The sequence below is a fragment of the Tasmannia lanceolata genome, unplaced genomic scaffold (assembly GCF_043159265.1).
Source record: "Tasmannia lanceolata isolate RefF3 unplaced genomic scaffold, GAP_Taslan_0.1 ptg000015l, whole genome shotgun sequence".
Lineage (NCBI taxonomy): Eukaryota > Viridiplantae > Streptophyta > Magnoliopsida > Canellales > Winteraceae > Tasmannia > Tasmannia lanceolata.
This window is the reverse complement of record NW_027518692.1, coordinates 31,240,299-31,362,194: the sequence shown is the minus strand read 5'-3', so window position 1 is coordinate 31,362,194 and position 121,896 is coordinate 31,240,299. Positions and strand designations below refer to the sequence as shown.

The 121,896-nt window shown below is 38.0% G+C and overlaps 3 protein-coding genes across 3 annotated transcripts; 2 read left to right on the top strand and 1 right to left on the bottom strand.

Annotated features, from left to right (window-relative positions):
• Positions 1–1,665: 1,665 nt before the first annotated feature.
• Positions 1,666–42,261, top strand: IYO (RPAP1-like, carboxy-terminal protein). Its single transcript, XM_077354901.1, has 10 exons — positions 1,666–1,996; positions 4,044–5,049; positions 9,547–9,653; positions 13,189–13,376; positions 19,252–19,357; positions 19,520–19,780; positions 32,978–33,166; positions 37,078–39,411; positions 41,084–41,290; positions 41,729–42,261. Exons 1-10 carry the CDS (start codon positions 1,772–1,774, stop codon positions 41,954–41,956), a joined length of 4,851 nt encoding a protein of 1,616 aa, XP_077211016.1. The 5' UTR covers positions 1,666–1,771; the 3' UTR covers positions 41,957–42,261.
• A 977-nt stretch (positions 42,262–43,238) lies between these two features.
• On the bottom strand, positions 43,239–48,938 carry LOC143846458 (ABC transporter F family member 1-like). The gene is made up of 7 exons (XM_077354893.1): positions 48,778–48,938; positions 48,175–48,413; positions 46,498–46,571; positions 46,200–46,410; positions 45,556–45,790; positions 44,234–44,906; positions 43,239–43,924 (listed from the first exon to the last, which is right to left on the bottom strand). Exons 2-7 carry the CDS (start codon positions 48,391–48,393, stop codon positions 43,540–43,542), a joined length of 1,797 nt encoding a protein of 598 aa, XP_077211008.1. The 5' UTR covers positions 48,394–48,413; positions 48,778–48,938; the 3' UTR covers positions 43,239–43,539.
• A 3,996-nt stretch (positions 48,939–52,934) lies between these two features.
• On the top strand, positions 52,935–73,921 carry LOC143846456 (ubiquitin-associated (UBA)/TS-N domain-containing protein). Its single transcript, XM_077354891.1, has 12 exons — positions 52,935–53,206; positions 53,318–53,462; positions 54,229–54,324; positions 55,738–55,814; positions 56,913–56,992; positions 59,042–59,102; positions 66,348–66,415; positions 66,560–66,641; positions 71,976–72,059; positions 72,164–72,241; positions 72,983–73,102; positions 73,475–73,921. Exons 1-12 carry the CDS (start codon positions 53,039–53,041, stop codon positions 73,649–73,651), a joined length of 1,236 nt encoding a protein of 411 aa, XP_077211006.1. The 5' UTR covers positions 52,935–53,038; the 3' UTR covers positions 73,652–73,921.
• Positions 73,922–121,896: the final 47,975 nt, after the last annotated feature.

The following is a 121,896-nucleotide window of genomic DNA, read 5'->3' as shown; positions in this document are numbered from 1 at the left end:
CCAAGCTGTATTGGGGTGGAGTAACAATAATTGGGGGTGTGAGAGCATACCTGGCTCTGAGTGTGGGGGTCTTATTTATAGAGGTGGAGTCCTAGGTAGTTTCGGACACTTGCCTATGTGGGAGTCTTTCCTTGTCGGTCCACTTCCCCATGGAATTGGCTTATGTGCCTATCTCAATGAGCATTGAGTTTCCTCAAGGGAGCTGATTTCTATCTTGGGCCCCCGAACTTCCAGGAGAGTTGTCGTGCTAGGTTCGGTCTTTCCGCTGGGGCATTTTCTTGTTTATTCAGGGTTACTATCTGCGGAGATGGGAGAGACTTTCTTGCCCTAGTCACCTAAAAGGCAAGTTTGATTGCTTAATTAGAGTAGGTCCACGTGTCCAACGCTCAATGGATGGATGAATTTTACCCCTAACCGGTATAAACCTGTATTTTTCAAAAAGTGCAGTACGACCCAATCATAGGATGATCCAAAGTGTCCATTTGTTAGGCCACATCATAAATAGGTTAATAGGTTGTTCCCATAAACCATTTTTACAAGATGATCCTAATCCTCCGATCTATAGAGGGACTGCACATTATGAAAACTTCTATAGATGGGAGGGTTAAGGTCATCCTCTAGAAATAATTTTTGGGGCACAACCTATTTACACTGTGGCCCAATAAATGAACTGTTTTAGATCATCCTATGATGTGGGCCGTACTACTTTTTCAGCTCCGTTTGGTTGCCGGAATTTTTTTGGTTCTTGAGATTTCTATGGAACAACAAACTCCCTGGGAGATTGGTGGGAAAAAAAAAAAAAAAAAACTCCCTGGAAGTATCCCGGTAAAATTAATCCCATGTTTGGTTGACCGGACTATGGTGGGAAAAAAAATGCTTTGTTTGGTTGCTTGAACTGTTGGGAAGAAAAAAGCTATTCTGCAAGCTTATTTTTGGTTCTTGGGAGTATTTTTTTTTCCAGGGTAGGGTTTCGTGCGGGGTTATTTTGGTTCGTTGGATTATTTTGGGCCCAGCAACCAAACGTGGGTTTCCTACGGAAATTTCACAAAAGTCCCAAGAACCAAAAAATTTCGGCAACCAAACGGAGCGGGTGTAAGCTAGTGTAGCCCAATATTTTTCAAAAAAGTACTGTACGGCTTACACCGTAGGATGATCCAAACCATCCATTTGATGGGCCACAACATAAATAGGTTGTGCCCCAAAAGTCATCTCCATAGGAAGATCCCAACCCTCCAATCTATAGATGTTTTCATAATAAGCAGTTCCTCCATAGATCTAAGGGTTAAGGATCTTCCTATGGAAATGATTTTTAGTTCACAACCCATTTCCGTTGTGGCCCATCAATTGGTCTGTTTGGATCGTCCTATGGTGTAAGCCGTACCGCACTTTTCGAAAAAAACAGAGCACTATATAAGCTTACACTATAAAATCTCAGAAATATCATTCCCCCGAAAACCATGGTTCTAACCACGAACACCCCTTGTTTACTGTTAGGCTCCCTCGTGCAACAGGCGCTCCGCGAAATGCCTTATGCGATGGACGCTAGCAAATCCCTTCATAAAAATAATGTTAAACTTTAAAGAAGCGGTAGAGTGGGCGAATTTATCCTAGTAGGAGGTGAATTTATCAACGCCCATACATAAAGAAAACCAAACCCCCTAAGTTTTATTCTTCGTCTTTCCCCGTATACTCCTAAAAATTTTGAACAGACATAAATCCTCTTCTCTACTTCAGCACAGCAGTTTTAGATTGTTGGGTCTTCGATTACACAATGATGAAGACGGAAAACTCTGAGATTAACAAGACATCTTCTCGAAATCCTCCTTTGGCCAAGAACATGGATGCTTCAAACCTCATAGGCAGCATCGTGGAAAAAGGTTTCTCCTCCACCAAATACCAGAAAGAGCAAAACCAAAACCAAAATTCAGCCCCCTCATCTCGTCCCAAATTCACAACTCTTCCTTTTCCCGTTGCTCGCCATCGCTCTCATGGACCGGTTAGACCCCCACTCCTCGTTTACTATCTAACCCTAATTTTTAATTTTCTTTCTTTTTGTTCTCTTTTGATCGCTTATTCCCTGTTTGGATTGTAGGAATTTTCAGGAAAAGCTTGGAAAAGATTTTTTTTTTTCTAGAATTTCATGCTTTTTCATTTTTTTAGTACACTTGAAAAAAGTAAGTTGAGGGAGTAGTGTTTACTTGAGGGAGTGTTTTAGAAGTTACTGAATTTAGTATTAGGGGTGCTTTTGTAATTCTGACCAAACCCTATATAAATGGCTTAGACTTTTGATATGATTAATGAATTGAATTTTGTCTCCCATATGAAATCTCTCCTTATCTTCATTGTTTCTTAAAATTATTATTAGATTTTACAATGGGATTATATCCATTTTTGGACAGCATTTCGGTATGGGCCTTAGAACTACATTATATTTTCATTTGCTTAATTTCTGTGGCATTTGGAAGTAGACCCAAATGGCAGTTCAGATGCTATTTCGCCCTTTTCAGATTGATAGAGGTCCAAATTGGTCCCACATTGCAATCTAGGTGGAAATCCAAACACATCATTGGATCTTGTGGAGGACTACAGTACTCTGAATCTCGAAGGCACTGGTAAGAAAATGACACAATTAGGGTGGAAAGGTAGTGTACGCCATGAAATTTTGTGAGGATAATAGAGCGTAGATGGATATCGGAGAGGCTTTTTTAGACAAATGCAAGCTATAACTAGAATCTTCAAACAACCATCCAAAGTAAATTTCATTTCTTTGTATTATCTTTGCTTTGAAATGTCTAATAATTCTTGATTTTAGTTGCAATTGTCGCTTGATATTGGGTGTTAGTGACTGCAAATGCATTACATGGAGCTTCCTTAGCTAGTTAGGTCCACGATTATCAAAATGCAGCCTGTTTATGGGCCTTCTACATTCTTAGTTGTCATTTGACTCAATTCTAGATGCTAGTTAAGTGAATGTGATTATGGTGTGATATTTAATGAGATGGGTGGTTCTCTTCTAAGGCTTAGTATCATATAAAGCACAGTACCAATCAACGACATAGTCCATGATTGCATGGGATTTTTCTTCATACCAGTTTATCGAAGCTCTTATTGTGCCGATAGTTTTAAAACTCACCTGGGTCATTGTGGAGTGGACTCCCTCGAGTTGACTCCTCTTTCCCTTGGCCGCGTTTTGCGTTTTGCCCTACAGAATCAATAAAAACTCCTTTGACTCTCTCGAGTTATGACCGCGTCAACCGAGTACTCAACCGTGTTCTTGGCCACATCCGCCGTGTTCTTGGCCACATCCGCACTGAGTCGACAAGGATTTTTCTTGGCCGCATTTTGACCTGCATCTGCATTTTAAACGCTGATTGTGCCTATAAAAGTTCTTATTATTTGGATCTTTTAAACTTAGAATGTGCTCTTTCACTTTGAAATCTTGTTTATGATTCCAAAACTTCTCTTGTTCCTACGGCTGATCACCACCATATGATTCTGTCAAGACCACTATCAACTTAATCAATTTCCCATTATTTGGATCTTTCAAACTTAATAGATGCTAATATTACTTTGCTAATACATTTGAAATATCCTTTCTTTCAATCTTTGCCCACTTATTATCTGCCACTCAACAAGTTATTCAATAACTGTGTGCAATTTAGAGTTACGCGCTGATATCTGCTTATAGGCATTTTATAGGGAATGTCGGATGGGAATTGCTAGCTTTCATTTATCTTCTCTTGCTTATAAATAAGTTTGCTTGGTGGTTTATTTTCTCTCGATATGATCATAGTATAACCAATCAGCTTGTTTTTAGAAAATTGAAATATTTACCATGATGGCTTTAGCTTCTGTTTTGTTGTTTTCATTTTAAGGTCATCCAGTGGAACACCATAGTTATGGATTTTGTTGTGTGGTTGAGATGATTTATAAACATTACCATGTTCATTATACAATATGTTTTGTGTATGTATCAATCACTACAAAGAAAAATGGCAGTCTTGGTGTAGTTTTCATACTAATTATTCTGTGATCGTTTACAGCACTGGACCCCGTTAGGCAGTGAAATGAATGGTGGTGATGATGACGATGATAAAGATAAAGACAATATTGACTTTGACTCTGTAGCATCCTTTGCACATCCAATACAGAGAAAGAAGAAAAAAGATTTGGATTTTAGCAAGTGGAGAGAATTAGTTTCAAGAGACTGTTCTGATGTAACCCACGAAAAGAAAGAGGAAAACCTGGTCCTGGTTGAATGTGGGGAAGGAAAGGAAGAAAGGGGAGCAACTGAAAATGTAGGAGAGAGAACTAAGCTAGCTTTACCTAATACGGATGCATTCATCCATAAAAATCTCAATGGAGAACCGCACACGAACTCTACTCTGGATCTGAGTAAAGGAGTAGAGACTGTGCCGAGTGATTTGGAATCTTACAAATTTGAAAATAGTGAACAAGGATCTCTGTCCTTTATGAGTAACATTGATGCTGAAAACTGTGCCCTCTTGCAGACTTCCCATAAAGATGATGGGAATGCATGTCAGGATGCTGGATATAACAATTTTGAAGATAGTGAAAAAGCACCATTTCCATTTATGAGTGACATTGATGTTGAAAATCATGCCCTCATACAGAAAATGACACCTGAGGAAATTGCAGAAGCGCAGGCTGAGATAATGGAGAAAATGCAGCCTGGAATGTTAGAGATGCTAAAGAAGCGTGGACAAGACAAAATTAGGAAACAAAAAACTGTGGCAACAGAGAGGGATACAAGATGCCAGCGTGGCCCTACACACGACATAAATGACTTGCAACAAGACTCAAAAAGAGCTGCAGTGTTAGATGGAGCTGAAACTTCCCATATGGTAGAGACAACACATACAAAGCATGCTTGCAGTGGGCCCGATAATGGTGGTTGGCCATCATCAGGTGTCCGTAGTAGCAGCTCGTGGAGTGCTTGGACTGATAGAGTCGAGAAAGTCAGGGCATTAAGATTTTCTTTGGAGGGGTCTGTTTTGGAAAATGATTCTGTCCAAGTGCCTACAATTGGTAAGCAATAGTTACTTTACTATGTTGGGTCTTACTAGCTAATTAGTTGAACTTCATTTATTTAATTCATTTGCGTGCACATGTATCTCCAATCTCCTTTTTCGATATGTTTTATTCTTTCACTTATATGACTCATTTGTTTTGCATCTTATCTCCTTTATTCTGTTTGTTATGATGGTTTTAATGTTTCTTATAGTGGATATATTTTTTTGAATGGGAAAGTAATCAATTATATATATGAGAAAAAGAATGGAATATACAAGGACAACAGAGAAGGACCGACCCACAAGAGAAATAATAAGAGAAGGCAAACCAAAAAAAATAAAAAACCAAACTCTCAAGGAGGGAGCAAATCGAAAAGCTCTAGCGCCTGCCTTTCAATTCCATCCCTGGTCAGTCTATTCGCTTCAGTGTTAGCAGATCTTTTAACATGCTGAAAAGATACCTCCAACATGCCGATGTGATCCATAATCTCATCAAACCAGCGAGCAAATCTCCAGGGGAAGGATTTATTACCCTTCAGCCACCAATAACATTAAGCGAGTCACCCTCCACTATTATCTTAGATAAATCATGAGACTCAAGTGACCTAATACCCTAGAGAGCCGCTCTAACTTCTGCCTCATTAGAATAGGGAAATCCAAATGGACCATAGAATGCCCAAACCATAGCCCCGTCCTCATCCCTAAGAAGACCACCAATCCCTGATAGTTTAGTTTGAAGAAGCCATGAGGGGGTGGGCACCATTGAGGACCACCTTGCTCTATGCGGTCAGTACCAAAACAGACCTCCCTCCAACCGTGCCAAAGATCATACGCCGAGATGAATCTAAACTTGGGAAGGGACCTTGCCCAAGAAATAGTCAAAGCAATAGCAGAGATGGAAATATGATGGAGGGCACCATTTAGTTTCTTATGGTGGATATTGGTCTTTAGTTGTCTGAAGAGAGAATTTAATCATTGGATGTTGAGTCCTGTCATAATGCCTCATCTTTAATTGAAAATTATTTTCTCTTGGTGTGGAATATTCTTCACTCAACTCAACTCAACGAAGCCTTTTTCCCAAACTAGTTGGGGAGTGAAGAATATTCTATGAAAAAGTGAATATTCTTCACTGGATACGAATACGTGGCACTATATGTGCATCCATGATGTATTCGCCTCTTAGCATAGACACTCAAAATCTTCTACTGTATCTCTTAGGATCCGTTTGGATACGCAGATTTTATAATCTTGGATTTCCTCAAAATCCTAGATGGGAGACAAGAGAAAAAGGAGACTGTTCGTCGTTTCTAATTTCTCGCCCTTCTTTTCGTCAAGCGAGAGAGTAGGAGATCGTCCCCTGTTTCCAGGTTTTAGAAATCTCAGGATGGGGGGAGAGATTTCTAAAACCTGGATTTCTTACTTAAACCCTTCATATGCAGCCTACTTCCTCCACATATGCAGCCTACTTCCATTGTAAAATCCAGAATTTTGCACAGCTTTCAAACTAAAAACCGGATTCTAAAATCCACTTATCCAAACAGCCCCTTAAGGTTGGCAGTTGGAACATATTTCCAAAGTGCCCAAATATACCCAAATGGAAAACTGTAGGAATATCCTTATACATCACTATTTACCAAATGTATGTCTAGATCATAGGTCAAATATCCTAAACTTTACTTTCATTTGCTGAAATTAAAGAATTGTTAGTGATGTTCCAAAATGTTTACGAAAGTTTCTGTAGAGTATTGCAATATACTTATTTGGTTACCCTGAGCCAAGAGAGCACAAAAATCATCCTAGAGCATTCTATTTTCCTTTTTCTTTTTTAAAATTCTCAAATGTGCCTCTTCAGGATGTGAATTTATCCCAAGGACATAGACTGTCTAATCCTACTATCGCAAATTTTGATAGTCTAGTTTGGAAATTTTGAAGCCCTTTGGGAATCAGTATTGACATCAAAACAGTAGGAGCATCTTGCTTTTGTGCTGTAAAGTGTGCTTTTCCAATTTTTTCTCTTTTTCTCCTGTTTCGACCATTTCGCTTGAAACAAATAAAATGTCTTGTTGAAATCATTGTTTTAAAACTCCCCCTCATTATTGTGGACTCCCCCGAGTCAGCACCCTTTTACCTTGGCCGCGTTCTGCATTTTGCCACCGCATTTTGCTCCACAGAATCAATAAAAACTCATTTGAGTCTCCCGAATTATGACCAAGTCAACGGAGTACTCAGCCACATCAACCAAATACTTGACCGCGCCGTGCCGAGTTGACTAGGATTTTTTTCGGCCATGTTCTGCACCGCATCTGCATTTTGAAACAGTGGTTGAAATCATGCATGCTTCTCATATTTCGACCGAACATTAACAAAATCCCAAAATTTCGAGTGAAATCTGGTATTAAAACGATTCATAGTGGATCTCATTTCGGTAGAACCCTAAATCGAAAAATTTCGGCCGAAATTTAAAACCATGGCTGAACTTTAGTTACAACGAAATGTTTCGGCCGAAATTTAAAACCATGGCTGAACTTTAGTTACAACTAAACTATAAACCAGACCTATGTTGGTCCAACTAATGGCCTATCTTTGACCAACTTGAATAGGCTCGGATTGTTACGATATAAAGAAGTCCATCTCTTGTGATAGACGAACACACCTCCAAGTGACTCAGAAAGTGATACAGGGATACATGAAAACTGTATCTAGAGTTGCATTGAGTTTAGTGGAGCATTTGGCTTTTGTAGGTACAGCTAATCTCTCTCCAAATAGGTGCGAAACATTAAAGGAGAGTGGTCACCCAAGCAAAATCAACCCTAGGAGTTTTCAGTACCTTTGGGGTTTCCAAATAAAGAAGGTAAAGAGTCTATTTTTGTACAACTAATGTCTTTAGAGTTGGACAATTGAGCTATGTCAGAGCAAACTCTTTAATAGTGGGTATGGACCTGCTTAAAACAATGGTGCAGAAGTCGCCAAGTGACTCCAATAATTTAGTGGTTGAGGCACCGTTGGAGACTTTGAAGCTATGTCCATTGTGAACTCAGAGTAATTTAGTTGTTACATCCAGGGAGGGAGAATGCAACTCTCTAGATAGAGGTGTGTTCGTCCAACATAAGAGATGAACTTCTATGTACCGTAACAATCCAAGCCCATTCAGGTGGGTCAAAGCCGACCAACATATGTCTGGCTTATAGTTTAGCTCCCACAAGAGTTAAGTGTGTCTGTCCATCTAAAGAGGGTTTAAGTTCTCGTATATGATAGTGGATTTGGGCCCAAATTGGAGGTCGTCCTCAGAACAGAAAGTAAATATTTTGCCAACTCGCTTGAATTGAGGGGAGGACCTTTCAAGATTATGAGATTGGCGACCAAAACCTGCCCATGGAGGTGCAAGTAAGAGAGCTTCTGAAAGAAGTCTTGGACCCCACTTAGACTATTACAAAGAGGGATGTAGTTAAATCTCTTGTGACTTTGGTACTTCTTGAATGCTGATAGAACTTCCTAAAGAGATCCAAGTCCTGACTTCTCAGGTGTAACCCTTAACATCTATCCATTTGGAAGCTATCTAGTGCTTTTCACAGTGAAAGAAAAGTGGGTCAACCCAATTGTCATTTTGGAATTTCTTTACGAAAGGACAAACACTTTAGCTCTCTACAGTATGGATCACATTGATGCTCAACAGAAATCACATTCCCGAAATGGGGGCTTTGATAGATGAACGCAGGTGCTCTTGGAAGGGCGTATAATACATTAGTTCATAGAAATTGGTTACCAATGGAATGGATTCCGTCCACATGGGTGAAACTATGTAATATTCACTGATTCAATTAAATTAAACTTCCATGCGTACAATTCTCTAGCCCACATCATTATAAAAAAAACCTCTAACCCAATGTGCATTTTTTGTTGTTGATTATTCTCTAGCCTAATGTGCATTCTTTGTTGTTGATTACTGTTAGATAGTTGATTTCTACTTCCTCTTTGGAGAGAAATAGCTGCTGCTAGCTTTGCTTGACAAGATTTGGAGAGGAAAATAGGGTAAAGTTGTTGTTTTTGGTGCCCTATGTTTCGTCATCCTGTGGAATGTCCTGGATTTATTTGGTATACAAAATTGTATGCTTTTCGTTTACTTACATTTTCCATTTCATCTTTTGTTGCGCTTTTCATGGAAGAAAGTGAGGAACACTTTGTTTTTTTTTCCCTTCTAATTTTGAATGGCAGTGAGGAACACTTTCTCATCATGTATTTTCCATACTAACCTTCTTGACGGTTGTGTCTCCACTTTGTTGCACCTATAACTATATCCATTTTATTGTCATGCTTCTTTTTTCACTCTTGCTAGTAGTAATACATTTTCAAGATTGTATTGGTGTTTGGTTGAGATGGAGTAATTCTGAATTTCTTACTTCCCATCATAATGATTGTTTGTTCTATATATTTTATTTGGTTTGAAGTCTGTTAGTCAAAATTGTTTGGTTACTTCAATATAATGAGTCTTAATTCTTACATTTTTCATTTGTAGGCGATCATGCGGAGAACGTAACTGAACGGGACTTCTTGCGAACTGAGGGGGATCCTGGGGGTGCAGGATACACATTCAAAGAGGCAATAACACTTATTAGAAGCATGGTCGGTTCCCGTGCCTATTTTTTTGCTTATTGTGGTAGTTTTGTGGGCTGTTGTGGCTGAAAATCTAGTTGGACATGCACCTTGCCGCCTACATTGTCTTGCCATGTGTGTGTGTGCGTTTGTTGGACATGCTCCTTACCGCCTACATTGTCATGCCATGTAACATAATGTGTGTGTGTACTGTGTGTGGATCTAAACATGCAAATGGTTATAGTCTTTGATAGGATAAGTTGGTTCTTTTTTTGTCTCATGATTTTCGAATGAACATTAAATAACATAATGAATTTAGGCTCTCAAATGATATTTTGAGTGCTAAAAAACTCTTGTATGTGTTATGTGCCCTTCAATAAGGGTATTTTTGTCCTTTTGTCCTTTGTTGAACTTTTAATAGTCCATCCACAAGAACTTTGTATGAAAGCAAAGGGAGGAAGAATATAGAAGAGGGAAAAGATATAGAGAGGAGAGAACTCATTGGAGATGTGGAGATTCTAACTCCAACCTTCCACTATTATGTCTACGGCTGCATCCTCTGTCTTACCGTGGTTGCTAGCACAGTTAGCCGGTGCTTATTCCCCAGATGCCCTCATTGTTTCTTCTCTAGGAAAAGAAGTTCACGACTTGTGCGCCTTCTACCTCCACGCGGCATTGCTCCGTCAGGGGAAAATTCCCCACTGCCGCTTCCCAGAGGAGTTATGGGATGTGTGTCAATCCTAGTGTGGTTGATCATCCTCTCGGATCACCTTGGTAATCTATTGCCTCACCAACTAGCTAATCAGACGCGAGCCCCTTGGGCGGATTCCTCCTTTTGCTCCTCTACCTACGGGGTATTAACAGTCATTTCCAGTTGTTGTTTCCCTCCGAAGGGCAGGTTCTGAAGTTCATTAATTACATAAAACACTATTAAGTAGCTAGTAAATGACAAGTCTCATCCTACTATCTTAAAGAACTTTAAATTTAATTGGATCTTTACAAAACACCACCTACTAACTCAAACGGCATGGGTATTTGACTAAGAAAAGGAGAAAATTACCCTTAGTTTCTTGATAAGGCTATCGATGTAAAACCTATCGGCAGAAAAATATGAATTTTATACTCACGTTATGAAGACCAAAACATAAACTATTCTGCTTCGTTTTGTTTCTCTCTTATTTCTCCCTCCCCTTTGCAACTAAATCGACACGAAGTCGAAGACGAAAGAGTAGAAGGAGAGGAAGAAGAAAAAGAAGAAGAAGAAAAATAGAGAAACTACAATTTATACCTATTTTAGTTGGAATTTTTAACTTTTTTTCCTTAATTTTTTTTGTTTCCCCTTGTCTAATTTTTTTTTATTTCCCCCTTCTTGTCCAAAATGTAGGGTTTTTTTTGTTTTTTTTTTTTTAACCTTTTTACTAGTTTTCTTCTTAGATTATTTTCTATTTTAGGATTTATAAAAAATATAGATTGTTTTCTATTTCCCCCATTTTTTTTTCTATTTGTTCTCCTTCCTCTTGTTCTTGCATGAATTTTAGGATTTTTTCTTTTATTTTTATTTTTCCCTTTTTCTTCCTCTTCTACTTCTTGAACGAATTTTAGTGCCTTTCTCCGGTGTTTCAAAACGCGGATGCAGCGCGGAACGTGGCCAAAGAAAATCCTAGTTGACTCGGCATGGCGCGGTCGAGCATTTGGTTGACGTGGCCGAGTACTCGGTTGACGCAGTCATAATTTGGGAGAGCCAAAGGAGTTTTTGTTGATTTTGTGGGGCAAAACGTGGAACACGACCAAGGTAAAAGGGATTCGACTTGAGGGAGTCCACGATAACACGAGGGAGTTTTAAAACTATGCCTTTTCTACTCTCTATATTCTATTTTTCCCATTTTCATAAAAATTTAGGGTTTGAACCTATGGACCTAAAAACTGAGTTTTTAATCCCTATCCTGTAAATCCCTATCAGAGTAGAAATCTAACGGCATAAAAACCTGAGTTTTTAACCTATCGGCGTAATTTTTTTTAATTTTTATCATATCACAGCGTAAATAACTTAATTTTTAATCCCTATCGGCGTAAATCCCTTTCAGTAAAAATCTAACAACATAAGAATATTAGTTTTTAAACTATCCGCATACAAATCCAAGTTTTTAGTCCTATTGGAGTAAAAAATTAGTGGCATAAATTCCCATCGACATAAATATTTAAGTTTTTAACCTATTGATGTAAAAATCTTAGTTTTTAATTCCTACTAGAGTAAAAGTCTGTTGAAATAAATCCTCATTAAGGGTGGCCCAGTGCACGAGGCTCCAGCCATTGCGGGGTCTGGGGAGGGCTAGATGTACGCAGCCTTACCCCTGCTTTGCAGAGAGGCTGTTTCCGTAACTCATTGGCATAAAATTTGAGCTTTTAACTATGTGTGTAAAAAATCAGATTTTAAAGGCAATATATTAAAAGTTCAAATTTTTACACCTATAGGGATTTACGATGCTAGATTTTTTACTCTAGATTTAAAACTCGGTTTTATGCAATTGGTTAAAAACTTTGGTTGGGCTGCGCTTCTTGGAGGTAGGGTTTTTTATTGTGCAATGAAGATGATTGGAGGTAGGATGTTCAAAAGATAGTCATGAAGAAAAAGATTGTAAAGCGGAGAAAGCTAGGATTGTTTCAAAAAAGGAAAGGAAAGCGGATGAGGAAAGTAGATCTAGTGTTTTGAGAGAGTTGAAAAATAATGGATTCAAGGGATGCCTTTTTATAGATCAATGCTTGGATCTTGTCGGCTTTGATGCCATTCAAAAACTGGTTCAATCCTGTAGCAGCAGTGGTCTACTTGTAAAAGAGAAGGTAAAGGAAATGAAAGGAGAAGACAGGTCGTGCACGTGTTTGTGTGGGGGTGGGAAGGGAAGTGAGATAGCATATATACATATGATAGAACTGAAATACCCTTAAGTGAAGAGCACACTGCATGTACAACTCTACAATTTTTGCATCATTGATAACAATGCTCCATCTTGAGGGGTGTTGAGAATGTACAAAATTGTTTGTATTTTCACGATGTTTGGCATTTATCTCTGTAGACAATAGATGTGGACTTTCTTTCTTGTTTTTCCACCATTCAATATGAAGTGATTGGCTTATTTTTTTCATACTTGTGCTGTGGATCTCATTCCACTTTTCATAATCAGCATCAGCTATCATAATCAACCCCATTTATCTAACATGGCGTTTTTTTACTCTCAATCCTCTTTAATCCCATGACACCTTTCTTCTTAAATTGCCTTTCTTATACACACCGACACCACAATTTGCCTGATCATTTCCACTCAACAGGAAAACCTTAATTTTTTTCTAGCTTCTTAACAATTGAAGTCAGAATCCTGTATGGTATATTGTAAGACTAGACATACTGAACTCAACTACGGTAATCCTTCTGGTAAACAACAATTATATACCTTGAGGCAGATACTTGTATCACTTCTGTAGTATTCTTTTTCATTGTCTTTTGTTTTTATCAACTTTTTTTTTTTTCTGATATTTTATTTTCTAACCTGTTTCTATATTTATATTTCAGATTCCAGGACAACGAGCCCTAGCACTACAGCTCCTTGCCTCTGTGCTTCATAAATCTTTGTGCAACTTGCAACAAAGTAAATTTGCGGGTAATATGGGGAATGTCAATCACGGTGACAAGTTTGTAGACTGGCAGGCTGTTTGGGCTTTTGCCCTAGGTCCAGAAGCCGAGCTTGTTTTGTCGCTAAGGTGGATTTCAAGCAACTGTTTGTTTTGTTTACTATAGCTTGCTGGACTGGTATAGTTTTTGGAATATTTGTTTTCTTTTCAACTTTGAACTGGGTTTTACATTTTTCCATTAAGCTATGGAATTTGTTTAATACATTTGTTGACTCATATTTTTGAGAGATTCATTCATTCTTATCTTTGCCATGCACAATATTCTTCTTTTCCTTAATTTTTTCTAATTCTAATTGACATTGTTGGAACGGCGGGTTGAGGAACCCTTGATTTGCATAACCTAAGCCTTAACTAGTTTTGTTATGTCTATGTTCTATGATTGCTAGTTTTGGTGGTGGCAAAACTGTAAGATGGTTGGTTAATGTGGAATACAAGTAAGTACACCTCTTAACAGTACCCTTCACATGGAAGACTCTTAACTGTTACCAATTTAAGTAACCTGGTATTGTGAATCAAAACACCTAATGCTAAGTGGCCAGATACGAGATAAGTAGGATATCCTATTCTGTTTGCTAACCACTGCCGTTGGCTTTAAAAATCTAGTATATTAACCTTTATGGAGTTTAACTCACAACCTGGTGTTAGAGCAAGAAGTTCCATAGGGCTGCTTGATGGAGATCGACGTCCCTTGTGAGTTTATTCTCGGTAGGGCCGCCCTAGGGGAGCCACGTAGAGATCTTTTTATTGTTATTTTATTGTCTTAGGTATATTTTGGGGTATATTTGATGTTATTAGGGCTATTTTAGTCTTTATAGATTTTAGGGTAGTTTAGTCTTTTAGGGACTCTTAATTTAGTAACTTTGTTTAATTTAGGACTCTTGATTGCCTATTTATTTATAGGCTAAGTTACAGCTTATTAGGAACATTTTGATGTTTAATTGAATTGAATTAAGCTTTGAGTGCTTGTTCTCCTCCCCCTAAGTTCTTCTCTTCTTCTTCTAATTCTTCTTTTCTTATTCTTCTTTCTTCTTCAATTTCTCTTCTCAGCCTACATCACTGCTGCTCCTTTTTATTCGAGTTTTGAACATCTAGGTTGCATCATAGGGCCTTACAAATAACGTAAACAGTTGTACAACTACACCTTTGGGCCGATGAACCCTAGACTACATCACACATATTATGTTATTTATGTGTAATTTTTTGTGATTGTCTGAAGTTGATTTGCTGATTTTTTGTTGAGGTTTCTCCAAAAAACCAAGAAAAAATGTTGTTTTTTTGGTGCAGGGCTTCCCAAGTTTCTCCAGGGAGATTTTTGGGGAAGCTTGTTTTGAATGATAGCCAATTTCATTAAAATAAAGACCGAGATGGTCAAAATACATAATAAGTACAATGGAAGAGCAAGAGATAGTGGAAACAATAAGAGACAGGTAGAGATTTTTGGGGAAGCTATTTACAGTTTTTTTTTAATCGCGCATGTGTGTGATGAATCTTTCTCCAAAACTGGTCCTTGATTCCAAGATTTCTTGTCCCTAAAATTTATGCCTCCATTTTTTATGTAAAAAAAATTCTGTATTTGATTTTGCCACAAATTGAGGTGATTGGCCAGGAAGAATATTTTAAAATGTTATAGGTGGACTGTTTGAAGGTATTCTAAGGTCTAAGAACATGTCGAGTGTTGGTGTTCTGAAGCCACTTCCCAGGTGTCTGGATCTCCAGGTAATTCTCCTATGGCTAGAAGCTATGGTAATCATATGCATGTTTAGGTTAACACGGTAAATTTTGATGGTTCAAATTTACATTGAATGTTCCCAATCTACCAATATGTGAATTGATTGTAGAGGGAAGCTCGAACACATGACTGACTAGGTGAAGCAACTACATGAAGATGACTCACTATATGACAAGTGGGAATGCGGGAACTTATTGGTGATGTCGTTGGTGACCAGTTCTATGCAGACACATCTTAATAGAGCATATTTGTTCTTAAATAACGCACAAAAGATTTGGTACAAGTTAGCACAACCTTTTTTTCCATTTGAGATAGATCATATATGAGACAAGATATCACACTTCTGTGGCTGTGATAAAAGTCTATCCACATATTAATCCTTATTTCAGTCTTTCGTATAGATCATTGTCCGATTTTGGAATTAGGTACTTGAAAACATGGGGGCTGGTATCAAAAAACAGGTAGAAGAGGTAATATATTCAATTTTTTGGCAGGCCTAAATGCAGAATATGAGATTGGAAGGATGCAGATTTTGGCGAGACATACTCTTCTCTTCTCTTGATGGTGTCTTGGCCGTTGGCCCTGAGCAAGGAATGTCAGAAGAAAGCTATGCACCCAACTCTCGCTCATGACCATTCGATGAAAAGATACACTACAGTGATCATAGTGGGATGACTCGACATACTAGGGAGACTTATTGGGAGTTGCATGGAAGGCCTCTGAGGTTCAATAGTGTTAAAGTATAAAAGATTGAATAATGCGTTCTCCAACAGCTTAAGCTTTTGGAGAAATTGGTTGTTTCACAAATAGTAATAATTAAAGAGGAAAATTAGTCCAGCCAAAGGTCATTACAACAACCTCATGGTCGACAGTGTACCACCTTCAGGATATCCCGTCACTGCTCCCAACTCATCTGCCGTATTGCCTTCATCAGACAATTTCACTACATCATAGTTGGAGAAACTTCATTGCTTGCTGAATTAGTTGGAAGGATCTATAATCACTTCTGCTTTTGCTCAGTCAGATTTTCCTTCTACTAACAATGTGTCTCTTGGACCACGTGACCGATACCTCGAATCGTTTCTCTTTACATAAATTTATTTTCAGCTCTTGACCAAGGTTTTAAATGTCTGTTTAGGTGTCGGTTTCGGCCGTCACCAAAACCGAATTCGGTTTCAGTCGAAATCATGTAAAACTTTGACAAAAATTTCGGTTTTGCTAAAAATTCCACCGAAATTTTATACATTTCGGTGGAAATTCTGGCAATTTCAGTAGAAATTTTGTAAACAAGGGTGAAAACGGGCAAATCTTGTAAAAATCCGATTCAATGTACTTTCGGTTTCAGTCCAAACCGAAACCGAAATATTTTGGCCGAAGTTTAAAACTCATGACAAGGTGCATATTGCTATGGTTCCTTATCCACTGTCTTAGGAAAAGGAGACATTAGGATTAGTGATCACTTGTCTCTTTCCTCGGTTCTTAATGTTCCCGATTTAACTAATAATTTGTTGGCCGCTAGTTGTTTAAGAAAAAAATGAATTGTAGTATAACCTGTTTCATACGAATTGGAAACAAAGGAGAAGATTAGCAGTGGTTGTGGTCTCTATCTCTTGGATGCAGGTTCTTCATTAACACTTCATTCAAGTAGCATTGGTACTTTGGTAGTAATTCTTGTTCCGAACATATTAGGTTGTAGCACATCCAGTTAGGTTATCTTTCATTCGCATCTTTGAAATCATTATTTCCTCAATTGTTTGAGCCAACTGATTTGGATAGTCTTCAATGTGAAAATTGTCGACTGTCAAAGCGTTGTAGAACCTCTTTTTCTTTGAGTATTACTAAAAGTTTTCCTTTTGTTATTGTTCATTCTGATGTGTGGCTCTCCACCCTGATTACATTTATGGAATCGGTATCATTGCTTTATTAGGTTTGTGGATAATTTTTCAAGCAGTACTTGGTTGCATCTAATGAAGACGAACGATTAAGTATTGAGAATTGTTAAACTATTCAATGAGATGTTTCATTGAAAAGAAGAATTTTTTTTTAGATCTGATATCGAAAAGTAGTCCCCTGAAGGGGCGAAATTACCTTAAAGAGAATGAGATAGTCCATCAAAGTAAGTAGTGTTTATGGAGTGACAGAAAGAAAAATAGACATTTACTAGAGTTGACATGGGGGCTGCTAATGACCATGAGAGTTCCCAAACAGTTTTGGAAAGATGCAATACTAAAAAAAACATTCTTGATAAATTGTTTGCCGTCTAGAGTTCTTCATTTGGAATTGCTTTTCCAAATTTAGTGTACAAATGAGTTTGTTTTTTCATTCATCATGTTTTTTAAGCCTTTGCTTTATCCATATTCTGCGTCTAAATCATACAAAATTGGATCCTAAGACTTTTCGGGTTATCTTCCTGGGATATTCCCCTACACAGAAAGGTTATGAGTGTTTGACTGTATCTCAGGGAGACATTTTGTCTCCATGGATGTTACTTTCTTTGAGGTTATTGTTTATTTTTCCTCCTTAGGTGCCTCAAGTTAGCGGAACACGAATGTAAGTGAAGAGAGATACCTTTTTCTTGTTCATCCTCCTGTTCTTGTTCCTAATTCCCCTACTATTGCTTTACTGAAAGAGGTCTGTGGCAAGGAGTTAAGTATATTCTGAGAGACGGAAGGCCATTGAGGATCTCCTTGATAAATTGAATACTCTCGAAGTTTTTTTTGGTAATGTTTTTGAGCCCACTACTTTTTCTATTCATATTGCTTCTTCTATTTCCGCTATTTCTCATGTTTCTTCTAGTGATTCTGACCTTCGCATTGCTTCACGCAAGGGGAAGCATATGCATACTCGTCCTTCTATTTCTATCTTTGTCGTTTCTAATGCACTTTCTCCTTCATTTCTTGCTTTTGTTTCTTTTTTCTTCTGTGTATTCGTTCCATATTTGAAGAGGCTAGTTTCGATCCAAAGTGGCGAGAGGCAATGTCAGAAGAAATGAAGGCTTTGGTGAAAAATGATACTTGGGAGCCGTTAGATTTACCAAAAGGAAAGAAACTTATTGGCTGTATGTGGGTCTTTAGGGTCCTTACTATAAAGCAGTGGGTGGATAGCCCAATCGAAAGGTACACTACCAACTTTGTGGCAAAGGGTTACACAGACGTATGGAAAAGATTGCTAGGAAACCTTTGCTCTTGTAGCAAAGATTAATTCTATACGGGTCAATTTTTCATTAGTTGCACATTTCTCGTGGCCGTTGTACCAGCTAGGCATCAAGAATGTATTCTAGAATGGATAACTTCAAGAAGAAGTCTCTATGATGCTCCTCTATGATTCAATGTTCCTAATAGTGAAGGAAAGGTATGCAGGTTAAAAAATCGATGATTATCCTTTTCAAGTTGGGCATGATCAATATCCATGCTTAAGCTTGAAGGTAAGTGTTGATATATTTCCCATTATATATTAGGACCGTCACGTGTGACGTGTCATTAACTCATGAACAATGACGTAAATAGTCGTGTGAATAGTGAAAATGTAAACCCATATTTGTATTGTTTGTCACTTTGTCCTTATATATAATAAACACAAGGGGTAGTAGTTTTACTTTCAAAGCCATAAACTCTCTTCCGCTCCTCTCCTCCTTGCTTCAGTTCTCTTTCCTTCTCTCTTGATTTATTTACGGGGTTAAATCGCAACATTTCAAAATGTTATAATCTTGGATTTAGAGATCTCATTGCGGCTATTAATTTCAGAATTTTGTGCCAAAGACTACAGAAAATTTTCTAGAAATGTATTAATGCTCATTTCTACTTTAAAAAAACTCGAGTATAATCATGTGATAAAGCCTATATGATATATCCACCTAAGATTAAATGCACAAGTTTTTAATTTTCTGTCCCAGTTGACCCCTGATTTAATCCTTTCTAATGTGGAGATTTGATTCAAGCTCCCCTCTTCCTAAGTGCTATGATTGGAACTTGACACTATGATATCACTCAAGATTACATACAATGAGAGTATCAAAGCCAAATCACTTTCTTTGTAGTGCAAAAGCCCATAAGAAATTAAGATAGAAAAAGTCCGTAACCCTTGACATTCTCTTTTTCCAATCTTTTGTATGTGTGTGTGTGGCTCTCTGTAGTTTTATTTAGTCATTTAAGCTGTACTGTGTGTGTGTGTGTGGCTCTCTGTAGTTTTATTTAGTCATTTAAGCTGTACTGACAGGATATCTTTGGACGATAACCACATCTCTGTGGTTTTGGCTGGTCTGAAAGTTATTCAGTGCTTACTGAGCTGTGACATGAACGAGGATTTCTTCAACTTGTCGGAGGTAGCATTGAAATTCTTGTGATTATTTTGATTCCAATATATCAGTTTTATTGGTCTTAATGAGTTCTTTGGTTATTTATTTATTGAAAAAGTTGGAAACTATTAGGAGTTGAAGGTTTTCATTTTATTCTTTGTCTACTCATTGCACAACTTTTGTTTCCAGAAATTAATAACTTTTGAAAAGGATATCTACACCGCTCCTGTATTTCGAAGTAGACCGGAGATTGGTGTTGGGTTCCTTGGTGGTGGATTTTGGAAGTACAGTACAAAACCTTTAAACATTATCCCTTTTGGTGATGAGAAAGCGAAAAGAGAGGATGAAGGAAAACATACTATTCAGGATGATGTTTTTGTGGCTGGTCAAGATGTTGCCGCGGGTCTAGTTAGGATGGGAATACTTCCAAGAATATGCTACCTTTTGGAGGTGACCACACTATGCCTATATCTCTCTCTTTTTATTTGTTGTTGAAATAATGCCATTTTTTTGCTTTTATCATTTATTTCCATTCTGAATATTATTGTATATTATTGGGAATACTTTGTCCAGTTGTTTGTTGTTTGCGGCTATTAGAAACTTACCGACTTCTCCAAAAGCTTAAGCTGTTGGAGAAGGGCAGTATTTAATCTTTTATACTTTAACACTCCCCCTCACGTGTGGCCCACCTGGCAAACACATGGCACATGTGGTTCCACCTTGTGCCGACCATTGCTTGTGGATTTTTTTTTGACCTCGGGGAGGTTTGAACTCGAGACCTTGGGCTCTAATACCATATTACCGACTTCTCCAAAAGCTTAAGCTGTTGGAGAAGGGCAGTATTTAATCTTTTATACTTTAACAGCGGCACTACTATTTTTTCAAAGATTACAGTTTATTTAACTTTGCATGTTTCTTGTGTATATTTATCAGTATTCTGTGATTATTTAATGTTCTTTTTTTTAGTCCAAGAGGCTATTACATAATTTTGTTCAGTTACACAAGCCTGACAGCAATAGGACTGTAGACTGAGCCTTCCCTCTTAGGGAAGCAAGTTTTAAAATTTTGGTTTCGGATATGTCCAAAACCGAAATTTTGTAAAAACAAAAAAGCAAATTTCATTACTGTGCCAAAATTTCGGAATTTTTTTAAAAAAATTAAATTTTCCTGAAATTTGGGATTCTGGCTGAAATTTCAGATTTAGGTGTCGATCCCAACCGAAATCCAAAATTTCAACCAAAATTTAAAATCATGTAGGGAAGGGTGCCCCTGATCATATATTGTTCTTTGGCTGTAGATTATATAAGAATGGAAGAATATGGTACACAATTATTGGTACCAAGATTGAACCAGAACCGACTAAATTGCTTGCCTCCCCAAGAGGTAGATGTTGATCTCATGCTTCAGCAATGACAACAATTTTCTTTATGCAATTTCATGTTGCACACTTACTCTACAGAACTCCGACTACTCTAGCTGGCCTAGGATTCCCCATGCTAGATTGGTCATAGTTAAGCTTCGGCTAACCAGGACTAGGCGGTTCACTCCCCAGGGAATTAGAGATCACCTTCTCAGAACTGACACTAATCTCCCTCCAAAGGCTACATGAGACTGCTCTCTAGTATCCTAATGCTATTTTTTAATTGTTAGAGTGCTACATGCGTATATCTGTATGTATTGACCATATCTTTCTATGTGCCCATTTTTTATATGGGAGTTTTTCCATTAAGTCCATAATTTATAAAATATCTTCCAATTAGTCATTAAAAATCACCTATCATTCAAAAAGTTCATCCTTTAAAGTTAAATTGTCAAAACAACTCCAAACTAACTGATCTCAGTTGTTTGTTAGATTATGATTTTACCCTTTAAATTCTTATACCCATTTTACTCAAGGTCTTGAATTTAACCTAAAATCATTACCTTCTTTATTCTCTGCCCCCTTGTCTATCTGCTTAATTAAGGAAACCCTAGCTTTGCCTTGGCAGCTGCTGGTTTTTTTCCCCCGAATGGCCTGCACACTGCTGTTATTCCTTATTTTCATGGTTGACCATTGTGTCCGACGACCGTTCAGTCTCGCACTTTCCCTTCTCTGCCAATGCATCTGCGCTATCTAGCCCTCTACATCTTCCCATCGCTCATCGTCGACCATTAAGTGAACTCTCTAATCCTCGAGGTTAGCAACAATGAAATTGGTTTCATTGGTGCCTAGCATGACACCACTGTAGAATTTGGTCTCGGTCAAATATCCTAGCATAGTGGATAACCATAAGTCCAAACTTCTGGCATAACTGGGGTTTTGAGAGAGATTTTATATTCTCGAGAACTTAAGGTCCATTCGTCTTGTTTTAAGATATGAGGCAAGAGATGGAGTTTGGGGGATCTAAGTAGTGGGTTCATTGAGACTTGAATTGGGGTGGGACTCATTTCTTGGTCTTTGATCTATATTTTTGTAATGTCATTGGTTTCTTCTTTTTCTTTTGAATTTTCAGCTGAGAATGTTTTTTTTCCATGTAATTACTGTTGGGGGAATTGATGGATGCTTTATCTTGCTTGGTCTCCATTTCGATTTTTTGCATTTAAACATTCATGGATGATTTAATGCACAGTGAGTTCGACCACCTTAACAATAATAATGGGTAGTGGGCTTGACTGAGGGTTTTGTTGAGAACTAGTGGGTAAGATCATCGAAGAGGACGCAAACAAAGAGAGTGTTGGAGGGGAGAAGAGCAGAATTGAAGGTTCCTACAAAGCTTGATCATGCCTCATTTTAATCCTTTATGATTGTGAAAATCCGATATAGGGGGTCCCAAGTTGAATTAGAAATGGCAACTATGAGGAGGGAGAATACGGTTGTTTAAGAAAACTAGAATTTACCAATTTGAGAAACTTAAACCGATTAAGAGATCAAAAACAATATTTTAAGCATACAAGTTAAATCTAATGGTGCAATGCAAATGAAAGAGCAAAGAGATAGAAAGAGTGCACCCGAGATTTAAAGTGGTTCGGTCCTCAAACCCGAGGCCTACTCCACTCCACCAACCAAACCCGTTGATGGCTTCACTATTTGATCTTCTTAACCTTGGCGAAGATCGGTGCCAATTACAATTGCTTTAACCTTGGTGGCAATCCTCACCACGGAGAAAAAAGGGCTCCGCTTCTCCGAATACTCGCCCGAATACAAATCTTGAAAGATGAAAGAGAGAACTAAAAAATCCCTTCACAAGGGTTACAAAAGATGTACAATTGAGAGCCTATGATCCAAATCCTAGAGTTGGTGATGAGAGGCACAATTGAAGCTTGATTCACTCTTGGGTATTCAAATGAAGTTTAAGAGTTTTAGGATTGATGATTTGTATGTTTAGAACACCCATATTTATAGGAAAAACAAAATATGACCGTTCAGTGGCATTACGGTAATTCCAGCAAAATTCCAAACGGCTCTTTTTCAGACCGTTGGAGTGTTCTCGGAGTTCCGAGAATAATTCTCGGAGTTTCGAGAATTCTCGGAGTTCCGAGAAAAAATCTCGGAGTTCCGAGAAGCCTCACAGAAATTGGAAAAAGTCTACTGGACCATTTCTCGGAGTTCCGAGAATAATTCTCGGAGTTCCGAGAAAAACTCTCGGAGTTCCGAGAAGCCTATGCAGAGCAGATTTTCAATTCTGTTTTTGGGCTTCCAGTTCTCAACCAAGATGGGATTGCTATGAGGGTTCCAAGGTGTTGGAACTCCACAAGTACAATCACTTGTTTATTTAGGGTGTGTGAGATTACTTTAATTATGCCTCTAAAAACCTAATCTAGGTTTGGATCAATTACATTTAAGAAATGGTCTTCAATATTAATTTCTTCATGTCTTCAAGTCTTCATGACTTCTTGCTTGATGACTTTGGCCTTCCAATTAGTGGTCCAATGTGGGCTTCTTGGCCTTCAATCCAAGCATCCTTGATCTTACTTTATCAAGATCTACAACTTAGACAATCAAACACATTAGTGATAAATGATCACTTGTGTATTGGAATCATCAAAACAAGATGGGAATGCCAAGGTAAAAACCATTGGGCTTACAATCTCCCCCTTTTTGATGATGACAAGCACAAGAGATTTACAAATCAAAGCATATACTCTTTTCACATTTTTCTTACACTAGAGACTTTACTCTAGATTCTTCTCCCCCTTTGTCATCAACAAAAAGAAGGGGTAAGAAAAATAAGGGTTTAAAATTTACAATTTTAAAGCTCCCCCTTTTTCAAAGAAAAATTCAATTTTAACTCCCCCTAGTTAAAATAATTTTACAATACAAGAGGGGTTATCAAACAAAACATACAAATGAAATATATTCAATTTTAAGTTCAAAAACCCCTAATCTACACAATATGAATATCATCATATGGGGGTTTTGGGAACCCAAGATTTCTTGGTCCCACATCTAGCCCTACTCTTGGATGCACATTGGAATTGGTAATGACCATTCATTCCACAAAAATGGCATCTAACAAGAGGGTTAGATACACTAGTCCTATCATGATAAGCATGTTGAGGTCTAAGACTAGTTTTACTTAGGATTATGTCAATAATTTTATTTCCATTTAGAAATCCATGTAAACATAATCTAAGTCTTTCATTTTCATTATGAAGATGAGATGTTTGAACTAAAAGCTCATTTCTTTCATCTTCATAAGAATTGGAGGAGCTTGCCATATTTTGAAATTTTAAAAGTTGGCAAGTTTTCTCATCCAAGCTACCCTTAAGGGTATTAATCTCAAGTTTATGATTTTCAAGTGTAACTTGTTCTTGAGATATGGAAGAAGATAAATCACTTTTCAAAAATTCAAGTTCTTTTTCTAACTTTAAAATGGATTTTTTAAGAACTTTGTTTTTGGAAATTTGGGTATGCAAGGTTTCACATAATTCATCATAAGGTATGCTATCACTTTTACTACTAGATGAAGAATATGAGGGGTTAGAGTTTACCTCAACTTCATGGGTGATTGTCATGAAGCAAAGATCATCCTTTTTATTTTCTTCCCCTTCACTTGAGCTTTTGCCCGATGTGCTTAACGCATCCCAACCGGCGGCAAGAGCCTTATGCTTCTTCCAATCCTTCTTACCCTTGTACTTAGAGGAAGTTGATTTTAGAAGTGGACAATCCGGTCTTTTGTGTCCAATCTTCCTGCAATTGAAGCATCTTAAGGCTCCATCAACATCACTTTCATCTTTCTTTTTCTTATCTTTCTTATGCTTCTTTCTCCACAAGCTCTTGAATCTTCGTAAAGCTTCTTCTTCGTCACTATCCGCTTCACTTGATGAGTCTTCCTTGGAAGCCTTGAGTGCTAGGGATCTAAATTCCCTCTCCTTCTCCTTTGGCTTCTTTTCCTCTTGTCGGCTAGTAAGGAGCATCTCATGGGTGATGAGAGATCCTACAAGCTCCTCTATGGTTAGCGTCTTGAGATTTTTTGACTCTTGAATCGCGGTCACCTTTGGATCCCAATGGGGAGGAAGAGACCTAAGTAACTTACTTACAAGCTCATCGTTAGGATAAGATTTACCAAGATTAGCTAGTTCGTTAGAAATAATAGAAAAACGAGTATACATTTCCGAAATACTCTCGTTTGGACTCATTCTAAACATTTCATACTTGCTCTTTAACATGTTTATTTTGGAATCCTTGACTTGTGATGTTCCCTCATGGGTAGTTGCAAGGGTATCCCAAATAGTCTTGGCGGAATAAAAAAGAGCAACTCTATTAAACTCCTCGGTAGCTAAGGCACAAAACAAGGAATTTATTGCTTTGTAGTTCAAATTAGCTTGCCTTTTCTCTACCACATTCCATTCTTCAAAAGGATTGGAAGGTACATTGTATCCATTTTCAACAATGTACCAAAGTTCCACATCTATCGAAAGAAGATAGATGCGCATCCTTGTTTTCCAATGTCCATAGTTTGACCCATTGAAGAAAGGAGGTCTAGTTGTGGAATGGCCTTCCGGAAGTCCGGTTCCTATTTGGTGTGCCATTTCACAATTAGAAGTTGCCAAATAAAATCTTTCCCTAGTTAGATTTTGAAAAAACTTTCAAAAAATTTTAAAATCTTTTAAGAGCCAATGCTCTGATACCAAGTGAAAATCCGATATAGGGGGTCCCAAGTTGAATTAGAAATGGCAACTATGAGGAGGGAGAATACGGTTGTTTAAGAAAACTAGAATTTACCAATTTGAGAAACTTAAACCGATTAAGAGATCAAAAACAATATTTTAAGCATACAAGTTAAATCTAATGGTGCAATGCAAATGAAAGAGCAAAGAGATAGAAAGAGTGCACCCGAGATTTAAAGTGGTTCGGTCCTCAAACCCGAGGCCTACTCCACTCCACCAACCAAACCCGTTGATGGCTTCACTATTTGATCTTCTTAACCTTGGCGAAGATCGGTGCCAATTACAATTGCTTTAACCTTGGTGGCAATCCTCACCACGGAGAAAAAAGGGCTCCGCTTCTCCGAATACTCGCCCGAATACAAATCTTGAAAGATGAAAGAGAGAACTAAAAAATCCCTTCACAAGGGTTACAAAAGATGTACAATTGAGAGCCTATGATCCAAATCCTAGAGTTGGTGATGAGAGGCACAATTGAAGCTTGATTCACTCTTGGGTATTCAAATGAAGTTTAAGAGTTTTAGGATTGATGATTTGTATGTTTAGAACACCCATATTTATAGGAAAAACAAAATATGACCGTTCAGTGGCATTACGGTAATTCCAGCAAAATTCCAAACGGCTCTTTTTCAGACCGTTGGAGTGTTCTCGGAGTTCCGAGAATAATTCTCGGAGTTTCGAGAATTCTCGGAGTTCCGAGAAAAAATCTCGGAGTTCCGAGAAGCCTCACAGAAATTGGAAAAAGTCTACTGGACCATTTCTCGGAGTTCCGAGAATAATTCTCGGAGTTCCGAGAAAAACTCTCGGAGTTCCGAGAAGCCTATGCAGAGCAGATTTTCAATTCTGTTTTTGGGCTTCCAGTTCTCAACCAAGATGGGATTGCTATGAGGGTTCCAAGGTGTTGGAACTCCACAAGTACAATCACTTGTTTATTTAGGGTGTGTGAGATTACTTTAATTATGCCTCTAAAAACCTAATCTAGGTTTGGATCAATTACATTTAAGAAATGGTCTTCAATATTAATTTCTTCATGTCTTCAAGTCTTCATGACTTCTTGCTTGATGACTTTGGCCTTCCAATTAGTGGTCCAATGTGGGCTTCTTGGCCTTCAATCCAAGCATCCTTGATCTTACTTTATCAAGATCTACAACTTAGACAATCAAACACATTAGTGATAAATGATCACTTGTGTATTGGAATCATCAAAACAAGATGGGAATGCCAAGGTAAAAACCATTGGGCTTACAATCTCCCCCTTTTTGATGATGACAAGCACAAGAGATTTACAAATCAAAGCATATACTCTTTTCACATTTTTCTTACACTAGAGACTTTACTCTAGATTCTTCTCCCCCTTTGTCATCAACAAAAAGAAGGGGTAAGAAAAATAAGGGTTTAAAATTTACAATTTTAAAGCTCCCCCTTTTTCAAAGAAAAATTCAATTTTAACTCCCCCTAGTTAAAATAATTTTACAATACAAGAGGGGTTATCAAACAAAACATACAAATGAAATATATTCAATTTTAAGTTCAAAAACCCCTAATCTACACAATATGAATATCATCATATGGGGGTTTTGGGAACCCAAGATTTCTTGGTCCCACATCTAGCCCTACTCTTGGATGCACATTGGAATTGGTAATGACCATTCATTCCACAAAAATGGCATCTAACAAGAGGGTTAGATACACTAGTCCTATCATGATAAGCATGTTGAGGTCTAAGACTAGTTTTACTTAGGATTATGTCAATAATTTTATTTCCATTTAGAAATCCATGTAAACATAATCTAAGTCTTTCATTTTCATTATGAAGATGAGATGTTTGAACTAAAAGCTCATTTCTTTCATCTTCATAAGAATTGGAGGAGCTTGCCATATTTTGAAATTTTAAAAGTTGGCAAGTTTTCTCATCCAAGCTACCCTTAAGGGTATTAATCTCAAGTTTATGATTTTCAAGTGTAACTTGTTCTTGAGATATGGAAGAAGATAAATCACTTTTCAAAAATTCAAGTTCTTTTTCTAACTTTAAAATGGATTTTTTAAGAACTTTGTTTTTGGAAATTTGGGTATGCAAGGTTTCACATAATTCATCATAAGGTATGCTATCACTTTTACTACTAGATGAAGAATATGAGGGGTTAGAGTTTACCTCAACTTCATGGGTGATTGTCATGAAGCAAAGATCATCCTTTTTATTTTCTTCCCCTTCACTTGAGCTTTTGCCCGATGTGCTTAACGCATCCCAACCGGCGGCAAGAGCCTTATGCTTCTTCCAATCCTTCTTACCCTTGTACTTAGAGGAAGTTGATTTTAGAAGTGGACAATCCGGTCTTTTGTGTCCAATCTTCCTGCAATTGAAGCATCTTAAGGCTCCATCAACATCACTTTCATCTTTCTTTTTCTTATCTTTCTTATGCTTCTTTCTCCACAAGCTCTTGAATCTTCGTAAAGCTTCTTCTTCGTCACTATCCGCTTCACTTGATGAGTCTTCCTTGGAAGCCTTGAGTGCTAGGGATCTAAATTCCCTCTCCTTCTCCTTTGGCTTCTTTTCCTCTTGTCGGCTAGTAAGGAGCATCTCATGGGTGATGAGAGATCCTACAAGCTCCTCTATGGTTAGCGTCTTGAGATTTTTTGACTCTTGAATCGCGGTCACCTTTGGATCCCAATGGGGAGGAAGAGACCTAAGTAACTTACTTACAAGCTCATCGTTAGGATAAGATTTACCAAGATTAGCTAGTTCGTTAGAAATAATAGAAAAACGAGTATACATTTCCGAAATACTCTCGTTTGGACTCATTCTAAACATTTCATACTTGCTCTTTAACATGTTTATTTTGGAATCCTTGACTTGTGATGTTCCCTCATGGGTAGTTGCAAGGGTATCCCAAATAGTCTTGGCGGAATAAAAAAGAGCAACTCTATTAAACTCCTCGGCAGCTAAGGCACAAAACAAGGAATTTATTGCTTTGTAGTTCAAATTAGCTTGCCTTTTCTCTACCACATTCCATTCTTCAAAAGGATTGGAAGGTACATTGTATCCATTTTCAACAATGTACCAAAGTTCCACATCTATCGAAAGAAGATAGATGCGCATCCTTGTTTTCCAATGTCCATAGTTTGACCCATTGAAGAAAGGAGGTCTAGTTGTGGAATGGCCTTCCGGAAGTCCGGTTCCTATTTGGTGTGCCATTTCACAATTAGAAGTTGCCAAATAAAATCTTTCCCTAGTTAGATTTTGAAAAAACTTTCAAAAAATTTTAAAATCTTTTAAGAGCCAATGCTCTGATACCAAGTGAAAATCCGATATAGGGGGTCCCAAGTTGAATTAGAAATGGCAACTATGAGGAGGGAGAATACGGTTGTTTAAGAAAACTAGAATTTACCAATTTGAGAAACTTAAACCGATTAAGAGATCAAAAACAATATTTTAAGCATACAAGTTAAATCTAATGGTGCAATGCAAATGAAAGAGCAAAGAGATAGAAAGAGTGCACCCGAGATTTAAAGTGGTTCGGTCCTCAAACCCGAGGCCTACTCCACTCCACCAACCAAACCCGTTGATGGCTTCACTATTTGATCTTCTTAACCTTGGCGAAGATCGGTGCCAATTACAATTGCTTTAACCTTGGTGGCAATCCTCACCACGGAGAAAAAAGGGCTCCGCTTCTCCGAATACTCGCCCGAATACAAATCTTGAAAGATGAAAGAGAGAACTAAAAAATCCCTTCACAAGGGTTACAAAAGATGTACAATTGAGAGCCTATGATCCAAATCCTAGAGTTGGTGATGAGAGGCACAATTGAAGCTTGATTCACTCTTGGGTATTCAAATGAAGTTTAAGAGTTTTAGGATTGATGATTTGTATGTTTAGAACACCCATATTTATAGGAAAAACAAAATATGACCGTTCAGTGGCATTACGGTAATTCCAGCAAAATTCCAAACGGCTCTTTTTCAGACCGTTGGAGTGTTCTCGGAGTTCCGAGAATAATTCTCGGAGTTTCGAGAATTCTCGGAGTTCCGAGAAAAAATCTCGGAGTTCCGAGAAGCCTCACAGAAATTGGAAAAAGTCTACTGGACCATTTCTCGGAGTTCCGAGAATAATTCTCGGAGTTCCGAGAAAAACTCTCGGAGTTCCGAGAAGCCTATGCAGAGCAGATTTTCAATTCTGTTTTTGGGCTTCCAGTTCTCAACCAAGATGGGATTGCTATGAGGGTTCCAAGGTGTTGGAACTCCACAAGTACAATCACTTGTTTATTTAGGGTGTGTGAGATTACTTTAATTATGCCTCTAAAAACCTAATCTAGGTTTGGATCAATTACATTTAAGAAATGGTCTTCAATATTAATTTCTTCATGTCTTCAAGTCTTCATGACTTCTTGCTTGATGACTTTGGCCTTCCAATTAGTGGTCCAATGTGGGCTTCTTGGCCTTCAATCCAAGCATCCTTGATCTTACTTTATCAAGATCTACAACTTAGACAATCAAACACATTAGTGATAAATGATCACTTGTGTATTGGAATCATCAAAACAAGATGGGAATGCCAAGGTAAAAACCATTGGGCTTACAGATTGTCACCTCCCAACTTTGCTGGAAGAGAGATGAGCATAGCGTAATGTCTCTCCTCTTGGCGAGTTTTAAGACTAAGGAAAACAGGAACAGAGGCAAAGAATGGCTAGGACGGCAACTGGTGTTACGCGAAAAGATACCAATATAATGAGCATCTATGTTGCATCAGAAGTTGCAGTTATTTTTGAAACAGTGGTGTGGGAAGTTTTGTTATACTTCATATCTGTTTTACTTGTTCTTTACATATTAGCCAGGGTAGATAATTAACACAGTGAAGTTTCATCTTCCAAAATCACCACTTCTGGGGTTGGTGTTTGTTTCATTCAAATGGTATCATATTTTATGGTGCAAACCTAGGGTTCACAAAATCAGATCTGAGAACTTTTGCAGCAATAAACGAGTTACTAATTCAATAGGGCAGAAAACATACATTCCCAAACAATTCAAACATAACATGGTATTCACTCACAACTAGAGTATTCATAGAAAATTCATAGCTATTGAGTTCGTCCATCAGTAAGTAATATAATCTATCCAAACAGTGTTAAATATCAGATCCATGATAAATCAAACTAGTTAGGAATGAAATCTGATTGCCGCTTCTCTGGGGGACTCCTGGTCCCCTCCTTTGTATGCTTCTGGGTTTATATTTGAATAAAATTGTCGTTATCTTCTCAAAAAAAAAAAAAAAAAAATCTGATCGTAAGTGTATGCAGTATAAAAAGCAGATCTATATTAAGTCTAAAGTTGTCTCATATTTATATATAAATTGTAGCAAACAAGGATAGTAATTAAAGGTGGCTGGTTCAAAAAATGATGGTGATGATGGCAATGGACTAGGGGAATGATTGGAAAAAGAGGATACAATCATCCAATGAATGAATGAAATTCTTGGCTAGACTTTTGATCTGGTTGAGTTGTTCGTTCATGTGGAAATGAGTTTGAAATGGCAAGTGGAAACCATGATCAGGACATTTTCAGGTCTTATGACTCTTCTTGAAACTCAAGGTTCTGGTTTGAAAATTTAAATCCTAAGTTTTGGCATTCAAAACTGACAAGAACTAGCTAAGAACAGTCGTAGAGAATTCAGTCAACTTGCCATAGCATCAAGTTCAGCCAAGTGAACCTTGCTGTTTTAAGCGGATGATTCTTGCATCAAGGAACTCAAATCTTTTTCAAAATCTTAGATTTAATATTATCTCAGGCTTCCCACAGCAGAATTAAGCTGAATCACAAGCAGAAAACAAAGTTGATCCTTTATTTTATCTTTTGAGTTTTTTTCTTTTTTTATCTACTAAACATGTTCCTCCGAAACCTATAAGAAATATCTACAAAAAGACTACTAAACATGTTCCTCCGAAACCTATGAGAAATATCTACAAAAAGACTCATGATTCTAAGAAATACTTTAGTTTCATCCAAGACTAGAGTTTTCATCTAGAGTAGGTCTGATAAAAATAAACATATTTTTGTTGTTACAAATGATTTTTGTGTGAGGTTTCTTCCATTAGAAACTACACATCTGTGAAATCAAAATGAGCACCGAGTTCACTCAATTTGGAGTTGAAACGATTAAGTTAAAGTGGGGGATTTTGTCTAAAATGGAATTGCAAGAATTCAAGGATAATTCCTATCAAATTAAAGGGAAAACAAGCCAAGATTACCTATAGAGCTATGCTTCCTCGAGATCCCAACAAAAAATCTTCAAGAATTGCCCTTTCACTTGGATAGGAAACCCCTTTAATTTTTCCCTAGAAATCTCACTTATGCAAAAAGAGGAAAAATGAGAGAATGAGGGACTCTTTTCTCATTTATAATGAAAACACCTCACATGCTCTTAATCCACGATAATCCATTTGGCTATCATTCAAAAAGAAGAAAAATGTAATCCATTTGGCAAGTGCACCTGACATGCTCCCAATCATGACCATCTACATGGCAAGGGCACCTCACATGGTCTCAATCCTTGATAATCCACTTGGCAAGAGCACCTCTTGTGCTCGCAATCATTAATGGAGATTTGCCAAAAAGAATGCATGCAAACCATGCAGCTAGTGGTGTCACATCACTTTCCATTAGCTGATTTGAATCAACCAAGTTAACTCAGGTTGACTTGGTCAACAGATTTTTGGTTGCTAATAACTTCTTTGATTCCCAATTTTTTTTAAAAGAAAAATAACTTTTTTGATTCTCGCCTGATTTTTGCAATCTAGTAGTCGATGTTGGGTTACTTTTCGAGCTCTACGGAATGGTTTAATCAGATTTTCCATATCTATTTTCTATAAAGCTAATTTTTCCTGCAGCTTTCAGCTCTTGCAATGGGTTTTCGGCACACAATACAAGATTACAAGGCATCAAATGATTTTAATTCTTTGTAGTTTTCTAAATTCAATTCATTTTCATTTATAATTCATCATATACATCAATTTCGGGATGGGTTGTTGCAGGTTTGGACCGTACCCTCTTTCTAGTTCCATTAGAAATCTAGTTTTTAAAACTTTTATCCGGAGACTCTTTTCTATGTGTAAATTATGCTCACCCTTGAACAATTTGAAACAATAATATCTGTGTTACATTTCTTTCTTTATTAGAACATGATAAGACATTGTAAAATTTTACATGTGCCTGGCTGAGTGTCAAGTAAGGAAGCTAATAAAAGTTATATTGTGTATTATAGATATTAAAATTGTTATTAGTTTAGTCAAATATGTTTGCGATGGTCATGGATCCAAGAGTATAAAAATATGTTAGGAAGATATTGTATCATCGTGTATCTGCTAGTTATACATATTTTCTGAGGTCAGTTCAGGATGTGTGAGAATTTTACAGTTTAAAATTGGCGAACTTTTCTATTTTGGTTGAGTTAGTTTCACTATTTTTTCCCAAATTGAATTAATATTTTCTTGTTAATTGTTGCCACTTCAGATGTACACTGTTGCTGCTCTGGATGAATCTCTTGTTTCTGTACTTATTGGACTGGCCAGGCATTCACAAGCATGTGCAAACGCTATCATTCAATGTCCAAGGCTTATTCAAACTGTTGTTAACCGGTTTATCAAGAATGCCACTATGAAAATCCATCCTTCTACAATAAAATCTGTGGCCCTTTTGAAGGTAAGCATCCAAGAATCATGGCTAAAATAGTAGTCATACGCATGGATTCAAATTTCGGTTTTTTCTGCCGAAATCTGGTACAAAAAAAGAATTGAGAAAAATACTATTTAAAAAAAAATAAAAAAAATCAATTTCTCGAAATTTGGGAAATCCAAAATTTCGGATTTTGGGAATTTTCGGTTTCGGTCCCAACCGAATTCCAAAATTTCGGAATTTCAGCCGAAATTTAAAACCATGTTCACATGCGTCATTCAAACAGCATAAAGCTTTTAACGCCTATGTTTTGGCTCTGACATTTATCTTTTGAGGTGACTGGGATATGTTGGAACAACCTTGCATCCTACAATGGTCAAAGCTTGACTCTTTTGTGCGCATGCTTTTGGATGTGATGTGTATCTATTGTGGTGAATATGCTACATGGGAATATGTCTTAGACCATCGTATTGGTTGCATCCGTTAGTTATATAACCTAGCGTACTGCTTATGATATTTGCATGTGAAGGGTTGACCCAAGTTGTCCACTTAGTGAGATTCATTTTATTTAATGTATATCAAAGTCACATCTTATGGTATCTCTCATTTTAGGATGTTTATCCACATTTGTTCAAACTTGAATGTAATTGACCTTGTCTCACATAAGATTGTTAATGAAATATCCCTGATGTTGGAGCTGTGATGCTACTTGCAATGTCCAGGATTAATAAATAGATTGCCAAAAGCCATAAAAAATGTCCGACAATAATAAACACTGTCCGAAATTCATAAGCAATGTTTGTCAACCATCGACCAATTATAATATCTGCAATTTCATTTTATTTTTTCACAGCAACAATATAATAAATCTGCAAATGACAAAACTCAAGATTGAATTAAGAAGATCTATCTCTACAATATTCCATAAATCTCACATTTTCCACATACAACTAGTAGAAAAAAAAAAACGGTAGATGCTGTTGCAAATACTCTATTATTCGAGGAAAAATAACATAACATAAATATCTTAAACCGTGAGAAATAACTTTATAAAACTTAGATCTGAAAATATTATCAGCTAGAATCACAAGATAATCTATGAGCAACCCAAAATTGAAAAATAAGAGATGTTTCTAGTTTTCACACACAAAGATGATGATGATAGGATCTTACCAACACATGGATGCCAACCAATAAATACACCAAGTGCCTGGTATTTCACCTATGCGAGGTTGTCAACAATAAAAAGATAGATCCTCCTCTATACACTGCCACGGAGATGAAGGGATCTTATGCTCACTATACCAAAATCCAAGCTAATGAGAAGCACACTGCTGCTTAATGGAAGATCAACTGCACTATTTGGTCCAAAACTCCACGATGAAAAACACTATTCCAAAGCTAATCTTGATTTTTGATAATTCCCTTATTTATAACACATAGTAAATCAACCATGACAACCTATCTATGACCTTTAAAACACCCCATCTTCCTAACTTTACTTCTAACCTATAAGAAAAGAACTAACTAACGGTAAACAAACCTGCTAATGTCAAACTAATCAACAAAATGAAAGAAATAAAACTACTAGTTTGCCAAGGTGGCCCACTAATCACCATGATCAAAATAGGGACACCACAATCTACCCTACTCGAATTTCTTGTCCCCAAGCAATGTGAAGATGGATGCAAACAATGAATCACTTTTCTCTCCTGCAAGTAGCATCGCTTGGAGGTTAGTTCCAATCATGAAATAAGTTATCCCCGCTAGTGCAATGGTGTGTGTTTATCTATCTCGCCTCTAATGCGACTGCAGCCCTTGTGGGCAGATGGAATTGTGCTCCTTGTGTCATTACCTGCTTGCATTGGTGGGATGATCTGTGTGGCGATCCCAATAGAATACCAGGGGAATAGGAGGATCTGGTGTCGAATCACTCTCAAACACCATGTGGACCATGTATCTCTGCATTCTCTGCTCACGGTGTCCTGGCCTGATATATGCGGTGCTCTTGATAGTGTCATGATGGAAAAGGTGGATCTGATGTTGCACCCTCCTATGACACTGTCTAATCATGAAGCTTTGGGGTCTCATTTGCCTCACCGTGTGTCCTCTCCAACATCATTTACTCGTCTCCCTCAGGCTGTACCTCTGTGAAGCTAAAATCTGAGCGCTCTTGTACCCTGACTCTCACAGGCCTCAACATATGAAGCAGATTTTGAAAGGATATTTTTTTTTTGAAACTAAAATATCTAAAATTAAAATTAAAGTAGCAATCTCCATTTCCAGATTTTGAAAGGATATTAGGCATCAGGAACGCGTCAGAAGGGTTTATTTAAAAATTCCAATCCTTTTTATTCTTTCCGTAGACCCTAGTTATTAGATTACATGTGGTAGTGAATGCAAATTTTGGAGTTTCAAGAACCATATTCCTGAAAGATCGAAGTTGCGATCGAATCTGTAGATAGAAGGATGAACCTATGCTTGATGTTAGGAGGTACAATGATCAAGTCAAAGCGCTTTGTTTTTCTACTCCCATCTCATAAACTTCTACCAATACTTCTTTCATTCTTTTTCTCTATTTTTAAACATTTCAGATTACATTACTTTAGATGTTGAGGTCATATGCTTGTTTATCAAGGTAGACGTTTCTACCATTGCACCATAAAACCTTCTAAAACTTACTGTTTGAAGTCTAGTCGACACAACATCTAATAACTACGGAGAAAAAATCATTCTGTTCCTATTCCTTTCTTGTCAGGAGACTCTTGACTATTTCCTTCTTTTGACGTTGTAATAATGGCCATGCTGGATACATGTACTTTATTGGAGACTAGTGTCCCTTGCCCACATTTAGTTGTACTGATATTATTTAGCATTTTATCAGCAGACCCTGGAAGTGATCCGACATTCTTAGATCAAAGCATGTCTTTCTACAGTATCAGAAACTTTCCAATATAATTAGCTGAACTTTTACATAGGCCCGCCTATACACATCATCTCCAAGCTTACACCAATTTATAGTTTTTAAGGTATTGAATATATTAGCAACATGTCATAGGACTATGAGATTAGAACACTTACCCTCCTCCCTTCCGACTTCTATAACTGACTCTTGTTTTCCATTTTGTTGGATTTCCACTTAATCTTGCGATGAGTCTTTTCTATAATCGTAGATTCTGATGGAAATTTTCTTTGTAAAGTTAAACCCATCTGTTGTTGAATGTTTGCTAATGCCTGATGTCTGACTAATTGTGGTTGGGTGCTACTTCATACTTTTATAAACATTTACAGGCGTATTTCTATATTAATATAATTTCATATTAGACCCATCCTTCGTTATTTCTACAATACATGAGCTCATGAGATAATATAAGTGCTCTATTTAGTTATGTTTCTGATGTTTACGCTAATAATTTTCCTTTTCATTTGACATACTTGCTTCAGTTTCTGAATTTATGGTTAAAGAATTCATATGCATCTTTGTAAATATTTTTGGTGCACACAGTAGCATTTTGGGCTCTATCCATTTTGCCAGTCAACTCAAAAGAACCTGCATTTGTTCCATGGTACACTGCAAATTAATGGCATGTTTAGCTGCCAGAAACTTTTTTAATGATAAATCAGGGTCTCCAAGGTGGAGATGAGGGTGAAGTCCCTGAAAATCTGGAAACGGAATCCACCTTGGAGACCCCGATTTATCATGAAAAAAGTTTCCTGGCAGCCGAACGTGCCCTAAAGAAATTCTCCTCATATTTTTGGAGAATGCATCCTTCATTCATCATTAGATATTTAGATTTATATATGCTCTCTGTCGGTTGACCTGAAATGATGTATGTTTCTCGTGATATACTCTGTTCAACATACTATAAAGACAACGGAGTGTTATTTCTGCATTAAAAGACAGACTAACTAGTTTATGGTTTTATGTTGTCTTACAGGTTTTGGCTAAATCTGACCAGAAAAATTGCAAATATTTTATTACGCATGGAATTTTCCAGGATACAATGCGGCATATGTACAAATATACATTTTCCCTTGACCATTGGATAAAATCCGGAAATGAATATTGTAAACTCACTTCTGCGTTGATGGTTGAGCAACTACGCTTATGGAAGGTTTGCATTTCTTATGGATATTGCATATCCTATTTTGCAGAGTTTTTTCCTACAATGTGCTTTTGGATGAGTCCGCCTACATTTGACAAACTCATTGAGAACAATGTCCTTAGTGAATATACTTCTGTTACAATAGAAGCTTACCTCACCTTGGAGGCCCTGGCTAGACGTCTACCATATCTTCATTCAGAAGAGCAACTAAAAAGTAAATCTATGGAGTTCTCTGATGGTGACATGGAGAGTTGGTCGTGGAGTCATGTAGTTCCAATGATTGAGCTGGCTATTCAGTGGATAGCCTTGAAGAATAATCCATATTTATCTTTGATATTTAGTCAGCATGGGACCACCTACTTTGATGTCCAAGGTTATTCCATAAGCTGTTTGCTTTGGGTGATTTCAGCTGTCCTTCACATGCTTTCAACTATATTCGAAAGAATAACCCCTAGCCTGCATGAAAGTAGTAACCATGTCCCATGGTTGCCGGAATTTATTCCCAAAATTGGCCTTGAAATTGTGAAAAACGGGTTTTTGAACTTATTGGGTACGAATTATGAGGACCGTGAAAGTTTTCCTACCATTGGAGTCTCTGTTGTTGAAGATCTATGTCATCTGAGACATCATAACGACTATGAAACAGCATTATCTTCTGTGTTCTGTCTTTATGGATTAGTCCGGCTTATTTTTTCAGTGGACAAATCCATCAAAATAGCTAGATGTGAAAATAGAACATCCCAACAAGGGTATAGTTTTGTGAGAGAGGGTAAAATACTTGAGGATGGAATAGCTATGTCGTCACGGGATGAATTGAAAAGTGTATTAATTATGTTCATGAATTTAGTTGCCTTAGAGTGGAATGATTTGCAGTCCATCGAGATGTTTAGCAGGGGTGGACCCGCTCCTGGAATTGGACTCGGCTGGGGTGCCTCTGGTGGAGGCTTTTGGTCTACAAATATATTGCTGGCACAAATGGACGCACATTTGATTGTGGATTTGGTTCATGTCTTCCTAACAATCCTTGAGAAAGATCTGCCTGCAGTTGACAACATGAACTTTACTTTGCAAATGATTAATTCTGCCCTTGGAGCATGTTTGGTTGCAGGACCCAGAAATGCAGTTATAGTGGAGAAGGCATTAGGCATCTTCCTCCGAGCTCCTGTTCTTATGTACCTTGATTTTTGCATTCGGAGTTTTCTTTCCCTCAAGGGGATCAAATCATTGAGGTGGGAATATAAAAATGAGGACTACATATATTTTGGTAAAATCTTAAATTCTCATTTTAGAAACCGGTGGTTGAGTGTGAAAAAAAAGTCAACCGATAAGAGAAATTCTAAATCAGCAGATGATAAAAGAAATCCTAGTCAGAAAGATTTTGAAATGGGCGATGCTCTTGATACAATTCACGAGGAATTAGATGAATCGGAAATGACTAATCATGATCTGGAGCTTACATCTTTAATTGTGGAGTGGGCCCACCAGAGATTGCCACTCCCTGTTCATTGGTTCCTCAGCCCTATCTCAACTACTGGGGATGATAAAGGTGCTCCCAATTTGCCAAATGCTGCTAACCCAGATGACCGCATGTGCTCCTCTAAAGATGTTCTTGATGTTCCCCAGAGCGGGCTCTTTCTTCTTTTAGGTTTAGAAGCAATGTCCTCTTTCTCATGCTCTGATGTTCAGTGCTCACCAATTCAGAGCGTACCTTTAGTTTGGAAACTGCATGCTTTATCTATGGTTTTACTTGTCCAAATGGATTTGCTAGAAGAAGAACAAAGCAGGGATATGTATGGAACTTTACAGGTGCTTTATGGGCAACTCCTTGACCAATCTAGGTGTGGAAGTATCAAATTTGCTCTAGGTGAGAATAAGAATTCATTGCCGGAAAATGGAATGGAATATGGTGTAGAATTTCTCAAGTTCAAAACAGACATTCATGAAAGTTACAACACATTTGTAGAGACTCTTGTTGAGCAATTCAGTTCCATATCATATGGTGATGTGATTTTTGGCCGTCAAGTGGCACTTTATCTGCACCGTTCTGTTGAAGTGCCAGTCCGACTCGCTGCATGGAAGGCTCTAACTAATGCCCATGTCCTTGAACTATTGCCCCCTATTGGGAAATGCTTTGCCAAAGCTGAAGGGTACTTGGAACCAGTTGAGGTACAATTTAGAGTGTATGTTTGCTCTTGTCCTGTTTCTATAACTAGTATTCACTCAGTATTATGGTTTAAAATTTTGGTTCCGGTCTTGTACATAGCCTTGTACATAGCCGAGACCGAAATTTTGGCCAAAATTCAGTAAAAAACAAAACAAATTTCATTATTGTGCTGAAATTTCGGTCGAAATTACTGAAATTTGGAAAAACAAAAGGTAAATTTCAGAGAAAAAATTTAAAAATTATATTTTCCCGAAATTTCAGCCAAAATCCACATTTATGTGATTTCGATGTCAGTCCCAACCGAAATTTCAGTATTTCAGCCGAAATTTAAATCCATGGTCAGTATTGCATACTTGTTTTTAGGTTTTGGGTGTGTAGTTCGTTAAAATATGCAAGCCCCGACTGGTGCTGCAAACAAAACATTGTGGGAAAACCAAGAACTAGGTGCTTTAGAATTTCATATATAAAATGGCATTGTCAAACTGCTATTCTACTTGCTATTTTCAATCATGAGACTGACATGAACTAGAACGTCAATCAACTAACAGGAAACCAAATAATTGAAGGAAAAGTCGTGACTGAAAGTTGAGACTTAGAATACAGATTCTTGTAACTCCTAACTAATTTTCCCATCTCTCAATGTGTAGATTATACATTCAGTAATGTCTCAAAAGTCAAAAGAGTCAGATATATGTTAATTTTTTTTTGCAAACGAGTAAAATACCCGCTCTTCTAAACATTTCTGCAATGGAATTTTTGCAGCGCAAGATAACTGAGTACTAGTATGCAAGAGACCCAGTGCTACTATCTAGTCAATTCAAGATTTGAATCCATTATTATCTGAGATTGTTCTCCTGAGATTCTTAAAGGAGGTTTTATATGGCGGGCAGCCATGTAGCACACTTGAAGCCCAAAAAGTACAGCGGCGCCTACATGATCTCCAAAAAAGGGGGCCATTGGATGATCCTTAACCCTTGGGTTTCTGGAGTTTTCACTACGCATTTTTGAAGGGCATATTAATGAAAACTCAACGAAATCAAAGGGTTTAGGATCATCTGATGTCCCCCATTTTTGGGGCACAGCCTATCCATGCCGAGTTCCCAAAAATGAACAGTTTAGATCACTCATTCATGTGGGCTCTGCCACTAACTTTTTGGCTATATGGGTACTGCACCGCTGCCCACCATATAAAAACTCTTCTTTGACATTGGATTTTTGAGCCTTCAAAATTTTATGTGCCTGGCTTGATCTGACCAGTGCGAAGTTGGTACTTCCTTTTATGTTTGGGAAGTGGAATTATATGGTGTCTGAATTTATTTTTCAGTTTGATGATCTGAACCATTTATCTGCTGGGCTCTACCATTGTTTTTATACTTTTTTTGTCCGAACATTTTTCATCCTGTAGAAATGATTGGTTACAATCGGCCAGTGGAAAAGATTTTTGGGGCAGGGATTGTCCCACCTGTGCTTTTGCTGGCCCTCGTTTTATTTGAAAAAACTGGGCTCAACACAAGAAATCTTTTCTATGTTCAAGTTCGTGTTTATTTTTAATACCAAATGCATGATATTTGATCAGTTTCTTAGGACATGTCACATCTCTCTCTTTCTCTCTCTGGTTTTTTTATTTTGAAAATAAGGTGATTGATAAAACCTGACATTTTGGCGACGCTGCAGGATAATGAAGAAATTCTGGAGGCATACGTTAAGTCGTGGATGTCTGGAGGTTTAGAGAAAGCTGCAGCTCGAGGTTCTATCAGTTTTACATTGGCATTGCACCACCTTTCGTCTTTCATTTTTCATGCGAACACTGACAACTTATCGCTGAGGAAGAAACTCACAAGGTCTCTTCTTCGTGACCATTCACGAAAGCAACATCATAAGGTATTAAAGTTCTGTGGCATCTGTTGATAACGACATGGGCCTTGATTCTGTGCAACACTTATGGACATGTGTTTTGGACTCCTGGTCTCAGGCCTGGACCTGGGGGGTCAGAAATGGTGATCCCTGAATGCATAATAAGGCGCCATGCCCATTCAGTTGAGCGATAATTTGTGAAGATATATTACTTTTAGCTCATTAAATCATATAATGTGGAAGCATTATCCATTCACATAGAAATACATTAAACTATATAAATAAACAAAAAAAGGAAAAAGGAGAAAAGGAGAAAGATACTTATTTTTTAAGTTTTTTTTTTGGCACCACCCATGTGGGCGTGTGTTGAACACAAGAATCTTTTTATAGTATGGAATATATTTGTTATAAAATGTGCTGAATCTGCTGAAATAACTAATCTTTAATTTTGAAATACAAACGCAGGATATGATAATGAGCTTTGTTCGATATACGTACATGCCGGCCACTTCTCAGGAGCCTGAATTGAAGAAGGTTTATTTACGGCAGACCGATGAAATCAAAAGGAGGTTTGAGTTGCTTTCAGAAGCTTGTGAAGGGAATTCTTCTCTGTTGGCTGAAGTTGAGAAGCTAAAAATCCTCCTATCAGAAAAGGAGAATTTTCTTGGGTTCTCCAAAAGGACCAATGAATAAATGTAGTTTGAAGATTTGAAGGAATTATTTTGGTTAAAAAAAACCAAAAGTTTACTGGCCAATGTTTCCCTACCACTGACTCTGCACATGAACACAACTCTGGTAAGCAACTGCTACTTTGGGATCTTGTCTGTCGCCAATTTGAGTATTTATTGCTGAGGAAATCAAAGTTTTGACACTGTTCATGTATATTATTAAACTACACACTTAGGTAGTATGTTTCTGTATAAATTTTTGGAGTACGAAATCTGTTGTATATTACTACTACCTTTTCGGAAATATATGCACTAAGAAGATTCGGGGCCTCTTTGTATACCTAAAAGTTATTTGCATATAATTTTACAAGAAAACAGCATGCACTGAGTGCGAACATGATTCATGCAACAAATGTTCTTTTATGACTTTTGAGATTTGATGAGGAGGAAATAGAGAGTTGAGAGGAGGTTTTATATGGTGTCAGAACCGACATGCGCGTATTTGACAAGTGTATCCACTTTATATGATGATCCAAACTGTTCATTATTTGGGCCACCGCGTAAATAGGATGTACCTCAAAAATCATCTCCAAACCCTAAAGGTGTTGACATGTCTGCTGGCGTCTTGGGTTTGCTCTCCATAGACAGAGTTGTTCGAATTCCCCAGGCTTACCTGATGCACGTGAAACCACGGGGGTGGGGATAACCTATGTCATCAAGAAGAAGAAGAAGAAGAAGAAATGATCTAAAAACCTTGGGTCGCCCATAACATACAAGTGATCAAGATCATTGGTTTGATGTATCTTGAGGAGGCAATCTACAAGATCTTGTATACATCCCATCTGTAAGATCAACACTAACAAAATTAATGGTTTGGAATTTTATTTTTTTTGGGTGGGAAATAAGATATTCGCCCTTTTGCATTACTTGCTACTGCCCCTGAAACACTGGAGGGGCTGTCCCAAGTTTTTTTTTATATATATAAAAAGGGTCGAATTCTTCACTTCCCTTTTTTATTAGGTCTTGGGAAAACGCACCCTTCTGTAAGCAGCATTCCTCTAATTACAATTACCTTCTAATGCCAAGACCTAGGTTTCATTGACAGCCCAGATGCCCTACTTATAATAGTATAGGCCCTGTTCGTATTGAGATAATGACAACCGATGGTGAGCCCCTAAACCGATAAACGAACAGGGCCTAATAATGTTTAAAAGTTGATAAATCGATTAGTATTCTTATATTTTCAATGCTTGATTCGGAGGTAAAACCTGGAAAAATGAACAAAAACATTCCTGTTTGTAGTCGTATTTCTTGATTAATTCTTTCTTAATAACAATCTCAATGGGATTAAAAATCTCAATAAGATATACAATGAGTCGCTGACAAAATAAAATCCTTGAAGGTTACATTCTTGCCTCCCATATAACCATGTTTTCTTCACAGTTGGACCAGGGTTAAACCGACATAAAAACCAAGTAAAGCTCGGAAGGATGGGCAACAAGAACAGAATCGAGTCCATAGAATAAAAGGACTTGTAACATATTTGCCTCCCATATAATCAGATTACACCACCCGGACTCAAACTAAAATATAACCTCATTCCATACCTCAATCTGATAACCCAGCCTTGCTCTTGAGATGCTGCTTGAAATCCATAATATCGCCCTCCCACCGAGTAACTGCTTGATTTTCGCACACCCAAATCTCCTTAGCGACCTGATTGATCAATCTGAAGTCGTGGCTAACAAGAACCAAACCCCCATCCCACTCATTTAGAGCCTCCGCCAAAGAGTCAATAGTCTCAATGTCCAGATGGTTTGTGGGCTCGTCAAGCAACAACATGTGGGGCTGCCTCCATGCCAACCACGCAAAGATCACTCTACTCCTCTGACCATCCGACAAGTTCATCATCGGCATCACCTGAGCCTTACCCGTCAGCCCAAATCTCCCAATCACAGCTCTCATCTTCTCCTCCTCATTCCCAGGATACTCCCTGATGTAGATTGTAGGCCCAATAAGTGGCATATTTGCCCATTAGGACTTTGCAGGAATTTATTTGCATGTTATTTAGTTTTTAAGATTTTTATTTCTATGGTATTTAATTTTATAGGCCCTGTTTGGATTGCTTTTTACTTCGAGGTTTATGATAATATCCCTCTAAATTCACCATAATTATATATTTCCTTATAAATCATGGAAAGAAAATTTTTTACCAAGAAATTATTTTCTCTCGGAAATGTTTTTCTTGCAATCCAAACAGGGAGGGATTTTATTTTCCTCTTTTCTGTTCTCAGTTACGTACCTCATCATGTATAGAAGTGCAGACATCTCCAAATCAAGCTTCTCCGCCAAGTGTTGATGGAATTGTGCAATTCTCAAATGGTTGTGCCGGCGAACCATGCCATCCTGTGAGACCAGATCTCCAGTCATCAGCTTCAGAAGTGTGCTTTTCCCAGCTCCGTTGGGCCCCACCAATGCCACCCTTGAGTCCAAGTCGACCCCAAAATCAAGGTTCTTGTAGATTAGGTTTTCTGGCGTGTAGCCAAAAGTGACTTCCACAAACTGCAGTACTGGCGGAGGAAGCTTCCCCACATCGGTGAAGCGAAAGACCAAGACTTGGTCCCTCACCACCTTCTCGGTGAGCCCACCTCGCTCCATCTTTGCTAGTGTCTTCTCCTTGCTTTGGGCCTGGCGGGCCAACTTTGCAGACCCGTGCCCAAACCTAGCAATGTACTCCTTCATTGATGAGATCTGTTCTTGCTCCCATTTATACTGCTTCATTTGGTTCTCTTCCAGTTCTGATCTAGTCTGAACGTATTGGTCGTAGTTACCAGTGTAGAATTTCAGTTTCTTGCTCTGCATGTGAATGATGTTCGTGCAGACGCCGTTAAGAAAATCCTGAGAATGTGATACCACAACCAGGATACGATCAAATTTCTTCAACATTTCCTCCAACCAGACACATGCCTCCAAGTCTGTAAGTAAATTATCATCAAGAAAATCATGCTTGGTTGCAATAACGACAAAATTTGCTAAGTAAATTATAGAACAATTAGAAGTCAGTTTTTTTAGGAACTTGGAACTGTTTAAGATAAATTATCCCTTGAAGCTCATATTGCCTAACATTTACTGGAGTTTACTAGGCAACCAGGAAAATTTTTCCAGAAAAGAAATAGAATTTGTCATCTTTGTTTTTCCACGATATGGTATGAATATTTGACTCTCCATAGATGGAGAGAGTATCACAGTAACTCCAATATTCAAGTATTCCTTGAAATCTAATGAGGCACTACATCATTGCAAGAAACTGCTGACCCAACTAGGAAACATTTATTCAGCTTCAAGAGTTTGATGAATGCCTTGACCATATAAAGCAGCTTCATCATTCCGAACACAGCTTTGTCTTCGAATTTTTAGTGTATTTCCAACAAGATAGCTTGAACTCCGATATCTATGGGAGTTTCCGCAAGAAAAAAACAAAATGTGACACAAAAGCTACTAGTATACAAGATTAATGAAAGCAAAAGCTCAAAATTAGCAAATGGAGAAAGTAAGAATATATGAGACCAAGTTAAATTTTTGAAAATCCACAAGCTAGATTAGGCATTAAACCTTAAGCCTTACCGAGGTGATTTGTGGGTTCATCAAGTAAAAGGATGGTTGGGTTCATAAATAGGGCCCGTGCTAATGCAATCCTCATTCGCCACCCACCAGAAAAATCTTGAGTTTTCTTTGCTTGCATTTGCTTGCTAAAACCAAGACCAAATAAAATTTCAGCAGCACGCTTCTCAGCAGTTGCAGCATCCAAGGCTTCCAACCGCTCGTAAATGCGATCCAGGGCATCCCCACCTCCACCATCCTGAAATCAAATGAAGAATGTGAGATCTGTGTCAAAAACTTTAAAATCCCCAGCCCTGACACACACACACACACACACACACACACACACACACATATTCCAAGAAAAATTAGAAAAAGAGGTATGTTCTGAACTACCAAATGCTTTCAGGCACAGAAAGGAGATGTAGTAGAATTACCTTATGAACCAAACTTCAATGAAAATTAAATTACAACAAAAGCTCGTCCAATCCAAATGAATCAAGAATTAATGGACTATTGCAAAAAAGAAATCCAAGATTTATTACACAAAAATTTGATAACAAAATACAAATCTCCTTGGAGCTGTTTTGCATTCTATGTCCAGAAAAATGTCGAATTGATCAGATACCCAATTCCAAACAAAAAAGATCTAATTCAAATCAACGCACCTCTGCTGCCAAGGCTTCAGCTTCTTTCTCTAATTGCAGCCTCTCCTCATCACAGCTTATCACAGCCTCAAGTGCAGACATGTCAGAGGCTTCAATCTCTCTGGTGAGATGATAGATATCCATGTGGTCAGGAATGGGCAGCTCTCTGCATCCTATTGCTTTAAGGAGTGTGGACTTCCCACACCCATTCAATCCAAGCAAACCATAGCGCCTGAAGAGAAGTATGATGTTCAATGAAGGTTGTTTCTGTGGAAGAAGAATGCAGGCAAAAAAATAATTGAGTTTAACATTAACAGACCTGCCATAATTGAGCTCCAGTTCAGAATCTACGATGAGGTCATGCCCGTGGAAGGTAACTGATAGAGACTCTATCTGCAACATGCAAAATAAACAGTTTAGCATCAGCATGACAGTGCCAAATGGCTATCGAGATGTCTCTAATCTAAGCCCATAAGCACATGGGTTGACACACAATTCCAGCCTACCCTTTTGTAACATAAACTTTGAAACATTTATATACGCTTAATGAAGGTTATTTATCACATCTCACAAAGATATTAAAATGTACTACGAAAATGTGCATCATTATTAGTTTTTTACATTTTTACTATATTTTTTCTTTCGTTTCGTTTTTTAACTTTTCTTCAACTAGATAGCATCAATACATGCATGGATTGGCAATAGATACATATATTTATCACTTCTTGAAAATGTCCCTTCTGAGGTAAGCATATGTTGATCTTTCTTTATTCCTGGTCTATCCGAGAGACAAAATATTGAGGATTTTGACAGAGGCACATTTGATTGAATACTCAGCTCATGTAGCTTTCTCAGAGGTCCAGATATGCTAGTTGAGATGAGTTGTGCTTATGACCTTAGTTATTAATTCCGTTCCGGTGGGCACTTTGTTTTGCTCACTGAAATGGAGAATTCCAATGTTTTCTGGAAAAGAAGTGACTTGAGTGGTGAATTTTTTTAAATTAGCTAAAATGCAAAGAATTGGGTCCTGCAAAAGTGTGACAATGAGCGGTTTTGATGATAATTGACTGCATACACTAGTTTACTCATCATGAATGATGATGATTGATTTTTATTTTTTTTTGAAAGGCGAATGATGATAATTGATAATTGTACTTAAGTGAGCCCCAATTAAAAAACTCTTCAAAAGAACATAAAGCAAACAGAAGAACCAAAATGCAACTTAGATCTAATAAAGTCTCCAAATGAAGTGAGCCCCAATTAAAAAATTATACCAACAGCAAACACCATCATAGTCCCAGGAAACTCAGATCTAAAGGTTGTAGAATTGTTACAAACCCAAATTGGTTCGCAACGTGATTGATCTTCTTAGAGGGAAGATTGCCCTCTCGACCTACTTTGAGGGAAGGGTCAGTCCTCCTTTTTGCATAAAAACACAATTTTCAGGATAAATTTCTTCATTTATCTGAAAAAGGCTACTTACATGTTATTTATACCAAATGGAAAACCCACTTGGCAGCCACTTGACCACTTCATCTAAAACTTCTACCCAAGCCAATCTAGATATTGTAACCCTTATCTCTAAGGCCCTGTTTGTTTAAGATTATTAAAACTGATTGTGAGCCCCGAACCAATTATTGAACTCCAAATTAAACGTAATTTGGAGTCCAATAATTGGTTTGGAATTTTGGATCCCACGATCTGTTGTCACAATCTAAAACAAACAGGGCCTAAGACTCCTACCCATACCAAAAAACTAGAAAGTAGGACCCATATAGGCACCTAACAAGAAGTCAAGAACCCATCTTCGAAGACCCCATAAAATCCATCCAAACATTAAAAGCTTCATTTATCAAGGAAACATAACATGAGAAAGAAACACAACCATTTTCAGTACCAATTTCTCAGCTACTACAATTTACGAATTCCCTATCAATTTATTGAACCACAAAGTATCTTAAATAAAATAAAAAAATTGAATGGACTAGATACTTACATGGATATCTCTTGAGAGAGGATGAGAACAGAGGACGCCAGTACACGTCCGGTCCGATATCTGAAGAGCCCCGACTCCGTTCGATATGCTTTCGACTCCATTTTGAGAGTCCGATGAGGCGGATTTCGAAGATGCCGCAGCAACAGACTTCCCTCCTCTCTTGGCAGCCGCTGCTGCCTTCTTTGCAGCTGCCTTCTTCTTGCTTGCGTCTGACACCATTCTTATCAATCTATCAAACCCTAGAAAGGACCAGAAAAACGAAAAATTAACTTGTAAGAAGATCTGGGTAAATCAAAAAATAAATAAATAAAGAGTTTTGCTAACGTTAAGGTGCAATAAAAGGTAATTTTACACTTGTTTTGGGAATGTTTTGAGAGTTTTACAGATATGAAATTACACCTATATCTCAAAACATGTGTAAAATTCAGCACCTTAGGGCACTCGTTAGAAAATCCCATAGATAAATAAATAAACCCTAGCTATCGAGAAATATAAAGTATTTGAGATTGAAGAAATTGCTGAGAGAGAGAGAGAGAGAGAGAGAGAGAGAGAACTGGATATGAACAGCATGAGAGCAAGATCATTGGATTAGAAAGACATACCTTTGAGAATGATAATGAGGGCGTGACCAATTGCAGAGAGATTGCAGAGGGAATCTCTCTCTCTCTCTCTCTCTCTCTCTCTCTCTCTCTGTGAAGTGTGAGGAGGAATTTTGGTGTTAGTTTGTTGAGGGTTTGAGTCCGGGTAAAGAGAAAGAGAGGGGGAGATGTGTATTTGATTTTATAGCGTCAGGTTTGGCTTTGCGTTAGAATTGTCAGGTTTCTTGTGGCCCACATTCCACTAGTCAAAAAGTTAGCTGTGAGGTGGCTGGTATCAAATGCATCTGGTCGGTTCCTTCCCGAGAAAAACTTGCCTCCAGATGAGTTTGGAGGAACTTCCTCCAAACCCTTGCTAATAGTAAGCATGGAATTGATATTTCCACACCCCTAGCTATTCAGGGGGTTGGAGGAAGTTCCTCTAAACTCATTGGAGCAAGTTTTGTTTTCCTTATTCTAGGTTTCTTGTTTTTTTTTTTCTTTAACCAAAAATAAATAAAAGAACCAGTAACCCCCTAATTTTTAGTTGGGGGATTTTGTAAAAGAAGTCTTCTACTTTGCTTTATTTGCAAAAACAGTCATCTAGTTTTACAATGGGAAATGATATATACCCCTTTTTTCGCTTGAGAGAGCCCGCTCTAGTGTGAAAGAGTAATCATAAATACATTGGATGGGGCTGTCCCAAGTGTAAAGAAGGGTATCATTTCCCTTTGTCAGTTTACCAATCACATTTGAGTGAATCTTGCAAATCAGTTCATGCCATCACTTTGTGACCAAAATACTCATGGTAGATTTTTTTTATTCGTAAAAGACAAAAATTTCTTGTATGTGAAAAGGCCAAAATACTATGGTGCTCACTATGAGTCCCACCAACTCAACTCAAACCCGTGCAATGGGTGGGGACCACCATTTAATCCCATGTTTTAGGGCGCTGATAGAATCGCACCCTTCTAGCCATGCACGCCTTTAAGCGACCCTTTTAACGCAAAATGTTAAAGGCCCTATAAATAGAAAGTTACCTTTCCTCTATTACCGGCTGAGTTATGAATTTAGTGTTTTATGATTATCAAGACTGTGCAGAGGAAATGGCTCTCTCTCTCTCTCTCTCTCTCTCTCTCTCTCTCTCTCTCTCTCTCTCTCTCTCTCTCTCTCCATAAGTCATCATTCGTTTCATTTCCCTCTCTAGGGTTTTGCAAATCTTCCCTGATTTTTCTCTGTAATCGGGATTTCTGATGGGGGTAAAAATAACAGATTAATCACAGGTTGACACGGAGAAAAGGGCAATTAAGTAATCTTGCTCAATCTGAAAGGTTGAAGAGTAAACCCTTGCCCAGTCACAAGGTGACACCTGTCCAGGGGTAGTAGGATAATCTCATCTCGAATCTCCCTTTAGCCTCCAACTATAATTAGCCTTCTAAGGCTTCAAGGTAAATGTTCAAATTCCCAAGATTTACTATTCTTGTGCAAAATTCTATCATCTGTTGCTGGTCATTTACTTAAGCATAAGAGGGCCTTCCCGTAGCACAAACTTCGGGTTGGTCTTATGACCGTTCATTCACGCGCGCAAGCGGACATTAGCTCTTCCAAGCTCACGTCAACATATCACCGATTTTGGCCACAACAGATTGATATCGACTGTGGGAAATCGAACAAAAAACCTTTATCGATCTCAACATGGCAGGTCGGAAGAGCGCCCGTACAAACTCAGCTCGATCAGCCCCCAGAGACGATCACCAGGGGAGACAAGTACTCAAATTGTTGCCCCTCCTCTGCTCGAGGGACAACCACCCACCCCAAAACCCCAGATACATACACTTTGGCCAACCAAGTCAGGAATTTCTTCGAACACCCTTCAGTTGGAGCTCAGCAGGAAGGTCAGCCACATCAAGAAAGAGTAGTGACAAGGAGATGCGCCCTTATATTATGAACATCATCTGATCTCATCTAATCGGTACGCTCGACGCACCAGGGAGCAACTGATATCTCTGAGCCATCACCCTCATCACCGCAGACACCGTTCGGGGTCAGTTAATCGACGACGATCCTGAAAGGGCCACTGGACCTAGTAGAGCCACCGCCCTCGCAGAAGGAGCTTCAAAAGCCAACCAAATTCCGCCTCGAGCCCCCTCCTTCAAGGCGGGACCAAGAAGGGCTGAAAAACAGATCGGAAGAATGCACATATACATCGTAAGATTGATGAAATGGACCATCGCATCGGAGAGCTCATGAGGGGCACTAATCCGCCTGATCGATGGCCATTCTCACACTCTACAAACTTTTGAGAAAAATGTACAGCCCTCTCACTTGGAAATTCAGTTTCCACTTCTCCTTCTCCTTCACTATTTTAGTTCTTTGGAAGAACTATATGCCTGTTGGATTTCAGGTTGGGATTGAATCCAAATTCTCTTCTTCCTCCTCCTCCATCTACGTGATGACTAGGAGCCACTGCTTTGAATTTCGAAGGAGCTTGGATTTGAGATACGCCAACCACACCTAGCGGGGAGTATATCAAGCAGTAATTGTCAATTCGGACAATCTTTGGTAAAGTTTTTCTTCACTCTCAAATTTCTATTCATCGCAGTATGAATCTAGTAACTAGGATCTTGATTGTACTTGGTGGAAACAAAATTATTTTTTTTGTGTGTGCAATATAGCTTCCTCCACGCATATCAATTCCACCACCAACTTTCATGCCTATGGTAGCCGAGGATCGAGTCCATCCAGGTCAGCTCAGAGTGCACGACTATTTCCGAAGCTTCGATGCTATGCTTGGGTAGAACTTCCACGAATACGGGGCCGAGGTCTGAGTAACTAGAGGGTGCCACCCGAGAAAGGGGGTTGGCTCAATCATTCTCTAACGTCGGTATCTGGATTATCTCGAACTTGACGAATCTCCAGACGATGTTCTTTATGACCTCGAGGTATTTAACCATTCGTGGTTCTCAAGCTTCACATTCACGTATTACTTGGCCAACGATGAGATGAGAGTTGTAAGCTTTCATCCTTTACGCTTTTGACTCCAAGGCGAGGTTCATCCCGGCAATAAAGGGCCTCGTACTCGGCCTCATTGTTCGATGCTCATAAGTTGAACCTAAGAGCGTACTCCTACTAGAAGTTGTTGGAAGCTCTAATCCATATTTTATGGCGAATTGAATACAATACCCTTAAGAAGTCCATAAATCACGAATTAGGGTATTTCATTCTTCCCCCCTCAGTGTCTCCAAGTGACCAGAACTGGCAAAAACTCAGGAAACAAAAAACTGTACTCAAAATCAGATTGACTTTTTTCTGATTTTTAGCCCCTTCCCAAGCTCATCTCTATTGTGCCCTCTCAAATTTCACTCCCTCTCCCATTGTCCTACCCCTCTCTCCCCACTTGGAGATACCGATTTATCACAAAAAGAAATTCTTGACAGCCGGGCATGGCCTTAGTAATGGAGAGATCTTAGGGAATAGGGATTTCTATGGATAATACAATGAAGGGTAAAATGGGTAAAAGAAAAAAAAGCTATTCCAGGCACAAAACTGTACCAATGGTAATTATGAAAATTTTGGAGGGAATCTTGAAGATATATTTTGATCCAAAGGGTTTCTAGTAGTTATACCTACAAAGAATAAAGAGGAATAGGTCTATTTCATTCTCACCAATTTATCTAGATCTTTTTCTCTATATAATAGATAGAGGAGAGCATTGCTAGCAGAATGGGAGTCCGTTTTGTTAAAAAAAGAAGGGGATCGCTCACAAAGACAATGAAGGGGAGCTTGAATCTGGGTGAAACACAATAAATGTAGTGAAAATGACCCTAATGAAGGGACTGCTCTAGCCCAATAAGCGTCTTGAAAGTGTTTTCCTTAAAATAATGATCTATTTCATCCAAAGAGGGGGTGTCAAAAAAAAGATAGGGTTTGAGCCTCTAGCTCAATTGTAAAGACCATGCTCTTTTTAAGTTGAGTTCGGAGGTTGAATCCCACCTTACCAACCCCTCAAAAAAAATAAAAAATAAAAAAATAAAAAAAATGAAGAGAAAAAGGTCTAGGTGCTTGGGGTGGCAATATCACAACAAAGGGGGGTAAACAAAAGAAAAGAGAGGTAAGGTTTGATTCTTAACCTCCGGGCAACGAAAAGAACATAAAACGGCTTTACTTAGTGCTAGGGGTGGCAATACCACTCCCAAACTATAAATACCCAAGAAACAAAAGGAAAAAGAAAGAACAGGAAAAAAAGTAGAATTTGTTCTTGGATTCGAAGCTCTCGATCCCCTTCTTCAATGGCGGGCCTATCTCTAAAATGTGGAGATTGTGGAGCTCTTCTCAAGAGCGTAGAAGAAGCCCAACAACACGCAGAACTCACATCCCATTCCAATTTCGTTGAATCCACAGAACCCGTCCTTAATCTTCTCTGCAGCTCTTGTGGCAAGCCCTCTCGGTCCAAAACAGTACGATCTTTCTTGGGTTCTGTTTAGTTTTTTAGTATTGATTTTGGTTTTGTTCAATTTGAATTCCGAGTGGTATAAATTTGTTGAGGGTTTGGGTTTTTGATTTGGAAGGAAACCGATTTGCATACGAAGAGAACTGGGCATGCTGATTTCATCGATAAGACTTCAGAAACAGCAAAACCCATCGATTTAGAGACTCCGAAAGCGCCTTCTGAATCCGAGGAGGGTGTTACTGGGACAGTTAGTGAGCCCCAAGGTGATTAATCATCTATCTTTAGTACACAGTTTACATAATTTTTGTGATGTTTGGGCTTGTTGAATGGCGCAGATTTTGACTTTTGTTAGAATTAGGAGAAGGGTGAGTTTTTAATTTCTGGCAAGGCTATAGATTGTTTTGTTTGATGGGTGTTTCTTTATTAGATGGTTTACATATTTAGTATATTCTTACTGTGTTCATATGATTGGTTGATTTTAATTTATTCTTAAATTGGGAGGGTTATTGAGTCCCAAGGTGGTTTTCTATTTTATCCTGTTACATAATTCAATGTTGCCAAATTGATGTTTTCAACTTTAGTACATAATTTTTGTGATGTTTGGGCCTGTTAAATGGCGCAAATTTAGAGTTTTGTTAGAATTGGGAGAGGGGTGAGTTTTTAATTTCTTGCAAGGCTATAGATTGTTTTGTTTGATGGGTGCTTCTTGATTAGATGTTTTACATATTTATTACATTTTTACCGTGTTCATATTACTGGTTGATTTTCATTTGTGATTTTTGGGCCTGTTGAATGGATCAAATTTGACTTTTGACAGAATTGGGAGAGGGGTGAGTTTTTAATTGCTGGCAAGGCCATGGATTGTTTTGTCTGGCCGGTGTTTCTGCATTAGATGGTTTACATATTTATTGCATTTTTACGTGTTCATATGATTGGTTGATTTTAATTTTTATTTCTTTCTGACTTTTTGGTTCAGTTATTGATTGGTTGATTAGCTTGCTTAAGTAAGCATTTTTTTTGTTCTTTTAGAAATGGCTGTTCCTGAAGTTGATAAGAACTTGCTTGGTGAACTTGAGTCAATGGGATTTTCGACGGCCCGAGCGACACGAGCACTTCATTTTTCTGGTGAGGCGTTTGAGAAGATTAGCTTCTCTTCTTTCATCCTTTTCTCTCTCTCTTTTTTTTTTTCATTACAAATATTGCATTCTGTTATCAGTCACCTATCTTTTTTGTATTCGTAAATCCGTGTTAATCTGTCTTCATTACAAGGTTCAATTATCGCTATAAGTAACTGTTATTTATGTTTTGGTTCAAAGAACCGAAGGGCGAGAAGCCTACAAATCACAATTATTTGTTTCTTGTTTCAAAGAATCGAGGGCTGACAAACTTGTAAAAAGCTCTGTAAGTGTCTTTGTGCTAAAACATATTATGTTATGGTTTCAATTTTAATTTTTTTGAATGTTTTCAATTTTAATTATTTCTCTTGCACCCCAAACTTTGAATTTATGCTCTGTTAAGATTTTGAAAAGCTGTACTTGGTTCCTATCCATTTTCATGCATTGACCTCCCTCTGCTGGACACCATGGATTTGCTGGGTTTGGCATCCTTCATCAGTGAATGTGATAGATGAGATGAGAAAATAAAGAGATCGGAAACAGTGCACATGCTAATAGAATCACATAGTGGTTTTCCTACTTCGTTAGGTTTCTTTGATTAAGAACATTTCATTTTAAACCGTTAAAAAAAAAAGAAGCTCATTCCGTTTCAATGAGATAAATCTGGTCATGATATGTAGTTATTATTATTATTGGTTATCATAAATAGTATATTAAATATTGTTTTTGAGTTTTGAATCAATCTGCCTAATGCTGAAGGTTCCTTCTCAATCCTCACAGAGCTATCGTGGTGTGGAGCTATCATTCATTGTGCAAAAAATTATCTAACCACTCATAATCCCTTTTACCTTATTCCACTCCTATCCGTGACCACTCCTAATCCCTTTTTCTCTTGCCACTCCTATCTGTGACCTTTTCTTTCCTCATCTTCCCCTTCGGCATTTGTTGGCATATCATATAGATTATTAATCTCGACCCTAACTATATTCTTTCCTCATTGCAAACTATGCAACAGGTTTTGTTGTGTTGAACCCACACCAATGTACTATATGCCCATGTCGGGTCATCCGATCTAGCTGCAGTAGAACAATGGAGGATGTAAAACCCTAAACAAGGCAAAGAAAACCCTAAAATATTGTACATCTTTCGAATCCATCCACTTTGATGAAGGCAAAGACCTCTTAGCGTAGAATGTGTTGGAAGGAGATATTGCATGAAAAATTGGGGAAAACACATTGTCTTCAATCATTATATAGGGTTTGAGGGAGAAATGAGATCTTAAAAAGTGAAGAAGTGAGGGCAGCATGATTAATGAATCAATATTGATAAGTATGGTGGGGTATGTTTTGTTTCAGTCAAAGTAATCTTTTGCAATCCATACGTTCTTTCCATCTTATTTGAATTTGCATTGTTTTTTTCTCAGGTAATGCTAGCATTGAGGCTGCTGTAAGTTGGGTTGTTGAACATGAGGATGACCCAGAAATTGATCAGATGCCCATGGTATGTGTTTTTATTCTTATAAGAGTGGTCTATAAGCTACATTGCATTTACATTTTTTTTTTCATAAATTTAACTTGGATACAACCAATGCCCTTTTTCCACTTTTAGTCCTTTTTTCTTGATACTCGAGTCTATATCACATTGCTCATTGGATTGAAGTTATCCATCTCTTGATTTCTAATAATAATGAGGAGACAACCTTATTTAGAAGTACAAATATTTCCAACTGTCACAAGGGAGTTCAGCAGGCCATAAGTGTGGCATCTGGCAACAGCTTAAAATTTCTGCATATCTAGTTATATAATTAGGTTGGTATAAACCTAGTAAATTTTTCAGCATGTGATCCCACCTTAACATCAGTGCTATATTGTGAACAAAATCCTCCACTATTTCTGTTTGGTGAAGGGTTTATTATGTCAACAAAACTTGAAATTGTTGGTCTACTGAACTCATTTATGTAAGAATATAGAGATCTTGGTTTTCTTCATCTGCCAGAAGAGATGGCGTACTCTTCTATATATTTTGTTGTATATATAGATGGTGATATTAACATCCATACATGGAGTAGGTGTTACCTACATTTAGATAAAAAGAATTACCTTATAAGAAACCATTTTTGTTCATGGATTTGGTAGTGGCTCATCATGGATTTAGATAAAAAAGTATTACCTTATACCATCAACTTTGTGTATCCACTTCACTGGGTCTTATCTGGTTGCTTGAATATGTCATAATGAATACGACACGACTTTTACATATAGAGATGAAGTGTCTAACATGGTATGACACCATGTTGATGTATCTGGACAAAAAATTAAATATTTTTTTGAGAGAAATTGTATGGTGCCCGGCTGTCAAGTCCCTTGTAGGTGGTACGATGGAAGTATCATCCTTGATGTTTGATCCAACAGCAGCCTCTTAAAAAGTGGGCTGCTGTTGGATCAAATATCAAGGCCGGTACTGCTCGCTTGGGGTACTTGAGGGTCGAGCACCATATGAAAACTCTTTTTTTGAATGATAGGAAAATAAATATTTATTTATGAACAATAATGATTTTATTTCTAATTTTCAATGTCTCATTCGCCCAATTACTTTTAGGTACCTGTTGACATCAAAATTGAGGCAGCCAAACCATCTCTGACCCAGGAGGAAGTGAAGATCAAAGCACAAGAACTAAGGTTTGTTTTTGAATGCTTGTTTTACTATTAGGCTCCATTTCTTTCGATGAAAAAATGGACGTATGTTGTAAAAACAAAATTTACGTTCACTTTTACGTCGAAAGAAACGGAGCCTTAACAATTCACTCTTGGTGCTCCTCGATCACCTTGGCTTGGAATACGATTTCCAGTTAGTGGTAAGAAATTATGATAGTTAAAGCTGATTCCATTTTTGTTGGAATCATATCATGTGTACAGTTTACTCTTCCTTTTGTATTTTTGAAAGGGGCAATTTTGACTTTTATATGCTATCCTTAAGGCTTGTACGTATTTGATACAACCCTTACTGAAATGACCATTCTTTAGCGTGCATGCTATGTCACAAATATCTGAGACTTTTTCAAAATATAGCGATTTTATCACGACATTTTGATAAAACAGTAAAATTCCAAAATAGTCCTGAGAATTTAAAAAATATGGCGATATTTTTATTTACTGTGATAATATCATGATATTTTTATGATTTTTTTCTTAATTTATATATTTTATATGTTTTTCCATATTTTTTTTATTTTTTCCAATATAAACCCAAAAAAATAAAAAAAAGTTTAATATATCCTGAGATTTTCCTTGCCAAGAAATTCTCGGGAACTATATTTGTGGCTTGGGGTGTACGGTTTCTTCCTCTATTGAAGGGTGTTGTTCTTCTCTTACTCTCCAACTTACATGAGTTCTATGCCCTCAAGTACCTGATTCCATTTCTTAAAGTGGGTTTCATCCTTTTCAGTGCTTCCTGATGAAGAAGCAAAATTAGGGGTTCCAACTTACTCAAATCATCTTTAAAATAAATCAAGTTATGTTAGCTCAAAGAAGAAGTGTCCACTGTGGCTATTTATAGGGATGCATGATTCAAGATAGCTATTCCATATTCTTGTAGTGCCCATGTTGTTAAGGTGGACATTGATTTCTTTTCTTCTAGTCTTAAATTTCCAAGAAATCCAGCAAGCCCAACACCCCCATGGTTTTAAATTTCCACTGAAACTGACATGAAACGACTGAAATACTTTTGTTTCCATCCCGAAACACTTATCAAAGCAAAATCCATGTGTATGTATCATATTATTTCGATTGAAACTTGGAAGCACATTGGTTTCAATTGTAAATTTAACTGAAAATCCTTTAAAATCACGAAAATATATGGAAATGATGAAAATTTAAGAAGAAACTTTAGAAAATGCTAAAAATAATACGTTGATTTCAATTGTAAATTTAAGATGAAACTGCAGAAATGCTAAAAGATTATTTATTCTATTTATTTATAGGGGAATGACTAATTTCTTGCATTAAAAATAATAAATAATATTTAAAAATAGTATTAAATAGAATGAACGAGGAAATTTAGCCATGCTCTATTATACATAAAACACCATATTTTATCTTTGTTGTAACTTTTCTTATAAAATGTTAAAAATTATTTTAAAAAGGAAAAACAATATTTTTCTTTCCCATTTAGTGTATTACTAGCATTCTTTACAAATGTGTGTTACATAATTATATATTATAGAAATTGCATGTGCAATATGGTGCATGTATTATGTATAAGATATCTATTTGAATTCCATATGAAATGTGGTATGTACTAAATTATAATTCATGTGAGATGGCGGATGTCATTGCGTGTTCAATGGACTTAAGCCATTATGGTTGATTTTTTGTTTATTTGATGGATTTTTATTGTGTATTTATGGCTATTCTAGCACTTTCAAAAGTTTTGTCTTAAATGTCCATCATTTCCTACGTTTCCGTGATTTTCACTGAAATTTCCATCTTAAACCGACATGTTTCTATTTTCGTCATTGTCGAAATGCATACCAAAATCGAGACCTGAAACCTTACCCCACCCTCCTCTCCCTTCCTCCCCCCCCCCCCCCCCCCCCCCCACACACACACACACACACACACACACACACAAGGAGGACAAATATAATTTTGTCATTGGAGGCAGATGTAATCATTTCACTCTAATTTCCTCCCTCCTGATTGGTCATTAGACTTCTCGTTTAATTACAGGGAGCGAGCTCGCAGAAAGAAAGAAGAGGAAGAAAAGAGGATGGAAAGAGAAAGAGAGAAGGTATCCTCACATTATCTTGTTGGATATTTTTCATCTGTGACTGTGAACTGTTCTGTCTGCATTCTTGTTGATAGTTTGTCAAAAAACTTGCAATACATGAAACATCATATTAAGCGGATGATTGATGTGTTTTACTTGAATAACTCATGTAAAACATTCGTGTGTGTGTTTTTCAATGTGTATTTTTTAGTATTTTATTTATTTGGTACATTTGCAAGTGTTTTTAATCTCGTTTCTTTGTCCAAATCAATTACTGACATCTAGGTTGCAATATCTTATTACTATGTAGGTTAAATCTTTCAGTTGAAGATATTATAATGATCTCGAAAATTAAATTATGTTGTGGGTAGCATTTGTGTTATGATCTTCACTTGGAATTTGAGTGAGAAAATGATGATGATATATGGGTGTATGAGAGCTGCAAAATCCACTCATGTAAACATGTTCATGTTACTGTTTTAATACTTTGAGTTTTATATATCGTTTAATATGATGGCATGGGTGATCTTTTATTTGTTGTTCCAAATTCGCCAAGAGCGGAATTGGTTGTGCTTTTCATTTTTTTGGAGCTAGTGATATTGAATCAATCAAACAGTAACTGATGATAACTAATATCCATTCTGAAGGTTCATAAATATTTAGACTGAGCCCCTAAGGATTGTGTGATGATAATCCTTTTGGGGAGTACTAGAGTTACCCTTTTGGAAAAAAACTGGAGTTCTTACTTCCCATAGGCCATTTTCTTCATTTATCCAGTAAAAATGGGTTTACCAAGGTGAATTTTGTATATATGCTGTGCCATAATGCGATCTAGCCTTGTTGCTAAGCAGAGAATGCGCCTTATTTCATTTGAATATCTTGTTAGGCCAGTTTGAATGTAGGAACAAGTTTAATTTTCGTTGTCAGTAGTCTTTAGGGGGCGTGCCAAGTTCATGGAGCTTTGGTTGTAAGAACTATCAATTAATATAATCTTTCATATGAGAATGGAGAGGAGAAAAGGAGAGATAAATCATGTGGGAGGGAGTATGGCGATCTGATTTTAGCTTCTAAACGAGGATTACAATGTTTTCATGAAGCATAGGGAAAATAACCAAATAGCCATAGTGACAGGCATTAAAACTCAATGCGCGAATACTATATGTGTATAATTTAATAACCATTCTGAAGGTTCATAAATATTTGGACAGAGCCCCTAAGGATTGTATAATGATATCCTTTTGGGGAATACTAGAGTTCTTATTATCTCTGTTATTTTCTTCATTTATCTAGTAAAAAATGAGTTTACCAAGGTGAATTTTGTATTTGCCATAAGGCCATTTAGCCTTGTTGCTAAGTAGATAATGTACTTGATTTGATTTGAATATCTTGTTAGGCCTGTTTGAATGTAGGAAGAAGTTTATTTTTCATTGTCAATAGTCTTTAGGGTGTGTGCCACAGTTCATGGAGCTCTGGATTTTAAGAACTATCAAATAATTTAACTCATATGAGAATGGAGAGAAGAGAAAAGGAGAGACAAATCATGTGGGAGAGAGTATGGCGATCTGGTTTCATTTGCTTCTAAACGACGATTACAATGTTTTCTTGATACGCAGGCAAAATAACAAAATAGCCATAGTGATGGGCATCAAAACTCAACGCGTGAATGCTATACATATATAATTTAATAGCCTCTTCCCCTCTCCTTGCCCTCTTTAAGCTGATGTGTTCCTTTGAAGTTTGAACACAATTAGCTTGTCATCTAGATGTACACAAATGATCTATAATGAATTAGGAATTAAATAGGGAGATGGAACCCGCTATTAGTGTTTGAAGAGCCTTCCAGTTGGTCTCGAGAGTGTTATTTGAGTCCTTTTTAAGTCATAATGGGGCACTTTAGTCTTTTTGTTATAAAATCACTTGAGCGAGTTCGTCATTCTTAGATGTGTGTATGTGTGTAGATGCCTAAGGGCATCGTAGTCATTGTACTCATTATCTTTTATATAAATACATAAGTGAGGGGGGGGGGGGGTGGATCCCTAACTCACTCTCTTTTCTCCCATCTTCTTCTCTCCTCTCATTCTCAACAGTCATTAAAGTGGGGCCCATCAATTATTACGGAACAATGTGTTCTTTCTTATTAGACTCCTATTGTCATATGGGGTTTACTTTTAGAGCCCAAGGCTTTAAGTGAATAAGAGTCCATGTTTTAGTTAGTTTAGAGTCGTAATTGGTCGTAGTATAAGGTTCTATATGTAAGGGCATTGGCCCTTTAGGAGACATATTATGATAAATAAAAATACAGACTTTGCTTGCTCATGCTGCCATGGATTTGTTGTCCTACGGATCAAGGTGTGATACCTAGATCAACCCTCGGGCGTGATGCCTCGGGGAGAATAATAGTGTGATGCATACCCTTTCATTAGACCCAAACTTTGGTCCTTTAATCCTTTAGTCCCACTTCTATGACTGAAATCAGCAGTAATAAGTCCCATCTTCTCTAATCAGAGCATATGTTTTTCCTATGGCTACTTGAAGTAGCAGAATTTTTAAGGGAAGGTACACTGCTGAGCTAAGAGGCGGAGTTAGGATGTCGTCATATGATTGTAGGATTCTCATGATCCACAATCTATGTGAATGTAACAGATCTGAAGTTCTGAACCTATGGATCGTAAGGGAGTTATCACGAAGAAAGGGCCGAAGTTGATGTACCAGATTTTAACGGGAGCACTAGCATGCAAATATTCCTTGATTGGCTAGCTACAATAAAGGAATATTTGACTGGTATGACATGACTAATGACGGAAGAACAAGGTTTGCCATAATGAAGTGAGCAGGCCATACTAAGATATGGTGGAGGAACATTTGAACTAAGAATTCAAACGTTAGGGCTACCACCTATCACTCACTAGGAAAGAGATGAAGAACTAGCTAAAGGGCAGATATTTGTTGAGATACTTTAACCAGGATGGGTTACTGTTTTGATGCCTTGAAAAGTTAGAAAGCTTGGAGATCCAAGGGGAAAAATTGAAAAAGGCAAATGTAAGCCCAATGGTTCCCACCTTGGCAATCTTCTATGTTTTGATGATTCCAAACACAAGTTGATTTGTGCTGTATTTCTAATGTATTTGATGTTGAAGTGCATGTGTTGGAGATTGAAGTAATCAAACACAAAAGTCAAGGACATTGCATGGATCGTGGCATGAATCAAATGGAGAAGATCATTTGAAGCCAAAGGAAGATGATGGCTTGGAGCATTTCATGAAGATCTTGTGAAGCCAAAAGAATGGAAGAGATGATCCATGGTGACAATGAAGACTTGAAGAGATGAGGACATTGAAGAAATGAAGTGTTTGTCAAGTCTTAGAATGTAAAAGCCCAATCCTTAGCAAGTACCTATGAGAGGACCAAGGAGCACTTAACAAAGGTTTAAAATGAACTTGAAAATGCATTTGAGAACTTGGGAAATGTATTTGAAAACTTAGGACTAAAGCCCAAAGGCCATGGCCCAAAGTCCCTGAATTTTATATGTTAAAATGGAATTTAACACAGGGCCGGTTGACCGGGGTGTCCCGGGCGACCACGGAAGGAGTGCTGGAAATCCAGCACTTGGCTTTCAATAGCGGGCCGGTCGACCGGGGTGATCCGGGCGACCGCGGAATGGCTTCTGGTGAAACAGAAACATTCCATCATGGTTTGGGGAGGGCGACCGCAGATAGGTTTTTGAGCTTAAATTTTGAGCGGACAGATAGCCCTCGCCTGGCGGCCATGCGGCCAATCGACCGCGACGGTAAGAAATTTGAAAATAAAAAAGGGCGCCCGATAGGGGCGGACGACCGTGGTGGCTTGGTCGACCGCGCCGGTCTGGCAAACTAGCTGTTGGAGCTTCCGCAGGTTGACTTTTTCAACCCAGTTTTTTATAGTTTTACCCCAAAACGGTCATATTTTCAAATAGGCTATATATATGAGTTTCCTAACCCTCCAAACTAGATTTTCACACACCAAAACCTCATTGGAACATATCTAAGTGTGAGGAAACCTCCTTGAGCCTCTTGTGAGCTATTTATTAAGGATTGAGCATAGGATTTAACTTTGTACATCTTTGAAGAGAGAAAATTTGTGTGAGCTTGAGAGCTTCATCCACCCTTGAAGAGGGTTTTATATTTTCATTTTCTTTGATCATACACTGTATATTCGGCGAGTGCGAAGGGACACGTAGCCTTCCCAAGAGCAAGTGTTGGAGACGCGGAGCTTTCTCCGGTTCGTGGTGAGTCTTGCGAGGCATAGCCGAACCAAGTTGTAATTGGGTTGATTCCCCTCCATTAAGGGAATCCACAGTGAAACCATCAACGGATTGTGTTGGTGGAGTAGAGTAGGTCCGAGGTTGGGACCGAGCCACTTAAAAATCATGGTGCACTCTCTCTTTACCCTTGCTCTTTATTTTGTGGTGTGCATTTTGATTTTTATTTCATTTGTGCTTAAGGTTTTCATTTGCCATTGTTTTTAGCTTCCGCATTGATTTTATTTGGCAAAAGTTTTTAAAACCCAATTCAACCCCCCTCTTGGGTTGCCATCACCCCTGGGATTTCAGCAAAGAATAATCCTCAACGGTGGAAGAAGAGGCCAGCAAGGTAACCCAACACCTAGGACCAATCCTCGGGTTGTCGGTGTCAAACAAAACTTTCAGCAGACTAATGGAACCGGCATAGAAAACATGTATAGGAGAGCATTATGCATGCAAAGGTAAGTTGCCTGTCTGAGGATCCACATGAATTTGCGAATGTATTTTCCAAAGAAAACTTGAAAATTTTGTTTTCTTTGGTTACCACTATTCAGTCTGGTTTATGTCGGATGATGGACCTTAAAGAGCTCAAGTTCTAGCGACAAAAGAAAGTTGCAATTGTCATTCAGAGTCTATTATGACAGTATTACTTGCTTATATTATTTGCAGTTAAAGAAAGCAGGCATTACTACTCAATATGTCTAGAGAGGAATGGTTGCTAGAGTTAAAATCTTGATCGTTTAATCAGTTTCCATGGTTGAATCATTGAAGTTCCCTTCCTACGTCAGATTTGGTATCAGAGCTCAGGGTGGAAACATGTCGTCTAGATGCACTAAAGATCGAATAGTTGAATTGTTGGAAGGCTTGAATGCCAAATTTGACAGGTTGCTATCCCACTTGGATTGCGTGTGTCATATTTACCAAGATCTTCATGCTCGTCCTCTAGCTATAGAGACTTCGCAGATTGCACAAAGTCGGGAGATCGTGCCGGAACAACCTTTGTTGATACCTTCTTTGGAAAGTACGGAATTAGAACAAATCTGGTTCTGACAGAAGTTAGTTCGTGAACATTATATGAGAATCAAGAGAGCAACAATTGTCATGTTGCCCTCCCCAGACCCCACAATGGCCGGAGCCTCATGCACCGGGCCGCCCGTAAGTTGGTATTGAACCTCAAAGGGCCCATCAATTATTACGAAAATTTAAGTGTTATTTCTTATTAGAGTCATATTGCCATATGGATTATCCTTTAAGAGCCCACGGATTTAAGTAAATAAGAGTCTATGTTTTAGTCATTTTAGAGTCCTAGTTCGTCTTAGTTCAAGGTTCTATTTATGTAAGGCCTTTGGCCACTTTTGGAGATAGATTATGATGAATAAAAATACAAACTTTGCTTGCTCGTGCAGCTATAGATCTGATGTCCTACGGCTTGAAGTGTGACACCAAGATTAACCCTTGGGTGTGATGCCCTTAGGAAAATAGTTGTATGATGCCCTTTTTCCATTCACTAGTAAGTGTTCTTTTCTATTATCTCTTCTCTTTAATCTGGTTTTTTCTCTTTGCTATCTTAGAACTAGCTTTACTTTCTCAATTTCCTGCTTAACAACCAATGCAATTCTTGAGTTTAGTATTCCTAGGAATTACAAGATCTAAATTCCCTCATCAACCTGAAATTGGACTTCCTTCTCATCATATTCAATAGTAAGACATACCTAAGATTTGGGAAATCCAAAGGTCGGATTGAGTTCTGCAATTAGTTTTAGATCTGGAATTGGAAATCCTTCAGGTTTAGAAAACTCACCCAGATTCGACTTTGTGTTATCTGATTGACCTCAAATTTAGACATTCTCGTCGTATAGTGTTTTCTCATCACATCTAGGTTTTCAAAGAGATCAAACAGTCGGATCACCATCGGTCTTTTGGGCCAGTTGCTCAATTTAGCTATCTTTCTAAATTTGAAAATTTCAGACTTAAATTTTCTTGAAACTTCTAGATTGGATTCAATCTAATCACCCTTAGGCTCTGTTTGGTTGCAGGTATTTACCTTGTAGAGTAGTGGTGTAACTGTGTAAGTAGTCAATAGGGAGGAGACAATCCTTGGATTTCCCTGGAACTTATCTCGTAGTATATTGGTAAGTAGTGTTTGGTACTCAACCTCGTAGAGTAGTGGTTGGGGTATTCTTTACAAATGCAGAGAGAGAATACAGAGAAAAAGCATCATTTCCAAGAAATCCAAGCAAAAACCCATTTTTTTGTGGTTTTTTTTGCAAGGATTTTGTTGGGAGGAGACAAGGGTGACGCGTCACCATACTAGGGTAATGATTAACCAGGAGACATTCCTGGTAGTCTTCAGGGATTTCAATGCTATATTTGCAACCAGACAAGGGGTTTTACTAACGTGGCACCTAAATGCCAAGCAAAACCCATAAGACATCCCGGCTTTAATGAAACCAAACAGACCCTTAGGAATCCTTTCCTCGCTTTTACAACCCTCTGTTTCATCTCTTCCATAGATACGTCCTGCATCAGTTTGGTATCAAATCTGCAATACCTTGTTTTAGGTTTGTCCAATAGTCTTGTTTTATGGCCCTACTTGGATTGCAAGAAAAACCTATCCTACATTTTGTTCCTTTTCCCTGTTTGGTTTTTTTTTTCACTTTTTCAACTTTCAAGGCCCAAGTAAATTCAGGTATATAGGTTAGGATGATTTTAACTGTACAGACACCTATAGGAGTACTTGAGTTACATTATTTTCACTTTTTCTCTATGGTTGTTAAGATCCAGTTTTCTTCGTGGTGTCTGTTCAGGATGGCTCTTTTGTGATATGCTTGTTCTTCAGTTATTTACTTATTTTGTTTTCAGATTGAAGCATCACTTGGTTTGATTTGTGATGGTTTGATTATTATTGGTGTGCATACATCACATAATTTTAGCTTTTTTTCAAATTAGAGTTCATTCATTGTAACACCAATTGCAATGTATTACAGGAGAGAATTCGATCTGGTAAAGAACTCCTGGAAGCAAAGAGAATTGAGGAAGATAATGAAAGAAAACGGTTTGTCCTTATCTAGAACTTTTTATGACTGTACTGTCCTTTTCAGTCTCATCATTATTTATCCTTCATTATTTTACGCTTCATGCTGATAATTTCTTTTTCATGTTACGTTTTGATTGAAAGAATTTGTTTTCCCTCTTGCAGTATAATAGCCTTGAGGAAAGCAGAGAAAGAGGAAGAGAAAAGAGCGAGGGAGAAAATTCGTCAGCGACTGGAGGAAGATAAGGTCTTTGCTGGTTTCGTAACATTATATTATATATCTTCTTGTAACTATTTTTCTTGCTTGGTTTGTTTTTTGTTTAAGAATACATTGTTCCTTTGGCTGTTATTGGTGTGCACTAACGACTGAGATGGTACAAGAATCCACAACATTGAATGTCTTTCCTCATTTCCAGAGATTCAAGTTGTGTGATATTTATATATAACACATAATGGCCTGTGCAAAATACTACTAAAAATAGCCTGTGCAAAATTGGATTCTAAAATTAGAAGACATCATTCATTCATATTTTATGTACATTTACAACAGAGTTATTTCAAACTCACCTGACAAAATCGAACTTAAATGACGTGGAATCATACTAAAGTCACTTTTAATGGAACTTTTTCAGGCCATCAAAATATGACTCATTTACAAGTTTTCAACACCACAAATCTGTTAGGATGCATATTAGGTGCAACTACTACATTTTTTGTTGCATGTATTATTATAGATGTAGCATGCTCTTGGAGTTGAGTTCCTTGTGGAGTGGGCATCAACTTGCAACCTTTTAGATTCATTGTAGGTGTAACTACTACAATTTATGTTACATGAATTATTATAGAAGTATCATGTTTCAGTCTCACGTTGTATTGTTCTCCTTTGTGTGTTGCTCTTTTATTTTCCTCAGTGATAGGGGGTGAGAGAAACACTTGATTTTCAATTAGACAGCGAACATTTTTTTTTCCGAATGATATGGCAGGCAACATTAGGGGAAAAAGAAATCTCTGGTGACAGCTCTGGTGGATGAGTGATGGCTTGGAACATCCTAGGGGATGAAGGAATGAATCATTGTGCATTTTTGGGAAGCTCCACTCCTTGTAATATATGATATATCTGTAGCTATTGATGGAGATAAACAAGTCCCACCATTCCTAAAGAGACAAGTGTGACTTAAGATTATCTTCTCTTACAAAATATGAGGTCAAAAGGGCAGTCTTCATTCAAGATGGACAACAGGCAGACCCTTGTGCCTTCTCCTTACTGGTCCTTTAAGAGTGTTGGGGTTAACAGGGTCCTCTATGGCTCCACAGCTGTTGGTAGGCAATTGGGGATCGTGCTAGGAAGAAAAATCCAATCAAGGGCCTCGAGTGGAATTAAAACATCCATTAGTTGAGAAGATCTATGACAACCAAGAATCCATCAAGATAAAGAACTCAGATCTATTGAATCCATTTATCTTTGATCTGATCCATCCATGTATTCCCATGTGAAGGCTTATTGATTTATCCATGGGGGGATGATGAGACAGATCAACAGTCTAAATTTGACATATTATTCAGTTAAGGCTAAAGAAGAATCTGGGGGGGTTATTTCACTTTAAATGCATTCTCATAGCTCATGAATTCTTAGACTCTAAGTGAGAAAGTAAGCTGAGTATTCTTTCTAAGTTCATTTAGAGAAAGCATACGCAACTGTGGAGTGTGGGTTTCTTGATTATGCCATAGCAAGGATGGGCTTTGTTGAGAAAAAGGAGTTGGAGTAGGGAATGCATTTCAACTACATCCTTTCGTCTCATTAATGGTATTCAAGGTGCAATTTTCTGTAAGGTCGAGCTATATTAGACAAGAAGACCTATTATCACTATAGTGGGTGAAGCTGTCTCATGCTTATTAAGACAGTCAATAATTTTGTTAATTGTTAATGAGGATAGTTTGGGCCAAGAAATATCTGAACAATTTCATAGTTGCAGGACCCAAGAAGCCAGCTGCCTATTGAGGCAATGAATTCTAAGCTCCCTTTTGCGTCCATCCTTGGTTTCATGTGAGGGTCTCCTTGATCAATCGAGATTCCGTACTGTTATAGATTGAGAACTTACATGTTCACAAAACATGATTCAGTCAGGATGAGCCAGACATTAATAGCGTCTTCGGCAACCATGCTCCGCCCTCATTTTTTCATGCCGTGACTGAAAAATCCCGAAAATCTCTTAACTTCGTGTTCGGCAACTGGGTCTGTTTCACCCATTTCTCCCTTTTCTGATTTTTGTATGTTTAAATTGTGCGGGATAATGGGATTTTCGGAAGTGACTTTGATCCGCTCCTAAAGATTCTCATTATTCCGTTTCTACGAATGAGATGAGAACGGTTGCCGAACATGCCCTAATTAAAGGATGCAGAAATAACCACTTGAGGTCACTGGTGACAATTTGGAAGCCAACTCCCTACCCCATTCCTCTTGTAGCATCAAACTGTATATTGGAAATCATTCATTGTAACAGTCTGCGGAGGTAGAAATGTCGACAAAATTTGAGGAACATTGCTGGTTGCAAATTTTTTTCCCAATGAATTTAGTATTGCCTTGAGGTGACACCGCTGTACTTGAGATGATTGTTTTGTGCAACTTTAGCCAAGTTTCTGTCTCAAGTTATACCCACATTGCTTTTGTATTAGCACACTTTTTCATGGTGGTGACAAGAGAAGCAAGGTCAAAATATTTGTAATTTTTTTTCTTACAATCTCAACTGAGGAAAATACCTCATTTGGGAAGCACATTAATCCTCAAAATGGCTTATTTTCAACTTTGCTTGCAACTCTGGTCCCTATTTTTCTGATATGCGAAGTCGATTTTTATAGGGTGGACGATTGTGCGCTTGCACGTGCAGGAAATTGTACAGTGGGCCCACCTAATTGGATGACTACCCTTGAAAGAGTACGTAATAGCTTACTGATCGAGCACTCTTGCTCCAAAGATGAACGGGGCTAAGTGATCTACCAAAACTGTGTAACGTAAAAATGCATGCTTTTGTACCATTTTCGGCTACAGTTGGTTGTTTGCTTTCTAGTTTCTACCTCTCTCTGTGCCTGTTCCTACATCTTTTGACACTATTATTTAGAAAGAATTTGCCTTCCGCCGATGGCTACTTTAGTAGATTGTGACACTTGTGTCTGGGAAGCACTTCGAAACACTTCCAACAATTGCTTTTCCCTACTTTTCCTATAAAGAGTGACACGACCTATTTCTTGCGATTGCTTTCCTATTTCTACTAAGAAAGCGATTACTTGGAAAACAAAAACCTATTCCTATTGGTTATAGCTATTCTGATTCCTAACACAATGGCCTTCTTATTCATAATTGCTCAGATTTCTTTCTTAGTCCTATTGAAGGGTACTCCAATGCTGATTAGGTTGGTGATCCTGACAAGAGAAGATTTGTCTCTGGTTTGTGTATCATGGTAGACAATTGCATGGTTCCAAGGATCAGTAAGAAGCAATGTGCAATAGCAAGGTCAAGAGCAATGTTTTATTAGCAAAGTCAAGTGCAAAACACAGAATATAGAGCTATTACCTCTCCTATCTCAGACCTACCATGGTTTAGCCATTTACTCTTGGAGTTTGAGACGAGACCTCATTCTCATATTCTCTACTGGAATAAGAGTGCTATCATGCTCTCATGAGATCCTGTCTTCAATGTTTGAACAAAGCACATAAAGATCAACTATCACTTTGTTCGGGAAAAGGTAGGACCGTAGGAGATGGCGAGATCATTCCTTTCTATGTATCAAGTTGTGTTCAATTTTAGCTGATATAATTAGGGCTTACAGAAGATCATCACAATCACTATGCTAACAAGCTGCCTATGTTCCAAGGCACCACAGATTCTATCAGCTTGAAGAGGAGAGTATTAGAGATATTCATTTGATGCATTGCAGTGTATGGTGTTACCTGTTTTTTTTTTTTAAAATGATGTGTCACCGTTTACTATGAATATTTAGTCATTTCCATGGCAATATCACATAAGCCACTCGTATAATTTTTATAATGTAAAGAAAGACATTATCTCCTCGTTACCTCACAAAAACCATCGATTCTATCCTCATCTTGTAGCACATCTTAATGATCAGAGGATTCTCAACAGTTTGCAATATGGTTCGTTATAGTTGGGTGGTTGAACTTCATAAGAGGAACATTCAATTTTTTCCATTCTACTTAGCAACTTAGATCTTTAAGCAATTTGCAATCCCCATCTTTTCCTCTCCCTCTTCAAGCCAAAGTTTTTACTTTTCTGAAGAATGGGGAGTCCGACTAGCCAACTTGAGCAAACCAAAAATACGGATTATGAAGGCTTACTCTTAATGAACAGAATTCGTAAACTATGACCAATTGAACTGACAAACCAGGGGGCTGTCATTTTAACATGTTTCACTCTGTTAGATTAAACACTTTCAAAATTTACTCGTGTTTATCAAAGTAGTAATTGGATAACTAAATACCAGAAGGAAATCCCACTCTGTTTATGTCACAGTTCATGTGTGAGTTGCACCTTGGTACAAAATGTACATCTTTACATTTCACTTTGTTACTTTAGGTGCTTTCAAAATGTACTCATGTATATTGAACCGATGTTTGGATAACTAAATACCAGAATGCAATCCCAATTTGTTTATATCACATCTCAACTGTGAGTTGCACATTGGCACTGAATGTATGAAGAGAATCCACATGGTAGAGAAAAACGTAAACGAGTTTATTCCATTGAGAGAGCTGTTCGTTCCATACACAGTAGATACATATTTATAGAAGGATCAGGATAAGCCTCATCTCTAGAATTGGATAACGTCTATCCTTAATCTAACTATATCTCATCCTAACTAATTAAAGAGACCCAAAATATAAACTAGCTAAAAAAAGATCAACATAATGACAAAACGTCCTACATCAGATCCTCACCACTTGGAAAAAAACTCGTCCTTGAGTTTAGCTCTAATTACTCCTTCTTGAAGCAAGTTGATGTCGTGTACCCGTAACTTAGTGCACATTGTATGACCAGTATCCACAACATCGTATAAACATTCGTCTGGATAATAATTTTTAAAAGTAATACGACGTCTTGGCAAAAGCTTCTTATTGTTCACGGACTTGAAAGCTTCATATAGTTGTTGAGGATCTTCCTTCGTGTCGGCATGTATAGGAACTCGAAGGCAATCAGATCTCGATCATCTCGCTGAAGATCTAGCTCATGATTGGCGAAGATCATCGTCTTCAACCCGATAGAAGAAGAACACCGTCTTCTTTCATAAAATATCCTTGAATCCACAAGGAAATAAGATAAAACCTTGAATCCACAAGGTAGAGAAAAACGTAAACTAGTTTATTCCATTGAGAGAGCTGTTCGTTACATACTCACTAGATACATATTTATAGAAGGATTAGGATAAGCCTCATCTCTAGAATTGGATAATGTCTATCCCTAATTGAACTCTATCTCATCCTAACTAATTAAAGAGACCCAAAATATAAACTAGCTAAAAAAAGATAAAAATAATGACAAAATGTCCTACATCAATGTACTTCTGAACAGGCAGAAAGGAGGAGGAAACTTGGGTTATCACCAGAAGAACCGGCGACCACAAAACCTGCCACACCTGTTGTGCAGGAAAAAAAGGTACGCCCAACTCTGAATAATTTTATTGATTAAAGACGCCTTTAACATTCGATATTTGATATGATTTGTGTATTAATATATTTCTGGTTCAATTTAAATTGCAGATATCATTGCCTGTTAAGCCTGCGACGAAGGCTGAACGGATAAGGGATTGCTTGCGATCTATCAAACAGAATCATAAGGTAACTCCTATTAACCTGCATGATATGACTCCAAAATCTCAATCAGGTGCTTTAAAGACTGAAAATATCATGGGCTGAGTTCGAAAATTACCACCTATCTATTAGTGATTAAGTACAGTAGAGTCTCTGTACTCGAACATGATAACGTGTAGTATGCTGGCATTGTTTAAGGGCCTCATTGGATACTTCTAAGAATTATTTGCGTATAATCTTATATGCAAATGGTTTTGAAGTGAAATAAAATGATTATTTACAAATAATTATTATATTAGTTTTAGAAATGATATAGCTTTGCTACCAAAGAGGTCCTACCACACCATTCACAGATAAAATTAAATTAGAATAATATTATTATTGCAAATAAGGACCAATTTCGGTATTATCCAAAGAGGCCATCCTGCTAATGCTGGTTAATCATCATCTGTTTTGCTATTTTTTTCGGCTTACGTTCTTTGAGCATTGTAAATATTAGCCTGCTGATGATTTGCATATCTTGGGTTAATGAGCTTCTATTATATTAGGTTGTTACAGAAATTATACTTTCCTTACAAATCTTTTCATGGGTGACTTTTTTATCATCTTTACAGGACTGCTACTATTTTCTATCATATTGTATTGACCCAAGTGTCTATGCATTATGTGTAATATTGTAGCAGTCCTGTATATATTTTCCCAGTACCCACGTTCTGTAATGATATTCTGTAAGCTCATTTTCATTTTTTTTATATTCCATTGGAGTAGGATGATGATGCCAAAGTGAAGAGAGCATTCCAGACACTTCTAACGTATGTGGGGAATGTTGCAAAGAATCCCGATGAGGAGAAATTCAGGAAGATTCGGCTCACTAACGCATCATTTCAGGTAGCTAAGCAAACTCCCCCAATTGATGATGTGAAAGGCACTTGTTTCATTTGTTTTTCATGGTAGATTTGAAACAACCAATTACTCCAAAATCTCAAGCCCTTAGAGTTCGTGTTATTTAATCATTCATGCTTCAACACTCCCCCCCCCTACGTGTGGCCCCTCATTTTTTTTGGTTGGCCATACACTTGGATTTTTAATATAAGGAGTTGCTGGGTTTTGAACCCGGGACCTGCTGTGAGGCAATAGCTCTGATACCATGTGAAACAACCAATTACTCCAAAAGCTTAAGCTGTTAGAGCTGGTTTTATTTAATCATGTATACTTTAACAGTAGATGATCTCATCCTTCTTTTCCTTTCAAATTTAACAGGACAGAGTTGGTAGCTTGAAGGGAGGCATTGAGTTTCTTGAGCTGTGTGGGTTCCAGATAATCGAAGGCGGGGAGTTTATGTTTCTGCCTAGGGACAAGGTAGACATGGCAGTGCTGAATTCTGCTGGCTCGGAGCTGAATTCTGCCATTGTAAACCCCTTCTTTGGAGTTCTCTGAATGTAGACATGAACATCGATTAAACATAGAAAAGATTGATGCTCGTAAAAAATAAAGACTCCTCTGAATCTTTCTTGTACTTAAACTCATATAGTTGTCGGGGTCTTTGGCCCTGATTTAAGATAATGAAGGTGAGTATGTTCGTAATTTCCAACTCCATGGACCAGATGCAGAATTCATAATGGATGATTTAGTTGCAACTGGCAGGAAAATTGAAATACCAGGAAATTTCTGAATGGGACTCATTTCTCCCTATTTTTCTTTAGATAATCTGTCTCTTTATTTTTGGCTGGGTTCGACTAGCGGAAAAAATAGTTATTTCTTTGATTGATCTCTGATGAAAACATGTTGGTTGCCTAATTATCTGTTTCGGTTCAATTTTGAGTCCAATAATTAGTTTTGTACTAAAAAATCAGTTCTCAAAAAGGGAAATGATATCAGCACTGCAATGTTTTAAAAGATGCGCGGAAGCATCTTGTCGTTTACTATTTACAGAGCTTGTAAGAGCTTGCACTGCTGATATCATGGAGTCAAAGCCTGACTGGGAATATAGCAAGGGCCATGCTCAAGGTTAGAATGAATTGTTTGTTTTGGATTTTGAGAATTGATTTTTGAGTCCAAAACTGATTACTAGACTCAAAATTTTGAATCCAAAAATCAGTTTTGGACTCAAAATCAACACTCAGTATCCAAAACAAAAGAGGCCTTGGTGAGAGTGAACTATGCCAGATCGGCTAGGGATCTAGCAGATTTTAGGACCCATAATGATCCTACTATTTGAAAGTTTAGCTTCCCTAGTTATATGTAAATGCTACAGTATTTTTAATTGTGTTTTATTTCTGTATGTTTTCAATTCCCATGTAAACAAAAGAACAAAAACCATTCAAAAAATACATCCAAAATTGTTGGGGGTAAAAACTATCACCTAATGAGAGGCTGACACATGGCAGCTGATCGGAAACAGACATGTGGCAGACATCCAACAAATGGCAAGGACCCTTATCTTTCCTATTAATAGAGGCACAATCTCCAAGTTATTGGACTTTGATCATTTTTACATTCAGTTAGTACCAGAGTTCTCACCAGAAAGCTCATATTATTGACTTTAAACAAACCGATGAGGGCACGGATATTAAAATCTGTGCTCTAGGGGCTGATGTCAATGGATTCCATATACTTATCCAAAAGATCGAAGAAAAAACCTCCGTCTGAGCTGGACGGACCGAGGTAGGAGAAGATCCAAAACCCACCTCATAGGATCAAGGTGCCAAATATATGTTAGTGGTCAGTCTGAAAACAGGAGCTAGATGGAACGATGTCAACGGTTCGGAAAACCAAGATAATCCATCTGAAGACCGACCTTGATGGACCGATGTGAACAGCCAGGGAACCGACCTACATTGGTTGAGGTGATAGGATCATAAGCCTAGTAGTCCAAGCTACTTTGGCCGACCTCTGCCAGTCACCTCGGCCGAGCTATGTGAGCTGAGGTGAGCCATTCTCCGATATCAGTCTCCGTTGCCGACCTACTTCAGCCACTCTTGGAGTGCCACCCGATGCAGGAGCATTCCCTGAATTTTCCTTAGGGTAGTTTTTTTCGTCTCATATTGTAGCATATTTGTAATTTTCCTTTTATTCTTAAAAAGAGGAAAACTACCCTATTACAGTCAAATGTGCTCAAATCGAAGTTTCTATTAGAAGTATTTTGAAGGTGAAAGCTCGCTTTAGATTTTCTCCTCTCTTGTAAGTGGAACTTTCTTATAGGAACTGTTTTCTATTTTCCTCTGTATTGTTGGGCATTTCTTCAAATTTGGATATGCTGATTCATTTTCCCACTCTTCTAAGTACAGTTTATTTGCTACAGGATTGCAGGTCTTTGCTGTCCAATAAGGTATGGCATTTGGATCAAACACTCTACTTGTGTTTTATGGGTGGGTAAGTTCCAAAGACTAAATCTTAACCAAGGTTTAAAATTTCGGTTTCGGTACCGGTTTCGGACCATGAAAATTTGAAATTTCGGTTGAAAATCTGGTACAAAACCCGAAAACAATATTTTATTCATTATTAAATTTCGGTACTTTCGCTGAAATATTAAATTAATATTTAAAAAAATAGATTTTTAGGGTCAAATTTCCGAAAAACCGAATTTCGGCTGAAATTCCGAAATTTAAAACCATGGTCTTAACTCAAGTCATTTAGCTCCTATCACGATGTACTTTTTTTGGAGGGTCCTACAGTTTCTGGGTGGCTTAATTGTTGAAAAAATTGAGGGTACTGTTGTTGATAGAAAACAGAAACTTGTTGCTTCAAGGCGTGATATCACTTTCCTTAAGACAAGATTCGCCCCCACTAGTAGTGTGCAAAGGGGATCCGCGAATTGCCTCCAAGATATAATGAAGCCTAGTAGGAAAGCCCTACTAATGTTTGATGATGCGTAGCACTAGCGGAATCAAACCCGAAATGCCCTTCCGAAATTTCAAGCCTTAGATAAATTTCTAGATAATGTTTATGCAGAAAAACAGTATCTAGAACAGTAAACAAAAGAAAAACAGTATGTAGAAATACTTGGGGATTTTGTAGGAGTGTAGAAGAGAGTGTAAAGTCTCTCAGATTTTGTAGGATTTTCATGGGTGACTTTTTTATCATCTTTACAGGACTGCTACTATTTTCTATCATATTGTATTGACCCAAGTGTCTATGCATTATGTGTAATATTGTAGCAGTCCTGTATATATTTTCCCAGTACCCACGTTCCAGTACCCACGTTCTGTAATGATATTCTGTAAGCTCATTTTCATTTTTTTTTATATTCCATTGGAGTAGGATGATGATGCCAAAGTGAAGAGAGCATTCCAGACACTTCTAACGTATGTGGGGAATGTTGCAAAGAATCCCGATGAGGAGAAATTCAGGAAGATTCGGCTCAAGTCTGAAAACAGGAGCTAGACGGACCGATGTCAACGGTTCGGAAAACCAAGATAATCCATCTGAAGACCGACCTTGACGGACCGATGTGAACAGCCAGGGAACCGACCTACATTGGTTGAGGTGATAGCATCATAAGCCTAGTAGTCCAAGCTACTTTGGCCGACCTCTGCCAGTCACCTCGGCCGAGCTATGTGAGCCGAGGTGAGCCATTCTCCGATATCAGTCTCTGTTGCCGACCTACTTCAGCCACTCTTGGAGTGCCACCCGATGGGGAGCATTCCCTGGATTTTCCTTAGGCTAGTTTTTTTCGTCCCATATTGTAGCATATTTGTAATTTTCCTTTTCTTCTTAAAAAGAGGAAAACTACCCCTATTACAGTCAAATGTGCTCAAATCGAAGTTTCTATTAGAAGTATTTTGAAGGTGAAAGCTCGCTTTAGATGATCTCCTCTCTTGTAAGTGGAACTTTCTTATAGGAACTGTTTTCTATTTTCCTCTGTATTGTTTCGGCATTTCTTCAAATTTGGATATGCTGATTCATTTTCCCACTCTTCTAAGTACAGTTTATTTGCTACAGGATTGCAGGTCTTTGCTGTCCAATAAGGTATGGCATTTGGTTCAAACACTCTACTTGTGTTTTATGAGTGGGTAAGTTCCAAAGACTAAGTCTTAACCAAGGTTTAAAATTTCGGTTTCGGTACCGGTTTCGGACCATGAAAATTTGTTTTCGACCGAAATTTTGAAATATTTCGGTCGAAATCTGGTACAAAACCCGAAAACAATACTTTATTCATGATTAAATTTCGGTAATTTCGGTGAAATATTAAATTACTATTTAAAAAAATAGATTTTTTGTGTCAAATTTAGGAAAAACCGAAATTTTGGATTTCGGTCGAAATTTAAAACCATGGTCTTAACTCAAGTCATTTAGCTCCTATCACGATGTACTTTTTTTTGTAGGGTCCTACAGTTTCTGGGTGGCTTAATGACCTTACTGGTGGCTTCATCTACACTAGAGATGGTGCTTGTGACTGTATTGGAGTCTACAATAATGCCTAATGAACATTTTGTTGTGTACCTGATTTCTTTTTTATGATGCTTGTGACTGTATTTGAATCTTTGGAGTCTACACAGAGGGTTTCTGTGGAAAGTCTTGATCAAAAAAGGTTTTAGACTAATTTAGTGGGATATCATCATAAATTGAAGGACCTAAATAAAAGGGAGAAAGAGGATTGCTGGGTTACTCATTCGACTTTGTTTTAACTCTTTTAATCTGGACCGCATGTAAGATCCAACGGCTGTGGCTTGGGTAACGAATGGACTTGTCTTGTGCGGCGACTAGGTGAAACCGTGAAACAGCCTCTTTAAAGAGCTATCAAAATGTTGTTACACATTTCCCAAAAAAACTCTCACGAGCTAATTAAAGAAGAAAAGACAGCTGGGTTTGTGCAAATATCAAAATAAGGTTGTGCAGATAACACTTCCCTTCCCAAAAAAGCTCTCACGAGCTAATTAAAGAACAATAGAGAGCTGGGTGCAAGTACCAAAATATGTTTGTACCGATAACATTTCTTTCTTTCTTTTTTTTTTTTTTTTTTTTGCCACAGGGTATCCCCACCCCACTTCGTGGGGCGGGACTAGTCCCTAGGGATGCACGCAGGCACCCGGTAGACCACGCGCATTGGTTGAACAAGGGGGGATTCGACCGCTTGTCACTGGGGAGCATACCCATGACTTTACGCCAAAGAGCCACACCCTCCCGGGTTAACATTTCTTTCTTTTATCTACCAAAAAATAGAAAAAAAAAACTGAGTTCTTTTAGGCTATATATCCGCACAATCATGTCTTGATAATGGGAGAACTCACCTTGTTTTACTTTGTTTAATCAGCTGTTAGAGGCTACTACAATCATGCCTTGATAATTTCGGATTTCGGTGGAGACCGACACCGAAATCGATCAAAACCGAAACGGTCATTTATTTCGGCCGAAATTTTGGAATTTTGGTCGAAATTTCGGTTTTTCCAAAATTTGACCCAAAAAATTGGTTTTTTTAATATTAATTTAATATTTCACCGAAATTTCGACCGAAATTACCTAAATTTCAGTAATTTTGGCCGAAATTTAATATTGAATAAAATATTGGTTTCAGGTTTTGTACAAATTTCGACAGCGACCTAAATTTCAGTAATTTTGGCCGAAATTTAATATTGAATAAAATATTGGTTTAAGGTTTTGTACAAATTTCGACAGCGAAATTTCAGGGTCCGAAACCGGTACCGAAACCAAAATTTTAAACCTTCGCTACAATTCCCCTACAATTCCCAAAAAGCACTCAGCCACCAAAAACTGTAAAACAAATTCTCCTCATGTTTTGATAATGGAGCGAACTCACTTGGCTTTATACTATCTATTGGCTGCCCAGATCTTTTTGGGAATTGTAATAGCCTCTGCAAACTGGTTAAACAATGTAAAACAAGGTGAGTTCGTACCACTATCAAAACATGGTCGTGCTGTTATCAGTCACCTTCTTTTATTGCAGGATAGATTCTCATTAGTCACAAGAGTGACACATCCAGGATCAATTATCATCCCATAAAATTCTTATATAATAGCAGAAAAGTTCTTTATTGCTGGATAAACTTGTATCAGATAACAAAGTGTCTGTTTGTAATAATTTCTAAGTTTAAAAACAAATGCTCTCATGCAAGGGATATCAGGTGAGCTTCCCATTCATACAACTAACATTGGAAGGAACAAGTTGGTAAGGGAAAGTATTTGTATAAACAAAATGAATAACCTCGTTTGGCACTAATGCATCCCCATTTTTCAGCAAACAATCACCCGGCTGGAGTCGCCTGAAAATGTTTGGATTGATCATAGTTGTTGAAGCGAATTCACCACAGTTTATGTGAACGTTATAAATGGAAACCGATTCTTGTGCCTCATTGAAAATCGTAACGCCGAACTGGGGGATACCACTATACCCTATGCCTATTTGGCCTTGATTTATCTGAATTCTACTTGGACGGCAGGCCCCCCTCCCAACTGTTAGCTCCCCATCTGTGATGCCAAGAAAAGAAGTAAGATAGATTTTTACCATAGTACTGAAACCATAGATTTTTGCTTCCCGAGAAATTCCCAAGACCTATATTTGTGACTCAAGTGAACACCATGTAATTTCACATAAAGATAGCAAAGCCTAACCCCTGCTTTGCAAAAAGGCTGTTTCTGTGACTCGAACCTGTGACCACCAAGTTACAATGGAGCAACCTTACTGTTACCCCCAAGGCTCACCCTCTATCTTGACGCATCAAAGATTGTTCATAAAACTAGTTACTTTTGCCTGTTGAAATCAAGGGATGGCCTATGTTCGAAATTCTTTTATTTTGGGTCCTCACGATTCCAAATAAGTTATGTTCACATATACATGTAACTAGGATCGGAAAGGCAAAACTTCTACAAATTTCATGAGATATTTCTAACATCTACTAGCTCATTATCATATAGCCAAAACAAGTCTAAACAACTTAGTGACTTACCAAAACAGGAAGGGGATAGATTTTTATAAAAAAAAATAAAATCAAAATTAAAAGTGTTGTGAAATCATAAAAACTAATAAAATATGTTGATTCTTTTCAAGTGGTTACTGTTATAAAAAATAAAATAAAATGACCATATTAAGAAAGTAATGAAACGAAAATCATATCTCTTGTGTCTATCTCTTCCTTGGACAGGAAAAATGAATATCAAATCTTTCACTCAACCTGCTTTCTATCTCAAAGAAAAAAACAGTTTGCTTCTTCTTTTTATTTACCCTCCCATGAAACAAATAAATAAATTAACATAAAGGACCTTTTATCTCATTATCCCTTGCCAACAAAAAATGAAGGCTGTCTATAGTATGTTATCATCGGGGAGAGAGAGAGAGAGAGAGAGAGAGAGAGAGAGAGAGATACCAGCAGCATGGAAAACCATGAGAATGGCAGTGAGAAGGAGGAAAAGCGAGGTCGAAGACATAGTTTGATAGAATGGGTGAACTAGAAATTGAGGGAGGAGACTCTTCGAAAAACACCCATATATAGAGCTTTCTTCCTTCACCAACAACATGAGGACAACGTTTGACATTCGTCCCTAACTCTTCATAAGTCAAAATATTTAACACAAGATCTCGTGTTAATAACAAAATATCTAACACACGATCTTGTGTTAATAACATTCGCAATATATAGGAATATTAGCTATTCCTTCTAAAATTAGAAACGACTATTTCCTAATTGAGCAACCTTACTGTTACCCCCAAGGCTCACCCTCTATCTTGACGCATCAAAGATTGTTCATAAAACTAGTTACTTTTGCCTGTTGAAATCAAGGGATGGCCTATGTTCGAAATTCTTTTATTTTGGGTCCTCACGATTCCAAATAAGTTATGTTCACATATACATGTAACTAGGATCGGAAAGGCAAAACTTCTACAAATTTCATGAGATATTTCTAACATCTACTAGCTCATTATCATATAGCCAAAACAAGTCTAAACAACTTAGTGACTTACCAAAACAGGAAGGGGATAGATTTTTATAAAAAAAAATAAAATCAAAATTAAAAGTGTTGTGAAATCATAAAAACTAATAAAATATGTTGATTCTTTTCAAGTGGTTACTGTTATAAAAAATAAAATAAAATGACCATATTAAGAAAGTAATGAAACGAAAATCATATCTCTTGTGTCTATCTCTTCCTTGGACAGGAAAAATGAATATCAAATCTTTCACTCAACCTGCTTTCTATCTCAAAGAAAAAAACAGTTTGCTTCTTCTTTTTATTTACCCTCCCATGAAACAAATAAATAAATTAACATAAAGGACCTTTTATCTCATTATCCCTTGCCAACAAAAAATGAAGGCTGTCTATAGTATGTTATCATCGGGGAGAGAGAGAGAGAGAGAGAGAGAGAGAGAGAGAGAGAGAGAGAGAGATACCAGCAGCATGGAAAACCATGAGAATGGCAGTGAGAAGGAGGAAAAGCGAGGTCGAAGACATAGTTTGATAGAATGGGTGAACTAGAAATTGAGGGAGGAGACTCTTCGAAAAACACCCATATATAGAGCTTTCTTCCTTCACCAACAACATGAGGACAACGTTTGACATTCGTCCCTAACTCTTCATAAGTCAAAATATTTAACACAAGATCTCGTGTTAATAACAAAATATCTAACACACGATCTTGTGTTAATAACATTCGCAATATATAGGAATATTAGCTATTCCTTCTAAAATTAGAAACGACTATTTCCTAATTGAGCAACCTTACTGTTACCCCCAAGGCTCACCCTCTATCTTGACGCATCAAAGATTGTTCATAAAACTAGTTACTTTTGCCTGTTGAAATCAAGGGATGGCCTATGTTCGAAATTCTTTTATTTTGGGTCCTCACGATTCCAAATAAGTTATGTTCACATATACATGTAACTAGGATCGGAAAGGCAAAACTTCTACAAATTTCATGAGATATTTCTAACATCTACTAGCTCATTATCATATAGCCAAAACAAGTCTAAACAACTTAGTGACTTACCAAAACAGGAAGGGGATAGATTTTTATAAAAAAAAATAAAATCAAAATTAAAAGTGTTGTGAAATCATAAAAACTAATAAAATATGTTGATTCTTTTCAAGTGGTTACTGTTATAAAAAATAAAATAAAATGACCATATTAAGAAAGTAATGAAACGAAAATCATATCTCTTGTGTCTATCTCTTCCTTGGACAGGAAAAATGAATATCAAATCTTTCACTCAACCTGCTTTCTATCTCAAAGAAAAAAACAGTTTGCTTCTTCTTTTTATTTACCCTCCCATGAAACAAATAAATAAATTAACATAAAGGACCTTTTATCTCATTATCCCTTGCCAACAAAAAATGAAGGCTGTCTATAGTATGTTATCATCGGGGAGAGAGAGAGAGAGAGAGAGAGAGAGAGAGAGAGAGAGAGAGAGAGAGAGATACCAGCAGCATGGAAAACCATGAGAATGGCAGTGAGAAGGAGGAAAAGCGAGGTCGAAGACATAGTTTGATAGAATGGGTGAACTAGAAATTGAGGGAGGAGACTCTTCGAAAAACACCCATATATAGAGCTTTCTTCCTTCACCAACAACATGAGGACAACGTTTGACATTCGTCCCTAACTCTTCATAAGTCAAAATATTTAACACAAGATCTCGTGTTAATAACAAAATATCTAACACACGATCTTGTGTTAATAACATTCGCAATATATAGGAATATTAGCTATTCCTTCTAAAATTAGAAACGACTATTTCCTAATTGAGCAACCTTACTGTTACCCCCAAGGCTCACCCTCTATCTTGACGCATCAAAGATTGTTCATAAAACTAGTTACTTTTGCCTGTTGAAATCAAGGGATGGCCTATGTTCGAAATTCTTTTATTTTGGGTCCTCACGATTCCAAATAAGTTATGTTCACATATACATGTAACTAGGATCGGAAAGGCAAAACTTCTACAAATTTCATGAGATATTTCTAACATCTACTAGCTCATTATCATATAGCCAAAACAAGTCTAAACAACTTAGTGACTTACCAAAACAGGAAGGGGATAGATTTTTATAAAAAAAAATAAAATCAAAATTAAAAGTGTTGTGAAATCATAAAAACTAATAAAATATGTTGATTCTTTTCAAGTGGTTACTGTTATAAAAAATAAAATAAAATGACCATATTAAGAAAGTAATGAAACGAAAATCATATCTCTTGTGTCTATCTCTTCCTTGGACAGGAAAAATGAATATCAAATCTTTCACTCAACCTGCTTTCTATCTCAAAGAAAAAAACAGTTTGCTTCTTCTTTTTATTTACCCTCCCATGAAACAAATAAATAAATTAACATAAAGGACCTTTTATCTCATTATCCCTTGCCAACAAAAAATGAAGGCTGTCTATAGTATGTTATCATCGGGGAGAGAGAGAGAGAGAGAGAGAGAGAGAGAGAGAGAGAGAGAGAGAGATACCAGCAGCATGGAAAACCATGAGAATGGCAGTGAGAAGGAGGAAAAGCGAGGTCGAAGACATAGTTTGATAGAATGGGTGAACTAGAAATTGAGGGAGGAGACTCTTCGAAAAACACCCATATATAGAGCTTTCTTCCTTCACCAACAACATGAGGACAACGTTTGACATTCGTCCCTAACTCTTCATAAGTCAAAATATTTAACACAAGATCTCGTGTTAATAACAAAATATCTAACACACGATCTTGTGTTAATAACATTCGCAATATATAGGAATATTAGCTATTCCTTCTAAAATTAGAAACGACTATTTCCTAATTGAGCAACCTTACTGTTACCCCCAAGGCTCACCCTCTATCTTGACGCATCAAAGATTGTTCATAAAACTAGTTACTTTTGCCTGTTGAAATCAAGGGATGGCCTATGTTCGAAATTCTTTTATTTTGGGTCCTCACGATTCCAAATAAGTTACATGTGACTAGGATCGGAAAGGCAAAACTTCTACAAATTTCATGAGATATTACTAACATCTACTAGCTCATTATCATATAGCCAAAACAAGTCTAAACAACTTAGTGACTTACCAAAACAGGAAGGGAATAGATTTTTATAAAAAAAATAAAATCAAAATTAAAAGTGTTGTGAAATCATAAAAACTAATAAAATATGTTGATTCTTTTCAATTGGTTACTGTTATAAAAAATAAAATAAAATGACCATATTTAGAAAGTAATGAAACGAAAATCATATCTCTTGTGTCTATCTCTTCCTTGGACAGGAAAAATGAATATCAAATCTTTCACTAAAACTGCTTCTATCTCAAAGAAAAAAACAGTTTGCTTTTTCTTTTTATTTACCCTCCCATGAAACAAATAAATAAATTAACATAAAGGACCTTTTATCTCATTATCCCTTGCCAACAAAAAATGAAGGCTGTCTATAGTATGTTATCATCGGGGAGAGAGAGAGAGAGAGAGAGAGAGAGAGAGAGAGAGAGAGAGAGAGAGAGATACCAGCAGCATGGAAAACCATGAGAATGGCAGTGAAAAGGAGGAAAAGCGAGGTCGAAGACATAGTTTGATGGAATGGGTGAACTAGAAATTGAGGGAGGAGACTCTTCGAAAAACACCCATATATAGTGCTTTCTTCCTTCACCAACAACATGAGGACAACGTTTGACATTCGTCCCTAGCTCTTCATAAGTCAAAATATTTAACACAAAATCTCGTGTTAATAACAAAATATCTAACACACGATCTTGTGTTAATAACAGTCGTAATATATAGGAATATTAGCTATTCCTTCTAAAATTAGAAACGACTATTTCCTAATTGATTTTGATACACCCCTGCATTTATACTTATCCACTCCACCTTCAGGTTACTCCAATACTTACCACCCACCCCACCCCCCCCCCCCCCCCCCCCCCACACACACACACACACCCCTCTCTTCTCCTTTACAAAGCTACCTATGTGTTTGCGTGTGTGTTAGATTTTACACAAGACAAGATTGATTTGGGTGACTGTCGCAAAAGAAACAGTACTTTTTAAACCTACGGTTATCTAAAACGTCTCTTCTCCTGCACTTAATAATATATTTAATAGTAAATAAATAATATGATAAATATAGTTAACTTAGGAGGAGACGTTTAAAACAAAGAGAGTTACTCTTTTATATATATATATATATATATATATATATATATATATATATATATATAGTATCTCAACCAACATCAAGTTACTAGAGTTGACCAAAGTTTCAAAATGAAACTAGAATAAGATGGTACGTCTGGTAAGGCCACATGGCCAAATCAAATACCCTGCTCTCTGACCTAGGATTCCCTGCTGCCATTTGTCTCGTCATCGTCCAAAGACGCAAAACCTGTGGGGCCGGGTGTATTTTGGTGTTAGTTTCGAAAGACTATGTGCGTGTTCGGCGTTTGAAACACCGTTTTGGGGCCAAATGGCCGTTTGGGAGTGTTTGGGTGCGCAGCCACCGTTTGAAACGCCGTTTGAAACACCGTTTTGAACCCTCAAAACGGTGTTTTGCAAATGGAGGGGCTCAATTTGCAAAACGCCGTTTTGAACGGAGTTTTTGGGTTGTGGGTTTTTACGTGTTTGCTCTCACCAAAACCCATTTTTAGGTATATGCTCGCGATTTTATGCGTTACGTCAAATACCAAAAAAGTGGGGGTGTTAATGTCATTCTTGAGGACACAAATTTATTAAATTGTTAATATTTAATTCAAAACAAGGGGCTGCTGATATCATTATATGATCACTTAATTTTGATTTTTTAAAGACAAAAGAATTAAAAGAAACCCTATTTCTTATTTTCTTCATCTACTTTGCAAAGTTGCAAACCCTCTCACGCCTCACTGCCTCAGCGCCTCCACTAGTCCGTCAAATCCGACAAATCCAGCCGTTAAGAAGAAGAAGGAGAAGAACCCCAAAGGTATAGCAATTTTTTTTTGGCAATGATGTTTAATTTTAGTAGTGTTTAAATGAGATCCTAATGACCTTTTAATAATGGGCCTAATGAGAGAGTAGTTGAGTTACATTGAGGCCAACCAAACAATGCCCTTTTTGGTCATTTTACCACTAAAACTCTGTTTTGGGGCATTTGCAACCAAACACACAATACATCCGTTTGCCGTTTAATATGCCGTTTTGATCTGGCCAACCAAACATGAAAACGCCGTTTGGTAAAACACCGTTTTGCAAAACGGCGTTTTAAACGCTACTTCAAACGGTACGCCAAACACACCCTATGTAGGGTTATTCAACCCTCAACTAGTACAACTAAACAGTAATAGAATTAAGTCAAGTAAAGAACATAACAATAAAGTAATGCATAAGATAGACAATAGAATCCAATAATAATCCGAACTACGCTATCAGGATATATCAACAGAATATCAAGACATAATATGGTGAAGAATATGAATGATATGAATGTTATAAGTGCAAAATGAGATGGCTACCCAAGGACCTAAGCTGTCCCCAGATCAGCCCGCTACCTTGCCCCCACGCCAGTCCACCCCCAGTCTACAAGTAGTGGTCGTGTGGGTCTTGTTTACGATATACATTCGCCATACCCGCCCCAGGGCAACTCTCCTAGAAGTTCAGAGGTTTAAATAGAAACCTATTCCCACGAGAAAACTTGGCTGTTATCTAGATAAACATGGAAACAAATTCCATTGGTAAGTCGACCGATACGAAAAAGGTTCGTATATCTTGTTATACCTAACCGTGGTCCTTCTATGGGTCACCAGAGGGTAAGTACTGGAGTCTTGGACAAACCCAAGAGGCTAGTATGGATACCCGACATGTAATTCTCTGCCCCTATTATGGGGATGTCATCTACTGTTTTGGTTAGAGCATATCTTGTCACATTAATATTAATAAAAGTGGACATGAGTTAGTAAGGCTATTCTATCGGACATGACCCTTTATATGTCTTTAGACCTGAGGGGTCATATTGGTCTGTGGGTCTGTTCTTGATTCTTGGTCTACCTAACCGTGGTTCTTCTATGGGTCACCAAAGGGTAGTACTGGAGTCTTGGACAAACCCACGAGGCTAGTAGGGATACCCGACATGTAATTCTCTGCCCTATTATGGGATGTCATCTACTGTTTTGGTTAGAGCACTGGGCCTATAAAGTACCTTAGCCAAGCGGATTTGATAAATGGTTTATTTTGATAAATGGTTTATCAAATGTTTTATTAAAACATGTTTTTGAAATGATTTTGCAATTGCATTTGTAGGCCCTAACTGCTTGACTGGAAGGCATATCATGAGCAGGCCCAGGGAGTAGTGAATGTCCACCTCCCGTAGGACTCAACTCAATAGATGTGGAATGGAAAAAAGACTTGCACATATTAGATGTGATTAGGGGTTTGATAATTTGAAGGTTATCTTCAGGATTACGTCTTGATGGAGGCCACTGATCCAATGCGGTTGTAGTTATTGACTATGGAGCAAGATCGCGGTGGGGCCCATCTTTGGGTTCTGAAGGATCGACCGTCGGATCCCTACAATGATCCGACTCATAACTCGAATGACACATTTATATCCTTTGGATAAGGGTCCCGCATTTACTAGATTGCACGGACGGACTAGATTTGTCGCATTTGATGTGAGGGAAAAGATTTATATAGTTCATTTGGTGTATACACGCCGTAGGACACATTTAGAATACCCACAGAGTTAATTATTAACTTAGGGGTATTTTGAGAATTGTAGAAAAATATAGATGAAGCTTTTATTTTATTGGATGAGAGGAAATAAGTTTATTTAATTAAAAAATTAAATAATAAGTGTGTCTTTAGCTTATAGACTCGTTTTACTAAAACAGTCATAACTTTCTAACCTTTTTGCTAAAATGAGTGTATAAGTATTAGTTTCGAATAACGTTGAAAGATCTACAACTTTATAGTTTATAATTTTTTCAAATTCGGCCATTTAATAGTCCAAAAATGGAGTCGAAAATTGGCCAGCACTTTTGTAGCGGGAAAGTAGAAAAGTAGGAGATTTTTTTAGGGATTTGTTTTGAACCAATAAACCAACCCACGCTTTTGGAATTGGAAAACTCATATGTTAGGCTATAAAAAATGTCCAAAAAGTTTTAAAAATATTCTTCACCTTATTTGTTTCTTATTTGTATAAGTAAAGTGAGTCAGTCTTTTTATTTTGACGGTATTTTGGGAGAAAAAAAAAACTGAGTTCTTTTAGGCTATATATCCGCACAATCATGTCTTGATAATGGGAGAACTCACCTTGTTTTACTTTGTTTAAACAGCTGTTAGAGGCTACTACAATCATGATTTTAAATTTCGACCGAAATCCGAAATTACGGACACCGAAATCGATCAAAATCGAAACGGTCATTTATTTCGGCCGAAATTCTGAAATTTCGGTTTTTCCAAAATTTGACCCAAAAAATCTGTTTTTTTTTTTATATTAATTTAATATTTCACTGAAATTTCGACCGAAATTACCTAAATTTAAATTTCAGTAATTTTGGCCGAAATTTAGTATTGAATAAAGTATTGGTTTCAGGTTTTGTACAGATTTCGACAGAAATTTCAGGGTTCGAAACTGGTACCGAAACCAAAATTTTAAACCTTCACTACAATTCCCAAAAAGCACTCAGCCACCAAAAACTGTAAAACAAATTCTCCTCATGTTTTGATAATGGAGCGAACTCACTTGGCTTTATACTATCTATTGGCTGCCCAGATCTTTTTGGGAATTGTAATAGCCTTTGCTAACTGGTTAAACAATGTAAAACAAGGTGAGTTCGTACCACTATCAAAACATGGTCGTGCTGTTATCAGTCACCTTCTTTTATTGCAGGATAGATTCTCATTAGTCACAAGAGTGACACATCCGGGATCAATTATCATCACATAAAATTCTTATATAATAGCAGAAAAGTTCTTTATTGCTGGATAAACTTGTTTCAGATAACAAAGTGTCTGTTTGTAATAATTTCTAAGTTTAAAAACAAATGCTCTCATGCAAGGGATATCAGGTGAGCTTCCCATTCATACAACTAACATTGGAAGGAACAAGTTGGTAAGGGAAAGTATTTGTATAAACAAAATGAATAACCTCGTTTGGCACTAATGCATCCCCATTTTTCAGCAAACAATCACCCAGCTGGAGTCGCCTGAAAATGTTTGGATTGATCATAGTTGTTGAAGCGAATTCACCACAGTTTATGTGAACGTTATAAATGGAAACCGATTCTTATGCCTTATTGACAATCGTAACGCCGAACTGGGGGATACCATTATACCCTATCCCTATTTGGCCTTGATGTATCTGAATTCTACTTGGACTGCAGGCCCCCGTCCCAACTGTTAGCTCCCCATCTGTGATGCCAAGAAAAGAAGTAAGATAGATTTTTACCATAGTACTAAAACCATAGATTTTTCCTTCCCGAGAAATTCCCAAGACCTATATTTGTGACTCAAGTGAACACCATGTAATTTCACATAAAGATAGCAAAGCCTAACCCCTGCTTTGCAAAAAGGCTGTTTCTGTGACTCGAACCTGTGACCACCAAGTCACAATGGAGCAACCTTACTGTTGCCCCAAGGCTCACCCTCTCATAAAACTTGTTACTTTTGCCTGTTGAAATCAAGGGATGGCCTATGTTCGAAATTCTTTTATTTTTGGTCCTCACGATTCCAACTAAGTTATGTTCACATATACATGTGACTAGGATCGGAAAGGCAAAACTTCTACAAATTTCATGAGATATTACTGACATCTACTAGCTCATTATCATATAGCCAAAACAAGTCTAAACAACTTACCAAAACAGGAAGGGAATAGATTTTTATAAAAAAAAAAATTAAAAAAAAAATCAAAATTAAAAGTGTTGTGAAATCATAAAAACTAATAAAATATGTTGATTCTTTTCAAGTGGTGTAGACACCCCATTTTGACTAAGCCCTAAACCTTCCCGGCTCGTGCCAAATCCATCCTTATCTCAGCATTAGGGTCTCAAACTTCGCCCTAGGCTGGATTAGGGTCTCTTCTCCCCCTTGCAAAATTTCATAGAGATCGGAGTTCGTTTGCCCAGCAATCGGGCTGAGAGGGTGTGTGTAGTGTAAATAGGGGGTGGCCCACTAGGTTTTTCATTTTACCCTAAAAACCTTGTATTTTAAAAAAAATTCAAGTTATCCAAAGACCCCAAATACCTATGAATACATTTTCAGAAGCCTTAGGATCTTAGAATTGTCTCGGCAAAATTTCAGAAAAATCCACCAAGAAAATTCGAAAAAGACAAGCAGAGTTAGTGCAGTTATCAAGCAGTAGGAGGGTGCATTAGCCAGCTAAGGTCGCGCATGTGTGCGCTTATCAAATGGGAGTGCCGATATCAACTGCCCAAATTCCTTTAAATATGAGCTTAAGCTCTCATTTTCGAGAGGAGAGAAATTCGTTTTAGAGAGAGAGAGAGGGAGAAAACTAGTGAGAGAAAGTAAATCTCGCCGTTCTTCTTCTCCGATCGATCTTCTCCGGCTAGATCCACCGGTGTTCTGGTTAGATCTACAATCTCCGATCATATTCTCCATTCCTTCTTCACTTCACCATCTGCTAGCCACCACACTATTTCATCTCCGGTCAGTAAATCTGAGCTTCGACCATCTCGACCAAGCTCCGGTCAGCATCCTTGTGCTTTTCATCTTTCTTATTCTTCTGTAGAACCCTAGGCTTTTCTTTATACCTTTGTGTTGAACCTTAATCAGAGAGAGATTTTACTTTTCCCCAAATCTCAAATTTTTTTTTTCTTCTCCGGCAAAACTCCGGTCATCTTCTCCGATAGCTTCTCCGACAACTTGCCAGATTTCCAGTCGATAATATCTTTAGTTAATTCCTTCTTTTTCGCCATTGAAATCACCTCCTTTCAGCAGATATTGGAGGTTTTTCCCAAATTTTGAACCATAAATCTCAGATCTAAAATTATGAAGCCCTAACTCCCATTTTCCCTTGAGAAGCATCAGATCTAAGCAAGCTGAATCTTTTCTGGTTGGATGCGATAATCTCTACTATGTCCGAACAAGATTTATCACAATTATCATCATTTTATTCGAAAAGGGAAGAGAAGCAGCAGATCAGATCAAGATCTTAACAACTCTCTTTTATAGCTGAATAGAGGCACTTCAGAAGAAAAATATTTTTTTTTTTCTTCCTTTCAAATTGACTTTTGCGGCAAAGATTTCGCCTCATAAATCTCAGAGAAAAGGGAAGAATCTCAAAGCTGAACTCGTGGTAAAGATTTCAATTTGAAAAGCTCAGGAGATCAGGTATGTTTTGTGATGTGCTTACACATAATTTTGTTTGGAATGCAATTTTGTTGAGATAATTGTAATTTTCATCAAATGTTTATCATTCAAAGTACAAAATCTGAACAATTATTTACTCTGATTTTATTAAAATTTATCAGTGCTAGCAGTTAATGAGGACCATTTTACTGTCGTTCTAAAACCTTCCTCAATGAGTTTATTCTTATCTATGCTATCGCAATCATGTTTTTCTCCTATTTGATATTGTCTACATTTTTCATTTTTTATTTTTATAATAGAAAATGATCCATGTGGAGAGGATTTCGAAATCTAACATTTTTTCATAAGAGTGTCTTATGGTCTGTATTCTTTGGTAAAGGAAAAGGAAATCTTCTGGGACCTAATTGTAATACTCCTTGTTTTCTTCTTACATATAGAGTTACGACCATTGACATGCCAATGATGTGGTTATTGTTTTCTCTTCTTCTTTGTCGAAAGTAAAGACATTATCCTCTTGGCTTTTAAGTCTTAAAGAAGAACTTCTGGAAGGAAAATTGGAGTTGTCTTTCGAATCCAAGAACGAGTAACTTGTCTACTAATGGTCTGGAATGAACTTTCAGAATTAGTTTCAATGGTATCTAAGTTCAGCTTATACTTGATAATTCCCCCTTTTAACCATGTTTCTCTTAAGTTTCGAATTCTTTATACTGGTCTGTTCATCATGTAAGTCTGTATTTTGAGAAGGACAAATTCCTAGTACCTCCTAAAGCTTAATTTTTAAAGTTTCATTGTATTCTTTTGCTTTCTACTCAGATTTCCCATCTATCCATGTTTATTTGGGGTTCAATTTATTTATGCATATAGTAAAAGTAATTGTACTCATATCAGCTTTTAATCAGTTATTTTGATTTTCAGAATAATTTATTTGAAAGTGTAAGGTTAACTTCATCTGTTTGTGATCATTTACTTAAAAGATTTCATTTTTTATTTTATTTTATCTTGTGTCTGTATAAATTAAAACTGAAGGATAATGAAATAATGAATCTTTGATTATAGGTAAGCTCACAGTGGTTTAAAGTGTTATTGTCTCAATTCTAATGTGATGTTTTATGGAAATTCCTATTTAGATGAGTAATCTGTTGATTAACTTTTATCATACATGCCCCATCAAGTGGTCATTTGTTACAGATGTGTGTGTGTGTGTGCCTCTTTTGATGTATAAGTTAAAACATGGTAGTATTTAGCTTATTCTTTTGTTTGGTCCGGTCATATTATGAGATGATAACATTGCTCACTCTGTTAGTTTTTAATGGATCTGAGGATAAAAAAAAAAAGAAAAGAAAAGAAAAAAAAAAGAACTGTGTTGTTCTCATATTGTGAGGCAAAGTATTGTATATGGAATATGCTAGCTAAGAAATGTTTTAGGTCGTAACATGCTTGATAAATTGTATTAACCTTGGCTTCTCATAATAACATGTTGGACTTGTGTACGAATTTTTATGAACATAGCTGTTGTCCATTTTTATTCACTGCTTGCTGTCCATTTTTGTGTATAACTGCTGCCCATAGATTTGGTTCATAAGCACAAAGCTGTTGTCCATTTTTATTCACCGCTTGCTGCCCATTATCTTGTATAAATTGCTGCCCATTATTTTGTATAAACAAGCTGCCCATTGGTTCTTTTCACTAGCACATAATTGTTGTCCGCTGATTAGTTTACTGCTTGCTGCCCTATTATTTAAATAAATTGTTAATAGGAAGAAGGAGATCAGATGACTACTCTGTTCGATATTATCGACATGAGTACTGTCTGATCTCAAGGCGGGATTAGAAATATTATCATGTGTATTTGATATCAGATGATTACTTTGGCATCATCTGATTTCATTGGAGTCCCCGTATTGGGGTTTGTGGTTGGTTTTGAAGTGTTTGATATTATTTTTACTTTATTAGGCTATCCAGCGGCTGGTCTGGACTAATTAATGTTATTTATCATTTTATGATTGTTATTAAATTGTATATTCTTTTTTGCTTAACACTTGATTTATTTTTAGAATAAAATTTGCGATTATCTGGTAGCATTTTCTTCTCTTTTTGATAGACTAACACAGTCTTTTAGATTTTGTTAAAATTCTTTAGATATTAGAATTCCCTCTCGTTGTAAGGGCGATGAAGGTGCTAGCCTAAGCCCATCCTTAGGAGACTCGCTTAGTCCAAGTAGCATTCCTCTCATTTATTTAAAGACTTGTCCAAGTCTTTATGGTGTGTATCCCCTAGAAATTAGAAATCCATTCATTGCAAGGGCAATGAAAGAGTTCTCTAGAGCCCTCTCAGGGAGACAGGCTATGTCTCAAATAGAGAAAGTTGTATCCTTTAGAGACAAGCTTTGTCTCATTAGTGAGTCCATCCTTAGGAGACATGCCATGTCTCGTCAGCACCTCTCTTGGAGTTCATCTTTTTGTTTAGGAGTCTCACCCAATCTCATTTTTCTTCCTAAACCTCATCTTTGTGCGATTTTTGGTTTTGGGAGAACACCTTGCTCGGCTTGGCAACATACCCCTTACTCTTATGGGTATTGGGTTGCACATTTGTTGCACCCTAGGGCTAGGTAGCTGTCCGGCCCGGCTGGGTGTTTTACCTTTGCCAAATATGCACAAGGTCTCTTTTTCCTTGTTCACATTTTTCTCTATCCTACCTATATGTCTAAGAGACTTGCCCAGTCTCATTAGCATCCTCCTCTTTGTGCATCATTTGATTTTGGGAGAACATCCTACTCGGCTTGGCATCATACCCCTTACCCTATGGGTATTGGGTTGCACATTTGTTGCACCCTAGGGCTAGGTAGCTGTCCGGCCCGGCTGGGTGTTTTACCTTTGCCAAATATGCACAAGGTCTCTTTTTCCTTATTACTTGTGAGCTTTATCTTAGTTTGATAGTCCACTAGCATAGGAATCCATCCATTAGTCTAGAGAGTCAGTCTTCTTGTTCAGGAATCAAATTCTATCATCATAGGGGTTAGGATTCCATCCAACCTTTCATCTGATCATGTTCTTCTATCCGCTCTTGCAAGGTATAGGATGCTGTCCAACCCTTGCAGAGTCGTGTTTCCGTCATTTTTTCCCCTGCAAAGCATAGGATGCTGTCCGACCTTTGCGGGATATCAAGAGTTTATTTCACCCTTATGATGATAGGATTTTGTTCATTTTGTGTCAAAAATTCCAAAAAACACCAAAAACATCTCAAAAACATTTCAAAATCCAAAAAATCTCAAAAATCTCGAGTCATTAGGAGTAGCTAAGAAAATCATGTTTCCGAACTACGTTGGCTTGATCCCTTTCAACATGGTACGTAGTGCAGCCTGGGATCCACATCCCAAGTCCAGCCAAACCTTTAAAAATAAGCATTTTAAATCTTTCAAAATTACAAAAATCTTTCAAAATATTGTTTGTTCGAAAGGATCTTCCTCTAGAGTTAGGAGGTTGTCCTAGTTAGAGAGTTTTTGAGTCAGGAGCTGTGGACCCCGATCCGGAGAGGACGAGTGCGGCGAGGGACGCGAGGTCCCCACAGCAATCCTCTAAGATCTCCACAATGTGAAGGAGAGCTCTGCCAAGGAACTCTCGAAACGGATGCCACCCTCACAGCATAGCACGAGTGGCGATACAAAACGAATGAGATACATCCTGATCAGGAGCCAGGGCTCGAAACCGAGATGTACCTAAAAAGAACTCAGAGTCGCCATCCATGGATAGGCCATGGAACCCTAAAATCAAATCCTCTGTGCAATGGATAACCAGAAATATATATGGGTTCGTGCCTGGTTACGAATGGGGAAGGTCTGAGAGCACCCCCAATTCGCCCGAGTGCAAGCACTTGGTCTCTTATGCCATTTTCATTAATTCCAAAGAAGTTTGAGTAAAAATCATGTGAAATGGGAACAATCCTCAGGAATCGTCTACCTAAGCATGCATTTCCTGAGAATGGAGAAATAAACACGTAAAATGAAATGAAAAATGTGTCACCTAAGCAAAGCTAGGTTATGGGTGACATGCCTAATGGGTGTCTAAGTTTCTGGTGGACACGCACATGCAAGCTACAACCAAAGGTATAGTATCAGTACAAGAAAGTAAGAAAACATATCAAAACATGAGACACAAATCTATGCTATGTATGACGGGACAAGACAAGTCCTAACTCTAATGCAGGACTGGACTCGGACCAGAATGGCCATCCATCCTAGCTGCGCTACGTATCCCGGCCTCGGGAAGAATCGGAGCCCACGTAGTTCGATGCCCTATTCTAAATTATGATGCCTAAGACATCTAGCCCTCTATCCTAGACTCGATCTAAAAGACCGAACCAGTTATTAAAGCTTCTTGTATGATTATTAAAATTCCAGTGAATTGTGGATTTTAGGACACCCTATATGCCCTAACTAATGCAAGTTGATTAGCCTTAGGCTAATGCAGGTGGTTCCTACAATCCTATGTGTAACTAGGCTGTGCAACCTAATGAAAACCACGGGCTGACTATATGCCTAGTCTAGCCATCGGTTCGACTAAATGTCTAACCGATCGACTCGAGGCCTCCTAACTCTAGGGACACTCACACGACAGGACATACCATATCAATACAAATCAAGACAAACTCCTAACTCTAGAACACAACCTAAACAGCTAGGACATACTCCTAACTCTAGAGGAAGATCTTTTTGAAAATGGTTTGAATATTTTTGTAACTTTGAAAGATTTAAAATTTTTATTTTTAAAGGTTTGGCTGGACTTGGGATGTGGATCCCAAGCTGCACTACGTACCTCGTGGAAGAGGATCAAGCCAACGTAGTTCGAAACAAACTCTCCTAATTACTGATTCTAAAACACTCAACACTTTAGGCTTTTTAAGGTTTTTCAGTTGTTTTTCATATTTTTAAAGTTTTTCAAAAGTTTTTAAAGTAAAGAGTTTTCACCCTTTTGGTCAAAGACCTAAGGGAAAACACAAAGCAAAACCCTAGGACCAAACCTTAGGGCAAATAGGGGAAACCCCTAAACAAGGCAAACTAGACTATCGATGACAACAAAAATGATCTATGATCTCAAAAAGCAAAGCTATAATGAGACTGGGCTAGTCTCCAAAGAAGAAGAAATGACAACAAGACTATGGAGAAACTCCTTACTAACAGCACTCAAGAAGACAAATGAGCCACAGGCTCTCTAATACTACAACTTAAAGGAGGAATGAGTCAAAGACTCCCAAATAACACCAACGGAAGAACCAACGAGTCAAAGACTCCCTGGTAATATCACAAAAGAACAAATGAGTCAAAGACTCTCTAATGATACCAACTAAGAAAACGAAGTGAGTCAAAGACTCTCGAAAAGAAATGGAAACACGAGTCAAAGACTCCAACAATACCAACTAAAAGATAAATGAGTCAAAGACTCTCTAAAAGAAAAGAAACACGAGTCAAAGACTCCACTAACACCAACTAAAGGATAAATGAGTCAAAGACTCTCTAAAAGAGATGAAAACACGAGTCAAAGACTCCACTAACACCAACTAAAGGATATATGAGTCAAAGACTCTCTAAAGGAAAAGAAAACACGAGTCAAAGACTCCACTGACAACAGCTAAAGACAGATGAGTCAAAAGACTCTCTAAAAGATATGGAAATGCGATCGAATCATATAATAGAAGATTGAAAATCTGTGATCAAGATGAGATGAGATAGCATAAGATTGCTTTCAACGGATGGATCATGAATGACTAATCCTATGAGATCTTTGGAAATGAATGGGATTTACATCCTAACCCCAAAGGAAAAGTTTTTTAATCTTCACACATTTTATCAGTGTTACCTGAAGGCATCAACCCTAACCCTAATCTAGCGGAGTGGAGAAAGGATCTCGACTCATGACTTTGTTTGTGTACCTAGGACCGATCGTAGCCATTGGAAGATGGACTACGGCCTAATCTAGACACAAATGGGTAGGATATCCTAAACTAGGCTCACACACGTGATGCACATGTGTTCGTATACTACATGCATGTGTGGGTTAATCTAGGGGTAAGGCCAAGAGTTCCCTTAGCGCGAATCCATGTTCGATATACTGTACCAGTGTCCGGCGTATCAGTACGTGAACAAGAGATCCGTTTACGTACCATAAAGGTACTAGGCTAAGGGTGGAATGCTTCTCTAGCACAGAGGCACCAGGTGATGAAATCCCAGTCAACCATGCTAGATAACACTCCGGGTTCCTAAAATAGGACGTGTGTGCATGTGAGATGCAGGGGTTTAGATGCAAGTGATGTAAGTGTGTGCAATAAGTTCGCGCAATCTATGATGCCTTCAGGTTTTGTTAGATTAAGTTTGAGTAAATGTGATGAGAAAATAAAACATACAAACTAATCACAGCAACATGATTTTACAAAGGAAATCAGTGATTCCTAAGGTTTCTATTTTGATAATTTAATGATTGAATATGTGATGGAATATTATGATCTGGAAATTTTTAAAACAATTTGATTTTAATTCAATTTACTCAAGGATTTTAAAAGGTTTCAATTCAGATTGTAGATTTACACATCAACATATAACAAATCTTTTCAGAACAAGATGAAATTTTTACAGTAACTTCTCCTTAATTATATAAGATTATAATAAAAATTTCATAGATTTTAAATGTGGTTTGCTATTAGTTTTTCAATGTTGAAAGTTTCTGTCCAGATTGTGAATTAACACAGTAACGTGTAGCAAATCAATTCAAAACAATATGAAATTTCTATAGTATGTTTATTACAATAAGAAAGGATTACTGTAAAAGTTTCATAAATTTTAAAAATGATTTACTATTAATTTACGATTTTACAAATATCCATCCAGATTATGAATTAACAAAGAAACACATAGTAAATCAAATCCAAATCAGTTTAAACTTTATGAAAACATGTAATTCCAGTAGTAATTATCAAACAAATATTTTCAGAAGTTTTCATTGCAATTTACTATTTTTATCAGATTTAATACAGCATGCATGATTTTACGTAAAAAATCATAAACAAATATCCAACAGCAACCAAAAATCTTGAAAAATTCACGGGAGATTAGATTAGATTTAATTTGCATCTCATCCAAATTTCACTTTTGAAAACATTATAGAGTTTTTGAAAATTGGTTTTTTCCAAAAATACCCCTAGAGTTAAATGAATTTTTAAACCCTTTAAATCAAATCAAGAATTCATAAAGAAATTCGTACTAATTCAAAATCTTACAATTATATTATGTTTAAATTTTCATTGATTTTGGATCTATGTTGACATCTTCTTAAATTCAATCTTTAGAATTTTACCCCTTTGAGGGTAAAGTTCAAAAGGTCAAATTACGGTCAAAACGAAGTCAAAATTCTTCGAAATTCCAGATTTCTACACTTCTTAATGTGCAAAACACTCAGAGATTGAAAAAAACATATTTTGAATAACAATAAGAAAAAATAAAAATAAATCACAAATTCTATCCTAGCATGCTTCTAGTTTAAGATATATGAAAGAGGGTTTTGGAATACCAACCTTGCTAGCTCTCCTTGTCTCTAGGGTAAGTAATCCTCGGATATACGCTTTGTCTTACCCTTTCAATTAGCAAAGAAAACCCCAAAAAAAAAAATGTTGCCGCCGATCCGTTCCGCCGTCTTTCACTTTCTCTTAGAGGGAAGGATTGGGAGGTGATTGGGAGAGATAATGGAAGAAGAATATAGGGAAAGGGATTGGAGGGAGTGATTGGAAGAGATAATGGAAGAGAAAAAGATAATGGAAGATAAATCTCTCCTTTTTCTCCTCTTTTTTTTATGGATGGGAAGGAAGATATATATAGGGAGAGAAAGAGAGAGAGAGAGATGTGTTGGTGGAGAGCTCATCATGTTGTCCCTCTTAGTGGAGAATCCATCATCATTCTTCTTAGTGGAGGGCCCATCATGTTTCTTAGTGGAGAATCCATCATCATTCTTCTTAGTGGAGGGCCCATCATGTTTCTTAGTGGAGAATCCATCATCATTCTTCTTAGTGGAGGGCCCATCATGTTTCTTAGTGGAGAATCCATCATCATTCTTCTTAGTGGAGGGCCCATCATGTTTCTTAGTGGAGAATCCATCATCATTCTTCTTAGTGGAGGGCCCATCATGTTTCTTAGTGGAGAATCCATCATCATTCTTCTTAGTGGAGGGCCCATCATGTTTCTTAGTGGAGAATCCATCATTATTGTTCTTAGTGGAGGGCCCATCATGTTTCTTAGTGGAGAATCCATCATCATTCTTCTTAGTGGAGGGCCCATCATGTTTCTTAGTGGAGAATCCATCATCATTCTTCTTAGTGGAGGGCCCATCATGTTTCTTAGTGGAGAATCCATCATCATTCTTCTTAGTGGAGGGCCCATCATGTTTCTTAGTGGAGAATCCATCATCATTCTTCTTAGTGGAGGGCCCATCATGTTTCTTAGTGGAGAATCCATCATTATTGTTCTTAGTGGAGGGCCCATCATGTTTCTTTAGTGGAGAATCCATCATTATTGTTCTTCATAAGAGGCCTCACAAGAGGCCCTACTGAGGCCCCACAATGTGGGCCCCACAACGCGGGCCCCACAACGTGGGCCCCACAATGTGGGCCCTCGGTTGATTCGAATTTTAAACAAATGTTCAATGCGGGCCCACCAAACGGGTCCAAATTCTCCCTCGCTTGGATTCTTATGAATAATCTCTCTCAACCTCTCACGGAAAAATGCGAAACATGGCGGAAATGATCGGATGGGGTTTCTCCCAAGCATAGCGAACTTGGGTCCGGTCAAAATGGGGTGTCTACAGATGCCCCTCTTTGGCAGAGCGTGTGTAACACGCGAATGGCAAAGCTGAACAGACGACACATTTTGACTGACCCGAATCCAAAACAAAGCAAATTTTTGGGTTTTTAGTTTTAAAACGATATTCACAAAGATAAAACTCTACTAACAATAGGGAGATAGTCTCTCACCGACTCTTAACTCGGCAACTAAGACATCTCAAAGAGATAGTCTCTCCCTAATACTCATGACTCGACTAATTAATAAAAAACGAACGAACGATTACAAAAACACAAACATTTTTTTTTTTTTTTTTTTTTTTTATATATCAGGCTAAGCCAAAGTAAACATAACAATTGCTCCAAGAGCACCAACCAAACAAACAAGTTAATCACTTCAATCACTCAAAGAGCTTCCATTTTCTTTTTTTAATTTTTTAGAAACCACATTGCAATTTGTCTAAGACAAGCACAAACTCAAACACTTAAAGAGTTTTTCCTTTTTAGAAACCTGCAAAAATAGGCCAAAGACCAATGTATTGAAACTCGTCCAAAACAAGTTCAAAACCAAACACTCAAAGAGTTTTTCCTTTTTAGAAACCTGCAAAAATAGGCCAAAGACCAATGTATTGAAACTCGTCCAAAACAAGTTCAAAACCAAACACTCAAACAGTTTTTCCTTTTTAGAAACCTGCAAAAATAGGCCAAAGACCAATGTATTGAAACTCGTCCAAAACAAGTTCAAAACCAAACACTCAAAGAGTTTTTTTTCTTTTTAGAAACCTACAAAAATAGGCCAAAGACCAATGTATTGAAACTCGTCCAAAACAAGTTCAAAACCAAACACTCAAAGAGTTTTTTTTTTTTTTTTTTTAAATCATGCCGATCAGTCAAAGACTCGACCAATTATTAGGGTAATCGAATATTCAAGCTAAACTCAAACTTCTAATACCCGAGGCGAGACTAAGTCTCAAGCCCAGCGATAGTTATACAGATCATTGCTGAAAATAAATCTGTGTAACTATCCGAGTAACTCTGACTCCTCTCTTTCAAGGTAGCGAATCACTCCGGATCATGCGGTTCTGCTAAACAGTTCCACGTAAATCCAAATTCGTAGGTCCTGCTAAACAGTCCCCTACAAACCTCTTCGCAGATACACATGACTCCTAACACGTTAGGAAGCTGCACATTGCGGGACGATGATTAGGTAAGTCACCACTTGACATTACACTACTAATCATCTGGGTACTAAGTACCAGAGGCGAGACTAAGTCTCAAGCCTAGCGATAGTTATACAGATCATTACTGAAAATAAATCTGTTTAACTATCCGAGTAACTCTGACTCCTCTCTTTCAAGGTAGCGAATCACTCCGGATCACGCGGTTCTGCTAAACAGTTCCACATAAACCCAAATTCGTAGGTCCTGCTAAACAGTCCCCTACAAACCTCTTCGCAGATACACATGACTCCTAACTCGTTAAGAAGCTGCACATTGCGGAACGATGATTAGGTAAGTCACTACTTGACATTACACTACTAATCATCGGGGTACTAAATACCCGGGAGAAGGAAGAAAAGACCAATCCGTGTAACACAGGATCGGAAATATTTTCCTTATTAAAACATTTCAAAAAGACCAAACCGTGTAACACAGGTTCGATAATTTCCATCTCTATTAAAATCTTTCAAAAGGACCAAACCGTGTAACACAGGTTCGGTAATTTCTATCTCTGTTAAAAACTTTCAAAACGACCAAACTGTGTAACACAGGTTCGGTAATTTCAAACTCTGTTAAAATCTTTCAAAAAGACCAAACCGCGTAACGCAAGTTCGGTAATTTCAAACTCTGTTAAAATCTTTCAAAAGGAATGAAGAATTTACCATCTTTGATCGATTTCACTAATGGGCCAGTCATCTCTTACCAAGAATAACTAGGAGCGCATGATCTTTGCTGAAAGCAAAACTCAAATAGATTGATGAGATTTTCAGGTGCTGACTCTCTTTAACAGGTGAGAAGCATTTTGATGAGGTTTGAAGGATGCAGGAGTAGATTTTATACTCCGCTGGGAATTAAAGTTTCTGAAACTGACTCCAAAAGAAACAATTGGATCAAGGAATTCAACTCAAAGAGCATGTTCAAGCTTCTCTGCTTTCTATTTGCTAAGAATAGATATCCCAGTTATCATTGTGTAATATCTTTTATGACGTAAGTCATAAAAGATGCCCCTAGTATGATGTGCTTCCATGACAAAGTCTTAAGAAGGCAGAACCAAGGTAAGTAGAAAAAATTTGAGTTTGCATGGGTTCTTTCTTTGGTATAGTGGTAAAACCAACTCTACAAAGGCTGAACGTAAGAATTCTTCATTTTGCTCAGTGTTTGAGGCTTTGATGTTTCAGGCAGGTCAGAATAAAAAATCTCTTGCCCTTCTTTGATTCTTAAACCAGGATCTACTCTAGATTTTTCTTTACATTTTGGAAGGTGTACACCCATTCTCTTCAGTGCCAAACACTTTTGATTCTAAAAGAAAATAATGATAAACAAGGAACAGACTCCTGAGGACTCTTTCAAAGAAGACTTACAATATTAAAGGGACTTGACTAAATTCTGATTCATCCTTAGATAAAATGTGTTATTTTTTTAAATGGTAAGGTCAGCCACTCTTAGAGTAGTCTCAAAAACTATGTCAAGATGACCTAATTTCCTCCATCGGGATCTCCGTCATGGTTGTTACCCCTTTCGGATTGCTCGGTCTTAATGCCCCTAGTTTAAAAAGGTGTCAAAATAAGTCTCGCTGACACTACTCGGATTCCAGGATTCTGCCCTGTGCAGAGGTGGCTTCTCCGTCTCCCTGATTTCTCTCTTCAAAAGAAGTCATAACTTTTGCTTTCCAAGCTTTCAGTCTGAAAGACCACTTATCTCAACTTTTGCTTGTACTCAAACTTGGGAATTCTACGTAACTGAGGAACTCCTTCTGCTTCTATTCAACTCAACTATTCATGGGAAGTCTTTGCCCTTGACTGGATTACCTCTTCAAGTTTTCAATCCAGCAGACCACTACCCTGACTTTTTGCATAAGCTAACTCTTTTGGCTGTTAACTTAGCAAATGTATATCTCTAGGCCGCCCTTTCGGGTTTTCAACCTAGTGGGTCTTCAGACTCTCATTATTTTCTTTCTGTTTTTCTTTTCATTCGCCTCGAACCTTTGCTTGTTTCACCAGAAGGACTTTCTAGGTGGGCTTGGGTTCGAAAGGGTTGAATACCTAAGGTTCTAAAGATTTGAACCGAATCTGGTCTAGCCAGACTACCTACGTACCCCAAAGATGGAGGATCAGATCCGCGTAGTTCGCTTTGGGATTTTTCAAAGAATGGTTTAGCATTTAGCTTCAAAATTTTCAAAGGGGATTTTATCCCAAGGTTTGACCGAACTTGAATTAATCAAGCTGCCTACGTACCCCTGAAGAGGTGGGGATCAGGTCCGACGTAGTTCGGGTGCATAAATGCCCCGGGTTTATAATGTGTTTGAAAAGAAGTTGTTTTAATTTTGCTTTTGGCCCAAAGGGTTTACAAATGGATTTTAAAACATTAGGATTTTGGCTATAAAAGCTCAAACGATCAAGGATGGCCTCCTGATGTATTTGATGTACAAGCCCTTTTGTTTAAGGTTCAAAGCCTTTGAAATTTTTTTTTTTTTTTTTGAGGAGTCTGGTGGTTTTCTGGCAAAACTTCAACCACTGTGCTCCACTCCCGTCTCAAAGATCTTGAATTTATGCTCAAGATTCCACAACTCTGTCTGAAAATCTTCTCTCAATATCTCATCAGCTCCACAGGATGCCTGACGCTTATCTCTTTAAAATTTTATTCCTCAACTGGATGTCTAAAGCAGATGAAGTCTTGCTTTGATCAATGACAGGGCATTCCCCTGGTTTATCCTTATAGGATCAAGCAAAACTACCTCAAACCCCTCTAAACAGGTTTATCAATTCTTTGCGCTCCTTAGGAGATAAAGTTTTTCCAATCCATCCATCCCGAGTTTCGGATTTCGATACCACTATCAATGGCTTTGATTTCTTCTTTAAGTGGCTATGCTCGATGCTCTTCCTCTCGTTCGACCATCTTTCAGATCTCGAGGTGAATTTCGTCTGCATTCTCATCCGAGAAGGGGGTCTTTAGTTGTTTAAACATTAGATCTAAGAGTGAATCATAGAGTATCAAAGATACGAAATCAACAATTTTATTGAATTGAAGACTGTAAGTACATTGATGATTTTTGACACACCTCAATGGGCTCTTCAACAGTTCTGATAGAAAACAGAATACTGACTCTGTATAAGAAAGATTGACAGACATGACTTCATTTTTTTTTTTTAACATCTACGTAACTGAACTTTTTCAACTTAAAGAGAAGAAAGTTGATGTACACTCAATGAAAGACAAATCTAAAGATACAGGACACTTCTTCAAAGGTAGTGAACTGACACTGAAAGCTTATAGGTGATACACCTTTCCTCATGATAATGATAACTATAAAGTTCAATCCCGGAGTAGAAATCCCAGAAAAAGCAACTCCACAAGGTCTAGGTTAAATGGGGCAACAAAAGGCTTATGTTGACAATGTGGGTAAAACAATAGACTGCCTGGATCAAGTATGATTGGAAATGGTCAGTCTTTAGAAAGAATGGTCTTTCGCTAAACACAGACTCTTGACTTAGAAGCACACACACTAGATCAATAGTCATGGGATAAAGATTCTGAACTAATAGAGAAAAGAGTAATCTTGAAATACACCAAAGGGTATTTTATTCTGAAAATCAAAGAAATACTGTCTATAAAGGTCAAGGAAAAATAGACAGTGATAATATGACATACATCAACAGGGTTTCAATGAATTCTCAATCCACACCTTGAAGTCTCATTTGAGTATAACTGCTCTTCTTTTTGGGAATGAAAGAGTCAGGAACGATAAACATCCCTAATCAAAATAAATTTCGATCTCAGCAATGATCATGCACTCAAAGAATACAGGTAAGATCAAACTTTTCCATTAATGATTTCGATATGATCCAAGGGTAAAAGATATATGATAGGTAAACATGGATCAATGAAAAATCAATGGCTCAGATAATAGACCATGGCCATAAGAATGACAAAAGTAGGGCCAAAGACCAGATCTAAAATCTGAATGATGGATATCAACAACTGTACGATCAATATGATCAGAAATGGTAGATCATGGTCATAAGGACAGCAAACGAGCTATCGGCCAGATCTCAAGACAAAACGGGTAAGGATTTAATCCTACTGAATGATGTATACATGAAAATCAAGACAAGGCAGACTGACTCCAAAGGATAGCAATCATGCTTAACATGCTTTTGGATAAAATCCAGCAGCATAACGGCTATACGAGGAGGTCAAGGTCCAGACTAAGTAAACAGACTCTAAAGAGTAGCCGTCATGCTCAAAATGTTCTGGATAAAATCCGGCAGTATAACGACTATACAAGGGATCACCCTAGCTCAATCGAAAGGTATGAATAACGGTTACTAGAGAAGGGCGATCAACAGATGGACTAACCAAAGGTGAGAATATACAACAATGGGTCAAACCCTATAATCAACAGATCAAGGGCTAAACCCGGCCAAGGTAATGACGGTCAAAATCCACTGACTAGATCTAGATCTAAATTCGGAATGGATATAACCGACTGAAAGGAATAAGGAATCTCTAACTAAGAGGAGAACCATAATATACATAATCAGTATATACACATACACACAAATCCTAACCAGGGGCACCAGCCCTAATTCTAATCTAGCGGAGTCGAGAAAATCTCGACTCAAGACAGACTGATGAGTGCGCTAGGACCATGTTGTAGCCATATAAAATGAGCTACCCTAGTCTACAAATGGGGCAAAGCTCCTAACTCTAGGCTCCACATGTGTGAGCAACACATGTTCGACCCTATATGAATGCAATATCCTTATATAAACACGGGTACTTCCTAGTTGGGCTTCACTAGGTCAGTAAGTATATATATAATATATAAAACAAAGTAGGGCTCCGGACTCAATCTAATGGGTACCATGCGTATGAAACATACTTAACATGTATAACTCAAGTGCACCGAGTGTTATACATAGTATGCTTCATTGCTCATCGGCTGCTGTAAACACAAGTGCACCGAGTGTTTACGGCTGCAGCGTTGGCGCATAGCTTGGAAATAGATTCAACAGTACCATCAGGGTGAAGACATCCCAGTCGGGCACGCATTGAATCTATCCCGTGGAGCCAAGAAGGAAAAATAAGGAAAAACAAATATGATAATGCATGATGTGTAGTGTGTGAATCCCTTGTTTTAATTACGCACCTGCCTGGCGCCCCTGGATTCTAACGATAGAGTTCCCATTTAAAATGATTTTAGCTCAAATTTCTCCAAAGTTAGCAAAAATGGCATTTTTATAGAGTTAGGCAATGTTTCAAGAACTCCCCAGCAGAGTCGCCAGCCTGTGGACCCCGATCCGGAGAGGACGAGTGCGGCGAGGGACGCGAGGTCCCCACAGCAATCCTCTAAGATCTCCACAATGTGAAGGAGAGCTCTGCCAAGGAACTCTCGAAACGGATGCCACCCTCACAGCATAGCACGAGTGGCGATACAAAACGAATGAGATACATCCTGATCAGGAGCCAGGGCTCGAAACCGAGATGTACCTAAAAAGAACTCAGAGTCGCCATCCATGGATAGGCCATGGAACCCTAAAATCAAATCCTCTGTGCAATGGATAACCAGAAATATATATGGGTTCGTGCCTGGTTACGAATGGGGAAGGTCTGAGAGCACCCCCAATTCGCCCGAGTGCAAGCACTTGGTCTCTTATGCCATTTTCATTAATTCCAAAGAAGTTTGAGTAAAAATCATGTGAAATGGGAACAATCCTCAGGAATCGTCTACCTAAGCATGCATTTCCTGAGAATGGAGAAATAAACACGTAAAATGAAATGAAAAATGTGTCACCTAAGCAAAGCTAGGTTATGGGTGACATGCCTAATGGGTGTCTAAGTTTCTGGTGGACACGCACATGCAAGCTACAACCAAAGGTATAGTATCAGTACAAGAAAGTAAGAAAACATATCAAAACATGAGACACAAATCTATGCTATGTATGACGGGACAAGACAAGTCCTAACTCTAATGCAGGACTGGACTCGGACCAGAATGGCCATCCATCCTAGCTGCGCTACGTATCCCGGCCTCGGGAAGAATCGGAGCCCACGTAGTTCGATGCCCTATTCTAAATTATGATGCCTAAGACATCTAGCCCTCTATCCTAGACTCGATCTAAAAGACCGAACCAGTTATTAAAGCTTCTTGTATGATTATTAAAATTCCAGTGAATTGTGGATTTTAGGACACCCTATATGCCCTAACTAATGCAAGTTGATTAGCCTTAGGCTAATGCAGGTGGTTCCTACAATCCTATGTGTAACTAGGCTGTGCAACCTAATGAAAACCACGGGCTGACTATATGCCTAGTCTAGCCATCGGTTCGACTAAATGTCTAACCGATCGACTCGAGGCCTCCTAACTCTAGGGACACTCACACGACAGGACATACCATATCAATACAAATCAAGACAAACTCCTAACTCTAGAACACAACCTAAACAGCTAGGACATACTCCTAACTCTAGAGGAAGATCTTTTTGAAAATGGTTTGAATATTTTTGTAACTTTGAAAGATTTAAAATTTTTATTTTTAAAGGTTTGGCTGGACTTGGGATGTGGATCCCAAGCTGCACTACGTACCTCGTGGAAGAGGATCAAGCCAACGTAGTTCGAAACAAACTCTCCTAATTACTGATTCTAAAACACTCAACACTTTAGGCTTTTTAAGGTTTTTCAGTTGTTTTTCATATTTTTAAAGTTTTTCAAAAGTTTTTAAAGTAAAGAGTTTTCACCCTTTTGGTCAAAGACCTAAGGGAAAACACAAAGCAAAACCCTAGGACCAAACCTTAGGGCAAATAGGGGAAACCCCTAAACAAGGCAAACTAGACTATCGATGACAACAAAAATGATCTATGATCTCAAAAAGCAAAGCTATAATGAGACTGGGCTAGTCTCCAAAGAAGAAGAAATGACAACAAGACTATGGAGAAACTCCTTACTAACAGCACTCAAGAAGACAAATGAGCCACAGGCTCTCTAATACTACAACTTAAAGGAGGAATGAGTCAAAGACTCCCAAATAACACCAACGGAAGAACCAACGAGTCAAAGACTCCCTGGTAATATCACAAAAGAACAAATGAGTCAAAGACTCTCTAATGATACCAACTAAGAAAACGAAGTGAGTCAAAGACTCTCGAAAAGAAATGGAAACACGAGTCAAAGACTCCAACAATACCAACTAAAAGATAAATGAGTCAAAGACTCTCTAAAAGAAAAGAAACACGAGTCAAAGACTCCACTAACACCAACTAAAGGATAAATGAGTCAAAGACTCTCTAAAAGAGATGAAAACACGAGTCAAAGACTCCACTAACACCAACTAAAGGATATATGAGTCAAAGACTCTCTAAAGGAAAAGAAAACACGAGTCAAAGACTCCACTGACAACAGCTAAAGACAGATGAGTCAAAAGACTCTCTAAAAGATATGGAAATGCGATCGAATCATATAATAGAAGATTGAAAATCTGTGATCAAGATGAGATGAGATAGCATAAGATTGCTTTCAACGGATGGATCATGAATGACTAATCCTATGAGATCTTTGGAAATGAATGGGATTTACATCCTAACCCCAAAGGAAAAGTTTTTTAATCTTCACACATTTTATCAGTGTTACCTGAAGGCATCAACCCTAACCCTAATCTAGCGGAGTGGAGAAAGGATCTCGACTCATGACTTTGTTTGTGTACCTAGGACCGATCGTAGCCATTGGAAGATGGACTACGGCCTAATCTAGACACAAATGGGTAGGATATCCTAAACTAGGCTCACACACGTGATGCACATGTGTTCGTATACTACATGCATGTGTGGGTTAATCTAGGGGTAAGGCCAAGAGTTCCCTTAGCGCGAATCCATGTTCGATATACTGTACCAGTGTCCGGCGTATCAGTACGTGAACAAGAGATCCGTTTACGTACCATAAAGGTACTAGGCTAAGGGTGGAATGCTTCTCTAGCACAGAGGCACCAGGTGATGAAATCCCAGTCAACCATGCTAGATAACACTCCGGGTTCCTAAAATAGGACGTGTGTGCATGTGAGATGCAGGGGTTTAGATGCAAGTGATGTAAGTGTGTGCAATAAGTTCGCGCAATCTATGATGCCTTCAGGTTTTGTTAGATTAAGTTTGAGTAAATGTGATGAGAAAATAAAACATACAAACTAATCACAGCAACATGATTTTACAAAGGAAATCAGTGATTCCTAAGGTTTCTATTTTGATAATTTAATGATTGAATATGTGATGGAATATTATGATCTGGAAATTTTTAAAACAATTTGATTTTAATTCAATTTACTCAAGGATTTTAAAAGGTTTCAATTCAGATTGTAGATTTACACATCAACATATAACAAATCTTTTCAGAACAAGATGAAATTTTTACAGTAACTTCTCCTTAATTATATAAGATTATAATAAAAATTTCATAGATTTTAAATGTGGTTTGCTATTAGTTTTTCAATGTTGAAAGTTTCTGTCCAGATTGTGAATTAACACAGTAACGTGTAGCAAATCAATTCAAAACAATATGAAATTTCTATAGTATGTTTATTACAATAAGAAAGGATTACTGTAAAAGTTTCATAAATTTTAAAAATGATTTACTATTAATTTACGATTTTACAAATATCCATCCAGATTATGAATTAACAAAGAAACACATAGTAAATCAAATCCAAATCAGTTTAAACTTTATGAAAACATGTAATTCCAGTAGTAATTATCAAACAAATATTTTCAGAAGTTTTCATTGCAATTTACTATTTTTATCAGATTTAATACAGCATGCATGATTTTACGTAAAAAATCATAAACAAATATCCAACAGCAACCAAAAATCTTGAAAAATTCACGGGAGATTAGATTAGATTTAATTTGCATCTCATCCAAATTTCACTTTTGAAAACATTATAGAGTTTTTGAAAATTGGTTTTTTCCAAAAATACCCCTAGAGTTAAATGAATTTTTAAACCCTTTAAATCAAATCAAGAATTCATAAAGAAATTCGTACTAATTCAAAATCTTACAATTATATTATGTTTAAATTTTCATTGATTTTGGATCTATGTTGACATCTTCTTAAATTCAATCTTTAGAATTTTACCCCTTTGAGGGTAAAGTTCAAAAGGTCAAATTACGGTCAAAACGAAGTCAAAATTCTTCGAAATTCCAGATTTCTACACTTCTTAATGTGCAAAACACTCAGAGATTGAAAAAAACATATTTTGAATAACAATAAGAAAAAATAAAAATAAATCACAAATTCTATCCTAGCATGCTTCTAGTTTAAGATATATGAAAGAGGGTTTTGGAATACCAACCTTGCTAGCTCTCCTTGTCTCTAGGGTAAGTAATCCTCGGATATACGCTTTGTCTTACCCTTTCAATTAGCAAAGAAAACCCCAAAAAAAAAAATGTTGCCGCCGATCCGTTCCGCCGTCTTTCACTTTCTCTTAGAGGGAAGGATTGGGAGGTGATTGGGAGAGATAATGGAAGAAGAATATAGGGAAAGGGATTGGAGGGAGTGATTGGAAGAGATAATGGAAGAGAAAAAGATAATGGAAGATAAATCTCTCCTTTTTCTCCTCTTTTTTTTATGGATGGGAAGGAAGATATATATAGGGAGAGAAAGAGAGAGAGAGAGATGTGTTGGTGGAGAGCTCATCATGTTGTCCCTCTTAGTGGAGAATCCATCATCATTCTTCTTAGTGGAGGGCCCATCATGTTTCTTAGTGGAGAATCCATCATCATTCTTCTTAGTGGAGGGCCCATCATGTTTCTTAGTGGAGAATCCATCATCATTCTTCTTAGTGGAGGGCCCATCATGTTTCTTAGTGGAGAATCCATCATCATTCTTCTTAGTGGAGGGCCCATCATGTTTCTTAGTGGAGAATCCATCATCATTCTTCTTAGTGGAGGGCCCATCATGTTTCTTAGTGGAGAATCCATCATCATTCTTCTTAGTGGAGGGCCCATCATGTTTCTTAGTGGAGAATCCATCATTATTGTTCTTAGTGGAGGGCCCATCATGTTTCTTAGTGGAGAATCCATCATCATTCTTCTTAGTGGAGGGCCCATCATGTTTCTTAGTGGAGAATCCATCATCATTCTTCTTAGTGGAGGGCCCATCATGTTTCTTAGTGGAGAATCCATCATCATTCTTCTTAGTGGAGGGCCCATCATGTTTCTTAGTGGAGAATCCATCATCATTCTTCTTAGTGGAGGGCCCATCATGTTTCTTAGTGGAGAATCCATCATTATTGTTCTTAGTGGAGGGCCCATCATGTTTCTTTAGTGGAGAATCCATCATTATTGTTCTTCATAAGAGGCCTCACAAGAGGCCCTACTGAGGCCCCACAATGTGGGCCCCACAACGCGGGCCCCACAACGTGGGCCCCACAATGTGGGCCCTCGGTTGATTCGAATTTTAAACAAATGTTCAATGCGGGCCCACCAAACGGGTCCAAATTCTCCCTCGCTTGGATTCTTATGAATAATCTCTCTCAACCTCTCACGGAAAAATGCGAAACATGGCGGAAATGATCGGATGGGGTTTCTCCCAAGCATAGCGAACTTGGGTCCGGTCAAAATGGGGTGTCTACAGAGTTGCTCCCTTGTTCGTTGTTTGTTTGTTGTGTGTTTTATTTGTTTGTGTTAGAGTTAGGAATGAGTCCTAGCTAGGAGTTTTACGCCTCCGTCCGGTCAGTTGGCGATCCACATCGCCAATTGATGACTAGGTCTAAGATGCGATAGATCCTACTATTTTTCTTAGGATATACAGCCTAGCTACACATAGATTATAGGAACCACTTGCATTAGCTTAGGGCTAACCTGCATTTAGTTAGGGCATATAGGGTGTCCTAAAATCTATAATCCATTGGAATTTAAATAATCACACAAGAAACTTTAAGAGCTAGTCCGGTCTTTTAGATCGAGTCTAGGATAGAGGTCTAGACGTCTTAGGCATCATAGCTTAGAATAGGTGCGAAGAACTACGTTGCCTTGATTCTCGTGGAGGCGGGGATACGTAGGCTTCTTTGGATGAACATCAGATCATCTAAAGACTTGGGCCTAGGTATAGATTAGAGTCTTAGGGTTGTATGGTATCGAGTCATTTTCTATGTTTTACAGTGTTTTCTTACTTTATTGCGCAGACCTTATACTTTTTTGGTATGTCATGCATGTGTTTGTTCATCAGAACTTAGACACCAATTTAGGTTTGACATTCATAACCTAGTTATTCTCAGGTGACACTTTTATTTCTTTTATGTGTGTTTATTATTCCTCCGAGACATGCATGATTAGATAGACGTCTTCTCGGAGATTTGCGTTCCCATTTCATATGATTCTCGTCCAAAACTCTTCAAAATTATTAAGTAAATGGCATAAGAGACCAGGTGCTTGCACTTGGGCGGATGAGGTGCTCTTCAGACCTTCCGAATTCGTAACCAGGCACGAACCCTCTTTTTATAATCTCTGGTTATCCGTTGCAACAGAGCATAGTATGGGATCCAGGGCCCATTTGCCTTTTTCCTTGGATGGCGACTCTTCTTTGTTTAAGGTACGCCTCGAATCTGGGCTAGTCCCCGAATCGAGAGGTATCTCACCTTTTATATCGCCACTCATGCTGTGAGAGGCACATTCTTTCGAGAGTTCCTTGGTAGAGCTCTCCATTCACGTGGATGATCCTGAGACTCGCGTGGGGGGGCATGTCCCCCGCCCCGTCTCGGATCGGGGTCCACAGGCTGGCGACTCTGCTGGGGAAAATCTCTTTCGAGATATTGCTTAACTCTGTTAAAATGTCATTTGTTACTAACTTTGAGGAATTTTGAGTTAAAATCATTATAAATGGGAATTTAATCGCTTAGAATCCAGGGGCACCAAATAGGTGTTTAAAACAAGGGATTCACACACTACACAACATACATCATTTTTTATTTTCATTTTTCTTTTATTAATTTTGTTATTATGGGCTCCACGGGATAGATACAATGCGTGCCAGATGGGATGTCATTACCCTACTAGTACTATTGTATCTATTTCCAAGCTATGCGTCAGAGCTGCAGCCGTAGACACTGGGTGTGCTGGTGTTCTACAGCAGCCGATGAGCGATGAACATACTCTGTATAATGCTGGGTGTGCTGGCATTATACATCAAGGGTATGGTCATAAGCATAGTACCCTGCAGAAATGGCTGGGCCTTACTTTTATTTCATTATATTATGTATATATATTAGCTGCTCCCTTTAGAACCAAAATTAGGGAACCCTTGCTAGGACATTATATATATGTATTCATATAGGACGAACATGTGCGACCAGCATATGTGAGCCTAGGATAGAAGCCAGCCTACCCATGTAGTGTAGAAGGGTAAGTCGCATCGTGATTATCCGCCGCGTTATCTAATTCACTCACAGACATTTTCGAGTCAAGATTTTCTTGGCTCTGCTAGATCAGGTTAGGGCTGGTGCCCCTGGTTAGGGTATGTATGTATATATGTACGTGCATGTATTATTTCTATTTGTAGATTAGGACCTGTCTCCTAGATTAGGTTTTCGTATCTATCGCAAGTCGTGTATTCCTTCAGACCTGATCGATGACATTGCTTTTACTTGGTCGTCACCTGGGTCGTGATCTATCCTGTGATTTTTTATCATATGATTATTCCAGTATCTTAGGTTTATGTCCAGAAGATTTCTTGATCTATTATCATCAGTTAGAGCTTTCTTGTTCTTTCAGTTGTGGGTTTAGCCGATGACTTTCTTTCATCATCTTTTATGGCCATGATCAAATCCTTGATTCCGTATTGTCCTGATCGGTTTTTGTGTTAATCTGTTAGACCAGGATCTGTCTGTCAATAGAATTTTCTGGTCTAACTATCAGCTACTTAGTTTCATTCTCCAGTCTTCAAAATGGTTAATCATTTTCTCTGGTCTTTATTTTGATCATGGTCTATGTTTTGCCTCCTGAATGTACAATGGTGTTGTTCCTTGTACATGTGTTACTCACTAAGTCGATGTACGGTTTTGTCATCTTCTTGTACATACCCTATTTGTTGAGTCAGTTGTTTAGATCAGGCCTCTTTTGCAGTAGGTATTCTAGGTTTGATTCATCACTCCTTTGATGCGATCGATAGTATTTCTTTCACCTTTGTTGGGACTATATCTGTCATTTTGTCTTTAGATTGTGCGAATCTCTCCTATATATTCAGTTTTGTTGGTTGGTTAGATTAGAACCCTCTTTTTCAGTGAGGGATTCCTGGTTTAATCAATCATATATACATTCTTTCAGAGTCACCTAATTAGTGGTTTGTACTTGTCGCTCTCGTGGCCATGATCTTCATTTCCCTCTGATCGTGAGTTCATTCATGTTGTGTACACAGATCCATGTCATGTATGTATATTATCCTTCGACTGTGTACCTTTTCTTTTGATGTGTCATAGATCCATGTTGTGTATGGATATTACTTATTGGGTTGGATTTTGTTATCTACATGCTCTGTCTTAGATATGGTTGATAGCTTGTTCGCTATCTCTGTGACCATGATCTATCATTATCGATCCTCTTGATCATATAGTTGTCAGTGTTCATCATCAGATTTGAGATCCAGTCTATGACCTACTTTTGTCATTTTGTGGCCGTGGTCTACTTTTCTGATCTATTCGAAAGTCTATGATTATTGATGAACAAAATCAGTGTCGCCAGTTGTATCCTTCCCATATGATTGGTCAAGTTTATCCCTGTTATTTCATTATTCAGGATCATCTTCACTCTTTTCTGATCTTATCCTATCTGTGATCAGGTTGAATCATGTCGAACAAAGTGATGAAGGTTTGGATAAGTGAGTCAATTCGAGCTCTCCCGCGTGAACATACAGAGTGGAGTATGGCCGACAGGTTCATCAGCACGTTTAATCATTTGAGCGCATCCGGTGTGAACTGGCAATTTCTTCAAGCAGCTGCAAGACTCTGGGATCCTATTCTTCATGTTTTTCAATTTGGTCCCTTTGAAATCTGTCCTATATTCGAGGATTGGTGCGCCTTATTAGAACTCCCACCTGAGGGACTCTGGATCCAACCTTCGAGTATAACGTCTCCTCGTTCCCTTTTCTGTAAGCTTTTCGAGAACAAAACTGTTAATGCTATGCCCTATTTCAAGGACACGTACGTGCAATTCGATGACCTCATTGAGCGTTTTTCTAAAAGTATTGACCCTACCGATTACCGTTTTCAAAATTGTCGGCGCAGTGCTTTAATCTTTGGTGTCCTTGCACGTCACGTTATCCGTGAAGACTCCAGTATTGCCCCTGTGACCTTACTGAGTGTAGTTGATCAAATTAACGAAGGAAGAAATCCTGTCCCAATCATGCTAGCAGAAACCTTCTCTGGGCTAGATCTTATTGCTCGGCGAGAAGTTAAAGATAATTTCCATGGATGTGTCAAATTGCTTTATTTGTGGCTTTGTGAAAAACTCACTATCCTTCGGCCACGGAGCTCCCTTCAGTACACCCTCAAGGATCACCTTTCGTGACAATCCATGGCTAATAAACCTCAATCCAATGATGATTGGCATAATTGGTTGCAACACGTGGAGAAGGATCAATTCCACTGGGTGAGTCATTCATGTTTATACGTTATCACTAGTACTTACCCACACCCATTTGTGTATCTTATGGGTTTGGAGAAGTCGACCTTTTATGCACCCACTCGTTTACTTTACCAGATCACGGGAAATCCATGTCCTCCCGGATTTGTAAATCCTCCTCCTTGCGAAAAGCTTACTCCCGATCTCATAAAGTCTATTGTAGCTGCTTGGGGAAACAAGGTTACATATAAAAGATTTGCTTTATCATCTAAGGTCCATCGGAAAGAGTTACCAGAAGAGCCCGTGAGCAAGAGAGCTCGGATTGAGGAACCTTGAAGATCTATATCATGTTTTGTTTTTTTTTTATTTCTGCATTTCACATCATTGTCAGTCTGCTTATCCAGCTGTGATCAGAGAACAATAGTTTTCATCCTTTGTAATCACAATTTGAATTTTGTTAATGAAAATGTGTTTTCCATTTCTCTTGTTATGGTTTGATCAGAATAGTTTATCTTGATTATCAAATTTTTAATCTAGTGTTTTTACTTCCATCTCAGGATTCTTGATTGAGCAACCATTGCTCCTAAGAAAATCCTCGTTTCAAAATCAACCTGGTCCCGTCAGTCCGCTGATTCCAGGCTGAGTCAATTTTCTTCTTCACCAATTTCTTTTACCTCCCCTGCATTACCTTTTTCTCCAGGAAATTCCTTCACCCGTCCAATTTGCACCTGAACCCATGGCGGAAAACGGAAATAATGCCCTTGACACCAATGAGATGATGAAAATTATCCTTGCACAATTAGGCACCATGAATGAGGAGATTGCTCGCTTGAAAACTGATAGAAGTTCTACTTCTAAGGAGCAAGCACCCCAACACCCTTCTGTTATACCTCTTCCCCCTCCTGCAATGGCTAGGCCTGCAGTTTTGAATGACGATGATGATATCGAAGATGAACAGTATGCAGAGCATAATTGTCTCCCTCATCTGGAGAGAGACAATGAGGGCAGAGCGATGGCAGACAGAATAGACAAGCTAACTAAGGAAATGGAGAACATCAAGTTCCAAGGCCCGAAAAAGCTAAATATGGCCGATTTCATGATATATCCAGGAGTCACACTGCCTCCTAGATTCAAAGTGCCGGATATGGATAAATATGATGGGACAGGTTGTCCTAGAAGCCATTTGATGTCCGTGCTTCCACTTCTGCAACAGCATGGTCTATCTCCGGAGCAGGTTGCTCTTTTGTTTCCCAGATCTTTGATCGGAGTGGCTAAGAAATGGTTCTTGAGCTTAAAGTCTGAAGAGATCCGAACCTTGGAAGATATTGCCAATAGGTTCGTCGAACAATTCTCTATGGAAGAGGGGATCGACGTAACCAAGAGGGATCTTAAGGCTTTGAAACAAGGCCATAATGAAACTTTTACTTCCTTCATCCGCAGATGGAGAAGGAAAGCCGCGCAGATGACTCATCGTCTGGCAGATGAGGATCAAATTAAAATTGTTGTGAAGAATTTGTCTCCACAATATTATCATCACATGGCCATCCAGTACTTTCTTGATTTCAATCACCTCATCAAGACGGGAACCCAAATAGAAGATGCACTGTCTAAGGGTTTGAGATCGAGAGTTCCTTCTGATTCAAGAGAAGGAAAAAGACCTATGGTTGCACCTAAAGAGGTTCACAATATGAATACTGCCCCGCCAGCACGGAGAGTAAATTTTGGCGAAGGTCGCCCAGAGAGGAAAGAGCCAAGACGATTTGATCCTTTGCCGTATTCCTTGTCAGTAGCATTGAAGAAGCTGTTGAGAGACAAGAAGATTGAGCTGTTAGAGCCTAGGGAAGCTCCGAATCCTCTCCCGAGGTATTGGAGGAAGGATTACTACTGCGAATATCATCAGGGTGTCGGACATCTGACTGATAGATGTATGGCCTTAAAGCATAAGATCCAAGATATGATTGAGGCGAAGAAAATTTCTGTTGAAGCTCCTAATGTCACTCGCAATCCTTTGCCGACACATGCAAACCCTCCACCAAATGTTTATGCAATCCTTACAGAGGAAGTTGTTTTAGACTACTCCCGTATTTGCTCAGTAATCTCCGAGGAGCCGTACGTGCTGAGATGGGAGGAGGGAGACAGTGATACAGAAAATGAGAAGCCTTATGTATTGTCTGCTCGGGCTGAGGGATTTGCAGAACCAGCTGAATGTTCATATGTCCTCAGACATGAAGAAGAGAACAGCGAAAGAATCCCCTATGTTTTAAGGCTAGAAGATGAAGACTTATCACTTCTGGATGATCAATGTGATGAGCTCCGCCATGTCACACGTGGTGGACGAGTCTTCAAACCAGCTGAGCTCAGAGTCGAAAATCCCGCTGAGGTTGCAAGAGGGGTTGACCATCAGAAGCAAAAGCAGAAACTTGTTGAAGAGGAAGATAATAACTTGCTGAATCAGCTTAAGAAAACCCAAGCTAATGTTTCAATTTGGGGTTTACTGATGGCGTCGCCGAAGCACAGACAGGTTGTGCTCCATGAGCTGAATTCATCCCAAGTATCAGTTGAGATTACTCCTGATGAACTGGTCAGTTTAGTGGCGCGACAAGAGTTTCCCAGGATCTGTCTTTTACTGATGAGGACCTGCCTCCAGAAGGAAGAGACCATGTTCGCCCTCTCCGAATAACCATAATCTGCAATAAAAAGAGAGTGCCGGAAGTCTTGATTGACAATGGGTCAGCTTTGAACGTTTGCCCGTTGAGTACTGCCACTACCCTGGGGTTTGGACCAGAAGATTTCATACCATCTGAGCAGGGTATACTAGCATATGACGGTACTAGAAGAGGCGTGATTGGGACTCTAGCGACAGAAGTCGAGATTGGGGGAGAGACTTTTGAAGTCGAATTCCAAGTGCTTGACATCAAAACCTCTTTCTTTCTTCTCCTGGGCCGACCTTGGCTGCATAAGGTCGGAGTTATTCCTTCAACGTTACATCAGAAATTGAGATTCATCCAGAATAACAGAGTAATCACAGTGCGAGGAGATCCAGAACCTGAAGTCGGGCAGATAACCGCCGAATCAGTTGATGAGAATGTCAAAGATGTCAGCTTGACAGGATTCTCCCTAGAGGTCTCTACTATAACTATGGCGGAAGCCATGAAAGAGGGAATCATGTTTTTATCAAGTACCAACGTCAGTGTCGCAAGGATGATGCGACGATTTGGTTATGTCCCGGGAGCTGGCCTGGGAAGAAATCTGCAAGGCCTGACTGAGTGGCCATTAATGAAAGCAAAGAATGGATTATTCGGGTTAGGGTATCAGCCTTCTCGAAAAGAAGTCCAAGAGATGAAAGCATATATGTTGAGATGGGCTACATGTCGCCGCCAGGGTTTTGAGTTTCCAATGGGACCGTTCAGCATGATTATGAACGGTAGATTCAGAAAGGAAGGGGCCTATTGTCCGTTTTACGGTTTTTCAGAGCCGTGGTATGATGAGACTGGGAAGAAGTTGCCAGGTCTAGAGATTTTCTTTGCTGATGAATTGCCGAAGAACTTTTTCTTCGAACAGATTGCAGAGACAGCTGAATTAGAGAAGCAAGACTCAGACTGGGTGGAAAGCCTTGAATCAGAATCCCTAGACTCCTTGTTTCAGGTTGAGGCACCAGTCGTGGCAATGATTGGAGGAGACACACCCTTCATTACACCTAGAAACTCCATCACCCCAGCTGAGGGACCTCTGGATAACTGGACTTCACAGGTTATACCCCATGCAGTTTTTCAATATAGTCCAGTCCCTTCAAAAGAGTCAGTCGTTTCAAAATTTGTGTCAGTTTCTGAGTTCGTCCCAGAGTCTGTCGTTTCTAACTTTTCTTTTGATACAGGTACCGTAGAGGTCGAGTCTACCTCTGGAGTGGGTGGCGAGTTTGTCCCTGGTAGCGTCAAGTCCGAATTGGAGGACGTCTTCATTGATTCTTCGTCTGTACATATTGCTGATTGTATTGACATTGATATCAATTTGTCTTTTCATTCAATTTCAAAGTCTGTAACGCCTGATGTGGGCGAGTCATCTGATGTAATCATTCCTTCTGATGAAATAAAAGATTCTTTTGCTTATATTCCTGTATTTGTCTCTTCTACCGATTCTGCTTCTAAACCTGATCAAGTAACTAAATATGTTTATCAAGACTCCCCCTCTAATGAGGTAGCCGACGAAACTCCCCTTGAAATCAAATATATGATTAAACAAGAGGAGAGTCGCCGAGCTAAACCACTTGAAGAAGAAATTGAAACCGTAAATATAGGTGATGAAACCTTAATTCGGGAAATACGAATTGGCAAAACTTTATCTTCTGAAGAGCGCGAAGAATTAATCACCTTGCTAAAAGAGTTTAAGGAGGTTTTTGCTTGGTCTTACGACGACATGCCTGGATTGAGTGAGGACATTGTCCAGCACAAATTACCTCTAATCCCTGGCATCAAGCCGAAGAAGCAAAAACTCCGAAAGCTTAAGACAGAATGGGAGTTGAAAGTTCATGACGAGGTTAAAAAACTACTTGAAGTGAAATTCATCGAAGTAGTTGAGTACCCAGAATGGCTTGCAAATATTGTACCAGTGCCTAAGAAGGACGGGAAAGTCAGGATGTGTGTCGATTTCAGAGATCTGAACAAGGCAAGTCCGAAAGATGATTTTCCGCTTCCGAACATTGATCTTCTGGTTGACAATACCGCTGGACATGCACTCTTATCCTTTATGGATGGATTCTCAGGGTATAACCAGATCAAAATGGCGCCTGAGGACATGATGAAGACGGCATTTATTACTCAGTGGGGGACATATTGCTACAGAGTGATGCCATTTGGTCTCAAGAATGCTGGCGCCACCTATCAGAGGGCCGCGACTACTCTTCTTCATGACATGATTCACAAGGAAGTCGAGGTCTATGTAGATGACATGATTGTCAAAGTCAAGACTCGGCCGGAACATACAATTGCATTGAGAAAGTTTTTCGAGAGAATTCGAAAGTTTCAACTTCGTTTGAACCCAAATAAATGTGTGTTTGGGGTCACATCATGAAAGTTGCTTGGATTCATGGTCAGCGAGAGAGGAATCGAAGTAGATCCTCAGAAGATCAAGGCAATTCAAGAGATGCAGCCACCAAAGACAGAAAAGCAGATTCGAGGATTCCTTGGTAAGGTGCAATACTTGCGGAGATTCATCTCTTATTTAACTATGACATGTGAACCCATCTTCAAGTTATTAAAAAAGAATTCCTCTAAGCGATGGAATGAAGATTGTCAGGAAGCATTTGAAAAGGTCAAGCAGTGCTTGTCTTTACCTCCTGTCCTATCTCCAGTCATTCCAGGTCAACCATTGTTGATGTATTTGTCCATCACGGATACGGCAATGGGTTGTATGCTTGCTCAACAAGATGCAGGTTCTAAAAAAGAAAAGCCCATATACTACATCAGCAAGAAAATGCTAGAGTATGAAATCAAGTACACCATCTTGGAAAAAACTTGTCTGGCATTAGTTTGGGCGACTCAAAGGCTTAGACATTACCTGTTGTCGAATAAAATATTTCTGCTATCACGGATGGATCCGTTGAAATATTTGTTCGAAAAACCCGCTCTTACTGGAAGAACAGCAAGATGGTTATTATTGTTGTCTGAGTTTGACATCACTTATGTCACTCAGAAATCAATTAAAGGACGGGTCATCGCTGAGCAGTTGGCTGATGCTCCTGTTGAGGAGAATGCTTTTCTGAAGGCTGACTTTCCTGATGAAGAGATCATGGATGTTGAAGAAGAGACTTCGAGTTCCAAGTGGCTTATGTATTTTGATGGAGCTGTAAACA

Excerpts from the sequence above, each read along its gene's own strand:
- IYO (XM_077354901.1), top strand. The coding sequence starts at position 1,772 with ATGATGAAGACGGAAAACTCTGAGATTAACAAGACATCTTCTCGAAAT. Across the intron at positions 19,358-19,519 it reads ATTTCTTCAACTTGTCGGAG|AAATTAATAACTTTTGAAAA; the intron begins GTAGCATTGAAA and ends TTTTGTTTCCAG. Across the intron at positions 41,291-41,728 it reads CACGAAAGCAACATCATAAG|GATATGATAATGAGCTTTGT; the intron begins GTATTAAAGTTC and ends ATACAAACGCAG.
- LOC143846458 (XM_077354893.1), bottom strand. The coding sequence starts at position 48,393 with ATGGTGTCAGACGCAAGCAAGAAGAAGGCAGCTGCAAAGAAGGCAGCA. Across the intron at positions 46,411-46,497 it reads CTGGAGCTCAATTATGGCAG|GCGCTATGGTTTGCTTGGAT; the intron begins GTCTGTTAATGT and ends ACTTCTCTTCAG. Across the intron at positions 44,907-45,555 it reads TGAACCCACAAATCACCTCG|ACTTGGAGGCATGTGTCTGG; the intron begins GTAAGGCTTAAG and ends ATTTACTTACAG.
- LOC143846456 (XM_077354891.1), top strand. The coding sequence starts at position 53,039 with ATGGCGGGCCTATCTCTAAAATGTGGAGATTGTGGAGCTCTTCTCAAG. Across the intron at positions 66,416-66,559 it reads GAAGATAATGAAAGAAAACG|TATAATAGCCTTGAGGAAAG; the intron begins GTTTGTCCTTAT and ends TCCCTCTTGCAG. Across the intron at positions 66,642-71,975 it reads AGCGACTGGAGGAAGATAAG|GCAGAAAGGAGGAGGAAACT; the intron begins GTCTTTGCTGGT and ends ACTTCTGAACAG.